We start from the raw sequence: 144179 nt of genomic DNA, 5'->3' as shown, positions 1-144179 counted from the left end.
ACTGCATCCATCTTTCATTGTCTATACTACATCCATCTTTCATTGTCTATACTGCATCCATCTTTCATTGTCTATACTGCATCCATCTTTCATTGTCTATACTACATCCATCTTTCATTGTCTATACTACATCCATCTTTCATTATCTATACTACATCTATCTGTCATTGCCTATGTTACATCAATCTTTCATTGTCTATACTTCATCCATCTTTCATTATCTAAACTACATCCATCTTTCATTATCTATACTACATCCATCTTTCATTGTCTATACTACATCCATCTTTCATTATCTATACTACATCTATCTGTCATTGCCTATGTTACATCAATCTTTCATTGTCTATACTTCATCCATCTTTCATTATCTAAACTACATCCATCTTTCATTGTCTATACTACATCCATCTTTCATTGTCTATACTTCATCCATCTTTCATTGTCTATACTGCATCCATCTTTCATTGTCTATACTACATCCATCTTTCATTGTCTATACTACATCCATCTTTGATTGTCTATACTACATCCATCTTTCATTGTCTATACTACATCCATCTTTCATTGTCTATACTTCATCCATCTTTCATTTCATATACAACATACCTATTTTATTGCTTATACTATATGCATCTTTCATTGTCTATACAACATACCTATTTTATTACTTATACTATATGCATCTTTCATTGTCTATACTAAATCCATCTTTTATTGTTTATACTGCATCCATCTTTCATTGTTTATACTACATCCATCTTTCATTGTCTACATTACATCTGTGTTTCATTGCCTATACTACATCTATCTTTCATTGTCTATACTTCATCCATCTTTCATAGTCTATACAACATTCATATTTTATTACTTATACTACATCCAGCTTTAATTGTCTACACTACATCCATCTTTCATTGTCTATACTACATCTATCATTCATTGCCTATACTACATCCATCTTTCATAGTCTACACTACATCTATCATTCATTGCCTATACTACATCCATCTTTCATAGTCTACACTACATCTATCTTTCATTGTCTATACTACATCCATCTTTCATTGTCTATACTACATCTATCTTTCATTGTCTATACTACATCCATCTTTCATTGTCTATACTACATCCATCTTTCATTGTCTATACTACATCTATCTTTCATTGTCTATACTACATCCATCTTTCATTGTCTATACTACATCCATCTTTCATTGTCTATACTACATCCATCTTTCATTGTCTACACTACATCTATCTTTCATTGTCTATACTACATCCATCTTTCATTGTCTATACTACATCCATCTTTCATTGTCTATACAACATCAATATTTCATTGTCTATACTACATCCATCTTTCATTGTCTATACAACATCAATATTTCATTGTCTATACTACATTCACCTTTTATTACCTATACTACATCCATCTTTTATTGTCTATACTACATCCATTTTTCATTGTCTATACTGCATCCATCTTTCATTGTCTATGTAACATACATATTTTATTGCTTATACTATATGCATCTTTCATTATCTATACTGCATCCATCTTCCTTTGTCTATGCTACATCCATCTTTCATTGCCTATACCACATTCTTTCAGTTCCAAAACTACATCCATCTTCATTGTCTATACAACATAAATATTTTATTGCTTATACTATATGCATCTTTCATTATCTATACAAAATACATATTTAATTGCTTATACTATATGCATCTTTCATTATCTATACAACATTCATATTTTATTGCTTATACTATATGCATCTTTCATTGTCTATACAACATACATATTTTATTGCTTATACTATATGCATCTTTCATTATATCTACAACATACATATTTTATTGCTTATACTAAATGCTTCTTTCATTGTCTATACAACATACATATTTTATTGCTTATACTATATGCATCTTTCATTGTCTCTACAACATACATATTTTATTGCTTATACTATATGCATCTTTCATTATCTATACAACATACATATTTTATTGTCTATACTGCATCCATCTTTCATTGTCTATACTGCATCCATCTTCCATTGTCCATACTGCATCCATATTTCATTGTCCATACAACATACATTTTTTATTGCTTATACTATATGCATCTTTCATTATCTATACTGCATCCATCTTTCATTGTCTATACCACATCCATCTTTCATTGTCTTTACTACATCCATCTTTCATTGCCTATTCTACATCCATCTTTCATTGTCAATACCACATCCATCTTTCATTGTCTATATTGCATCCATCTTATATTATATGCATCTTTCACTGTGTATATTACATCCTTCATTCCTTGTCTATTTTACACCCATCTTTCATAGAGCTGCTGAGATAATTTCATCAAGATAAAACGATAAAACGTATTCCATGTGTTTCCAAAAGAAGAAACGTTTATTAAGAACTGGAGGTCAAATGAGTGAACTTTCATAATATGTATGTCGTGACTCAAACCAGTTTGAAATATGGAAGTCGCTGAGACATACGAAGAAACCATGGTTATTGTTCGCACTCCTTTGAACATTTACAAGGCTCCTTGACAAATCATTATATTGTGCACAGGTTTTCACGTACAATGTTACTACCAATATAGATTTTCTGTCATTTGCCATACGTAATTATGCGCAATGATATTCGTATCATTCCAAACTGACAAAAAAAACCTCAATAGTCACTCCCGGTGAAGGAGAAAATCACGCGCAGCGACGCCCATGTCAAGTTAATGAAACCCTCCAAGTAAAACTATATCATTGATGACGCTTAATTTCCATAATCTGCTTCATTCGATCCGCAGAGTGAAAACACTGCACTCATATGACCGCCTAGACGATAAGATGTGCACGTGCTAAAGGCGCATGTGCAACAGGTTTGTGTCGGGAGTACAACCCCTGCACAGTCAAGCATGCTCTCGGGCTTGAAACTAGAGTCGGTAACAGTTGCACCTTCGGTCAATGTTGTCTTACTGTCGGCAGATGCAAGCCAGTGATTCCTTTATTGTGCTACAAAAACGATAAATCACTACGGGCTGTGTTATTTATCACAATATAGCTTTCCTATATGTTTAGTTATTAAATGCTTTGTAAATAGCGAGTAAACGAGAACTAAAGCGTTGCTGTTGACCACTTGATGCGAGTTTGATACACACGAACAAAGAGCCGGATATATTAGATGGAAGTAAGGTAGTGAGTTGAGGAGGGATTTGAACGTTTTGTGTCAAAAACGGAAAAGATCTCTTCAGACAAGGCCGATGAAACAGTCCATGTGGATAGATTATACTTAACTTGTGTATTTGCAGATTATGCACATGTACAACTAAAACCTTTCCGGTATCCGACGGATTCCGTCATATCAGGCCAGTAGGAAGGAATTTCACAGTGAGATCAAATCCTGAGACCATATTATCAATCCATGGGGGTAGAGTAGAACCTATCCTCGCCAATACTATGTTAGTCTCAAAGTGCGTATGTTCTACAGATGCATAGTGATTACCACTTGAATAAAACATAAAATTAAATAACTTAAATTATTTAATGTGATTAGTAATTTCGCATTCTATCAGAAAGTGAATACCTTCTCACACAGGCGGCGTCCACTAATGCCTACATCCACTAATGCCTACAGTCTACAATAAACAAAGTCATGCACCAGTGATTTTCAGCGACACCTGCTATCAGTGCTACCCAACCTCTAACTGGACAAGTCCACTTCAGTGGAATAATGCCTATAGGCGACAAAAGACAATTGTATGAAGTCACTTTTTATTTCACATTGCCATAACACTAACAGTAATAATTTATGATCTCTGCATCAATGCATTAGTTCTTATAGTAAACACCAGCAGATATTTGCTGATTTCAAAGAAATCGAATATTGGAAGAGTGCATTCCTAGCATGGGTATGTTGTTTTCATTGTGTAGGCATTATTCCACACTGCTTTATTTTTTTGTAGGCAATAGTAACTGTAGGCAAAAGTGGACGTAGGCATTAGTGGCTGGAACCCTCACACATGTGTATGGTCAGAACGGAGCAGCGAAACGTGTCCATTTTTCATCTGCGATGATTTCACAGGCATTGACAAAACTAGCCAATTAATAACATGTTGTATGAATTCTTAGAAATAAACTATATTGTATTGTTAAAACTTCCTATGAAGCGGCATACCTTGTTTTGGAGGTGAACATTTTTACCCCTATGACAATGGTGTCAATGAGATCCTTAACGAAGCCTGTAGCTTGAACATGTGGTAATGCCATTGGATGTATAGCTAATATCTGATTATAATTAGGAGATAAACATACTGTGTTTTCAATGTAGAGCTAGGTTACCTGTAGATTTAACCCCGCTAAATTGAATTTGGAACCGAACGCGCAGCGTGAGGTTTCAAATGTTAAATTTAGCGCGGTTAAATCTCGAGGTAACCTAGCTCTACATTGAAAACACAGCATGTTTATCTCCATTCTACCATGACTAAATAAAATGCGAACTCTTTGGTGTTAGCAGATATACTGAGTGAAGCGGCATGGGTTGAGTTCAGTGTTTTGAGTGGGTTATCGATCTGAATTACGGAATCACCGAACAAATTATGGTGCCGTATATACTCAAGCAGTTTGTTTACACCGTAATACTTCACTCTAACATATGACAGGCATTGAAAGCATATAAGCACGGCAGCTTGGTAAGCTGACATGAGGTGGGCATCCCTAAAGAAAACAAAGCAAGCTTTGCAAGGCTTTCGCTCTACATCGCGCGTCACCATTATGACGTTATATCGCTCTTTGTGACGCGAAAGAAATGACGTCACAGTCGTATATAGAAAAGCGCCAAAATTCCAAGCTCTCTGTGTCTCCAAAACGTAAAATTATTCCCTGTGTAGATTTCTATCGTGTTTTCTGCACGAAATGTATTGTCACACATCCTTTGAATATTGTAGTAACCGCGTCTGTGCATTTTGTAACCTGTAATTACAGATATAATTATTTAAATATGCCTACCGACACTGACTGAAAATAGTACTTTTCTATGAATATTAGCTTCCGCGGTGATGCGGCCGTCAAACCAACTGTTTCAATCAGAGGGGGTTTATTGTGATTTAATAGCCTCTGATTGACCAATCAGCATCGAGTAAATTCCAAATTCATGGTAGAATTAATGATTGAAGTATAAATAAAGATGTAAGGAAATATGAGTACATTGTGAATGTATGCTTAGTAACGTTCATAGTCCATGAAGTAACAACAGGTATTTCTACCCGTGGTTGAGAATTGTCATCCCCTGATATTTTACATACAAAGAAAATTGACACTATCAAGAAATATATGAGGATCATTCAGATAAACTGTCGAGACGTTTTTGTCTTAAAATTCTTTCTGCGACTGGATTCATTTTCTAGTAGTTGAGGACGAACGTCTACAAATTGTTCGTACAGTATTTGTTGTGTTATATGATTTGACCTAGGATTAATTAAATACAACTCTTACACGTGGATTTAAACACCACGTAGGGATGCTTTTAAGAAAAGTAGGTTACACTGTGGTGACATGGCAGGGGTACGACTATTACAAAACATACAAGTGTGTTCGCTATTTTGACAAGTACCATATGTTCTCCTTGTTTTGTTTCTTTGAGCTGAACAACTGACCTGCCTTTGCGTGTTTAAGCCGGGTGCCACCGGCGGGGTACAATACGCTCACATTTTCAAAAACGCCTGATGTCGTCACTATTTGATAGTGATTCATTAACACATGCTGATGATATAGATGGAGTCGTACAATGGACTCTGCTTTTAGCGGAGTTTTCTTATGGAAAGGGTTTGTAGTTTTTATTTACAGAGATATGTTATGTGACAAAATGAAGGACAAAACCAAATACATTTCAATATGATACAGTCGTCGTGGACATACTGTTACCGTAAACATAAACAAGAAGTTAATAGTGTGTGATGTCCTTTTGGTGATACAATGTACATTAAACATGTATCAATATGAAACAGTCAGTATAAATATAAAAATAAATATAAATATAAATATAAATATAAATATAAATATGATATAAATATAAATATAAATATAAATATAAATATAAATATAAAAATAAATATAAATATAAACATAAATATAAATCAATTTACCCAAACAGATTCCATTAGACGTAAAAGGCAAGTAGTGGTGACAATCATATGAATAGATTACTGAAAATCAGTCATGACACTAGGTGTCCGCAAAAGGGTTAGCACGCCCTTTCTACCGGTAACTGTTGCCCCCACAGTTTGCGCAAACATGTGAGTGTGTATTGCCGACGCCGAACAGCAGTACAAAACAGGGAACAGAAGCAAAATATATGTTAAAAATGGAGGAGCATGTCCAATTGCAAGTTGTAATAATTGCAGACGCGAAGCTGTGATACCTTTGATTTTTTAAATAAAAAATGTTTAACTATTTTCCCTGTTTATACAGATGGAAGTATAAACCTTGTAAATTAAATAGGTCATAGAAAGTTGAAAGTGAGATAAATAAAATAAACTTTAACTTCGAAAAGGATATACCAATATTTTTAATTAGAAAACTGCCCATAAATTAACTCTTTCCAAAAATACTTATATTTGTTTACAATAAATAAATAATTTGTTTACTTTCTACATGGGTGTTTGTAGCGTGTCTCCCGTCCCGGCAGGTGCGCGGTAGATCAAAGCTCCAGGTGGGTACTCGATATGACTTAAGCACATTCTCGGTAATCCAAGCGTCTTTCATTCTCCACTCACCTGTCGTGTCGATACAAAGTAGAATATAACTGAAATGTATCTTCTACAAAAAAACCGACGCTATATCTTCCGTTTTAAATCAAGTGACTACACGCTTTTAAGACGTGAAAAATTCGCTCAAGTGCTACTTCCTGGTAAAATCGTTAATTTCAGGTTCTTGAGAAAATGAGCAGACTTGTGTGTTCTCATATACATCTTAAGTGCGATACTAGAGCATCACCCTCATTCAGGCCCAGTCGGCTTATTCCGTTACCTTCGTTATAACTCGGGCTGACGGTCAATTTATAAAGAGAGAGAGAGAGAGAGAGAGAGAGAGAGAGAGAGAGAGAGAGAGAGAGAGAGAGAGAGAGAGAGAGAGAGAGAGAGAGAGAGAGAGAGAGAGAGAGAGAGAGAGAGAGTTTATATACTAATTGGCAAAAACAAGGTATACAAATCGATATGAAGTATCATTATATAAGGGTCACGACTGTTGTGTTCTGCAATGTGAAAGTGACGTGAACGTGTGAAACTAGTGAGTCCTGTTCCGAGATGGATTCCGACCAATGCTGGTCGAGATTATATATGTGTTTGAAGGGAGGCGAGTACATCACTCCCTACATTTGACAGTATTGGATGGTAACAAGAACAGCGTTTGAGCTATTGGCGGGTGTTATCATATAAATAAAGCGACAAAACAATTTCCATAACCAATAGAAATACCTGCATTAAGCAGAGTCGATAGTAGGATTCCGACTATATCATGAAAATGTGTTTATGAATCACTATCAAATAGTAATGATGGAAGCTGTTCGCAATAGGTGAGCGTAACCCTGGCTTTTTGAATTGGATGGGTCCTATGGTATTATTTTATTCATAATGTATGATTCGTCATACTCAATGTTAATGTCACATGTAACCCGTTATACCCAAATACATGCAACCATCTCATTTAGCCTTAACAATCTCTTCTAAATGCAGAGTCCATTGTACGATTCCGACTATGACATAAGCTTGCGTTTATAAATCACAATCTAATGAAGCGTTTGACGTCGACGTTAAGCCCTCTACTGACATTCGATGACCTGCCAGGCATATGAGATGTTAGAGATAGTGTATATGTGCGTTTGTGCATTTGTGTGTTTGTGTGTGTGTTGTTGTTTTTGTTTTATTTGTGTGTGTGTGTGTGTGTGTGTGTGTGTGTGTGTGTGTGTGTGTGTGTGTGTGTGTGTGTGTGTGTGTGTGTGTGTGTGTGTGTGTGTTTGTGTTTGTGAGTGTGAGTGTTTGTGTGTGTGTGTGTGTGTGCGTGCGTGCGTGCGTGCGCGCGTGCCGTGTGCTTGTGTCGGTTGTTGGAGTGAAGTGGATTCTTTGGCTTATACACATGTACGGGTAGTATTTTTTCATCTGGGGTAGTATTTTATGTGCATTGTCAGATTTATGTGTATCTTTTCTTTATTGTTTCTATTTCACATTGGAAAACTAAAATATTACATGTTACCTGGCCTGGCGGTCGTGGTTGGCTTAATAATATCTCACTGCTCAGTTTCCAAACACAGATTCAATTGAAACATATCAAAGCATAGAATATAGAAGAGGTGGCTAAGCACCCATGTTTCCTGATAACATTTGAGTACTGGAACTTGGATGAGGATGAAATTTGGTATTGAAGAATCCACGACTCGGACAATGCCAATGAATGTTTTTACCCAAACACACTGGCTATCTGGCTAGCGAACTTCTTGCAAGTTCAAAAAATGTCATATTATTCTTGTTTTAAAACTTATGTTAAATGTGAACCTTATTTGTCATTCTTAAATTCGCAAAATATGAAAACAACCCTCACGAGATTCAGACTGAGTTGTCATACTTTGGAAATTGAGAATGGACGTCATTATAAAATCCCAAGAAATATAAGAAAATGCAAACTTTGTAAATTAGACTGTGTTGAAACCGAGTACCACTTCCTGCTTATTTGTCCATCGTATGTCAAGTTACGGCAACTATATCTCAAAGCAAAGTTCTATTGTCATCCTAACGTCCATAAATTTAATATGCTTCTGTCATCACCAGATACATATATTATTACAAATCTAGCAAAATGTCTATATTATGCAAATGAAGTAAGAAATGCGAAACTAAGAGCTTAAAACCTGTCTGTACTCAACTTTTGTACACAAAGGCCTGTGGCCTATATGTATTGGAAATAAAATGAATGAACCCCAACGCGCGTAATAACGAGTGTTTCGCCATCAAGTGCTGACGCCCCTCGCGAACAAGATTACCTCAGCCACACACGCCTTTTCGATTTATCACAGGAGGTCAATGCATTCACATTGGGGAGAGCGACAGGTTCGGAGATCAGCCCAGAGGGTAACGGGACACCGTCTCCCTTACTTCACTGCGACATAATCGCTCGGTAAGCTATCCTCTCCCACTTAAACAACAGCTGTGGGTGATGGTCGTTAACAGGAGGGGTTCTACCCCGACGTGACACACCTTCCTTCCCCAAACACAGCCGTCGTGAGCGGGCCCGACACAGTTATTGTAAGTAGGGGGTGGTGATCGGGGGAGGGGAGTGGGGGGTGGTGGTGGTGGGGTGGGGGGTTGGGTGGTGGTGGGGGTGTGTTTGACCTATGACGACGATTACATATTATTATAAATACGACACCGGAAAGGTTTCAGTTGCGCATTTACATAATCTGCAAATAAAATATCATCTCTTTAAAAGGATTATTTTATCGGCCCCGTCTAAAGAACCCAGCCAAACCAAACCAAACACTACCAAACCAAACCTTTAACCCAACCTTTAACTGAAGTCTTAACCCAACCCCACCCAACCAAACCAAACCAAACCAGACCTTTAACCAAACCTTTAACCAAACCCAACTCAACCCAACTCAACCCAACTCAACCAAACCCTAAATACAGATCCATCTTCCTTGTAGAAACTATGCTTTGATACAGGCTTGTGGACACACTAGCCTCGGGAAGATGCAGCAGATCAATCGCGACAAATGTCGTAGATTCTCGTAGATCCTCGGAAGAGTTAACCGCGAGTTATTTGTATGGTAATTAGGAGAAACAAGTTCACATTACCCAGAGTGAAAATGAGCATTGACCCAGATGATCGAGATGTGTATCAACACAACATGAATACACTTGTAACGGGGTATCGCATATCCCGGCACTCGTCTCATCAGGGTCGAGCTTTGTAGATAACACATCTCACTAGTTATTGATGGGGTAACAATTGGGACGAGGTGGGGGAAGGGGAGGAGGGGGAGGGGGGAGAAGGGGGAGCAATGTTATTGACTGGAGATTTCATCGTATTCCTTTCCTGTAAACTTCTAAACTTGCTAATTTGGTTTGGGGCACATTTGGTGCTCTTCCAGGTACAGCTTGCAGCAGCACTTCCGTGATTGTTGCTACTTCACAAGTTTTGAGATACTTTCAAGAATGTTGTTACTACGAAGATTTAAAAAAGCGTCATATGACTCTTGCTCAAATGTTGTTTGATCAAGTTAACAACATTCAAGGCCTTAGTAACATCTTTCAAAAAAATAATTGTAGTTTCATTGACACTTGGGGATCAAAGCGACAAACCCCTTTCCGCAGTCGTAAGAAATCTCAGCCAAAAGCAGAGTCCGTTGTACGATTCCGCCTATATGAGCATGTGTTTATGAATCACTATCAATGGTGATAATACCGGCTGTTCGCGAAAAGGTGAGCGTATACTGCCCCACCGGTGGTACCCGTCACAAACACATGCAAAGGAAAGTCAATTGTTCCCTCGAAGAAAAGACGGGAACATAGGGTACACGTCAAAATAGGGAATTGCATCGGATATAAGTTTTGTCACTGATGCGTCAAATTAGGAAACGCCCTCCACACGTCTAACATGAAACTTATTGAAAGCTTCACTGAGGCCTTGAAGTCTGTAACATTTCCCAATTTGACACATCGAGTGACACAAACTATGTATGATGCAATTTTCTCTTGTAACATTTACAATATTATATTCCCGTGTTTGTCGTAAAAGGCGACTAACGGGATCGGGTGGTCAGGCTCGCTGACTTCTTGGTTGATGCATGTCATCGATCCCAATTGCGTGGATCGATGCTCATGTTATCAATCACTGGATTGTCTGGTACAGACTCGATTATTTACAGACCGCCGTCATATAGCTGGAATATTGCTGAGTGCGGCGATAAACAACAAACCAACCAACCAACCAACCGAGTTTGTTCATGTGAACACTTGACTTCCCTTTTCATGTGTTTGTGACGTATACCACAGGTGGGACAGGATACGCTCAAATATTCGCGAACACATGGTATAATCACTATTTCATAGTGATTCATAAACACACGCATATGATATAGTCAGAATCGAACAATGAACTATGATTAATGTAATCATGGAAAGTGATTTGATTAAAGCGTAGTGGCAAACGTGTACGTCGGATATGATGGCGTTCCTTTCACATGAAGCTGACATGGGAGAAAATAAATAAAGAATTGTTCAAAGCGACGCGAAATCGAATTTAGTCACCAACTGTGTCTTTGGTAAAATCGAAAAGCGCGGTAGGCTGTCTCAAAGAGAGAAAGTCCCTAGAGAATAAATTAAAAAAGGAGACCAACTCAAGTCTAGAATGATTTGACAAGTCTAGATTGCCTCAAATTAAGGATTATTCTGGGCTCCATTTGGATGTTATTTTTCTAATTTTGTAGATATATTGTGTCCATACGATAACTTTATTTCTGGGGCTAAATGGCTGTCTAATAGCGCGGGGAGAGTGTTAACCAACCGTGTGTATCTGGGATTCAAACCCACGATCAACGCACAGCATCTTAGGCTACTGGGCCACCCGTGCTCCCCGTGAATCAACTTGACGAGAAGATAGAAGATGTGGAAAATACAGCGGTTCATTAACAATAAAGAATCAATTGCATTTTATCATTTTTAACTCAGCATTTACCTAATGAATGAGCAAGAAGTAGCTCTGAAACGTGACAAAGAATAAAAGAAATTGCCTTGAGAAGTGTCGTGTATTCATACAAACTTACGAGTAAAAAATGATAAAATGCAATTGATTCTTTATTGTTAATGAACCGCTGTATATATATATAACTCAGTGCACTTACTCAGCATTTACCTAATGAATTGGGATATAGATATATATATATATATATATATATATATATATATATATATATATATATATATATAAGATAGCTAAGCGACAAATCGCAAAGACAATGAAGAACAAAGCGTGGTTTATTTCACGATAAAACATTGTTTTATCATGACGTCATTTCTGTGTATTCGAACATGCGCTAACTTGATGACGTCGTAATATGGACGACGTTATTTATGAGAGGGAAGTGTCTAGTGAGTTGTTTCCCATAGATGTAGCTGGGCAACGTAGACAAGTGCAATGGCCGAAAGATCGCTTTCAAAAGTGGGAGAGATATGACAATTGGTAATGGGACAAAGGGTAAAGATAATCGACGTGCAAATTTGTGAGAATATGCGGGAAAGAACAAATTTACTCCCCCTGTTCAAAAAATGGACTTGTCCGACATTGCCGCGGTCGGATTCTATTCAGGCAGTCATCATTATTTAAATAGGGGTGTTACGACGTAAATTGTAATAAAAAGGTAAATTGTAATACTTGCAGCAAATTGTAATAATTTTGACGTATATTGTAATAACAACGTAAATTGTAATAATATTTGACGTAAATTGTAATACGCAAATTGTAATAAAAATTTACGTAAATTGTAATAATCTCTACTTGCGGTAAAATGTAATAAATTCTTACGTATATTGTAATAACCTTACTACCGTAGTGTCCAAGACGCCAATTGACTAGAAATGATCTTTGTCAGTTGAGCTTGTGTTCCACATGTACAATTCGAGAAATACTGTGTATGATGACAAACGTACAAAACTGTTAAGTTAGGGATGGTTGGTATAGGCTTTATCGTACAATCGTCATTAAAGGGTGGTGTCAACATAGTGAAAGACATTTATTGGAAGTGGTGTGATGTTTGTGGCATGCTGTCATCTACGTAGAAGATACTACCATCTTCGTAGAAAATACTATCATCTACGTAGAAGATGCTCTCATCTACGTAGAAGATACTTTCATCTACGTATATGATAGTATCTTCTACGTAGATGATGGTATGCCATCTAGATACTATCGTCCACTTACATACTTTCATCTACGTACATGATACTGTCATCTAGAGTATGTAGAAGTACAGTCATATATGTGATACCAATGACATAGAGCTCACATTTACTGTCATTACATACACACCTACATGCGCGCGCACACACACATACATACATACATACATACATACATACATACATACATACATACATACATACGTACATGTATACACACATATAGTGTTTGTGTGTTTTTGTATGGGTATGTAGTGTGTGCAACGCGTGTTTGTGTCTGTATCTGTGCGTGTGTGTGGGTGTATGTGTGAATGTATGTGTGAATGTATGTGTGTGCGTTTGCGTGCGTGTGTGCGTGTGTGCGTGCGTGCGTGCGTGTGTGCGTGCGTGCGTGCGCGTGCGTGTGTGTGTGTGTGTGTGTGTGTGTGTGTGTGTGTGTGTGTGTGTGTGTGTGTGTGTGTGTGTGTGTGTGTGTGTGTGTGTGTGTGTGTGTGTGTGTGTGTGTGTGTGTGTGTGTGTTCGTGTTTGTGTGTCTATGCTGATGAGGCCCAATCTGAGGTTTCTTAGATAGTTACTAGTCTTTTCATCAGAATTTTAAGAAAGTATGTTGTAATTTCATTACAGTGCTTGTTGTTTGTTTGATACTTTAATCCTCTTAAACCCCCAGAGGAGGTTATGCTTTCAGGGGATTATTGTCCGTCTCAAATTAGTGATAAAAAATGAAAAACGTATTATCTACGAAGAATATACTTATGTCTTCGTTGGACATACTTTTATCTACGTAATAGATACGTTTATCTAATGTATTTGCTACATTCTAATTCGTATATCTACAGGTTTGTGTTTCTATTTTATCTATTAAAATATCTTACTTTGTTCATTTGTTACATTTTGCATAACCTTTAATTGCTCATATCAGCATTTTTGTGGGACCACTCACAAAGTAGTGTCACTCATCTTTCACTTGGAACTACACTCACGTGCAAAAGAAACGTCCCCAAAGTTAGAATTATATTATAATTGTTGAATATAGTCTAAAACATGAAAAAACAGTTCGGAACACATTGCCCAAACACACCAATGCATGGTATCTCAAGGAAATTCACGTGCTGAATATCAGAAGCGGGTAAAAATGACTTTATTCAGTGAAATTCCCTGCACGTGCAGGAAATCACCCGTATGAAGATCGGTTATAAAACCCATTGGAAACTGTTCTTTGCAATCATCAGCGTCTGAAAAACCCGCAGAACGTGGCTAGATTAACTGTGGAACAGAGACAAAGAGCGATTGGAATGTTGGAGATGGGGGCAACTCACGACCATGTTGCAAGAATCATTGGCTGCGCAAAAAGAACGATTGGCAGACTAGTCACACGTTACAGACAAACTGGCAGGACAGCAGACAGGCCAAGGAGCGGTCGACCAAAATGCACTGCGCCACAAGAAGACCGTTATCTACATACGCTTCATTTAAGGAACAGATTCCTCACTGTGACGTCATCATCAGCGCATAGCCTTTGTCATCGTGCCAGCAGGTGGACAGTCTCGAGACGACTCCGTGAGCGAGGAATCAGAGCCTACAGACCGTTCAAGGGCATGACGTTAACGCTGGAATATCGAAGACGTGTCTACCGCCGGCGTGGGGAACGGGCGGCGCGTTGTTGCGTTCAGGAACGGAACCATATGGTGGAGGGAGTGTGATGATTTGGGGAGGCATTTGTGGGAACACCAAGACCGACCTCATTATTATCGATGGCAACCTGACAGCCCGTCGGTATATTGATGAAGTTCTGCAGCCCCATGTCCTGCCTTTCCTCCAGCAAAATCCAGGAACCTTGTTTCAGCAAAACAATGCCACACCACACACCGCAGCTGTCAATACGGCCTTTCTCAACGCCAACAACGTGCCCGTCCTGCCTTGGCCACCAAGATCCCCAGACATGTCTCCGATAGAACACTTGTGAGACCATCATGGACGTCGGATTCGACAACTGCCACACCCTCCGTTAACGAGAAACGCAGTGGCTCAGGCACTGCAGAGAGAATGGCGTCAGATCCCCAATCACGTGATCAGAAGACTTACACACTCGGCCCGACGACGTGTTCTGGCATGTATCGACGCTAGGGGTGGACATACGCGGAATTGACAGTCTGCATTCCAATTTCAACCTCTGTGTTTTTGTGATTTGCCGCTTTGGTTTGTGCTCGAATACTGGACAATCGACCCCCTTGTGATACTATTGACTCTACAGCTGTTCCATTTAACATTTTCTTTTTACTTCTGTCACACATGCTTTACATACCTTTTTGTTATTCATATAAAACGTCATTATCTATTCGTGTTTGTGGGTTGTGTTGTTTGTTAGTTGAAAATTGTTTGGGGACGTTTCTTTTGCACGTGAGTTTATATGTAGAAGTGCAGTCATAGATCTGATACCAATGACATATAGAGGTCGTATTTACTGGCATACATACATACATACATACATACATACATACATACATACATACATACATACATACATACATACATACATACATACATACATACATACATACATACATAAACACATACATACATACATACATACATACATACATACATACATACATACATACATAAATACATACATACATACATACATACATACATACATACATACATACATACATACATACATACATACATACATACATACATACATAAACACATACATACATACATACATACATACATACATACATACATAAATACATACATACATACATACATACATACATACATACATACATACATACATACATACATACATACATACATACATACATAAACACATACATACATACATACATACATACATACATACATACATACATACATACATACATACATAAATACATACATACATACATACATACATACATAAATACATACATACATACATACATACATACATACATACATACATACATACATACATACATACATACATACATACATACATACATACATACATACATACATACATACATACATACATACATATGTGTGTATGTGTTTGTATGTATGTGTGTGTGTTGGTGTGTATATGTGTGTTTGTGTGTATGTGTGTATGTATGTGTGTGTGTGTGTGTATACTGATGAGGGCATAGTATCGGAGATAAATATAATTTGGTTTCTTAGTTAGTCACTATTCTTTTCATTGGAATGTTAAGATGGTATGCTATATTTTCAATATTTTATTACAGTGCTTGATGTTAGCTGGAATTATTTTAATCCTCTTAAACCCCCAGAGAAGATTATCCTCTGAGGTAATTTTTGTCCGTATATATGTCACAAATTAGTGATAACTTATGAAAAACGTAATTATCTGTTTCGAAAATTATGTACCGCATTATATGTGAGGTACCAAATTTGGTATCAAGGTTGCTTGGCGCAATCAATCAACGATTGTCGAGTTTAATGATCTTAGAATACTCTTCGTATAAGGTCAAAGAGAATATTTACGTTAGTGACAAAACCCTTTTCATTATAGATTTTCCATCCTTTCAATTTTGATCAAAACAGATATATTTCAGCAATAATTGATTGCAACAAATTTATTATACATTCTGATGCTCTTTGAAACTCAACAAGACATGCCCGAAGATACCGGATATTATTTGTGTATGCTTTGAATTATGATTTCGTGCCGTTATCATGATGGATTCTGTTTTTGTTGTCGAGGCAAGGAGTTATTATCCCAGCAAAAGTTGTCAGTAAGTTGTTGTTAGTTATTCATGACATATGAAAGGAATCCAGACAGTTACATTTATTCATTTATTTCATTAAATATACTTCTTGTTATGAAAGGAAATATTTTATGTTATATTAATTATCCATATGTTAATCATACATTGCTACAAATATTGCATAAGTTAACATGGTTTGCATTTATTTATTATTATTTCTTTATCTGTGAGAAGTTCACAGAGATCGAGAATACACAATATCTAATAGTATATGCAATGTAGGTAAAGAATATCCACGCTCCTCTTTTGATATTAATAAAAACATTGTATATAATGTTATGTATTAAGTATTCTCCTTTCCCATGCATGGGAAATCTATGCTGCATTTGCTGACGACTGTTTTTTTTCATTTGACATTGCACAGGAGATCTGTCACTCATTTGATGTATTTGAATTCTTCGTCAAAATATAATACAAAACACACAGAGTATTTCTCAAATAAATAAGAAAACTAAGTTCATTCTAGTAATTAATCCTCTTCTGGACAACCATAGAAATGAAATTCCAATGCGTTTATATATACATATAATTATACAACAATGCACGATAACGACCTCAATCCTCCCCCACACCCATACTTTAATGACAATTGTACGATAAACCCTGTACCAACCCTTACTAGGATAGGTTCTAGTCATTTAACGCCTTTGACACTAAACTTATAAGGTTATTACAATTTACGTAAAAAGTTATTACATTTTACCGCAAGTTGAGATTATTACAATTTACGTCAATTTTTATTACAATTTGCGTATTACAATTTACGTCAAATTGTATTACAATTTACGTTGTTATTACAATTTACGTCAAAATTATTACAATTTGCTGCAAGTATTACAATTTACCTTTTTATTAAAATTTACGTCGTAACAAGGGGTAAATATTTTTAAAGCGTGTACTTTTTACTAACTTCCTTAAAGAGGCTGTACGTCATGTTGACACCTAATATAAGAAATATACGACTCCCGGTCGATGTTTATCGTACAATAAAACACTGCAGGAAAAATAAACCATGAGGGGCGCAGCCCCGAGTGGTTTATTCTCCCTGCAGTGTTTTATTGTACGATAAACAACTCCCACGCGTCGTTTATTTCTTAAATAAATCATGATATGTTTACACAACACAAGGTGGGATGAATGTACAAATATAACACCATAATGGCAAAGCCAGTGGTATACAATGAATATACAAAGATAACAATATAATGACGAAGTCAAGCCAATGAGATTAACAGGAGAGGATTCAATTATGTACGCTGAAGGTGTAGTGAAGACAAGGTGCTGGCCATTGTGACACAAGCAATAAGGCAATCAAGATGTCCAATGTGGTTGATGGTGTGATTATAGCACTGTGGAGTACACACTGGGTGGGTAGACACCCTGGTCTCAGTTAATGGCTGGCTTCTTTTTGGGGGGGATTCGATGCTTTTCTTGAAGTTTCCTCTTTTTCAAATGACTGATGTTGGTAAGGAGAATATTGGTTTGTGTCCAGGAAATATGGCGGTCAGGATTTTTTAGATGTTTCGAAAGGGCAGATTTCATGTCAGAGATTTTGTGTTCTCTTATTCTGGTGGCTATGGGCGTGAATTACCTCCAATGTACATGTATTTGTTTCCACAGTTGCATGATATCTCAAACACACATCCCCTGGGATTTGGGGTGGACTGGGTGGGACCGTTTGCCGTTGTCGTCTAACATGTTTTGCAGTGTCCTGTCAGAAGTATCAGTCACGTCCCTGTTGGCTGTTTTGGTGAGCGGTGTGCCGATCTGGTGACGGGTAGGGCCTTGATATGGGATGCTGACGAGCATGGGCGATGCGGCTGGTTTGGACTTGGAAATGGGATTTTTCTGGCAACAGCCAGCTCATTGTCACTACCGCCTTCAGTGTACTTGACTGAATCCCCAACTGTTAATCTCATCGGCTTCGTCATTATATGATTATCCTCGTACATTAATCTCATCTCATTGGCTTTGTCATTATAATCTTATCGTTGTACATTCACCCCACCTTGTGTTGTGTAAACATATCATTATATACATATATACATTTAATTAACTCTTTGATTTTACTCAGCATTCAGCAAGAAGTAGCTCTGAAACGTCCAGAAAAAGAATAAAAGAAGTTGCTATCCATAAAAAGTGTCATGTATTCATGTTCTTCCACTAACTACCTATTCAACACTTCTTATAATTTTGTGATTTTAAACGTTGAAAATATACTTGAAAATTTGTGTCCAACATCAATTTCTGACTGATAACATGCACAATTGATGTACAATTAAGCGAAAACACTGAGATTGTCCGGGATCGAATCCGTAGACAGGAGCACCTGAACCATGTATTAATTTGTTGTTTGAAGTTCTTAAATGTTAATATCCACGCTTTCGTATGACTTCCAATGCCCTCGATTATTTCCTTTGAAACATTTACATGTTCAAAAAGGTATTTTCAACTGAAGACGAATTAGTACATTTGAAGCGGAATAAACCCACACTTTGTCTGAAAAATCAATCCTATTCGAATTTGTTCTTATGAAATGTCAACAAAAACGCTTAAACGATTTTTCAAGACTTATTAATGGGTATTTGATTTGTCACGTTTGAAATTAAATTTGTTTTGCAAATGATCATCACACATGTCGCCTATAACGTTCTCGGAAAACACGCGTTTTAGCCCGCCTTGCGTTGGCAAAAACTGCATTATTTGGAATATAAAAGTCATTTGAATTGTAAGGCCGTCGCATCCCCGATCAATGACAACATGATTGACAGGTTATAGGGACCATGCCATGCCATAACGAACACAGATAATCATATTTTGTTTAGAAAGGAGTTTAAATGCAATCGGGTGGCAAAGCATCGGTTGAGAAGCAATGAAAAGTGTTGATAACGTTATATTTCACGCTCAAACTCCAGTCAGAACGTCGATGTAAAATTTACAAAAAGAACATTTAAAATTCCATTTTTTGTTTTGAATTTTCCCCTTTATGAACAGATTGTGTCCAAACGGTAGCTTAAGATACATGTCTGTCGACTGGTTCATAGACTAGTGTAAGATTTGATCAAAGTCAATACCATCTGTTCGGAGTTCTCATGTATATCCATCTGAGCTAATAAAGACTTTTCACAGTCATTTTAAAAGCCTGCCTAAAGGATGTAAATTTGCTGTGTTTCTAATTGTCCTTTCATATTATTTGTGTTTTCTTTCGATAAAAGATCTAGGCTACTGATGGAAGCAGCTTGGCCTTTCATTCTTCAAGAAAAGTGACACATTATTTTCTCATTCAAATTTGTTTAAAATCTATAATTGTAATATTTGTCTTGTGTGTAATCTATATTACATTGATAATATAGTGGATTTTACGCATTTTTTTTTTTTTTACACAATAACATATTGATATTTAACTGGCTTCGATTGAAGACAGGCTATAAATCTGACAGGTTTAGAACCTAACCACCGTCAGTTTTAACACATGACACGAAAGTATATCGACACTCGGTATGTACACATACAATTAAACAATAAAAAACACATACTTTTATTCGTTTATAACAGCATATCGCGAGAGTAAGGCGTTAACGGAGTCATAAATTGTGTAGTGTTATCTTGTTATTGTTGACAATATAGCATCTGCTTGACTGATTATAACATATACACATTGTTATTGGTTATAACATATACACAGTGTTACTCATTATAACATACACAGTGTTACTGATTATAACATATACACGGTATTACTTATTATAACGTATACAGTGATACTGATTATAACATATACAATGATACTGATTATAACATACACAGTGATACTGATTATAACATACACAGCGTTACTGATTATAACATATACACGGTATTACTTATTATAACGTATACAGTGATACTGATTATAACATATACACGGTATTACTTATTATAACGTATACAGTGATACTGATTATAACATATACAATGATACTGATTATAACATACACAGTGATACTGATTATAACATACACAGTGATACTGGTTATAGCATACACAGTGATACTGATTATAACATACGCAGTGATACTGATTATAACATACACAGCGTTACTGATTATAACATATACACGGTATTACTTATTATAACGTATACAGTGATACTGATTATAACATACGCAGTGATACTGAATATAACATACACAGTGATACTGAATATAACATACACAGTGATACTGATTATAACATACACAGTGATACTGATTATAACATACACAGTGATACTGATTATAACATACAAAGTGATACTGATTATAACATACACAGCGTTACTGAAAATAACATACACAGTGATACTGATTATAACATACACAGTGATACTGATTATAACATACACAGTGATACTGATTATAACATACACAGCGTTACTGAAAATAACATACACAGTGATACTGATTATAACATACACAGTGATACTGAAAATAACATACACAGTGATACTGATTATAACATACACCGTGATACTGATTATAACATACACAGCGTTACTGATTATAACATATACACGGTGTAACTGATTATAACATACACAGTGATACTGATTATAACATCAGATTATGATATAAGCACAGTGTTACCCATATTATATACATTGTTACAGATTATGATATAAGCACAGTGTTACCCATGATATATACAGTGTTACAGATTATGATATAAGCACAGTGTTACCCATATTATATACAGTGTTACAGATTATGATACAAGCACAGTGTTACCCATATCATATACATTGTTACAGATTATGATATAAGCACAGTGTTACCCAAGATATATAAAGTGTTACAGATTATGACACAAGCACAGTGTTACCCATACCATATACATTGTTACAGATTATGATATAAGCACAGTGTTACCCAAGATATATAAAGTGTTACATATTATGATATAAACACAGTGTTACCCATACTATTATATGTTCACAGTACTGTTGAGTTATCATCTTCACATTCATTATTACTGGAATCAGCACATCAGGGTTTTTTATAGAACATTTGTCTATACTCGAGCTATCCAAAACAACATGTACATATTTTATTGACCACCTGAATAATTCATTAAAAAGGTTGTGAAAAGTCTATGAAGTCATTAACGCCTTGGAAGATTGGAAGTGTCTTGTAAGATTCTTTCAAGAATTGTTGATGCATTACGTCTGTGCGATTCTGCAGACCAAAATATATTTACTATTCGCATTTGTCATTTTCTTTTCCACGTTATCAATCAATCTAAATCACACAGCTCAGCACACACACCGGCTCTATTGCACGTCCGCGGTTATGATAGCATACGGGGGAAGTATTCCTGTCACCAGAGACCATATAGTAGATAATGTGATAATATTACATGGTCTCAGCTGTCACAAAGCAGCATTTCTTCATGGCCAAGATACTTACTGAGTCCCCCGACCCCACCTGTCACCACGCCCCTATTGTAACTGGGGTCTGGGGGACGTCTAGCCCTGTGGTTTCTGTTGGGAAAAACATGCCAAATACACAGCCGGACAAAAGAAAGTTTACGCCCATGTTTGATAGTGGCTAAAAATAAAACCAAATTTTGGTTAATCGATGGTGATGTATTTGATATGGGTATCATAGTGGGTTTGGACCGTACGTTTGCAGCGTTTCGGCGTCTTTTTTTACGCTAGTTACGTTTTGATAATGTTTTTAATTTTTTTGTCAAATCCAGTTTTTAAGTGTATACTTCTTTTGCCCGGCAATTTACATCAGTTAGAGAGCTAGGAGGAATTGTGGATTATCCGTTCCGAGATAATCAGTGGTGATAATCCCGAGCCTTTGGCCACGTCCTACAGCGTTCATTCACGTACGACAGGGGCCGAGTTTCGAATAAGTTATCCTATGTACTATACCATATGTTACCCCTTGACAATTTACGAGAGAAAATGAAGAAAATGTCATCGCTGCAGAATAACTTCATTGAAGGCAGCGTATTGTTTAGATGACGTAAAGTCGTGAACGATGGATGACGTTATATCGTATTATTCTCAACATTAAAGTACTGTGACGTTCGGCTTCTATTGACCAATCACCACTGAGAATCATTCAAACGCACATGTTATTACACAATCATTGTACCCTTATGGGTGCTATGAAACCATTACTTATTCAAACATATACATAACTTAAACATACATACGACAACCATTACTTCCAGCTCTGTGTTATTTGCGTTAAAATAGTCCTGTACGGGGAACAAGGGGAAAGGTGACGGTGGTTGGTGTTTGTTGTTTAACGCCGCACTCAGCAATATTCCTGCTATATGACGGCGGTCTGTAAATAATCAAGTCTGGTCCAGACAATCAGTAATCCACGCAATTGGGATACGATGACATGCATCACCTGACTACCCGATCCAGTAAGTCAAATTTTGCGCAAAATCTATCTATCTATCTATCTATCTATCTATCTATCTATCTATCTATCTATCTATCTATCTATCTATCTATCTTGAAGTTTATAGGAGATCGTGTGTTACAACACTATATATGAGTCCTACAACTGTATTGCCTCTTGTAAGAGGTAACTAGATTGGATCAAGTGGTCAGACTGGTTGACTTGGTATCTCATCGTACCCCTCGCGTCTCGTTCCACTGTCGGGGCGGTCGGGTAGCCTAGTGATTAAAGCGTTCGCTCGCCACGCCGAAGACCCGGGTTCGATTCCCGACATGGGTACAATGTATGAAGCCCATTTCTGGTTTCCCCCGCCGTGATATTGCTGGAATATTGCTAAAAGCGGCGTAAAACCATACTCACTCACTCACTCACTCACTCGTTCAGCTGTCTCCGTTGATATGTTCAGGCCCATTGTAGATGTATGACGCCTATTTGTGGTGTCCCCCCACCCCCGCCCTCACACCCCGCCCTCACACCCCGCCCTCACACCCCGCCGTGATGTTGTGGGGATATTGCCAAAACCGGCGTAAAACAATACTCACACACTCAGTGAGTGAGTCAGTTGAGTTCAACGCTGCTTGGAATCGTAGTCCAGTTGTATCGCGTCCTGTCCGCTTGACGTGAGAGGACAGCTCAAAGTAAAGCAGGTCTTTCATATTTTACGGGTGTGATTAAACATCCTTATCGGGTGAATCGAGGTTCAGGGGATCTTTGCACAACTGTGAAACAGTTATATTACCTCGTTTTTTAAGTGAGTGACTGAGTTGGGTTTAACGCCGCTTTGAACAGTATTCCAGTTATATCTCGGCGTGTCAGCTTAATGTGGGAGGAAAGTCCGAAGTCATGCAGGTCTCAGACGTTTACCACTTCGGTGAAACCCACGAACACGGGTATGGTGCTGACAAACCTAGAATTATAATCGGGGCGAACCGGGATTCCAACCCACAATCATAGGTTTCTGGCGTGCCCAAGGGACGCAACTCAGCACAGCGAATCGCGGCGCCTTAGACGACTGGGCCACCTGTGCCCCCTCATATTTTAGGGGATACATTTATCTGCCTACCCGTAAATTAACTCAACTGCCACACAAAAGAAAGTATACAGCTATGTTTGATAGTGGCTAAATTGAAACAAACAATAAATAGTTATTCGATGGTTGTATTTTAAAAGGGTATCATAGTTGTGTTTCGGCGACTGTTTTCAGACTAGTAACGGGGGCGGTGGGGTAGCCAATTGGTTAAAGCGTCCGCTCGTCACGCCGAAGACCCTGGTTCGATTCCCGACATGGGTACAATGTGTGAAGCCCATTTCTGGTGTCCCCCGCCGTGATATTGCTGGAATATTGCTAAAAACGCCGTAAAATCAAACTCACTCACTCACACCAAGTAACGTTTTGATAACGTTTCTACTTGTTTTCGTCAAATCCAATTTTCAAGAGCATACATTCTTTTGCTCGGAAGTTCATATGATTTTTAATAGTTAATATAGAAATGAAATATTCGCGTCTATATATTATATGCTGCTCTTAGTATCAGATACATTAAATAATATATGGATCTTAGTAGTATTAAACAGCTTCACACACAATTTAATATATACTTCTATACATTTTGACCGAGTTTTGTAAAATGATCAATAGGAAAACTGCATTTTTATGAGTGAAATGATTATTGAGCAACATACCGCCGTGTTCTTTAACAGACAGGACCACAATGAATAATATACTAGTATATGCTGACAACGATTTTATCAACCGCATGTATACTTTTCTACACCCTTTACAGACGACCGATTTTAACCTGTGGACAACCTGTTGTAGATTTCACTTGTCAGTCAACACAGGCGTGATGGCCACGGTATTGATCACGTACTTGATGACGTCACATGGGTTCAGCAGCTTGCATTTCCGAACAAAACCCCTTTATCCCCTCCCAATAAGTCAGGTAGAGCCCCAGGCCTGAATAATTGAGTTATATACACAGATCTCCTATTTTGGAGAAATCCATATCAGTTTGTAGATTCGGTGTTTAAAAGCGTAGAGTTTTAGACTTGTTGATCGATATATTTGCACTGTTCATAGTTTAACCATTGTTTTACAGCAACATCTCCTAAAGTATTTCGCCAGGTGTTTTGTGCAAATTTACACAGCGACAAATACACACCTGTTGTTCGTGATTTGCAGACAGCACTTGCGTGACCATAATGCGTTAATGATTTGCTATATACACACGATAATTGGGAGGGAAAATTGACTTTTCAACTTGTGCTGCTGATTGTGATAATAGCGGTTGCAAAATATGAAAATATTATAGAAAAATGTTTTATAGATTGAAGAAACTGGATCCTTTCAGAAATTACTCTTTAGACACGAACGAGATGGGTTGAGATGGTAAATATTTCATTTCCATGGAGCTAATTTTCAATAAAGAAGATGCCACTCACAAGCATTCAACCCCCTCCCAACACACTGCTCACATTCAACCCCCTCGCCCCCCCCCCCCCCCCCCCCCCCAACAAACTGCTCACATTCAACCCCCTCCCCACACACTGCTCACATTCAACCCCATCCCCACACACTGCTCACATTCAACCCCCTCCCCACACACTTTTCACATTCAACCCCCTCGACTCCCCTCCTCACACACTGCTCACATTCAACCCCCTCCCCACACACTGCTCACATTCAACACCATCACAGTCAACCCCATCCCCTCCCCTCCCCTCCCCACACACTGCTCACATTCAACCCCATCCCCACACACTGCTCTCATTCAACCCCATACCCACACACTGCTCACATTCAACCCCCTCCCAACACACTGCTCACATTCAACCCCCTCCCCTCCCGTCCCCACACACTCCTCACATTCAACCCCCTCCCAACACACTGCTCACATTCACCCCCCCCCCCCCCAAAAAAAAAAAACAACAACTACTGTTCACATTCATCCCCCTCCCCTCCCCTCCCCACACACTGCTCACATTCAACCTCCTCCCAACACACTGCTCACATTCAACCCCCTCCCCTCCCGTCCCCACACACTCCTCACATTCAACCCCCTCCCAACACACTGCTCACATTCACCCCCCCCCCCCAAAAAAAAACAACAACTACTGTTCACATTCATCCCCCTCCCCTCCCCTCCCCACACACTGCTCACATTCAACCTCCTCTCCCCACACACTGCTTACATTCAACCTCCCCTCCTCTCCCCTCCCCTCCCCACACACTGCTCACATTCAACCTCCTCTCCCCACACACTGCTTACATTCAACCTCCCCTCCTCTCCCCTCCCCTCCCCACACACTGCTCACATTCAACCTCCTCTCCCCACACACTGCTTACATTCCACCTCCTCTCCCCCCCCACTGCTTACATTCAACCTCCCCCCCCCCCCCACTGCTTACATTCAACCTCCCTTCCTCTACCCACACACTGCTCACATTCAACCTACCCTCCCCACACACTGCTCACATTCAACCCCCTCCCCTCCCGTCCCCACACACTCCTCACATTCAACCCCTCCCCACACACTCCTCACGTTCAACCCCCTCCCATCCCCTACCCCCCCCCCCCCCCCCCCACACACTGCTCACATTCAACACCCTCCCCTCCCCACACACTGCTCACATCCAACACCCTCCCTACACACATTCAACCCCCACCCAACACACTGCTCACATTCAACACCCTCCCTACACACATTCAACCCACACCCCACACACTGCTCACATTCAACACCCTCCCCACCCCACACACTGCTCACATTCAACACCCTCCCCACCCTACACACTGCTCACATCCAACACCCTCCCCTCCTCACACACTGCTCACATCCAACACCCTCCCTCCCCACACACTGCTCACATCCAACACCCTCCCTCCCCACACACTGCTCACATTCAACCCCGCCCCACACACTGCTCACATCCAACACCCTCCCTCACCACACACTGCTCACATTCAACCCCGCCCCACACACTGCTCACAATCAACACCCTCCCCACCCCACACAATGCTCACATCCAACACCCTCCCTACACACATTCAACCCCCACCCCACACACTGCTCACATTCAACACCCTCCCCACCCCACACACTGCTCACATTCAACACCCTCCCTACACACTGCTCACATCCAACACCCTCCCCTCCCCACACACTGCTCACATCCAACCCCGCCCCACACACTGCTCACATCCAACACCCTCCCCACCACACACACTGCTCACATCCAACACCCTCCCCACCCCACACACTGCTCACATCCAACACCCTCCCTCCCCACACACTGCTCACATTCAACCCCGCCCCACACACTGCTCACATCCAACACCCTCCCCTCCCCACACACTGCTCACATTCAACCCCATACCCACACACTGCTCACATCCAACACCCTCCCTCCCCACACACTGCTCACATTCAACCCCGCCCCACACACTGCTCACATCCAACACCCTCCCCTCCCCACACACTGCTCACATTCAACCCCATACCCACACACTGCTCACATTCAACACCCTCCCACCCCACACACTGCTCACATTCAACCCCATACCCACCCCACACACTGCTCACATTCAACCCGATACCCACACACTGCTCACATTCAACACCCTCCCCACCCCACACACTGCTCACATTCAACACCCTCCCCACCCCACACACTGCTCACATTCAACACCCTCCCCTCCCCACACACTGCTCACATTCAACACCCTCCCCACCCCACACACTGCTCACATTCAACACCCTCCCCACCCCACACACTGCTCACATTCAACCCCATACCCACACACTGCTCACATCCAAAACCCTCCCCTCCCCACACACTGCTCACATTCAATCCCCGCCCCACACACTGCTCACATCCAACACCCTCCCCTCCCCACACACTGCTCACATTCAACCCCCGCCCCACACACTGCTCACATCCAACACCCTCCCCTCCCCACACACTGCTCACATTCAACCCCCGCCCCACACACTGCTCACATCCAACACCCTCCCCTCCCCACACACTGCTCACATTCAACCCCCGCCCCACACACTGCTCACATCCAACACCCTCCCTCCCCACACACTGGTCACATTCAACCCCCGCCCCACACACTGCTCACATCCAACACCCTCCCCTCCCCACACACTGGTCACATTCAACCCCGCCCCACACACTGCTCACATTCAACACCCTCCCCTCCCCACACACTGGTCACATTCAACCCCGCCCCACACACTGCTCACATTCAACACCCTCCCCTCCCCACACACTGGTCACATTCAACCCCGCCCCACACACTGCTCACATCCAACACCCTCCCCTCCCCACACACTGCTCACATTCAACCCCATACCCACACACTGCTCACATTCAACACCCTCCCCTCCCCACACACTGCTCACATCCAACACCCTCCCCTCCCCACACACTGCTCACATTCAACCCCATACCCACACACTGCTCACATTAAACACCCTCCCCTCCCCACACACTGCTCACATCCAACACCCTCCCCTCCCGTCCCCACACACTGCTCACATTCAACCTCCCCTCCCCACACACTGCTCACATTCAACACCCTCCCCTCCCCACACACTGCTCACATCCAACACCCTCCCCTCCCGTCCCCACACACTGCTCACATTCAACCTCCCCTCCCCACACACTGCTCACATTCAACACCCTCCCCTCCCGTCCCCACACACTGCTCACATTCAACCTCCCCTCCCCACACACTGCTCACATTTAACCTCCCCTCCCATCCCATCCCCACACACTGCTCACATTCAACACCCTCCCCTCCCCTCCCCTCCCCTCCCCTCCCCTCCCGTCCCCACACACTGCTCACATTCAACCCCCTCCCCTCCCGTCCCCACACACTGCTCACATTCAACCCCCTCCCCTCCCGTCCCCACACACTGCTCACATTCAACTCCTTGTTTCTTTTAACTTCTTTATCAGAAGCGCAGCAGGTCCGAAATATGTTAACAGGCTTGTACAATGTGGAATTATAAAATATGCTAAATATGATCAGTAGTAAAACTCAAATCGTAATTAGTTCCAGGGGCGATAACTGATTTGCTTCACCAAGACGTTGTCCTCACAATCAGGTGTCCACAGGCATGAAAGCAATTTCCTTACCCCTAACGTGAGATCGAAAAATCCCTTGTCGGTATTGATCCCTGCCGATATGTTGCAAGACACGGGAAGGTAAGTGGCAAATATATTCAAATACCCTCACAACATTGATTACAGCTCACTCAGGTTATTAATACGAGACAGCACGTGTTCCCCGACAATTACATGGATAGAATGAACTCGATTTATGCTGAAATAGGCATGTGGCAACAAATGCCACGGGAATTTTGAGACTATTCAGATTGAAATAGGATTTGTTCTGAATCATTTGCCAAGATTTCACAGTAAATTCGATACGTAGTGAAACGTCTTGTGGCGTTTCACGCTTGCCTGCTGTGCAACAATAAGGCGGCGCTCTCCAGCTTCACGTGCATTTTATGCTTGAAGAACGTCGATATTTTGCTATAATGTATGCGTAATGACATGTTGGATTGAGAACAGCAACTTTACAAGTGTGTATAAGTAACACACTTTTTTTAATGGGTTTGTTCGTTTGATCTTAAATTTCTCCATTCCATCTTCTTCCAATTGTATCTTGTTGACATAGATATAAATATTACTATATCAAAGGTATTGACGTTTTGTTAATAAACAATCCTTCGTTCTGATTTAATACGAATCCCTTTTTTAGGATAAACCATGACAGCATCCCATACACTCCGGAAACGGAGCGAGAGATGCGAATGAGTGAGTGGCGAGTGATTGAGTTGGGTTAACGCCGCTTTTAACAGTATTCCAGAAATATCACGGCGTGTCAGCCTCATGTGGGAGGAAAGCACGAAGTGATGCAGGTCTCAGACGTCGGTGAAACCAACGAGCACGGGTATAGTGCTGACAAACCTAGAAACATAATCGATGCGAACCGGGATTCGAACCCACAATCATAGGTTTCTGGCGTGACCCGGATCTTCGGCGTGTCAAGCAAACTGTTTACCCACTAGCGACTCAATAGCCGACACCAATAAACAAAAAAGGTTTGTTCTGACATGAGACGCCATGTTCGATAGTCACATGACACACTACTCAATAAAACAAGTGTTTCTTATGCCTGCTATCTTGGATTCGACTTTGTTTCCCGTTTCCTTAATAACTGACGTATAGGTTTTCTTCGTTCAGAAAATAAATAGAAAATCAGGCCAAAATATAGCCACGTGTTCAAACATTATTTTGACGGAATGCCGAAACAAACGTTTTCACACCCATTGTATCGCTGGGCCCGCGTTCTGCGGAACGAGAAGATCTTTTCGAGTTTGTGACTGTTATGAATATTGTACGAGCGCTTCATGCGTTTTTATCGCCCGAGCTCAAGACTTAAAGTATTCATGGAAATGGAAAAAAAACTGTTTTACTGGATTTAATAATCGACACAAAGCATTACGTAGATGTAAATACGAAACAACAAAACAACTGGAAAAGTACTAGTCTGGATTTGCTAGTTTTATCTCAGTGCTCAATACAAAATGTACTTTACAGGAGGTAATTTGTAGGCACTTTCAACATTAAAAAATAAAACTAAGTCCAAATTGAAACAGAATGCAGAAACAGGCTATAGGCATTATGCAAATAAGCCTGGAAAAAAGTTATCAAAACAACAATAAAAATAACAGCTATGTTTATGTACATAATAATAATGACATGTAAGTTGTTGTTGTTTGAGAAGGGATATGTTACTTTTACGTTCTGATATTTTGACGATGATTCACTATCCCACAATGCCACTCACAAATCACTAACCACTGACAAATCATATGCACGCGGGTTTCAAGCACCTGTTTTCACCTGTCGTCAAGGTGTCATAGGTCATGGACATTCACCTTGATCTACAAACACCTGGTTATGCTCAGTTTCACAATAGTCTGTTTTGTTCATATTTTTACACACTTTTACGTGTAAAAAGACATAAAACCTTTGATACGCTGTATTTGTGCCAAGGCCCAATTAGTACTAATTGAGTTGTTTGAATATTTATATATTTTGTATATTAACTGCATTTATTTACAATATGAGATCGAAAAACCAGGGTTTTTTTCATTTCCGTGAGTACTTTTAGCAATTCTTTGAATTTTCTTGGTAGACCATTGTGAGTTGACTGCCAACCCGTGTATATCAGAGTGTGTCCAAGACAGATTAGACAGAGAAACAGTGTCAGAACATTTACGATACAGTAGCAGTTCAAATGGATTCATGTAAACAATTTCAGAGGTAAAGGAGAGAATTTATGGATGTCAACTTCTTTATTATGGGGAACACAATGTTTCGGAGTACATGCTTACTCCTTCATCAGGTGAATGAATGAGGCCTCTATGAGGCAGAGAGCATATATATGTGCATGTAAGAACAACAAAAGTATTCCTCATAATAAAGAAGTTGACATCCATAAATTCTCTTCCTTTTGTGCATCACTTCTAAATGCCATTCGGGGTGGTCGGGTAGCCTAGTGGTTAAGGCGTTCGCTCGTCACGGCGAAGACCCGGGTTCGATTCCTGACATGGGTACAATGTGTGAAGCCCATTTCTGGTGTCCCCCACCGTGATATTGCTGGAATATTGCTAAAAGCGACGTAAAACCATACTCACTCACACAATCACTCACTCACTCGCTCGCTAAATGCCTTTCACAGACTTGCATTTTAGAGGTGGTAAAACACTGAATGACGCAATTTACTGTTTTCATCTTACATTACGGACAGACACGTACAGTGCTCTTTGATTTTGTTTGGATACTGAACAACCGAATGGACAAAGGACAGGTCCATATCTATCGCGGATATGAATACATCTTTCAGAACCGTTTGATATTTTTTACAAAACTAGTAGCGCGCATCCAATTGTTTTGTGTGTGTGTGTGTTTGTTTTTTCAATCCATTTCTTCACAGCTGTATCCAACAAACTATTTATTTACTGAGCACCATCAAACAATCTATTCATTTTCAGAACTAAAACAACAATTTTGCGGAGTGATGCAGGTCCGGTGCTGACAAGGCCATCTGAGAATCAGCACGGATAAGGGACGTAACTCTGCACAGTTTGACGACATCTTGACTATGCGTTATTATCAAGTGTCATGTATGTTTGACAGCATGATATGTTAGTTTTGTCTGACAGATAATGAAAACATACATAAGTATAATACCCTGTTTCAAGCACTAGAAACCATACCGAACAACTGGCAATGTTGCTTACAGACATCAAACTGCCCTGTCAAAAAGCGCTGGTTTAATGAAGCGTACGTACAATGCCGAGAACCGGACTGTCTCCAGACAGGACATGCGCTGTATGTATGAAGGGTGAACAATGTGCCACTTGTGAACTTTTTTTGCGCCCAATTCAAGTTTATAAACTTGCTTCACTAAAACCCATACAAAGATACATTGATAGATTTGCGATGGTATTTTCTTCTCTCATTCACCTTATGCTGGTATGTAATGAGATCCACCCAACCGCACATACACTCCTCTCCGAGCATCTCCGCTTCACCCAACTCCATATACACTCCTCTCCTTTCCACTCCACCCAACTCCATATACCCTCCTATACTCTCCACCCAACCCCATATCCCATATACACTCCTTTCCACTCCACCCAACCCCCTATTCCCTCCTTTCCATTCCACCCAACCCCCTATACCCTCCTTTCCACTCCACCCAACCCCCTATTCCCTCCTTTCCATTCCACCCAACCCCCTATACCCTCCTTTCCACTCCACCCAACCCCTATTCCCTCCTTTCCATTCCATCCAACCCCCTATACCCTCCTTTCCACTTTACCCAACCCCATATACACTCCTCTCCACCCCGCTCCACCCAACCCCACATACCCTCCTTTCCACTCCACCCAACTCCATATACCCTCTAGAATGACCTTGAGATGTTTGAGTGACCCTGTGATGTTTCTATGACAATATGATGTTTGTGTGACACTATCATGTTTGAATGACACTATGATGTTTGTATGACACTATCATGTTTGAATCACACTATGATGTTTGTATGACACTATAATATCTGTATGACACTATGATGTTTGAATGACATTATGATGTTTGTATGACACTATGGTGTTTGTATTACACTGTGATGTTTGAATGACACTATGATGTTTGTATGACACTGTGATGTTTGTATGACACTATGATGTTTGTATGACACTGTGATGTTTGAATGACACTATGATGTTTGTATGACACTGTGATGTTTGAATGACACTATGATGATTGCATGGAAGTATGATGTTTGAATGACCCTGTGATCCCACCTGTATTGTTATAGGACACATTATTGCAAAGCCCACAAGAGATATTCAGTGAATAATACATTACTATACACATGCACAAAAGTTAAGCGCCACCATATTCATAGTCTCTTGATTTCACGTGTGGGAATCAGAAATACGAAATATGATGATGTATGACTGAATTAGGCTTCCATAGTTTCATGAACCTAAATTTGTCCAGATACCACAAGGAAAGCGTGCTTTAAGTGTTGCTGCAGTTCCCCTACCCCATAAATAGTGAAATTCAAGTTTCAGACACGTGGTTGCATTTTGCTCCAGTGTAAGATTCCCCTTCCAATAGAGGTTGAAAATCAGCCATGGTGAGGAGAAAGTTAACGAACGCTTAAAGATGGCAAGTGATAGGCACGAAAAATGCTGGCATGTCATGCAGGACAAACTCGTTTGATTGTCAAACATGGTCAAACCAATAATGTCAATGACAGGCATAGGTCTGGTAGGCTATGAAAGACCTCTAACAGAGAGGATAGACGTCTTTTCAGGATAGTCAGACGAAATCCATTTGAAACTTCAAATGATTTAAGACTGCAGTGGATTACCCATCAGAGACTCTCGACGATGACCGTAAGGCGTCGCCTCAGAGCGGCTGGTTATAACGCCAGAAGACCAGTAAAACGTCCTCAACTGACTGAGAGGCACATGCGGAATCGTCTGATATGGTGTCGTGCCCGAAGTCGATGGAACTTGGCCAAATGGAGAAGGATCCATTGGTCTGACGAGTGTCGAATGCTGCTACGGACTGTTGATGGTCGAATACGTGTTTGGAGGCAACGAAACACTCGTTTTGCACCAAGGAACATCCAGAAGACCTTAGCATGTGGCGGCGGTCTGTCATGATATGGGGTTGTGTTTCCTTCGGCTGCAAACTTCCGCTGGTGACAATTCGTGGAAACCTGAATGGCCAACTATACCAAGATGCCGTTCTTCGTCCAGTGGTAGTCCCTCATTTTGACAAACATCCTCTTCAGACAAGACCTGTTTACATGGACGACAATGCTAGACCACACAGATCTCGGGCAGTTTTGGCTTATTTGCGTCAAGAAGCTATTGACAGTCTTCCTTGGCCGGCCTGTAGTCCGGATCTTAATCCGATTGAGCATCTCTGGGACATTCTTGGAAAATCAGACATCGTGATCCCCCAGTTTAAAATCTCGCTGGACTTGAAGCCGCACTTCATGAAGAATGGATCCGTTTGCCTCAGAGAAGCATTCAACGACTTGTAATGAGTATGAGGCGTAGGGTTGAAGCTGTGGTCAATGTCCGTGGATCATTCACACGTTACCGACGTTTCTGTCTTGCAATAGACTCTGCACTCCCTAGGGTGTCTATGTGACACCTAATATGGTCTGCTGATATCATGACAGTTACATGACAAAAAAGTTTTTCAATGTTTTCTAATCCTTCAATTTCTGGTCTTCGGTAAAATTCCTTTCTGCTCATATTCTTTTGGAACACAAGATAAACTTGCTTTGGACAACTTTTGCATCACATGAGGTTTACACATACGGCTCATAACAATCGTACACCTCGTTATAATAGTCATCATTAAGTGCCAAAAGTAACACCTCACAAATATGGTGGGTGGCGCTTAACTTATGTGCATGTACTTTCCAGAGTGTTGTATTCCAAGCCACCTACACAACATGTTACAGCGCATTATAATATTATAATATTGTATTGCAGATGACAGTCGCTGAGTGGCTGGGGAGATATTCGTGTCTCTCCAATGACACGATTAAAGTGAGGGTCATGTATGGATTCCAAGAAGGGACATATTGTCGTCTTGCCAAAAGGGACAAAATTATTTAAGCACGACAACACAACGAATTGATAAATTAAAGAATGTAACGCTTTGAATAATATTTTGTTTTATAATGAATGCGACAATGAAGCAACGTGACATGTGCACATAATGCCAAATGAGTGCAAGGCATAGTGGCGTGTCCGACATATTTTTTGCTTGTTCGTGTGTTTGTTGTTTAACGCCGCACTCAACAATATTCTAGCTATATGACGGTCGTCTGTAAATAATCGAGCCGGACCAGACAATCCAGTGGTTGACACCATGAGCATCTATCCACGCAATTGGGATACCATGACATGCACCATCCAAGTCAGCGAGCCTGACCACCCGATCCCGTTAGTCGCCTCTTCCGACAAGCATAGTCGTCTTTCACGGTTCAGGACATATTTATGCCTTTTTAACACATTTTAGTTGGGGAAACAACAAGACAAACTTTGAGCTGCAATAATGTTACGTTGTCGCCCTTTGGTAAAAAGCAAACATTATTATTCAAATCCCAACAATGCGACAATTGGTCAAACTGTATTTTATTCATTTTGACACTTTTGTTCGGGTTTGTAACGGTAACGCGACAACACCCTTCTGGGATTCAAAAATCAGAGGCCCGGCAGGACTTTCTTTTGTGTTGATCTATATCGAGGTGCACCACTCAAGGACGTCGAGCGACACCCAAGCTCAGTTTGTGTTACCAAAGGATAGGGTATGTAAAGGGCCTTTGGGGACAACTTGTCCTTCATCATTTGCGAATTTGTGAAACACAGTAGAAATCCATATATATTCTTCCTGCATTTTTTAACTTATGACGAGACCTGACATACGAGTAGAGCTAATGTTCCTCATCTTCCCGAGGCAAGAGCGTTAACCGACTTTGCGTTAACTGACTTTACAAGTCCAGTTTCCACCCTTGCCGAACTAGGCTGGAATTCCTGGGCTCGATCGTAGCGCCACCAGTGTCTATTACGAGTTATGTCCATTCTATGCCTCTCCTATATGTACCAATCAGATTCCACCTCTCGTATCACATGCATTTGTTTCAAACAAAATGGTGGACTCCAGTCAAGACGATCTGATCGATAATCAATATCTATTTTGTGATAAAACGGTACTTACTTCGCTAAGTACTTCAAATCACGTGAGCACCTGGATTAAAAACATGAAAAGATTTGGAAAATATCTGCTGACCACGAGTTGGCGATGCACATGCTGTGCAAATCCTGCAATCGACCGAACTCTGCATGGCAGTTTAGGAACCGGATTTCGATTTCGGTGCGCGATTATGATTGGACTATGCATAGACTCGTTAGTCCAGCCAAAATGTAACTCCAAAATCCCAGCCTAGTTCGGCAAGGATGGAAACTGGACTTTTATAGTCAGTTAACTCTCTTGCCTCGGGAAGATGAATGTCCCTATGTGTCCAAAAGTTTGAGTTATAGAATTTTCAGACAGCAGTTTCTACACGTGAACAAGGGCAAGCATTTGACTTTATTTCTTACTGAAGCCACAACACAGTTGTGAGTCATATTGGGTCACAAACTGTCTTTCTCCTCATTTTCTTCCGCACGTCTGTACTTTCAAAAAATCCTGTATCATGGATAGCGTCTGGGTTAAGGTTCTGGCTGGATAGGGGAAGCGTGGGTGCGTTGCAAAGCGCCAATCGCTCGCAAGCGATGTACAGCGATTGGTACAAACAGCCACACACGCTAAAGAAGTGCAGTGATCTAGAACACAACCTTAAACCCCATGTCTCACCTCGCCTTCACACGACGACGAACGGACGTCACCTCGCTTACCCAAATTCCTGTGTGTAAATCTAGATCAAGGACATTGCTGTCGATCAATGGGTCCATTGTGCCCTGTACCCACTTGAAAACTACCGTGTAATCCAGATCTCACTTTCTCACTATCCAGTCGTCTACAGTACGACATATCAACAATAGATGCGGAGATGAAGAGACGGGTGCTTTCATTGGATGTCCGTGGTCACGTGAAACTCGGTGTTAACGCAATGGGCATTACAGCTTGGCCAATGCACGCAATGTGCAAACAATTATCTGTTCATTGCATGCAGTGGGCAATTGTTGCAAAGGAAAAATAATTCTTCAAATATTTTACAGTATTTCACTCAATGAGCAGGTAATTGTTCTGCCCAAAGCACGCAATTGAAATTGGTGTTGTTTTATATATTTTGTTTTTCACAAGCATCATCATATGTTTTAACAAACTCTCTCAATTTGAGTAGATATAATTAACGTAATGTTCATTTGGTGCCCATTAAGGTCTTTCATTTGTTCAGGCGTATTATTTTCGAGCCGTATTTTATTTGTGTTTTACAGTAGTAAAGAAATTAATAGTAATTTATGATTTGATGTTAATCCATCCGGGTGGGAACACAATTCAGTGAACAGATCTTGTAAAATAACTTTGTCCTTTTGGCTTCTGTGAATAAGATTTTAAAACTAATACACGTCACTGTCCACCGCATGCATTGGGCAAGCTGTGTTGCCCATTGCAAGCATTGGGCAAACGGCCTGCCCAATGCACGCAAGTGCTCGTTGGTTTCACCGAAGTGGTAAGAGTCTGTGGCCTGCTTCACTTCGGGCTTTCCTCCCACATTAAGCTGACACGCCGGGATATAACTGGAATACTGTTCAAAGCGGCGTTAAACCCACTCAACTCACTCACTCAATGCATGCAATGGGCAGTTGGACAGATTGGGTGTAACATACAGATGGTGACGACACGCGACCATTCCCTCAAAAGCAGAAACAAGAAATTATTGCTGCAAAGGTTGCAAAGCAGCAAGTCCGACGGCTACCATGCAGACAAAATAGTCTATCATACAGTCCCTGAAACAAATATCTCCAATACAGCCAAGGCAAGTCTATAATAGTGGGCAAGTCTAGATTACTGCAGTGTCTAGAAAAATGAAGATAGCCTCTGAGCAGGGCGGGTACAGCTTTTATGGGAGAGGAGGGGTACATACAGTATCAACCCCAAAATGTTTGTATGGGGGATGCAACTTTTCCAGAAAGATGCAGGGATGAAGGATCCATACCTTACCCTTTATCATTGTGTGTCATCTTTCCATCGACACTCATGTCTGCACAAGGATGTCCGTGGTCCCGTGTATGTAGACGGTGACGACACGCGATCGTTCCTTCAGTAGCAGAAACAAGAAATTGGCGGCTACCATGCAGAAAAAAGTCGTTCATAAAGAAGTGTGAGTGTTGGAATGGGAGGTTGAGCAAGTCAGTGGAAGGGTGAGTGAGTGGGAGGGTGGGTGAGTGAGTGTGGGAATGGGAGGTTGAGTAAGTCAGTGGAAGGGTGAGTGAGTGGGAGGGTGGGAGGTTGAGCAAGTCAGTGCAAGGTGAGTGAGTGGGAGGGTGGATCAGTGAGTGTGGGAATGGGAGGTTGAGCACGTCAGTGGAAGGGTGAGTGAGTGGGAGGGTGGGTGAGTGAGTGTGGGAATGGGAGGTTGAGTAAGTCAGTGGAAGGGTGAGTGAGTGGGAGGGTGGGATAGTGAGTGGGAGGGTGAGTAAGTGAGTGTGGGAAGGGGAGGTTGAGCAAGTCAGTGGAAGGGTGAGTGAGTGGGAGGGTGGGTGAGTGAGTGTGGGAATGGGAGGTTGAGCACGTCAGTGGAAGGGTGAGTGAGTGGGAGGGTGGATGAGTGAGTGTGGGAATGGGAGGTTGAGCACGTCAGTGGAAGGGTGAGTGAGTGGGAGGGTGGGTGAGTGAGTGTGGGAATGGGAGGTTGAGCAAGTCAGTGGAAGGGTCAGTGAGTGGGAGGGTGGGTGAGTGAGTGGGAGGGTGAGTAAGTGAGTGTGGGAAGGGGAGGTTGAGCAAGTCAGTGCAAGGTGAGTGAGTGGGAGGGTGGGTGAGTGAGTGTGGGAAGGGGAGGTTGAGCAAGTCAGTGGAAGGGTGAGTGAGTGGGAGGGCGGGTGAGTGAGTGTGGGAATGGGAGGTTGAGCAAGTCAGTGGAAGGGTGAGTAAGTTGGAAGGTGGGTGAGTGAGTGTGGGAATGGGAGGTTGAGCACGTCATTGGAAGGGTGAGTGAGTGGGAGGGTGGATGAGTGAGTGTGGGAATGGGAGGTTGAGCACGTCAGTGGAAGGGTGAGTGAGTGGGAGGGTGGGTGAGTGAGTGTGGGAATGGGAGGTTAAGCACGTCAGTGCAAGGTGAGTGAGTGGGAGGGTGGGTGAGTGAGTGTGGGAATGGGAGGTTGAGCAAGTCAGTGGAGGGGTGAGTGAGTGGGAGGGCGGGTGAGTGAGTGTGGGAATGGGAGGTTGAGCAAGTCAGTTGAAGGGTGAGTGAGTGGGAGGGCGGGTGAGTGAGTGTGGGAATGGGAGGTTGAGCAAGTCAGTTGAAGGGTGAGTGAGTGGGAGGGCGGGTGAGTGAGTGTGGGAATGGGAGGTTGAGCAAGTCAGTGGAAGGGTGAGTGAGTGGGAGGGCGGGTGAGTGAGTGTGGGAATGGGAGGTTGAGCAAGTCAGTTGAAGGGTGAGTGAGTGGGAGGGCGGGTGAGTGAGTGTGGGAATGGGAGGTTGAGCAAGTCAGTGGAAGGGTGAGTGAGTGGGAGGGCGGGTGAGTGAGTGTGGGAATGGGAGGTTGAGCACGTCAGTAGAAGGGTGAGTGAGTGGGAGGGTGGGTGAGTGAGTGTGGGAATGGGAGGTTGAGCAAGTCAGTGGAGTGAGTGAGTTGGAGGTTGGGTTAACGCCGCTTTTAACAGCATTAGGTGGTGAGGGGAGTCTGACAAAGATCGCAAATTGCAGTACAGGGTAGCCTAGTGGTAAAAGCGTTCGCTCGTCACGCTCAAAACCCGAGTTCGATTCCCTATATGGTGTTAAATATGTTAAGAACCCACCCGGTGTCCCTAGCCGTGATATTGCTGGAATATTGCTAAAAAGGGCGTAAAACCACACTTACTCACTCACACACCAACATAACACATTAAGATAAACATATAGCTAACATATAGATATAAAAAACTCAACCACAAATACTGAAATGGCGTCCCTCTGGTTCCAGTGCATACATTCACGTACGTGCCGATATGAAAGCGTCAGTCCACCAGTAACTCGCTCCACAAAACCCGGCCTTGATATCTGAGTGGAGCTTTGCTAGACAGTTAAAAAATACCCCTTTTGTCTGTGTACTGTGTATTATGTACTATTCATAAACTCGTCCAGCAACATTTTTAAATTGATGGATTGTAGGCTCTCTCAGTATTGTGACCATGGCCGGGTTTTTTCGCTGGTTGAAGGCAATAGAATTCTTTAACTTAAACTAAGCGTTAGGGGTGTCTTTACATACCTGCTGTAACATGCACAATCTCGAATATTGGAATGGCCACGTAACCACAACCTACAATTCTGAACGACGACAACCAAAAATCGCCAATCCCGCTTCTGTCCTCTTTCCCGCAATATCCAGCACTTTCCTCATTCCCACCCCACAATATCCAGCACAATCCTTATTCCCATCCCACAATGTCCACCACAATCCTTATTCCCACCCCACAATATCCACCACAATCCTTATTCCCACCCAACAATGTCCACCACAATCCTTATTCCCACCCCACAATATCCGAGACAATCCTTATTCCCACCCCACAATATCCGAGACAATCCTTATTCCCACCCCACAATGTCCACAATCCTTATTCACCCCCCACTATATCCGAGACAATCCTTATTCCCACCCCACAATAGCCAACACAATCCTTATTACCGCCCACAATATCCACCAAAATCCTTATTCCCACCCCATAATGTCCACCACAATCCTTATTCCCACCCTACAATCTCCGAGACAATCCTTATTCCCACCCCGCAATATCCGAGACAATCCTTATTCCCACCCCACAATATCCGAGACAATCCTTATTCCCACCCCACAATGTCCACAATCATTATTCACCCCCCACAATATCCGAGACAATCCTTATTCCCACCCCACAATATCCACCACAATCCTTATTCCCACCCCACAATATCCAGCACAATCCTTATTCCCACCCCACAACATCCAGCACAATTCTTATTCCCACCCCACAATATCCGAGACAATCCTTATTCCCACCCCACAATAGCCAACACAATCCTTATTCCAACCCCACAATAGCCAACACAATCCTTATTCCCACCCCACAATATCCAGCACAATCCTTATTCCCACCCCACAATATCCGAGACAATCCTTATTCCCACCCCACAATAGCCAACACAATCCTTATTCCCACCCCACAATAGCCAACACAATCCTTATTCCCACCCCACAATATCCAGCACAATCCTTATTCCCACCCCACAATATCCGAGACAATCCTTATTCCCACCCCACAATAGCCAACACAATCCTTATTCCCACCCCACAATAGCCAACACAATCCTTATTCCCACCCCACAATAGCCAACACAATCCTTATTCCCACCCCACAATATCCAGCACAATCCTTATTCCCACCCCACAATAGCCAACACAATCCTTATTCCCACCCCACAATAGCCAACACAATCCTTATTCCCACCCCACAATAGCCAACACAATCCTTATTCCCACCCCACAATATCCAGCACAATCCTTATTCCCACCCCACAATAGCCAACACAATCCTTATTCCCACCCCACAATAGCCAACACAATCCTTATTCCCACCCCACAATATCCAGCACAATCCTTATTCCCACCCCACAATATCCGAGACAATCCTTATTCCCACCCCACAATAGCCAACACAATCCTTATTCCCACCCCACAATAGCCAACACAATCCTTATTCCCACCCCACAATAGCGAACACAATCCTTATTCCCACCCCACAATAGCCAACACAATACTTATTCTTTCCTCTTTCTTTCTCGGACTCAACCTCACTACATATAATTGTTCAACGTTCTGTCTACTTGCCACGTTAACCAATTATATCTTTTTTAACTACAAAGAAGAAATTAGTTAAGAAATCTGCTACCAGGTAACTAAAATTTAATATCAAAAGGCAATCCAAACCTAATTAGCAAAGAATGTTTCCCCTTTAATTCAGCCCCGTCTTATCTTATACCAGATCTTCATCTTTACAATAGAGAAGCGTACATCTTTAGTTGTGTTTACATAAAGGGGCGGTACTCGTCTCGTCAGAGGGCACAATAACCCACAGTAGCATAGATATGACCGGTCGGTGGCGATAAATTCAGTTGAGGGAATGCTGCATTAGATAATGTTCAAGTAAAGGCTATGGGATGTTTTCTAGTCTGTCTTACAGACCCTGATACATGTATATATCAAATACAGCCCATGCAAGTCTATAATGTTTGGCAAGTCTAGATTACTGCAGTATCTGAAAATGAAGAGAGTCACTGGGCTCCTTTTTATTATATTTTTATTAAGATAACTGAACAACTGGTTTTTTTATGTACGATATGTTCATTTCAGAGACTAGATTTTAGTCTAGATGTTTTCCTGAGATGTCAGTTTACATAGCTCTGGTCTGAGATGTGGGAGATGTGGGACGAAGCTTTCACTCAGTTGATGATCTGTGAGACGGCGTAGTGTTTGCGTTTCTCCTGGCGTGTTTTGTTCCGTTTTTCAAACGGTAAACTGGGTGAACTTCACGTGGGTTTTAGACACACAATAACAGGTGTTTGAAGGAACACAGTCTACAAATAGCTTGCTTATAGACGTTGCATTAAAAAAACATGGTTGTTCAGCCGGTAGTCCCGATCGCGAAGGGTAAATAACATATATACGTTTTGAAGAATAAATAATACATTTAAAATTTCAAGACGGAAGTAGTAACATAACAAAACGTCGGTGATTAGTCGGGATACAATTTATATCAAATTGATGTTTCTAAATCTTTGTTTGTTTGTTGTTTAACGCCACACTCAACAATATTCTGGTAATATGACGGCGGTCTGTAAATAATCGATTCTGGACCAGACAATCCACTGATTGACATCATAAACATCGATCTACGCAATTGGGATACGATGACAAGTATCAACCAAGTCAGTGAGCCTGTCCACCCGATCCCGTTAGTCGCCTCTTACGACGAGCATGGGTTGCTGAAGATTAATTCTAACCCGGATGTTCACGGGTATATTTCTAAATTAATGTAGTCAATTATATGATGACATATATGACAGGAACAACTTTGAAAATGAGCATTGAAACACGAATGAATAATGAGCATTGAAACATAAATAATAATTTTGACCAATAACAGTTCAGTATAACATTTATATGAAAATTGCTGAAAGGAAAACGTTTCTCGCACTTTATGAAATTTAAGAGAAACGAACTTATAGTGTTGCGTGAGAAGCATCCGTTGTTTCTGGTTGGCGTAGATCAGCATGGTATAGATCCCAGATTAACCCAGTAAGTCTAAACAAGAACAGCTGGTATTGAAGGTCAGTATTCCTGACTTCATCAACAACTCCGACCGAATTACCAACCCAGCTCACAATACGCAGGCAGTGTGTTTATAGAAGTCTTTTATGGACTCCCCGATGCAGGTGAATTGGAGTCGGTAAGGTCAAGTACGCACTTTCTCAAGTTAAATGTCTGGCATTTCCGAATGACTATCTTAAAGATTGCTAATTCTGAGAGACACGGATGACCTAGTCGGCGCCAGAATTCTCTATGTAGAGTTGCGTCCCTTACAGGTGCCAGGTTCCTGTGGTCGCCCAAAACCAGATTCGCTTTGATTAGTTGTAAAGTGCATCACTTAGTGCTTTCTTGCACATTAAACTGAGCCGCCGAGAATTTACTGAAAGTTTATCCAAAGCAGCGATAAACCAAACTCACTCTTTACAAGGCCTTTCATGGAAATGGCCTTAGTGAAAGTTTCTGCTTATTAATCAAGGACTTAATTATGTTGTCTATGTTTATTAAGGTTGTATCAATCAAGCAACCCCTGACAAATTAACAACGAGGAACCCTCTCTTCAGATTTATTGCTTTTATAGAAGTTGAAAATTATTGCTTGATAATGGGTAGCCTAGTGGATAAAGCATTCGCTCGTCACGCCGAAGACCCGGGTTCTATTCCCGACATGGGTACAATGTGTGAAGCCCATTTCTGGTGTCCCCAGCCATGATATTGCTGGAATATTCCTAAAAGCGGCGTAAAACCATTGTGTTTTGTTTTGTTTTTGTTTTGTTAAACGTGATACAATTTAGGAATAACAACTTCTTTAATTACTGTAAAGGCGACGTTTCGGCATAGATCCTTATACCATTGCCAGTCTTGCTTGACAGTATAAGGATCTATACCGAAACGTCCTCTTTTGCAGTAATGAAAGAAGCCGTTATCCATAAATTGTGTCTACTTTGTCACCCGTCAACTTCCAAGTAATTAGGGCGGTCGGGTAGCCTAGTGGTTAAAGCGTTCGCTCGTCACGCCGAAGACCCGGGTTCGATTCCCGACATGGGTACAATGTGTGAAGCCCATTCTGGTGTCCCCCGCCGTTATATTGCTGGAATATTGCTAAAAGCGGCGTAAAACAATACTCACTCACTCACTCCAAGTTATTACTATCAAACTCTTTATCAAAACGTTGTTATGAAACACTATATCAATATGAAAATGTAAAAACGATGTTTAACCCGAGTGAAATAATACTTGATGTCAGAAAATATGTTTGGTCTTGCTTAATAACAGATGTTTTTCAGAGTAAAATCATGAAGATCAGTAAAAATGTATAATAAACAAAATATTTGTCTTTTCTTGTTAAAGAACAGGTTTATCTCATGATCTGAAAAACTTGACAAATTACCTTGTAGTAGTTACATTCATGAAAATATTAAAGTGACGATTATCTCATGAGGCAACGTTACATAGAGTTCAGATATAATTTCAAAGCAGTTGCGAGGTTTTTTTAGGAAACGATATAAGGTTTATATCACCAATTACTTTCATCAAACGGAGAAGCCTGAATGATTAAACAAGTAGCAAGGGTTGGGGAAGTCAGGGAGTAAGGCCCTGATAATTGCTGTGGACATTCACTCACGCACTCACTCACTCACTCTGATTGTTGGTTCGAACCCCGGTTCGCCCCGATTATGTTTCTAGGTTTGTCAGCACCATACCCGGGCTCGTGGGTTTTATCAAATTTGGTAACGTCGGAGACCTGAATCACTTCGGGATTTCCTCCCACATTAAGCTGACACGCCGTGATATAACTGGGCTTTTGTTAAAGGCTATATTCATTTTACAATCCAGCTTTACTAATATGCGAAACAATAGATTGTTTTGATTTGAAATGACATGATACTTGTTGTTTCATGTGAATAAGTCACTGGAAATTCTAAGTCACACCATTGTATTCACGGACACACATATATTGATATTAACAATATCCTTTGGTATATAACATTGTGTTATTGTGTTCTGAGCAGTCTTTAGCTATTAGTGAGTGAGGGGTTTTAACACCGCTTGAACAGTATTTCAGTTATATCCTTGCGGATCTGCTTAATGTGGGAGGAAATCCCGAAGTGATGCAGGTCTCAGACGTTTACCAGTTTGGTGAAACCCACGAGCACGGGCATGGTGCTGACAAACCTAGAAACATAATCGGGGCGAACCGGGATTCGAACCCACAATCGGAGTGAGTGAGTGTCCACAGCGACTATCCGGGCCTTACTCCCTGACTTATCTAACCCTTGCTACTTGTTAACGCATTCAGGCTTCTCCGTTTGATGAAAGTAATTGGTGATATAAGCCTTATATCGTTTCCTAAAAAACACGTTTACCAGTTTGGTGAAACCCACGAGCACGGGCATGGTGCTGACAAACCTAGATATTAATCAGTCCGAATCTGATATTCGAATCCACGATCCTCGGATCCTTCACCACAAGGGACGCAACTCTGTACAACGAATTGCGGTGCCTCTGACGATTGTAGAATATACAGTATCTGACGTGGCCGGGAGAATGAAACAGACATGCAATGATATATAATTACTTATATATCAGCATATACCATTTCCCCAGTTAACATTGACACCGAACGCATGTGATTATATTAGGTATGAACGTAACCAAAGATTGACTGCTCGGCGGTTGAAACTGTGTTTATTCATCTTGTACTTGATATAGTCCAAATGCAGATTATTCATTGGATAAACCCATGCTGCCTACTCAGTGACAGGTAATATGTCTAATTTCATGCTGCATGTATGTTAGCATGGATCTGGCGGGCTGGATGTGAGTCCGTAACACAAGAAGGCTATTTCAAAGAACAAGCTTCCCCGGAGCTTCTTTCTGGTAAGCCAAACACCCCTACCAGTCATTCGGTGTGCTGGTTCTCGTTACTAGTGCCAGCGTCTTCAACTCTCTGGTTCTCACCACCTTCCAACAACTCCATTGTCGTACAACGCTTCGGATCTTTAATACAGCTTTCGTGGTGGGGTAAGTAACATTGCTACATCATACATAATACTGCATTTGAATTCAATTGCATCGTTGGACACTGTATTGACTAGCCATTTTTCAAATAGGGTCAAGTGTTCGGATAGAAAGCAAAGCGACAAAACCAGACAAGCAATATCTTCTTTTTTTTTTCTTTCTGTTAGCTTAGTTGTTAATTCGGTGGCTCGTCACGCCGAAGATCTGTCGATTCTCTAGAAGGTGAAATATGTGAGGCCAACTTCTTGCATCCCCTGCCTTGCTTACCATTCTTTACAAACAGGACAGCCTTACGATCTGAAAGTGGCATTACATGTATATAGGTTAGATTTACGTGTATACACCAATATTTAGCTGAGTAGTGGGCAATAAGGAGTGGAACCTCGTAATATGCAGTACATGTGTGTGCATCAGACAGTGTGTAGCAGGGCTGGTGTCACCACTATATAATGTTTTAATTTGACGTTTACAGATAAACGGCTTTTCCATTGGACGAGAGGTCGGTCACATGACCGCGAAATTGACGTTTATAAGTGTATGAACAACGTTTCTCGCGAGACCGTGTTCTTGAAATGACGTAAACACTGGCGGACTACTTCCACATGGCACATTCCTGGGGAAACCCCTGGGAATTCCCTAGCACGAAAACATACAGAAGCGTTCTTTCTGATCATTTAGAACCTTTAATCTTGGTCTTTCAGTATACTTTGAGAAACGTCAGATTCCTTGTCTGCATGATTGTTCACGAATATCCTCGCTACGGCCCATCCCAATGAACAAACGAAGAAATGCACATCCAATCTATGAATTTACCTTAGTGTCTGACGCATCTTTAATCACCTTTCAATGATCGGCCAGTTGATCATTGATGACTGACACACGTAACCGCCACAGGTTTATTAACAACTTCGGAAATCTCTCCCGTCACGTTTATCGTGTCGGCCATTTTGACGTCTTGTACTTGATGTAAATGTATTACGACGCGCTCTCATTGTGACTGAAGTACTGAGGTAGTTCTTAACAGACCTTTCTCATCTAATGGTCATATTATTTTATACATGTGTTGCGTAAGATGTTTCTGAAGAGCAAGTTGTGCATCCATGCGCTCATGTCACCTCTCTTTTTGAGGAACTATTTTATTCCGCCATATAACGGGATGTTGTATGGCTGTCAGTGTAAACATGAAGTCACACGTACTAAATAAAATTGTGTTTATATCTTGGCCTACATCCTTTGAGGTAAGAAATTGTGATAAAAAAGTTATAAGAATTGACTTTGTGTGAGTTCATTGGAGTATGAACCTTCATAGAGTGAGGGCCAAACATGGTACGTACGTCGTCGCAAGCTCCGACGTTCAATAGTAAGTTTGTCAAGTTACTCGAGATAAAAATGCTTTTGAAAGACAAATATCCTCTATGTATTGAGTTCATCAGGTATACATGACGCGTTGGTCATACACGTCTACATAAAATAACATTAATTGGGATTAGGTTTATTTATTAAAGAAATGTAATTGAAGGGAACGGGCGTCGATAAAATTGTATCTCAAGTAACGATAGATATTTGTGATTATTCTCAGTTTCAATGGTGACCGACGTGTTGATGTCTCACCTAAGAAGAGATTGATCACAAATGTTGTGGCACAAACACATAGTATGACTAGCACGTCAAGTGTGAAAGAGGTATGTCACACTACATGGTTTTTTTGTGTTTTTTTTGTTAAAATGTTGATACAATTTAGGAATAACAACTTCTTTAATTATTGTAGGGGCGACGTTTCGGCATAGATCCTTATACCATTGCCAGTCTTGCTTGACAGTATAAGGATCTATACCGAAACGCCACCTTTTGCAGTATTGAAAGAAGTTGTTATCCATAAATTGTGTCTACTTTGTCCCCCGTCAACTTCTAAGTAATTACTAGCAAACGCTTTATTAAACGTTGTTATGAAACACTGTATCAATATGAAGATGTAAAATCGATGTTTAACCCGAGTGAAATAACACTTTATGTCAGAAAATATGTTTGGTCTTGCTTAATAACAGATGTTTTTCAGAGTAAAATCATGAAGATCAGTAAAAATGTATAATAAACAAAATATTTGTCTTTTCTTGTTAAAGAACAGGTTTATCTCATGATCTGAAAAACTTGACAATTTCCCTTGTGGTAGTTACATTCATGAAATATTAAAGTGACGTTTATCTCAGCTGCAAGCTCCGACGTTCAATAGTAAGTTTGTCAGGTTACTCGAGATAAAAATGCTTTTGAAAGACAAATATCCTCTATGTATTGAGTACATCAGGTACACATGACGCGTTGAACATACACGTCTACATAAAATGACATTGGGATTAGGTTTATTCAGTAAAGAAATGTAATTGAAGGGAACACGCGTCGATAAAATTGTATCTCAAGTTACGAACTAAATGATAATATCAAAGTGAATAAATAGAAGAAGGGTATTTGCATTTCAAAGTTGTTTAAAGGCTTAAGAAATGTCTTTGAAAATAGTATGAATGTATTTACTGAAGGGGCGGAGTGAACCTTTACACAGTGTAGGCATCTGAAGGGGCGGGGTGAACCCATACACAGTGTAGGCATCTGAAGGGGCGGGGTAAACCCATACACAGTGTAGGCATCTGAAGGGGGCTGAGTGAACCCATACACAGTGTAGGCATCTGAAGGGGCGGGGTGAACCCATACACAGTGTAGGCATCTGAAGGGGGCTGAGTGAACCCATACACAGTGTAGGCATCTGAAGGGGCGGGGTGAACCCATACACAGTTTAGGCATCTGAAGGGGGCGTGGTGAACCCATACACAGTGTAGGCATCTGAAGGGGCGGGGTGAACCCATACACAGTGTAGGCATCTGAAGGGGCGGGGTGAACCCATACACAGTGTAGGCATCTGAAGGGGCGGGGTGAACCCATACACAGTGTAGACATCTGAAGGGGGCTGAGTGAACCCATACACAGTGTAGGCATCTGAAGGGGGCGTGGTGAACCCATACACAGTGTAGACATCTGAAGGGGGCTGAGTGAACCCATACACAGTGTAGGCATCTGAAGGGGCGGGGTGAACCCATACACAGTGTAGGCTTCTGAAGGGGGCGGAGTGAACTCACACAGTGTAGGCATCTGAAGGGGGCGGGATGAACCCATACACAGTGGAGGCATCTGAAGGGGCGGAGTGAACCCATACACAGTGTAGGCATCTGAAGGGGGCTGAGTGAACCCATACACAGTGTAGGCATCTGAAGGGGCGGGGTGAACCCATACACAGTGTAGGCATCTGAAGGGGGCGTGGTGAACCCATCCACATTGTAGGCATCTGAAGGGGGCTGAGTGAACCCATACACAGTGTAGGCATCTGAAGGGGGCGGGGTGAACCCATACACAGTGTAGGCATCTGAAGGGGGCGGGGTGAACCCATACACAGTGTAGGCATCTGAAGGGGGCGGGATGAACCCATACACAGTGTAGGCATCTGAAGGGGGCGGGGTGAAACCATACACAGTCTGGGCATCTGAAGGAGGCGGGGTGAACCCATACACAGTGTAGGCATCTGAAGGGGTAGGGTGAACCCATGCACAGTGTAGGCATCTGAAGGGGCGGGGTGAACCCATACACAGTGTAGGCATCTGAAGGGGTAGGGTGAACCCATGCACAGTGTAGGCATCTGAAGGGGTAGGGTGAACCCATACAAAGTGTAGGCATCTGAAGGGGTAGGGTGAACCCATGCACAGTGTAGGCATCTGAAGGGGTAGGGTGAACCCATGCACAGTGTAGGCATCTGAAGGGGTAGGGTGAACCCATACACAGTGTAGGCATCTGAAGGGGTAGGGTGAACCCATACACAGTGTAGGCATCTGAAGGGGTAGGACGAACCCATGCACAGTGTAGGCATCTGAAGGGGGCGGGGTGAACCCATACACAGTGTAGGCATCTGAAGGAGGCGGGGTGAACCCATACACAGTGTAGGCATCTGAAGGGGTAGGGTGAACCCATGCACAGTGTAGGCATCTGAAGGGGCGGGGTGAACCCATACACAGTGTAGGCATCTGAAGGGGGCGGGATGAACCCATACACAGTGTAGGCATCTGAAGGGGGCGGGGTGAACCCATACACAGTGGAGGCATCTGAAGAGGGCTGAGTGAACCCATACACAGTGTAGGCAGCTTAAGGAGCGGGGTGAACAAATACCCAGTGTAGGCAGCTAAAAGGGCGAGGTGAACCAATACCCAGTGTAGGCAGCTAAAGGGGGCGGGGTGAACCAATACTCATTGTAGGCAGCTAAAGGGGGCGGGATGAACCAATACCAAGTGTAGGCAGCTTAAAGGGGCGGGGTGAACCAATACCCAGTGTAGGCTGCTAAAGGGGGCGGGGTGAACCAATACCCATCATAGGCAGCTAAAGGGGTCGGAGTGAACCAATACCCATTGTAGGCAGCTAAAGGGGCGGGGTGAACCAATACCCAGTGTAGGCAGCTAAAGGGGCGGGGTGAACCAATACCCAGTGTAGGCAGCTAAAGGGGCGGGGTGAACCAATACCCAGTGTAGGCAGCTAAAAGGGCGAGGTGAACCAATACCCAGTGTAGGCAGCTAAAGGGGGCGGGGTGAACCAATACCCATTGTAGGCAGCTAAAGGGGGCGGGATGAACCAGTACCCAGTGTAGGCAGCTAAAAGGGGCGGGATGAACCAATACCCAGTGTAGGCAGCTAAAGGGGGCAGGGTGAACCAATACCCATTATAGGCAGCTAAAGGGGTCGGGGTGAACCAATACCCATTGTAGGCAGCTAAAGGGGCGGGGTTAACCAATACCCAGTGTAGGCAGCTAAAGGGGCGGGGTGAACCAATACCCAGTGTAGGCAGCTAAAAGGGCGGGGTGAACCAATACCCAGTGTAGGCAGCTAAAGGGGTCGGAGTGAACCCATACACAGTGTAGGCAGCTAAAGGGGCGGAGTGAACCCATACACAGTGTAGGCAGCTTAAGGGGGCGGAATGAACCAATACACAGTGTAGGCATCTGAAGGGGGCTGAGTGAACCCATACACAGTGTAGGCAGCTAAAGGGGTCGGAGTGAACCCATACACAGTGTAGGCAGCTAAAGGGGCCGGAGTGAACCCATACACAGTGTAGGCAGCTAAAGGGGTCGGAGTGAACCCATACCCAGTGTAGGCAGCTAAAGGGGTCGGGGTGAACCAATACCCAGTGTAGGCAGCTAAAGGGGCGGGGTGAACCAATACCCAGTGTAGGCAGCTAAAGGGGCGGAGTGAACCAATACCCAGTGTAGGCAGCTAAAGGGGCAGGGTGAACCAATACCCAGTGTGGGCAGCTAAAGGGGGCAGGGTGAACCAATACCCAGTGTAGGCAGCTAAAGGGGGCAGGGTGAACCAATACCCAGTGTAGGCAGCTAAAGGGGGCAGGGTGAACCAATACCCAGTGTAGGCAGCTAAAGGGGGCAGGGTGAACCAATACCCAGTGAAGGCAGCTAAAAGGGGCAGGGTGAACCAATACCCAGTGTAGGCAGCTAAAGGGGGCAGGGTGAACCAATACCCAGTGTAGGCAGCTAAAGGGGGCAGGGTGAACCAATACCCAGTGAAGGCAGCTAAAGGGGGCAGGGTGAACCAATACACAGTGTAGGCAGCTAAAGGTGACAAGGCGGGCTGGTGTTGAAGGGGTCTGTACTAAGTCACTAATTGCGGCGCCATATTAGCCATACTCTACCCACCCTCCAAAACCCATCCCCCACCCCTATCCCCACCCCCACCCCCTCCTCGTTACAACATTTATTGACTGCATGTCTGCCATGCGTATAACAGCGTAGTAAAGAATAGTCTTACATACAAGGGAGATGTTGGGTACTACTTATTTAAAGCTATTCTTTTGGTTGGATTCCTGTTTTTGTTTATCGAATGCCTGAAATTGACATGAGAGCTTCAAAGTAAAGCAATATGGATAGTGCGGGGGCGTTTTTCTGTGACTGGATTAGCCGACATATTTTCTATACCTCCCAATTTGGAATTCCGGGCCAGCGTAGGTCCTTATACCCGTCGCTTGTCTATAGGCTTGTCTATTAGGTGGAGTGTTTGTCCGGAGCGGGGTCGCTGGATCGATTCCCGGCCACGTCATACCAAAGACGTTAAACGATGGTACTTGTTATTACCCTGTCTGGCGCTTGGTATTAAGGGGCTGAAACAAGGACTTGTTTGCTCAAGTCAGTATACTGTGTCTGAGTGGTGTATCCATGTTATACTGCAACATGGTATCTCAGTGGGCTAGCACTATAAAACCGGGATTAGTCCTGACTAGTACAAGCGCTCAACACGCACACACGCACGCACGCACGTGCACGTCGCTATAGGAGAACCATAATCACACACCTCACTATCACCACTGCTTGCGGTTGGTTACAATGTGTGACCTGGCCCATGGCATGCTTGTCGTAAGAGGCGACTAATGGATCGGGTGGTCAGGCTCACTGACTTGAATGAATTGATGAATGTCATTTTATCCAAATAGCGTAGAACGATGCTCATGATGTCAATCACTGGATTGCCTGGTCCAGACTCGATTATTTATTGACCGCCGTCATATAGCTGTAATATTGCTGAGTGCGACGGGAAACAAACAAAAGAAACAAACCATAACATGACAGGATGAAACGTTGCTGGTGTTCTTAACCACTGGACCACTTGGACTTACCGGGAATGTACCAGAGTGAGTGAGTGAGTGAGATTGGTTTTACGCCGTTTTGAGCAATATTCCAGCAATATCACGGCGGGGGACACCAGAAATGGGCTTCACACATTGTACCCATGTCGGGAATCGAACCCGGGTCTTCGGCGTGACGAGCGAACGCTTTAACCACTAGGCTACCCGACCGCCCCGGCATGTACCAGATGTGATTTACCTCGAATGTTACTAACCTCATCGAAACACTATTCACTAACTGACACACCACTGTGAGGCCCGCTATAAAATGATGATCGTGACGGACATGCTCCGCAGTGCACAACATTTAAAGTATACCGCCCCGTCTAAGATATTTGCATACAAATACACTTTTATTCATCAATGAATTACACCACAAAGGACAACCGACCAAACATGTATGCTTTGAATACAGCGGTTATTAATAACGTACATCTAGCCCCCGGGTAGGGAGAGGGGAGGAGGGACGCGGGTTTATCTAGGTCATCTGGGGGCTGCCTGTTGTAGACTATAAGTTAACACCACGGAGTAGTGACTGACACTTCAGCCGAAGACGATAGCAAGCTGCGCGTGTATAGATCTGCTTAAGCATCAAGGTAAGGGCTACATTACATTTATTTAAATGTTGAAATGTGACTGCATATCTATATTTATTTATTCATCGTTAAGCATCAGTATAGTTACCACTGAATCACAGTGGCAAAGGTAGTACGTGCAATAACCGAATAGTATCTCGTAGATTGTTTGTTTGTTTGTTGTTTAAATTCGCACTCAGCAATATTACAGCTATATGACGACAATCCACGCAATTGGGATACATGCATTAACCAACACAGCGAGCCTGACCACCCGATCCCGTTAGTCGCCTCTTACGACAAGCATAGTCGCCTTTTACAACAAGCATGGGTTGCTGAAGACCTATTCTACCCCGCATCTTCACGGGTCATCTCGTAGATGTTTTTTTGTTGTTATTGGTATACGTTAACGTTATTGATAAGTTTTTATTATCTCGGATGGTATGCGAATTTATGTTTATTAAAGGAAACGTTAGAGAGCGAAACCCCGTTAATCCGGACGTTACTTTCCAGTTAAATCGAACGGATTCGCGAGTGTGAAGATTAATTATCCGAGGTAACATGTTCAGCTCACCATCATGGTTTTAGGTCGTATATATGACAGAAACTGTTCATTTAACTGTTATTATTTCCAATCACGTTGATTTAAACAGAAACATTACTATGATGCTTTTAAAAGGAACATGTCCGATGCATTCTGGGGATGTTTAAGAGACTATAAAGTTCATCATATGCTGAGCCGCTGATTCCGTGGCGTGGTGCCCGACGTCGTCGATGGTTGCAAGTTCTGTCAACGAACAGTTAACTTGTCCTTTATTACGTTAATATTCACAGACACTGTGATATAGCTTAGATATTGCTGGCCTAAAACAATATTCACTCATTCACGTGGTTAGTTCTATTATTCGATCGTTGTCAGTGTCCACGTTTACAGGTAAATGATCAGTCTTTTTATCGGTAAAATTAGGCTTGGAGCGGTAATTATTGTGACTGCCAGTCCCCCTTGACAGAACATTGTCGACAGTAAAAAAAATATACTTTTCGAACGAAGTCAGCTTGTCTGTTATCATCAGTTTCCCGTTGTCTATTTTTAGTGCAAGGAAATACTATTTTGCTTTGCTTTTGGGTTCAGTATCTATTTGTAGTGACTTAGTCTTGAATCAAAGTGAAATATCCAGAAAAGAAATTGTGATTGAACTTGGTGTGAATGACATCACTGTCAGAAATGACGTCACTGAGTTTGTCAGCCATGAAAGTACACTGCATTGAAATTGATGTCGAAAGAATTAAAACAAGGTATATTTCATACGACTTTTATTGGTTCAAAATTGGGACTGACAAGAATTGGGTGAGACTGGTAATTTTTATAGCTGCCAGTCCACTGGGACTTGAAGTTTCAAAAGCCAGCGGGAACACTGGCTGGTCAGTTTAGCGGTGATTACCTAGGGCGGGTCTGCGTGCGCTGGGGGTGTTTGATCACCATTAGGTCAGTTTACGGCAGGCAGAGGTCAGTCAAAATATCACCTCGAGTGTATTTCCAAGATCTCTTTTTATCCACTCCGCTTGAACCCACGGGACGCCGCCGTGTCGAATATTCAAAATGTGTTGGAAATTATTAAGCAATTTGATATAATGTGTAAATGTAATGTCTGCCAAGACAGCGTTCAGTGGAGAAGGTCAAATATTGGGTAAAGGTTGCTTCCAAAAACCACAACAGTTGAAGAAACGTACTGAATGCGTTCGCAATACTTTTAAATTAAAAGATATTTCTGTTTTAATTTGGAAAAAATGAAACAAAACAAACAAACAATGGAACACGTGCGTCCTATGGCCGGCGAGGTGGTGTTGGATCGGGAATATTTTGTCCCTGCGTTTTACAACCAAGAATGGTTTTAATCATTTTCTATATAATATTTGGGGGAAATTTGCAAACTTTTTTATTTATAGGTAAATAAGACTGTGACTGTGTATGGCTGCACAGAAACAATGACACCTAGGAAAGGGAAGTATGTTTTTTGGTGTAACCTTGAACGTCCTTGGCCTTACGGCATTAGCCAGTACATATGCCACTTTAGTTGACACGCCCTATACCAACAAACCTGAAGTGACATGCATTGAAATTATTCAGAGCATATCTAAAAAGGATATGCCTTTCACCGGTATCTGTCCTTAGAAAAGGCTTGAATCCCTACACGTCTTCACTTGGCACGAATCTAATACACGGGTATACTTATCCCTGCAGAGCGAAAGTCTTTCTGCTACAGTTCGTCAGACGCGATTCATGAGCCCTCCCGACTTACATGGGGATCGGAAAGAAAAGGGGGGAGGGATGACAATTGGTTTAACGTCTCGTTAAAGATTATTGCATGCGCATGCACGTATGTGTGTGGTTGTTTGTACTAGTCCGGACTAATGCCCATGGTGCTTGTCTACTGAGATACCATGCCGCAATTTAACATGAATACCCCACTCAGACACAGTATACTGACCCCGAGCCGACCAGTCCATGTTTTAGCCCCTTAATGCCGAGCGCCAGGCAGGGTAACAACAAGTGCAATCTTATGGTATGACGCAGTCGGGGATGGAATCCCGGACCTTCCGCTCTCCAGGCGGACGCTCTACCACTAGATCACGGAGGCGGCCTCCGGGCAGACCCTTTATCCACTAGGCCACGGAGGCGGCCTCCAGGCAGACGCTCTAATCACTAGACCTTGGAGGCGGTCGGAGATAGAGTGTTCAAGTCAAGTTGCTGTCACTTGGCTGGTTGTGTGTCATCGAACCCTGATGGCATGGTTCATTGCTCATGCTTTCAATCATCGGTTTGGTTGGTCACGACTTGATTATTTTCTTGCTGAAGTGATATAGCTGGACTGTTCTTAATTCTGACACCCTCAAGTTACCGGATGTCGTAATACTGTTAAGTAGAGACAGTAAGACAATCTATTCACCCGTTAATTCAGTAATTCACTGCGTTGACGCCAGGGCGTACCTGGGTGTAGAGAGGTAAGGGCACGATGTTTACACTAGGTCACGTCGCAGCTCAACGCAGCCCTTTGTCACGTCGTGGGTGTTTGCCCGCCTTTATCTGCCGAGTCAGCAAGTACAGGGTGCGTGTCGGGCCATCTATGACTGACAAACTTGAAATGTACTGATTTGAATTAAATTAAGTGACCCTTTCAAAATGGATTTGAATAGTTAGTTTCAATAGCTAGGCCCTATCGATGTGTGCATCTTATGATGTCAATAAATAGTAGCACATATTGGTTAACAGTTCTTATACAGCTGGAGCAAGTGATCGTATATTTAAGAAATAAACGACGAGTGGGAGTTGTTTATAATACAATAATACATTGCAGGGAGAATAAACCACGAGGGACGCAACCCCGAGTGGTTTGTAATCCCTGCAGTGTTTTACTGGTGGATCACATCGGATGACATTTCGCTAACTTTGACCGACCACCTCATCTTTGTTCAGCGATAGCGAGAAATAAGATCTGATTTTAATGAGATTGTTTATTTTTTTTATGTGAGATATCAACATTAAGTACAGGATGATGATAAATAAAATGTACAAGCTTTAAAAATATTTACCCGTATTTAAATAATGATGACTCCCTCAATTGAATCCGATTCAAGGGACCCCCCTCTAAAATATAACGTCGTCACCAAGTTGCAAGTGCACACACACACACACACACACACACACACGCAATAACACGCACACATGCACGCACGCACGCACGCACGCACACACACACATATGCATGACCATATCAGACACACACACACACACACACACACACACACACACACACACACACACACACACACACACACACACACACACACACACACACACACACACACACACACACACACACCTGTATGCATGACCATATCAGGGCTAGTGATCACAGGTAGATTAAATTTCAAAAAACTAGGTTTAGGGGCGTCAAGAGTTATGTTCTTTACCTAAAACAAGTATTTATTTTAGTAATTTGATCCAAAATTCCAAGATGGCGGTCAAAATTCCACTGAACATCTGCCTCTCCTGTTGCTGACTTGAACCTTATCACAAAAGAAAGCAAATATTTCGTCATGAATAACCTCGATATGGGCTCGTATACATTATACAGAGGCCCCTTTTTGTGTTTCTCAACTGCTGTTCCTCAATATGTGCATTGGGTAATTCAAAACATGGATGATGCAAACAATCTTGATTCGCACTGAATAACTCAACAAACATCTTTTCCAGCGCTGCGTATTTGATGAAGGAACGCAAGTACAGCACAAGCACCCTCAGACGGAATAAACACGAAACATTAGACACGTTAACAAAAGAAGGGTCCACTTAAATCTTGCATTTACAGTAAAAGCAAATATGCATTAGGACACATCTATTAAAGCAAAGGGCTTGAAGAATTGTTTGTCTCAGTGAGTTTAATTCATGAGATGTGTTTAGATACACCGAGTGTGTCACATGGAATAAAACAGAAGAAATACATCCGAAAAAGCGATTCTTTGAATGTTACTTTTACTAAAGGAGCATACTTATGTATGAGTTTGTCAAACAAACTGCCGACCCGTGAAGATCCGGTGTAGAATAAGTCTTCAGCAACCCATGCTAGCCGTAAAAGGCGACTATGCCTGTCGTAAAAGGCGTCTAACATGAACGGGAGGTCAGGCTCGCTGAATTGGTTGATGCTTGTCATTGTTTCCAAATTGCGTGGATCGATGCTCATGATGTCAATCTCTGGATTATCTGGTCTCGACTCGACCGGCATTAAGGGACTAAAACAAGGACTGGTCGGCTCGGAGTCAGTATACTGTGTCTGAGTGGGGTATTCATGTTAAACTGCGGCATGGTATCTCAGTGAGCCAGCACTCTAAATCGGCATCAGTCCGGACTAGTACAAGCAGCCACACAAACACACACACGTACATTCACGTCGCTATATAAGTGCAATAATGTTGGACGCGACGTCAAACCCCATTTCACCTCACCTCACCTTTCGGGACCCGGGTTGGGATAAGTCTAAAGGTGTCCAAAGTGTATCGTAAGAAGCGGTTACATTTGGTCATTGATTTGTTTTGGTTAGTTACACCGCGGCGTCAAACAACAACCAACCAATTATACTATTACGAAACGAGCCACTCCTTAAGATGGCACCAATTGTTCACGCTCAGGGTAAGGGTCATAGACAGGAACTGCGACCATGTTCTACGATTTCGTCTGTTTGTTGAAATGGGAGAAGGAAGCCGACCTGATCACTCTTGTTCTCCAGCTTTTGTTCGGCAAAGAAATTGGGTGTCTTTGGTTGATAAGCGTTGCAGCATCGCCGAAAAAAAGCATTTAATCTGAGGGGTGTTGCTTGATATTATTGTCCAAACCTTTGCCCAACCAACCACACACCGCCATGGGGTTTCTGGCTTGATATTGCTGTATGAACCTTTACCCAACTCATCACAAACCGCCATGGTGTGTCTGGCTTGATATTGTTGTATGAACCTTTACCCAACTAACCACACAAAGCCATGGGGTTTCAGGCTTGATAGTGCTGTATGAACCTTTACCCAACTAACCACAAACCGCCATGGGGTGTTTGGCTTGATATTGCTGTATGAACCTTTGCCCAACTCATCACAAACCGCCATGGGGTGTTTGGCTTGATATTGCTGTGTGAACCTTTACCCAACTAATCACAAACCGCCATGGTGTGTCTGGCTTGATAGTGCTGTATGAACCTTTACCCAACTCATCACAAACCGCCATGGGGTTTCTGGCATAATACTACCCCTGCGTCACAGGGCCATATGACACAGTTGAACCAATCAACTCAACTCGAAAGGGTCACGCACTCACGAATACGGTGTAAGCGTTGGGCGTCTCAACGTACGTGATTCCCGTGCACCCTTTCGAGTTGAGTTGATTGGTTCAACTGTGTCATATGGCCCTGTGACGCAGGGGTAGCATTATGCAGATCGCTGCTTATAATTAAATTCGACAACGTAAAACATGTTTTATCTACAATAGCTTAACCAAGACGGTTGTATATATCAAAGCATACAAAAATGACGAGATTGATAAACAACATTCCAGGTGTATGGATACATACTGTGGAGTGACATGAATCAGGTGATTGTTTAATTTATGCACATAACTTGATACGCCTACACAATCAGTAGCCATTCAACGGAGAGTAGGATGAAAAACGATTCATAGGACCTGTCAATCAAGGCAAGAGGCCAGAAGAACTGCAACAGTTAGTCTGTAACGAACTGGAACAAATATGTCAGGGAGAAGGCGGCTGTTTCAAATGACATGGTCAGCTACGCGAATTCATACAGTTGGCATATCGGTTTTTCGATTCATTCCTCAATGAACCGAAGACAATACACAGTCAATCCTTAAATGCATGCAATAACACGTGACCAATTCAGCTAATCAGAATGCAGGAATATCAATGAACACAACGAAAATTTAATTATTAAAGTATGGGAGTTACGATCATCTTAGTGCTACGATCGCTTTGTGGAACAGGGCCTGGAATAATAAATCGTCGGTCTCTTGTTTTCAGATCCAAGATGAGCGGCTGTGTATGCGACCCCCTGCACAAAATCCCGTGGGAAATTGCCAAGGAGATGGTGGGACTGGCCGCATACGCTTCATGGCACGCCTCCAACACACTGGCGGGAAAGAAAGGCGATGCTGCGGAGGATCTCAAGAAGGCTGACCTCCATTACAAGCAGTTCATGGAGTTCGGGCTTCCGACAGAAAAGGTATGCCTTATGTTCAAGGATATGGCCTGGGCAGCGGCCTGGTCCACAGCCCACGAGCGAATGGGAGAAAAGAGCGAGGCTGCATCCAACAAAGCCCGTTGGGAGGAGAAGTGTAAAGAGATCGTTGCGTCAGGAGAAATCGACGCAGGTCTGGCAAATGATCTCAAGGAGTTGTGTTGGTACTCTGGCTGGCACTCCGCAAACACCAGAAAGTTTTTAGGTCTCTTCCACAGAGATGATGCCCAAAAAGATGCTGAGCGGGTAGAAGCGTTGTTTCAAAGCATTGGAGGAGACTGTCGTCTCGTTTGTATCGATTTTATCCAAGACAGATGTACCTTGATCAATCCCACGAAACCCAAGTTCTTTGCAGAACAAAAGCTGGAAAATAAAAGCGATAGCGAACAAGAGATGTCCTGTTCCTTCAAGCACTGGAACACACAGACAAAATCCTGGAGCACCAGTATCAAGTGGAAGTTCACAGTGGCTGGCGCAATAGCGGGTCTCTATTTCGTGGCTGGCGGTATAATGGCCTCCGTGTCGTACAGCAAGGAAACAACTGAAGGCGGAAGCATCACAGACGGAGAAGAAAAAACCTATAACTTCAATGTAAAAGTTGGGCCAAAGAGCATGGTCACCGCAAAGGGAATTGTCCAAGAGGCTACAGCCGAAGTTCCTTACTTCATGATCTTTGACATCGGTGGTAAAAGATACTGCAAGGAAGGACTTTGGAGCGGAATAGTTGCTGGGAGAGTGGAGTACGAGATCGGGGAAACCATCCCCCTTGATTAGTGATCCGAGGAGATTCCGTATTGACTTTTAGACCATTGATAATGCCAGTTTAGCATCAATGTATGAGTGGACAGTGTAACCGTCTCCAAACATCAGCAGCGTGTCCCTGGTCTTGTAAATCTGTAGGGACTATGTGGTTACTTCCATTTTTGATGACAGGTCAGGGGTCAACCATTTCACATTCGATTAGTGATGATGAAGGATCTGTTAGAGATTTGGTATATTTTGTTCACTATTATTTTAACACGTGAATTTTCCTTAACGTACAAAACATATATTAGTGCATCAATAGCGACTAGAGGAAGAAAATCATTCTTTCATGTAATTGTGTTGTGCATAAACCAAGCAAAACAAAGTACATTCAATGTCGAATTATATTTTCCGAGATCACCTACCACAAACCACCAAGTCTTCCAGATAACATTTCATGGACAAATGTGTGATGTTTGATCGTGTCATGGAAACATTGCAATGTATCGATACTTTGATAAATCGTTGCACCACATCTTACAGAATATGATCATGCATAAAGAAATATAATAGCATATATAACTTAGTTGTGTACGGCTTCTTGGCAATGTGTTCTTTCAGTTTCAGTACGAACAAAGAATATATATTTTGTTGTTACCAAACATTATTGTACCTTATATAGAGTTCTAGTTGGTCATCAAAATCAATATTGCAAAATAAAATATTTGACTACCTGTTAAATTGTTGTTCTCTCATCAACTGAATTTGAAAAGAATGAGTTACATTATTGATTATCAAGGGTTTGATTCAAAAGTGAGTGAGTGAGTTGGGTTTAACGCCGCTTTTAACATTATTCTAGTTATATCACGGCGTGTCAGCTTAACGTGGGAGGAAAGCCCGAAATGATGCAGGTCACAGACGTATACCACTTCGGTGAAACCCACGAGCACAGGTATGGTGCTGACAAACCTAGAAACATAATCGGGGCGAACCGGGATTCGAACCCACGATCATTATCCAACATGTAAGGTAAGGTGCATTATCCAACACGTTCGCAAAGAGATCATTATCCGACATGTAAGGTAGAGAGCATTATCCAATATGTTAGGTAAAGAGCATTATCTAACAATTAAGGTAAAGAGCATTATCCAACATGTAAGGTAAAGATCATTATCCAACATGTACGACAGAGAGCATTATCCAACATGTACGACAGAGAACCATAACCAACATGTAAGGTAAAGAGCATTAACCAACGTGTAAGGTAAAGAGCATTATCCAACATGTAAGGTAAAGAGCATTATCCAACATGTTAGGTAAAGAGCATTATCCAACATGTAAGGTAAAGAGCATTATCCAACATGTAAGGTAAATTGCATTATCCAACACGTTCGCACAGAGATCATTATCCGACATGTAAGGTAGAGAGCATTATCCAATATGTTAGGTAAAGAGCATTATCTAACAATTAAGGTAAAGAGCATTATCCAACATGTAAGGTAAAGATCATTATCCAACATGTACGACAGAGAGCATTATCCGACATGTACGGTAAAGAGCATTATCCAACATGTTCGCACAGAAAACATTATCCAACATGTACGACAGAGAACCATAACCAACATGTAAGGTAAAGAGCATTAACCAACGTGTAAGGTAAAGAGCATTATCCAACATGTAAGGTAAAGAGCATTATCCAACATGTTAGGTAAATTGCATTATCCAACATGTAAGGTAAAGAGCATTATCCAACATGTAAGGTAAAGAGCATTATCCAACATGTTCCCACAGAGAGCATTATCCGGCATGTTAGGTAAAGAGCATTATCCAACATGTAAGGTAGAGAGCATTATCGAACATGTAAGGTAAAGAGCATTATCCGACATGTACGACAGAGAACCATAACCAACATGTAAGGTAAAGAGCATTAACTAACGTGCAAGGTAAAGAGCATTATCCAACATGTAAGGTAAAGAGCATTATCCAACATGTAAGGTAAAGAGCATTATCGAACATGTAAGGTAAAGAGCATTATCCGACATGTACGACAGAGAACCATAAGCAACATGTAAGGTAAAGAGCATTAACTAACGTGCAAGGTAAAGAGCATTATCCAACATGTAAGATAAAGAGCATTATTCAAAATGTTAGGTAAAGAGCATTATCCAACATGTTAGGTAAAGAACATTATCCAACATGTAAGGTAAGGAGCATTATCCAACATGGAAGGTAAAGAGGATTATCCAACATGTTCCCGCAGAGAGCATTATCCGGCATGTTAGGAAAAGAGCATTATCCATCATGTTCGCTCAGAGAGCATTATTATAAGGTGGAGAACTGTACAACGTGTAAGCTGGAGAAATGTACAACGTGTAAGGTGGGGAGAACTGTACAATGTGTAAGGTGGGGAGAACTGTACAACGTGTAAGGTGGGGAGAACTGTACAACGTGTAAAGTAGGGAGAACTGTACAAAGTGTAAGGTGGGGAGAACTTTACAACGTGTAAAGTAGGGAGAACTGTACAAAGTGTAAGGTGGGGAGAACTGTACAACGTGTAAAGTAGGGACAACTGTACAACGTGTAAGGTGGGGAGAACTGTACAAAGTGTAAGGTGGGGAGAACTGTACAACGTGTAAGGTGGGGAAAACTGTACAACGTGTAAAGTAGGGACAACTGTACAACGTGTAAGGTGGGGAGAACTGTACAAAGTGTAAGGTGGGGAGAACTGTACAACGTGTAAGGTGGGGAGAACTGTACAACGTGTAAAGTAGGGAGAACTGTACAATGTGTAAGGTGGGGAGAACTGTACAACGTGTAAGGTGGGGAGAACTGTACAACGTGTAAAGTAGGGAGAACTGTACAAAGTGTAAGGTGGGGAGAACTGTACAACGTGTAAGGTAGGGACAACTGTACAACGTGTAAGGTGGGGAGAACTGTACAAAGTGTAAGGTGGGAAGAACTGTACAACGTGTAAGGTGGGGAGAACTGTACAACGTGTAAAGTAGGGAGAACTGTACAACGTGTAAGGTGGGGAGAACTGTACAACGTGTATGTGGGGAGAACTGTACAACGTGTAATGTGGAGAACTGTACAACGTGTATGTGGGGATTACTGTACAACGTGCGAGGAAGAGAGAACTGTACAACGTGCGAGATTAGGGAGAACTGTACAACGTGCAAGGTAGAGATTACTGTACAACGTGCAAGGTAGGGAGAACTGTACAATGTGCGGGGTATGGATTACTGTACAACGTGCGGGGTAGGGAGAACTGTACATCGTGCGGGGTAGGGATTACTGTACAACGTGCGAGGTAGGGAGAACTGTACAACGTGCGGGGTAGGGAGAACTGTAAAACGTGCGGGGTAGGGATTACTGTACAACGTGCGGGGTAGGGAGAACTGTACAACGTGCCGGGTAGGGAGAACTGTACAACGTGCGATGTAGGGATTACTGTACAACGTGCGGGGTAGGGAGAACTGTACAACGTGCCGGGTAGGGAGAACTGTACAACGTGCGTTGTAGGGATTACTGTACAACGTGCGGGGTAGGGAGAACTGTACAATGTGCGAGGTATGGATTACTGTACAACGTGCGGGGTAGGGAGAACTGTACAACGTGCGGGGTAGGGAGAACTGTACAACGTGCGGGGTAGGGATTACTGTACAACGTGCGGGGTAGGGAGAACTGTACAATGTGCGAGGTATGGATTACTGTACAGCGTGCGGGGTAGGGAGAACTGTACAACGTGCGGGGTAGGGAGAACTGTACAACATGCGAGGTAGAGAGAACTGTACAACGTGCGGGTTTGGGAGAACTGTGCAACGTGCGAGGTAGGGAGTACTGTACAACGTGCGAGGTAGGGAGAACTGTTCAGGTACTAATGCAGCTAAAAACAACAACTGTACACAAGGAGGCGCGGTTCCCATCCGAGTCACTCAAGGTGTTGTTTCTTTCGGGGACTTATGATTACATGGGACTTGAGTGAGTGATTATGGTTTTACGCCTCTTTAAGAAATCTTCCAGCAATAGCACGGCAGGGGACACCAGAAATGGGCTTCACACACTGCATCCATGTGGTGAATCACACAGGACTTGATCGTTGGCAACACCCGACAACTCTTTTCCAGCTCTGGATTTCTTCATCAGAACATGGAACATGGTACCCATGGCTGTTGCTTTCACCAAAGTGGTAAACGTTTGAGACCTGCATCACTTCAGGCTTTCCTCCCACATTAAGGTGACACACTGTGATATAACTGGAATACTGCTCAAAACGGCGATAAACCCAACTCACTCGCTCACTCACTAATTAGAAGATATAAACGTCGAACTTTCTTATAAATATAGAAAGAGTTTTGTCGAGAGTTTTTTTTACGCTTGGAGGTTTTTGAAGGCCAAAACGGCATTATCTGATTGCAGACTTGCCTCCTAAGATACCCTAAGATAATGACAAGCTTCCTGGAACATGTTACCAGTAGTCTAAATTATATCGGGTAGTCAGACTCGCCGACCCCGATGGCTTGGGGCGTGGCCCTCTAGAGTGAGTAAGTGAGTATGGTTTTACGCCGCTTTTAGCAATATTCCAGCAATATCACGGCGGGGGACACCAGAAATGGGCTTCACACATTGAACCCATGTCGGGAATCGAACCCGGGTCTTCGGCGTGACGAGCGAAGCTTTAACCACTAGGCTACCCGACCGCCCCTTGTGGCCCTCTAGAACCACTGGTTGGTCTGGTCTGGGTTATGTACAGACTGCCCCAATCTAACAGGAATGTTGCTGAATACTGCCCATGCGTATTTTTCAAAGTGACGTATACGTCGGTAGAGAAATAATACGTGATGTCAACTGCTCAGTAACACTGTTAGATCTAGCAAAAAAAGGGACTGTTAATCTTGAAATTAACGCGAGCGTGAATTAATTTCGAAAAAATGCGAGTAGTCATTATTCGCATAAATGAAACTTCGCATTTATAGCTCCAAAATGAATATCGACAATAAGACGGCCCCACTGCTCACTGGAAATACCAACCTGAATATAAACACAAACACGGTTAATTGAGCAGCAGTTGTAACAAGTATACTACTCAAAAGAAGTTAAAGAACACCAGATATATAATACACGACTTAGCAAATTGGTCATGGCATTATGTGTTATAACATTACTATCATCTAATGTTTGGCAACATGTTGCACCACGTCTGGGGTATTGCTGATCCTCCTGACACTTTCTGGAAACACTTCTGGTAATCATGCAAATGAATTGAAAACATGAGCAAAACACAGGAATATTGTCGCCCAAACACAACGCTGCACCTGTCCTTAGCAACAACCAACACAATTTTCATGCTCAGCCTATGGAAGTGGTGATGTTCATGGTGCACGTGCATGCTTTCCCTTGAAGAAGGCGATGACGATGATCGTGTTATCACACTTTCCAAAACCATGCCACAGAGACGACATCTGACTGATGTTGAGAGAGGACGAGCTATTGGTTGGCTCCAGGATGGCCTTTCTTTACGTGAAGTGGGCAGAAGATTGCAGGTGTCCCCCTTCTGTCATTCACACCCTTTGGCATCGTTTTGCTGCCACTGGCAGAGTGCAAGAGCGACATCGTTCTGGACGGCCAGGGTGTACCTCACAACGTGATGACCGATACCTGGTTCTCCAAGCACTCAGGCAGTGTACATCAACAGCAAACAACCTCAGGTTACAGTTAATGGCTGTCAATAACACTGTCGTTAGTGATCAGACGGTGCGAGACCGTTTACGAGCTGCGCACTTGAGAAGTCGACGACAAGCAGTGAGACCACCTTTACGTCCAGTTCACAGAACAGCACGTCTGGCTTGGTGTCGACAACATGAGCGTTGGAACAGACAGCAATGGTCTCGTGTACTGTTTACAGACGAGTCGCGATTCTGTTTGCAGCTCAATGATGGAAGAATACGGGTGTGGCGTCGTACTGGAGAGAGATTCACTGATGCCACAGTACGTGAACGTGTCGCTTTTGGTGGGGGGTCAGTGATGGTAGGGGGAGGATTCAGTTGGAATCACAGGACTCCTCTGTACCATATTGTCGGGAATCTGAATGCTGCCAGGTACCGTGATGAGATTCTTGAACCCCTGGTATTGCCCACACTTCGTCAGATTGGTCAAGGTGCTATCCTTCAGGACGACAATGCAAGACCCCATCGCGCTCGGATTATCACTGACTATCACAGACAAAGGCAGATTACCGTTATGCAATGGCCTGCTTATTCGCCAGATCTGGCGCCCATTGAACATCTTTGGGATGCCTTGGGAAGAGCCGTTCAAGCTAACCACCCACCTCCTGTTAATCTCCAGCAACTGTTAGGATTTCTTCATCAGGAATGGCAAGCAATTCCACAGACAACACTGCAGCAGCTTGTCCGATCTATGCGTAGAAGATGTCAGGACTGCATTGCTTCCAGGGGTGGGCATACCCGCTATTGAAGGAACAGGATTATCCTGAACTGTAGTGTGCGACTTTTGATTTATTGGGTACATGCAATTCATATTGATTTGCTCTGGTCAGCTGTATGCCAGCGTTTCTTTCGTCAATGAAATGTCATGATTAAATACTTATCTTTCCCAATCAGTGTTGTTCCTGTGGCCACGATTTATTTTTGAGTGATTTTGATAACTTATTTGGGTGTTCTTTAACTTCTTTTGAGTAGTATATATAACAATTTCAAACTCTCATGAAAGTAGCGTACCACCTTAAAGTATCATCAGAGACGTGCGCCATCATATGGACATACGACAACCTCCGTGGTCTTGTGGTAGAGCGTCCGCCCGGAGAGCGCAATGTCTGGGGTTCGATCCCCGGCGCGTCAGACGTTCAAACAAGGTACTTGTTGTTAACCTGTCTTGCGCTCGACATTAAGGGGCTAAAGCAAGGACTGATCGGCACGGAGTAAATTGTGTCTGAGTGAAGTATTCATGTTAAACTGCGGCATGGTATCTCAATGGGCTAGCACTATAAAATCGGCATCAGTCCGGACCATGAACGTCGTTATATAAGTGCCATAATCTTGGACGCGACGTTAAACCCCATTTCACCTCACCTTAAGGACATACGGAGATCCTGAAGGAGACGGGCATTGTACATGGGCACTCAGGCGGCAAGTGAAGAAGAAATGTCTCTTTCTCGTTATGTTTCCTTTATGATGAGACTGACACCCAGACAATATGGCTGACTCAACTCCCGTGTGTAATTTGCATTTTCTTTTATACCGATCTACCACGTCATTAACACTCATGATTGAGGTCCGGCGTTTCCATTACGTTCCCTGAATGAAGTTCAACCGTGTTGTATCGTTGTTTTATACAGGATGCTGATCGAAAGAGACAGTATTTGAGCGACTTGGATTTACGCCCCTTTGAACAATATTTCAGCTATGTCAAAACGTGTCAGTATATTTCGGATAGGGGCCCAAGTGACGAAGGTCGTATTCAATGTTAACCTCTTAGGGCCTCAAAGGTAGCTTGGATTGTATACTCCTCGGGAAGCTGAGAATGAAAATCGAGAGCACACTGATCCATTGACAGGGGAAATAATAATGTAAGGTTGGACCGAAACGGTGTATTACGGTTGAGTTAATCACATCGCAGAGATGTACGCCTCGTGTGCTGTTTCAGCGACATCTCATCAACAAAATCAAGACTGTGTTCACTGGGAAGTGCATTCCTGTCGGTGGCTTTAATGTAGGCACTCTTATAAGTTATATTCTTGTATTTCAATGACTACTTTGGCTTATTTATACACATGTGCTATATTTTTGTGCTGAAATATATGAGTGAGTGAGTGAGTTGGGTTTAACGCCGCTTTTAACATTATTCCAGTTATATCACGGCGTGTCAGCTTAATGTGGGAGGAAAGCCCGAAGTGATGCAGATCTCAGACGTTTACCACTTCGGTGAAACCCACGAGCACGGGTATGATGCTGACAAACCTAGAAACATAATCGGGGCGAACCGGGATTCGAACCCACGATCATAGGTTTCTGGCGTGCCCAAGGGACGTAACTCTGCACAGCGAATCGCGGCGCCTTAGACGACTGGGACACCCGTACCCCCTCACTAACTGGTGATGCTCACCATCGTTAACTTAGCGGAGTTGCCTACAGTTGCCTTTTGAGTTACCAATCAACACGCTTCATTTGTTTGCCTACCTTTCACAGTAGAAGCGGACATTCCTGGAAGTCCCTATTCAGTTCAATGTCCTGTTATAACTGGCGGTATATGTTATAAAAACACCTGAAAAAAAGTTCCCCACCAAACTCCTTCTTCTTTAAATCTTACAAAAATAAAACAAAACGTGATGTGTGAGGAAACTGCAGTCACACCATTTTCGTCCTTTGATGCCCATTTGTCCCTCAAAATGATAATAATATTATAATTTTGGTTATTAATTTATCATGTTTAAGTTTATTATTGATCTGCGCCTCTTATTTTCTAGTGGTAGAGCGTCCGCCCGGAGAGCGGAAGGTCCGGGGTTCGATCCCCGACCGCGTCATACCAAAAGACGTTTAAAGATGGTACTTGTTGTTACCCTGTCTGGCGCTCGGCATTTAGGGGCTAAAACAAGGACTGGTCGGCTCGGAGTCAGTATACTGTGTCTGAGTGGGGAATGCATGTTAAACTGCGGCATGGTATCTCAGTGAGCTAGCACTATAAATCGGCATCAGTCCGGACTAGTACAAGCAGCCACACAAACACACACATGCACATCGCTATATAAGTGCCATAATCTTGAACGCGACGTTGAACCCCATTTCACCTCACCTCACCTTATTTTTTCTAAGGATGCACCGTGCGCGAAATACGCTCTCAGTCGGAAAGCGCACGTAAAATCTCCAATGTAAGTAAGTAAGTCTAAGAATTGCTCATTAGCCACGTAGCCATAGTGGGTAGCCGGAAAAATGATCACAATATTAGGTCTTTGAAAGGCATTACTTATCTATGATAACTTAAGTACTGGCTTCCATACCACTCTTCAACCTTTAGAGGCCAAACCTTGTTGAAATTTTAACTATAATCTTTATCAATAAAGTCATGAATATGATCTAAAAACAGATTAAGGTCCTTGCACATCACAATTAATGATAGTAAAACACAAAACAGTGTCAAATAACGAATTTCGGTACCAGCATTTCCATGTGAAATATGTGAGGTGGGTGTTGGAAAATCCAAGATGGCTGTTACTGACGGTATACGGTCTCATATAAGGTCAGTATCAACCATCTTGGATTTTTACTGACGGTATAAGGGCTCATGTGGGGTCAGTAGTTCTGCTTTCTGATTGGTCAATCTCACTTTGAGGCATAATAAGACACCGTATACGGCAACTGAAGACACCATAACTAATAGTATATACAGTAACTCAATACAGGCCATGTGCAGACCTCCATACACGGAATAGAATGGCTGTTATCCATTAAAGTGGCATCATGGTCATCTGTTATGTTTTGCCCAAATATGTTTGACAAATTTGTTTTGAATTGTCTCAATTGTGTGTATATATATATATCAACTTGTTCTCGTCGCTATATGACTGAAATCATGCCGATGCGACGTTTCAACTCACTCACTCACTCACTCAGTTATGTTTCGTTCAAACATACGCACTGAAAGAGGAGAGTGGTCGGAGGAGACAACTCTGTCTAATTTGTTTTGTCCTTGCTCTTTTTTTAGTTTCTCATCTCCCGCCGCCCACAAATTTTCCTCCCGCCGAAAGAATACAATTATTATTATTTTTAATCCTGAATAATCCGACTGTAATTGTATACCGCTTCTTGAGAAAGTATCAATTTTCACAATGATTTGAAAAACCACGGTCTTGTATATACATGACAGTTTTAAGTGAACTTTTGAAACTTGGAATGAAAGCAACTCTTTGCTGCTTTTATTTCTGTGTTGCGATATAGGATTAGCCTCCACAATGGCTCATATGTGTAGCGGCGAGCTGTGTTGATGTTTGAGAAAGTACATGGCTTGAACATCACTGACAACTGCGATCACACAGACGGTTAGTTGTGAAGTTAGGGGTTGGTGCAAATTAGTCATAAGCCCCCCCCCCCCCCCCCCCCCCTGACTACTATACCTGCGGGGATTCATATAAAAGCCGCTTCAATGCGGAACATATTTTTATTTTTATTTTTCTCTTTTTCCGTAACTTTGATACTCTCTGTTCCACATTGATATTCTGAAAGATTTATCATATTTGCAACAAGGCACCAGACACTTAGGATATTCCGGTAGGTCTGTTTGTGTGACATAAAATGTCGTCGCATGATCCCTACCTAAAGACGAAAATGAAGAGCGAACAATGAATCTAGGAAGAAGTAAACACGATATATCATGTCTTATTATTATATGTTTGTAGAGGGAACAAGCCGTACCATGACCCCAGTGTAGCGCATGGTCTAAGGGAGATAATCGTGTTATAATTATCAGGAGATAAACCTCTGTTTCGAAATTTGAAGTTGTTTCACTGAAGAGTAGATACCTATAATTTTAATTTGGAACTGAGCGCTACACCATAGCGTAAGCGCGTCAGCGTAATGTGGGAGGATATCCCTAAGCTACGTAGATCTCTTAAACGTTCACAACTTTCATGAAACCACGGATAAGGCGGTGACAGGAACACAATCAATAAACACACAAAAAACACAATAACAACATTAATTCAATTGTTGCGTTAAAGACAACACCGTAGCAAGGGTAACAAAGAGTACCATCTTTTAACGTCTTTGGTTTGACGCGGTTTGGGACCGAACTACCGAGCTTCCTGGCAAACTCTCTATCCACGTGTACTTGACCACAGAGGCGGTGGTACATATTAGTCTAGCATGGGCAATGTTTCTATCACAGCCTTCTTATGGGGTTTACTAACATAGGTGTTTAACATACGTGATTTTACCAGCTAGGAAGTGCATATTGGTTTCATTTGACTCGTATTCCATATCGAAACAAGAAGAATTATGCAAGACCACCGTCTTTATATGTTATTGGTAGGCCATACCAGCCTGGTTCCCTGGGTATGCTGCGCTGGCGCTACTCGGTGTAGCGCCAGCGCAGCATACCCAGGCAACAAGGCTGAGGTCATAACGCCGACAGCTGTCACCTGAGCAGGAAGCAGCCGCCTAACACATGTTAAGTATAGACCGGGGCTCAGTCACTGCATGTTGGTCTTAACAAAAGCGGAATTCACCAAAAATCTATATTAAGATGTAAAGGCAGTTGTTGATGTTTACGTGAAATCAAGATGGCTGATTATAAGTGTGCACCCCTGAACAGAATTCCCTGGGATGTTGCTAAGTCTATGAAGGAAGTGGCGGCATATGCCTCGTGGCATGCAGCAAATCATTTCGCGGGAAGAGATGGAGACGCTGCGCGCGACGTAGAGGCAGCAGGCCGTCATTACGACACCTTGTGCTGCTATGGCTTATTCAGCAACCGCTTCTGTGAGCTCTTCAAGGACATGGCCTGGGCGGCAGCTTGGAGCACAGCTAATGAAAGAATGGGCACCACTGACGAAGCAGTTAAAAATAAAGACAACTGGAACCTGTATCATCAAGCCCTGACTAGAACGAAAGAGACCACGATTCGTATTGCCGATGAGCTCAGACATCTGTGTTGGAATTCGGCATGGTATTGTGCCAACACACGCGCTCATTGGGGACTGTTTACTTCGGGCGACGCAGCGAGAGATGCCGAGAGGATAGAGCTCCACTACAACAACATCGGAAGTGAATGTAAGCTCGTGACGCTAGAGTTCATCAACGAAAAGGCCAAGATTACAGACACCGTCGCACCAAAGTTCTTCGCTCAGCAGAAGCTTGAGAACAGGAGTGACAGTCCCCAGGAAATGTCTGTGCAGTTCTCCCATTACACAACACAGACCAAGTCATGGGGACGTGACGTCCGTTGGGGGTTCACCGTGGCTGGGGGTGTAATCACGTGTCTGTTTAACATTCTGGGAGGTTACATTGGCATCTTTAACTTGGATAAAGGTTTCAGCGGAGATGGTGCAACCGGAAGTGGTGAGGTGAAGACGTACACGTTCCCAGTTCGGGTGGGGCCGAAATCCACGGTGGAAGCGAAGGGCGTGGTTCAAGAAACGACCGCAGAAGTTCCCTATTTCATGGAGTTCGACATGGGCGGAAGTCGCTACTGCAGAGCCGGTACGTGGAAGGGCGTTGTAACCGGCAATGTGGAACTGAAGATAGGCGAAACGGTCAAGCTGAAATGACTGAACGTGTGTATCATTAGACTATACAGAATGCCCACGTTATTCCAGGACGTCGTTGTCTATTTGTAAAAGTTTTCTGAAAAGTCTATGAGACTTATGGGTAATCAACTATAAAGTACAATGCATTTATTATTATTTTACATGGTGAGTGAGTGAGTATTGTTTTACGCCGCTTTTAGCAATATTCCAGCAATATCACGGCGGGGGACCTTAGAAATGGGCTTCACACATTGTACCCATTTCGGGAATCTAACCCGGATCTTCGGCGAGACGAGCGAACGCCTTAACAACTAGGCTACCCGATCGCCCCTTACATGGTTAAAACCATGTCGTTATTAATCTACTTGTTCGTAAGATTCCCAATATATTGTTAGTTGTTCATTCTCTTTATTCGCTTTGGGGGGAGTCTTTGGCGATGATAATAATAGACTGTGGAACTGAAAGGCAAATGAATGGGATTATACATGTGCATTGTAAAATTGTTCAAATTGTTCAAATTGTTCAAATTGTTACAAACGTTACCACGACAATACCAGGCTGAAAACAGTCGCTGAAACACAAACATATGGTCCAAGACACAACATCACCATCGTATAACCATTTCTTGTTTGTTTCGTTTTAAAGCCACTATCACACATGAGTGTATACTTCCTTGTGTCCGTATGTTTATTAAAGTACCATGGTGTACAATATAGTCCCAAAAGTAAGGGACATTCTATGGTCACACGACGATTAAGAGTAATTGTTTGAGAGGCATGATAGTTCTTGGGTACGTATCAATTTATCGAAGTCTCAAGAATATAGTTTTGGCAATAAATCATATTTGCGTGTTTTTCGGTATTTCTTTAGTATGTACATAATTTGGTTGCATCATTTCCCATGCACTTGTCTAACATCATGATGAATGCAGATCAGGGCCGAGACTTGGAGCAGTATTTCAGATGTACCATAGCGTTCACAACTCGTATAAAACCACGGTCTGGTGGTGACAGGAACACAATCATATTTTGGAAAGGATCTTCATTTCAACCGGACCCGTAAAGATCCGGGATAGAATAGGTCATCAGCAACCCATGCTTGCCGTAAAACGCGACTATGCTTGTCGTAAAAGGCGACTAACGGGACCGGGTGGTCAGGCTCGCTGACTTGGTTGATGCATGTCATCGATCCAATTGCGCGGATCGATGCTCATGATATCAATCACTGGATTGTCTGGTCCAGACTCGATTATTTTCAGACCGACGTCATATATATCTGGAATATTGCTGAGTGCGGCGTTAAACAACAAACCAACCAACCAAAATCATTTCAACCGACGACCAACGGAATCAGACACGGGTAAGGGGCGCAACTCTGTTTAGTATAGAGAAACAATAACAACATTAATTCAATTGTTGCGTTAAAGCCATCACAGCAGCAAGGGTAACGGATGTACAACTGTTACAGTTTCAAACACTTGTCATCGGTACTTTTTTTCAGAAACATTTAATTGACAATAAAAGTTTCATCAGTTCGAATGAGTTGTGATTATGAGGGATAAGAACTCCCTCATCTATTTGTTGTTTTAATGCTGAGCATGACATCAGTCAGCCCATCCTTTAAGCTTCTTACCCAGGGAAAACAGCAAACAACATGCTGTAACACATTAATCTATTAAATTAGCTTGGACCAAATAATTTCTAAAAACAAAAAACACACATTAACAAAACATCGACTGCATGTCGTTCAAGGGACAATTATCTCATTGAAATTAGTTGTGTTACATACAACCGTCGGTGTGCCAACAGTAATGACAATATTGTATAGCGCTTCTCTCTCTCTCTCTCTCTCTCTCTCTCTCTCTCTCTCTCTCTCTCTCTCTCTCTCTCTCTCTCTCTCTCTCTCTCTCTCTCTCTCTCTCTCCAATCCCCTGTATTTATACGCTATACATGAAACTTCATATGGTATTTACTAGGGCTGGGACGAGTCCAAATTTACTACCCGGGTATCCGCTGTAGGTCTTATAAGGTAGGTACAAACTGTCCGATTGAGAAGAGTTTGACTGTAGTCCTGGCAAAATGTGTTTAGATACGCGTATAAAACGATCTGGTGTATACACTGAAGTTGACTGAAGTTTATTTTTATTCAAACATATAAAAGTCAGAAGGAATGGGCGTAGTTGTCAGAAAGAACTGCGAACATTAGTGACTTATAGTGTAACCATAGAGTTCTAGATAATTTTTGTCTTTAAACAATATATCACGTGACTGACCACGGATCCGGGTAGTCCTGTGGGTACCCGAGTACTACTCATTACCGACCCTTCCCGAGTACCCGAGTTACCCGTGCCAGCCCTAGTATTTACACATGCATGTGATCACTTAGTCCTGCACCATGACCGTGGAATATATTTATTTTATGAAAAAGACATAATCTAGAAATGCATACAAAAGCAAGTCTAGCCAGCTCAAGCTAGCTCTATTCAGCATAGGGAATTTTATTTTTATTTTTAGAGTCAAGAAGGATATTGTGTAATATAAGATTTCAGAGACTAAATGTTAGTCTAGTGATCACTATTCATCCAAGGCTACATGAGTCCAACTGGAAATACGTGACCGTGTCAATGGGTTTCATCAATATCCAGTTAGACATGGTGGCTAATACAAGCAAACCCGGCCTGTGTACGAATACGGTCATTGATAAAGCCCACACTTGTGAGACAACCGAAAAGTCATGTTAAAACACGTAAAGGTGTTTCCCAGGCTAAAAATACATGTCCCAAATAGCGACGTCATTATGTATAAATAGAAGCGGATGTGACGTCAGACCCGGCGGTGATGGCTGTTATGTCGTGGTGGCCGATAAAAATATTTTCATACTAAATATCTGTTTCATATCCTGAAGAATGTATTTTTACAACCAGCGTATAAACATCTGTTAAAGTAATTCTGCACTCAAAATATCCTGAAGCATTAACAGTTTTTAGGTTTCGCTTCACCAGATAATCGATGTGTACATCATGACGCACCAGCCGAATGGGCGTTTCCTGCAGTGGACTTCTGCGAACATGTATCGACACGATAACAGGGCTATGATTCGCTGTATATATAGCCCTGGAAGCGAGTCTCAGTTAGACAAACGCTACACTTCGAACAGGGAACTAGCTAGCCAAAGCAAACTCAGCAACCACAAAGTAAGAATTTATGGCTGACTCGATTCATGGTTAGATTAAGAACGTGCATATAAGCCTGGCATACATTTTGTCATAATCCGTCCTTGTCAGTGTGATGTTACACTGAAAATTACCCGAGGCGTTCACGGCGAATTGATTAATAAATTAACCTACTTCCAAATGTACGACTATCTACCTGGATACCATACATCGGGATTATGATTTACAGATATATTTGACGCACTGTTATCGTTATTTCTAGCCACACATAAGTATGTACAGATAAACTTTACCGCTTAAGTTGGGCGATAGGTTTTTCTCGACATAAATACTTGCACGTTGAACTGAATAACCTTGGTCTATGAATCTCTCGGTGTCATATTTAGTGACATTATATTAAAGATGGATTGATAATCATCGGTGTATCATGGATACATAGAACATTGATCTATAGCATACATTTTATATAAACGGGGATCTTACAACTCAACCGTCCGTATCCTAAGCGTTGTAACTTGACATGAAGGTAGGCCAAAGCACGCATACCGAAGTACCCGGTAAACTTATCTGTTGACCTAGAATGCATATATAGTGGATCAGTGGTATGAAAAACACATTAGTCATGTGACATTGTGTCATGAACGATATCAGAAAGTGTACCGCGGTCCAAGGCGACAAGTCATCTGTGTATGTGTGTGTAAGTGTATATATCTATATAGCTATATCTGGCTTTGTTTAGGGAGTTAGGATTGTGTAAAAGTAGGACTCGAGTCGGGAACATTGGCAGTCGAGGCGAGTCATTAAAACACCGCTTTATTTGTCTGCTAACTTATCGTGTATGGTATATATCCATCTAGACGTTAATACACAGATACAATATCGTAATTTCGCATGTCAAGATCCATAATGGAATGTACATTGTACATCAGACATGATTGTCAGATGATTGTTTGTTGGTTGTTTTGTTGTTTAACGCCGCACTCAGCAATATTCCAGCTATATGACGGAAGTCTGTAAATAATCGAGTCTGGACCAGACAATCCGGTGATTGATATCATGAACATCGATCCACGCAATTGGGATCGATGACATGCATCAACCAAGTCAGCGAGCCTGGCCCCCGATTCCGTTAGTCGCCTCTTATGACAAGCATAGTCGCCTTTTACGGCAAGCACGGGTTGCTGAAGACCTATTCTACTCCGGATCTTCACGGGCCCATGATTGTCAGAGATGATTGTCTCCCTTTAAGAACGCATTGTGGAACCAGGCTCTACAGGACATGGTCCCGTTCCACAAAACGACCTTAGCACTACGCCTGTCTTAAGTGTGTTAAAGTGAAGTAGAAACGATCGTGTTAGTGCTACTTAAAATCGCTTTGTGAAACGGGTCCTAGGTCTTGTTAGACCGTCTTGGTTAAATTCTGTCGTGTCTGTGTTATGTAGTATGACATAAGATCCACTTAGCGCTAAGATCGTTTTGTGGAATGGCGCCCTGCCCAGCCTGAGCCCCGTTCCACAAAGCCATCTTAGCGGTAAGGTGATGGTAACTACCATACTTTAACGCCGGCTTAGGTCTAATTGTGTTCAGCGGTGAATAATACGTGTTATTTTGAACAGATCCCGCATTATGCCTCCTTCAAAACAGAAGTGCAAGTATTGGGAAAAATGTTTCCGCAACTCCGAGATGCACCGAAAACAGTTCTTGCATCCGTCGGATGATGAAGAGGCGAAAGAGGAGAAGGGGGAGAAGGAAGGTGGGTTAAATGGGAACCTACAGCTGTTCGTTCACCATCTTCCCGAGGCAAGGGAATTAAATTGAAACTGGACTTTTACAGTCAGTTAACTCCCTTGCATCGGAAAGACGTTCGTTGACCAGTGCAGATATAGACGTCAATACTGATTGGATACGGCAGTGTGTAACTGAAATGTTATCTTTACCAAAATGATTTTAAGTGAAAATGTGGACTGCACGTGCACTGTGCTTTTATAGTACATATACGGGGTGATGGGAAATCTAAAACACGAAACGACACGTGAACGACACAAGTGAAAGGCTTGTTTGTCGTTAATTAGGTTTTTAATCCAAATTTTGTAATTGATCCAAACCTTGGCTCCCTTAAGGGTTTAGTGTTTGTATGACTAATCACCATTCCATTATTAATTCATTTTCAACCATTTAAAATGCATCAAAATATGCATAACTTTGCAGGTGGAAATCTGTAAAAATTGCAATGTAAATATATACATTTTAAATTTTGTAATGGGTTTGCACAAATATAGTGACATCTTTTGAAAATGACTCTTATAGGAAACCTTATATCTGTGCGCATGCCACACATGGCGTCTTGGGCAGTGTTTTATTAACTGTGTTGTGTTTTTTAGACACTGGAAAAAAAGAGGATGTCACAAAGAAAGCAGGAGCACCAAAGGAAAAGGTAGGCAGCGGATACAGAACATGATCCTTCAGCATGCTTCAGGGGCTGTCGGGTAGCCTAGTGGTTAAAGCGTTCGCTCGTCACGCCGAAGACCCGGGTTCGATTCCCGACATGGGTACAATGTGTGAAGCCCATTTCTGGTGTCCCCCGCCGTGATGTTGCTGGAATATTGCTAAAGGCGGCGTAAAACCATACTCACTCACTCAGCATGCTTCTTGGTTGTATCTAATTAGTATTTTCAACTTTTGAAGGATGACTCCTTGCTTTGTTTATTGCTGAGAATTTGACGTACAGAAGAAATTGGAATAGACTATCACAGCTGTTGTCTAAAACATTTAATATTTTCATGATAGATTGGCGGTGCCTCTGCAGAACCAAAAACCCCGAAGAAGTTGGTAAAGGTGAGTTATCTCCCTTTATATTTCCCAGCTGTGGTATAATTGCCAATCGTGATTTCAGATGTCTAATGAATAAATTGATGTGCTAATCGTGATTATGAATACGTATAATTGTATTTAATTATCTCTCTCAAATGTGAGAAAGAATCTTGCAAGATGTAAGAGCCATGCTTAGTATATACTGTGTGTACGTCAGATGGGCGGTGCCCCCAAAGCAGAGGAGGACGATATGGACACGACGCCAGCGAAAGAAGTGAAAACATTGAAGAAGAAAACACATGCCATGAGTCAGAGTGATGGAGAAGATGAGGAGGTTAGTCGTCATGATAATGTGATGATGGTGATGATTAGGTTGCTGATCTATGGTAATACTGGGATAATATACACCTAAACATAATTATTGTCACCCCGGCCTAGATACAGGGGTGACAATAATTATAAACATGGGTATAGTAACACAAGTTATGTAATCATCACCACCATCATCATCATCATCATCATCATCATCATCATCGTCATCGTCATCATCATAATGATAATAATAATAATAATAACAACAACATCAATTATAATATAAAATTTTGAGAAATAATATAAAAAAATAATGATGATAAAAATGTGATCATGATGATGAGGAGACTCAATTAAAAAATTAACTTAAATTGCATTAACCAAACATGCCTAAATGAATGATTTCTTTCAAAAATAGATTAATTTAATATAAACATTTGCAATACATATTTATCTGCTAGCAGGATGAGCCAGTTGCTGCATCTCCATCCAAGAAAACCAAGACAGAGTCGGAGGACAAGGAGGATGAGGGGGCGGGGCCGAGTGTGGTGAGGAAGGTCCGACTGAGATGCAAGTACTGGGACGAGTGTTACCAGACAGGCAATGCTCATATCAAGCAGTACATACACCCTGGAGACTACGACGCTCCTGATGGTATGCGAAATATTTTGCAAAATACATTATTACATTATTAATACTAATGATTTTAAGCTGACCACTTCATATTCAACATATTTGTACAAATGGAACACAACATGTATGATTGAAATTTGATTAAAAACAAATTATGTTTTATTATTAATTCATCTTAAAAATATTTAACATGTTTAACTACCGGTATGCTTTTTGCATCAATTTTTGACAAAGACTAAACGTGTGTGAGTTTTAAGTTTCTCTGAATTATTACAGATGAAGAGCTCGAAAAGAGGCAGACAAGAACAAAGATGAAGGCCCCGATCAATGAGATGAAGGATGGAGAGACTATTGATGTTGATACATTCAGGATCAATAGGACAGGCGACACCTATACCTGCACGTGAGTACCAGCATCACTCGTAGCCTCATACCTCGTCAAGACAGATCCCACCTTATTTATAAAAAAAGTCATGTTAATTGTTGTACTAATTCAGTATGTAGCATATTCATTACTACTTATGTTAAAAATGAAACTAATTTTAATGTAACTGACAATTAAGGTTTGTTATTGAAGTAATAACAAGTCTATCCTGGGGGTCCTTTAAGGTCAAGATGAACCTTACAACACAATATGTATGATGGAAATTTGATTAAAATCAAATTATATTTTTATTATTAATTTATCATAAAAATATTTAAGGGTTCATCTCACTAATATCCCACCCAACCGCTACCTACACTAAACCATTCCCCATGCAAATTACAGATACAACTATCAACTAATTTTCTGTCCAAAAATATGTAAAATTACATAATGTAGACTCAAACATCCCTACCCCTATTCAAAATCCCCATCTGCATCTATGTACTGTCAGGCTGTTTGATGCAGACTGGACACTAAACGCTGGTGCCATGTGTTCACAGTTGTCCCATGTGGAAGAAGCAGAAGGATACCCCGGATGCCAGGACGTGTAAGCATCTCATGGAGTACCTCGGAGAAGAATTCGAGAACAAAAGGACTGACAAACCAGCCAAAAAGAAGAAGGCTCACATCCCTGGTCACATCAGTGTCAGCGTCCTCCTGGCCCAGAAGTATGACCCAGAGTGAGTAACTGCACACAACTACTACGATGATGATGATGATGATGATGATGATGATGATGATGATGATTATGGTGATAATATTTATAAATTTGTAAATAATGGTCATGATGATTAGGTTAAGATGATTCTGAGTTGGATCAGTTTTCTGAACATTTTCTCCTTTTCTCACGATGATGATGATGATGATGATGATGATGATGATGACGACGATGATATTATTTTTAGATTTGTAAATAATGGTCATGATGATTATGATAAAGATGATTCCAAGTTAGATCAGTTTTCTAAACAGTTTGCCTTTTTCCCCCAGGGCAGTGAACCCAGTTGGATGGTGGATCAGTGAAAAGCTGGATGGAGTTCGAGCATTTTGGAATGGAAGGTACTTGATGACTGACCTGTACTCTAATAACCAGATTACCAGATAATCAGATTACCAAGTAATTAAGAACCAACCATTTAATAATTGTAGAAGGGGATGGTGGATTTTTATAGTTTGGTTCCAGAAAATACAGCAGAAAAATAAATTTGCCTTAGATTTTTTAGACAAAAATAAACTTGGAAAAGATTTCTTTGGTAATATAAAAAAGGGTTTGGCTCCCTCGAAATAGTAAAGGGTCAGCCCCTGTCCTTTCAGCAATTAAACTCCTAGATTATTATGCCATTGTCTGTATATTTTCAGATGTTTCTACTCCAGACTGGGCAATGCTTTCATTGCACCGGAGTGGTTCACAAAGGTATGGTATTTTAGTTCAGTTGTTTCAGTTCTAATTACTTTCTAAACTATTATTGTAACTGATGAAATATATGTTATCATTATATTATTTGATTACTTGATTAACGGGTTCACAAACCCCAAATTGGCCAATGTGGATTTTTTTCCCATTCTTCCCATTGAGTTTCTTCATTCAGTAATAAAATCTACTTCAACATGTTCAAAGTAGGTAAATATAGAAAGTGAAGAAAGCCTTGGGCATTTTTTATTTTGACCAACAACCCTGTTTTTTTTAAATAATATCTGTAAATCATGGTAAATCAAAGGATTTGAAAAAGTCATTGTTTTCACAAAATTAATATACATGATATATGTAATAAACAAGTAGCTATATATCAAATTTATGGTGCATTTGTTCTTTATAAGCTTAGTGTTGTCTGGGGTGTTTCAGGATCTGCCGACAGACATGCACTTGGATGGTGAACTGTTTGGTGGGCGTGGCAAGTTTCAGTCGACTGTCAGCATCGTTAAGACACCTGAGGACGAAAGGTGGAAGAAGATCTCATATCATGTGAGTATCCACTAGTCTACCAGACAATCTAACATTATGTCTAAGTTGAGATCGAGATATCGGCTTTTCTACAAAATGTGTAATTTCATATATAATTTTAATATGAAACAAACCAATTTTTACAAGAATGAATATGCCAATCATCATCATATTTCCAGGTATTTGATGTTCCAAACCTAGAAAAACAACCCTTTGAGAAACGCTATGAAGAACTCCAGGGGTACTTCGACAAAGCCAAGTGAGTTTCATTCCTGTAATGGCGAATGATGTACGTCCTAAACATTTACCGTCTTGGTGAGACCCTGAACATGGGTATCATACTCACAGACCAAGGATCAGGATGAATCTTGATTCAAATCAACAACCATCAGATCCTATAATGCTATCAACTGTTATAAACCGTTTCATAAACCAGAAAACTAGTTAATGTTAACTGTAATCCCGGTGTACTTTCAGACCGAAATATGCAATACTGTGTGAGCAGACCAAGTGTACGAGCAAGGAACATGTTGAGGAAGAGCTTGAGAAGGCCCTTGGCCTTGGCGGAGAGGGTGTGATGTTGCGAGAACCCAAGTCGAAGTACGAGAGACGGCGGTCACCGACACTGTTGAAGATGAAGAAGTTCCATGATGCAGAGGTAAACAGCCATCAAGAATACCCTAATCAGCATCCTTCCTTATGTCCCCTCATTCAGGGGCAGATAACCAATGCACACTTGTCAGCTGGATGAAGGTGAAGGTCACTCTATGCCAGTCAGCCCAAATAACTGATGTACTAGAATTGTATTACTAAACAGTTTATTATTCATGAACTTGTGTGATTTATCATGAGCTGTTGTATTGTTTCATGAGCTACTGTATATTTTAATTAGTATTTTACAACATATTCATGAACTAAGTAAGGATAAGAAGTGATGACTTGCTTGATAACAGTGTTAGAACCTACACCAAAACGTCGCTCTTAATTGTAATAAAGAAGTTGTTCATCCATACATTCTTATCCTTACTTAGTACTCCAACTTCTAAATGCTATCAAAGAAGATATTCATGATTTTTTGAATATTTTCCTGAATTGCTGTATGATATTTTCCTGAACTATTATGCAACATATTCAGTAGCTATTGTATGATTTATTCATGAACTATTGGTCTGTTGTTTAGGCTGTAGTCATAGGCCACGAGAAGGGAAAAGGGAGGAATCAGTTTGTGTGTGGGGCACTTCGCTGTCGCATGGAGTGTGGAAAGGAATTCTCTGTAGGCTCTGGGTAAGTTCAACCAAAACAATATCATTTAATAGGCATAACCATCATTTGTCACAATATATCAGTTTATAGACGTTGTCAGAAGTTGTTTGTTGAATTATAAAATATCTTAAAACCACAAAAACATGGATCCGTATTTTAATATCTGAGAAAAAATAATTTTGAAAATACAATATCGCAAATTCATATTATATTCCAAATTGATCCTTGCTTCATGTTTACCAGTATTTTAAAAGAAGTTTAGTATATTTTTTCCCCCCATTGTTGTTAAAGCCTGAGTGATGCACAGCGGCGGAAACCCCCAAAGATTGGCGCCATCATCACCTACCGATTCCAGGAATATACGAACAGCGGCTCACCTCGGTTCCCCACATTTGTTGGTACGTATTACTGACACCAAATTAAACACAAAATACTCATCATAAGATCACGTCATTACAGATTTCAAATTTGCATTGCAATGAGTTAAAAAATCGCAATATAAATTCAATATAGTGATAAATATTTAAGAAATATTGTGATCATAAATATATAAGTGAGTGAATGAGTATGGTTTTACGCCGCTTTCTAGCAATATCCTATCAGCATGACAGCGGTGGACAACAGAAATCTGGTTCACACATTGTACCCATGTCGGTAATCGAACCTTGGTCTTCGGCGTGATGAGCGAACGCATTAACCACCAGGCTACCCGACCTCCCCCATAAATATATAAGAAATATTTGAAATTTCCTATTTTACGTTTTCGTACAGGAATCAGAATTGATGCAGATGGACCTAAAGATGTAATACTTCCCGACAAACCCGAGTGATGACAGACTTGTTAAGGGGAATGTGAAACACTGCCAAACACAAAGACAAGCCTTGACAAGAGTTCATGCATTCATTGATCAGAGATCTTCATACAACATCAAGGCACTGTTACATCAAGTTGCTTCTTTTGAGAAGTGTTGTCAGCACCAAGTGGACCAAGTGGATCATGAATGAATCTTGTTTTATGCTGCAATATTCAAATTTTACACTACCTACATGTCAGGACCAGGAAAACAGTCTCTGCATGAGCAACGGCCAGGCACCATGACACAGAATCATTCAGATCATTCATTGTAACCATATCCTCATTAATCAACCCTTATGACAAGAAAAGTGTTCTGTGAAACCCGAAATCTCCACTTGAAAAATTATTACCTTTTTAACTATGTCTGTTCGTCATAATGTTTAGTTTATTGAATTATATCATAATAAAATGGCTGATCTGGTCTACGAGATATTGATGCAGACACTCTGGTGACTCAATGAGATGAAAACATAGGGAGTAACAATTTTGCTCAAGTGCCAGGGTATCATGGGAAAAAAACTCATAAAAAACATTTTATGTGTGCTTCAGACAATATTCATCCATAAACAAGGCATCATATATATATTTGTCTGGTAAAAATAACAGGCAGACAGTTTTGGGGATTGAGTTTGGGGTGGATGGATATTTTGTTTTAATCTGTCCCAGAAAATACTGAAATATAAATTTGTCCCAAGTTTTTAAAAATGCACTTGTTTAGTGGACATTCTAAAATAATTGGTCCTGCTTCAAATAAATTAACCTCTCCCCCGAAATTCCAAGTCCCTCTCAGAAAACTAAGTGGTCGGTTCCTTTGTTTCTGGGTGGGTGTTCAGTTTGTCTTATCCATTCATGTACTTAGCAATAGTGTTGAGTGACAGGTGTCACAGTCCACATGATGTATATTACAGTGTATGTGTGTGTGTGTTTTTTAGAAGAGAGATATCATTAGCATTGTTATTGTCTTTTCACTTACACCGTTTGCCTTTCATTCATGAATATCATTTTACGATATATTTATCGTTATTGAGTATCTATTTAAATGAATTTTAATATTTATTCAGTACTTTTGATGTGCATATTTTTATCATGTCATCCTGTTAATGTAATGTGTCATATACAAAATTGTTTGTTTAAATTATTTTCTAGATTTATAAAATTTCTATGCAATTTTTGCATAAATTTTGTGATAATTGCAATCTCGTTAAAATCAGATCTAAGTTCTCGCTGAACTAAACAAAGCTAAGATCTGATTTTAATGACATTGGAGATAATTGTATAATACTGTAACAAATAATCCATCCAATGCTGTTGAAAAGTGCCATAAGTACCTATATATTTAGTGTATCAGTACTTGAGATGTCTGGGTCTGGTTTTCACCGTCCAACAGAATGATGTTTGTACCTCCTACACTTCAGCAAACCGTTAAGAAAGTCAGTGTTTGTTTTGTTTTCTTGGTATTGTTAGCATAATAAAATTACAAATGTGATATTGTATTAAGTCTGTTTTTAGGGGTAAATATGTTTGTGATATTGTTAGAGATGCTACTTTGATCGTTATTACCCATTACCATGTTGAACATTTACCACCATATTCCATTGCTATGAAAGAGTGTACAGTGGAGAGCCATCAACTCATTTGCTCCGAATAATTTTTATTTTCATGTTGTTTTTACTTGTATTATTTACAAATAAACAAATTGATCAGGGCTTCTTGTCTGTGATACTTATTCCGTTTCACAGTGAAAACATGGCTGTAGCAGGATCGATCACGAGGGGTACATGGGGTTTTATGCATAGCCGAGTGTTATAAAACGGTTCAACCTAACGAGGGATGCATAAAAACACATGTACCCCTTGTGATCCCGCCACAACAAATATATCTTACCGACATGTTTTAATCTGCTACTGTGAAAGAATTAGAACAAATTCAAAACTGATAGAAAATAGCTGTTTGATTGCGCGGAGGTTAACTTGTGCTATATCATGTGACTTTCATTGACTCGGAAATCGCGTGTGGCTTTTTGTTTCGAAGCGGGTTTAAGGGATTTATTCTTCTGCTTAAAAACCCAAGTACAACCTGTTTTCTATGTGGCGGTGTATAAGGGATTTATTCTCCATCTCAGAAATTTATTCCCCTTGCAGGCAGCATACATCATACTTTATCAAGATCACGAGAACCAATCAGATGTCATCATTCTGACATGGAGGTATGATAAAGAGGTTTATACAACCTTTCAGATTATTCAGTTTAACTGATGAAGGGTGGCACTTCTGGGGTCTACATTCAACTGTCAGGTTCACGAAAGGTCATTGTGAGGTGCTAGAAGGTCAACAGTCACCATTACCATCTCATCCTACCGGGTACCCATTCACTGCTGGGTAAACTGAGGTATATTTTGAACAAAGTCACTTGCCTAAGGACCACATGTGCTTCAGTGTGGGGCAGGACCGAAGCCCTAGAAACTCATCAGACAAGTTGCCAAACACGGTCACCATCCATCTCTCCTCATGACCTGATTGGTAACCTGTGCACTGTACACAGGACCATATATATTTGTCACTGATCTTCAAGATCTCCTTCCGAAATCCACAGGCAGAGATTAGTTCATACAGTAGTGTTATTTCACTCCAGTGAAACACTGAGCTAAGTTTTCAGATAAATACACGGAGTGAGTTGGGTTTAACACCGCTTTTAACAGTATTCGTGTCAGCTTAATGTGGGAGGAAAGCCCGCAGTGATGCAGGTCTCAGACGTTTACCACTTCGGTGAAACCCACGAGCCCGGGTATGGTGCTGACAATTCTAGAAACATAATCAGGGCAAACCAGGATTCGAACCCACAATCATAGGTTTCTGGCGTGTCCAAGGGCCGCAACTCTGCACAGCGAACTGCGGCGCCTAAGACAACTGGGCCACCCGTGCCCCCCCAGATAGATACAGGATCTCATATGCGTAATAATAAATTTATTAATTTAAGGACATACACCCACTTGTATGTTTATACTGAGTGACTTGGGTTCAACCCTGCTTTGAACAGTATTTAACTGTTCTATAATTGCATGTCAGCTACCATCTTCCTGAGGCAAGGGAGTTAACTGACTATAAAAGTCCAGTTTCCACCCTTGCCGAACTAGGCTGGAATTACTGGACTCGATCGTAGCGCCACCAGTGGCTATTACCAGTTATGTCCCTTCTAAGCCTCTCCTATGGACCAATCAGATTCCACCTCTCGTACCATTTGCGTTTGCTTCACACAAAATGGTGGCGCCCAGTCAGGACGATCTGATCGATAATCAAGATCTATATTGTGATAAAACGGGCCTTACATTGCGAAATGCATCAAACCACGTGAGCACATTGATTAAAAACATGAAAAGATTTGGAAAATATCTGCTGACAGTGAGTTGGCGGTGCACGTTTTGCAAATCCTGCAATCGATCAAAATCTGCATGACAGTTTACAAACCGGATTTCAATTTCGGTGCGCGATTTTGATTGGACTATGCATAAACTCGTTAGTCCAGCCAAAATGTAACTCCATAATACCAGCCTAGTTCGGCAAGGGTGGAAACTGGACTTTTATAGTCAGTTAACTCTCTTGCCTCGGGAAGATGGTCAGCTACATGTTGTTTGCAGATATTAGCTGGCATTAACCAGCAAGCACAGCTATGTCCTTTTGTTTGTTTCACTCACGAAGTCACTTCTGAGCCTGTCACACGTTTGGATGCAACCTTGTGAGGGAAACAGATAATGGGTGATAACCATGAATGAAGATCAAGTAGTTTTGGTGAAGGGTCTTTCAGTTTTTTAAATATTGCTTAACCTGAAATGGAAACTGAGACATGAAAACAGACTTGCAACCAGTGATTTAGGTACATGAGTGAGTGAGTGAGTGATTGAGTTTGGTTTTACGCCGCTTTTAGCAATATTCCAGCAATATCACGGCGGGGGACACCAGAAATTAACACATTGTACCCATATCGAGATTCGAACCCGGGTCTTCATTGGGACGAGCGAACGCTTTTAGCCACTGAACTACCCGACCGCCTCTTAGGTACATGAAAAAATAGAACAACACAAGCACAAGTCACAAACATGTAACAGGCAGTTTCCCTTAATTACATCAACATGACATCCTGGCATAAATGATGTCCTCAGTTGAATATATGATGTTCCCTTGGGCATGACATCACCTTGGACATGACATCACCTTAGGCATGACATCACCTTGGGCATGATATCACCTTGAGCATGACATCATCACCTTGGACATGACATCACATTTGACATGACATCACCTTTGACATGACATCACCTTGGGCATGACATCACCTTGGGCATGACATCACCTTGGGCATGACCTCATCTTGACATGACCTCACCTTGACATGGCATCACCTTGGGCATGACATCACCTTGGTCATGACATCACCTTGGGCATGATATCACCTTGGGCATGACCTCACCTTGGACATGATATCACCCTGGGCATGGCAACATATGACGGTGTGTGTGTACATTTCTGCTACAACTGAGACAATCTGCTACAGACAATCAATAGATACTGTATCAATGTACTCAGCACTGGCAGATTACAGGATTAGGTCCAACCTTATGGCTTTACACACCTATAGTATACACAACTGCCTCTACACACATACACAGCTTTATCCTTCACTTATTGAGTATATGATATAATACTGTCTCCAAATATGTTGGACCAGTACAACTTGAAGGATATTATCATTAACATGAAGAGAAGACCACCTGATACATATTTCTGTGATTCAAGATGGCAGCTCAAGATTTTCCTGGGCATCACAGTAATAACAGTCAGCCTAACGAGACAGGAACACCCACAGTGAGGCAGGTCATAGACATTTACTACTTTGGTGAAACCCACGAGTACGGGTATGATCATGCTCACAAACCAAGTATGATAATCAGGCTGAAACTTAGCAATGAGTGAGTGAGTGAGTATGGTTTTACGCCGCTTTAGCAATATTCCAGCAATATCACGGCAGGGGACACCAGAAATGGGCTTCACACATTGTACCCATGTCGGGAATCGAACCCTGGTCTTCGGGCGTGACGAGCGAACGCTTTAACCACTAGGCTACCCGACCGCCCCCGAAACTTAGCAATAAACATGTGACCTGCAGATCCTGGCATGACTTAGGGATGCAACTCTGTCAGTGCCCTAGAACTAAAAGGCCACCAATATCCAAGGGTCAGTAATATACAACAATTTATCAGTAAATAGAAACAGTTTTATTTTGTCCTAATGGTTTACTTCAGTTAGCATGGTTAGCTATTCACAAGCTGATAAAAGCAAAATTAATTGGCACATAAAGAAATATTTGGCAAATATTTATCATTTCATTTACAGATGGATATTTATGACAACATACAAACATGAGAAAAGAACAAAAACATCAACGATATTTCATTCTCCTATTACTGTTGTCTTATTTTCTTTATGCCAGACCAGAGTTATCTCCCTTTACCAAATATTCTTGATGAAAGTGCAAATACCCAAGAGGCAAAAAATGGTTGACTAATAACTTCTTTTGCTATCATAAAAATATAGGCTATTCTTTCAAAATGCTTGTACCAGGGATCAGATTTCTTCATTGTCCTACAAGGGAATTGAAGTCAAAACACAACTAACATTTTAGGGAAATACAATCAACCTGCTTGCAAACAAAAGCTACATCATAATCCCTTCCTAAAGCCATAAAAACTCAAGACCACTAACGAGCAAACAGTATGAGCATCTGATATGGTTGTTAAACATGTTAGATAGTACTTCACTGTATATCATGGTTAGCTTATGTGGGAGGAAAGCCAGGATGATTACATTATTTTTTTTATATTCCAGAGATTTATAATCTTCTTGAAACCAGTGAGCATGAGTATGGTGCTGACTTGGAATGTCATCGTATATAGTGATATTGATTAATTTATAAACATCAATAAATTATCTGTAAAACTTCTTGAACATCGATACTAACTTAATAATTCATCACCAAGGGTTTACATTTGTTAAGATTACCATGGTTACGATGGACAATGAGAAGGCAGAAAATTCTATTTTAAACAATTTATGAAACAACCCAGTTCCTATTTAGCGTGTAACTGTCCAATTGCAGGTCTAGGTAGGAATCATTTTATCTATATACTTACAGAATAACTAATTTTGTTATTAATTGATATAGCAACGTATTGTGATACTTTGGGTTCGTTTTATCAACACTAAACTTTCCAATCAATGACAACCCAAGTGCTGACCAACCCGGGATCATGAACTGTGCTGAGAGGGATCAAGCTCATCATTCGCCACCAGTGTGGGCTCAGCCATTACAAGAATCTTGAAAATTGCCCTCTAACCCCAAATGTAGTAACGTTTATACTTTTGTTTATGTCTTTGGGAATGCAATCGTAGTGAATTTTGAAAATGTTTAAGACTGACCATATTTCCCAGATGAATTTAGCCTTTTGTTTTTGATCAGGTTGGTTAAGATTGCAGACGAACGGAAAATCAACCAACTTCCCCCTTACATTCTTACTATGCCAATTACATGATACATAATGGGAGTTGTAATGAAACCAAAATTCAAATTGACCAACAAAGAAACTAATTTAGCAGGAGTAAGGGTCTTCAGCACCACGGCAGTCATCATTGTTTGTAAACATAACGGCCGATGGCCTGAGAGTTCAACTCTAAGCATGGTTGTGGTCACCTATCACAGCAGGGAGTTTTGACTGGTGGTAGAGCTCCCCTAACAGGATAGCACTGTGAGGAGCTTGGGGAGAGATAATCCAAGGGACACAACTCTGTACTGAATACAGCACACAAGGGTGGAACACAGAAACATAACAGGCTCCGTTGGAATGAAGTTACATGTATATATATAAACAAGAACACATTGTCATGGCGTTTAGAAGAGTAATATTTGAATGACATCATCAGGGTAACACAGTGGACTAGAAATAAAGATTTAACAGCTTGATAATGTAGAAACATGGTACATATTGACATGCTATTTCAAACGTGATCTTAGGATTTCACTGTAAGTTTTGACATGACAGTTCAATTTGTATATTCCCTACGTCTGTTGTCTACTTTGGTTTGGGCTGTGTGAAACTACACATTAACTACCCGCTGAACTCAAAAGCATGTCTCATTGGTCAATAGCAACTTGGTTGACAATGAAATCTATTTGGTTGGTAGAAACCCAATGTAAGAGTTACTTAATCACATTGCTATCAAGAATGGACAATCTAAGTATTGTACATTGAGCTTGAACAATAAAATAAATGCAACAACAACAAAATGGTAGGTCCATATAATAATGTGGTTTCAATGCCATGACTCGCAAGGAAATCTCAGTTGGAAGAGGCTTTGTTCAAGGTCATGTTAGCTTTGTGTTTTTAACACTGTACTCAGCAATATTACAACTAAGTGACAACGACCTGTAAACAATCGAATGTGAACCAGACAATTCAGTGATCGATGTTGAGAGTGAGTGAGTGAGTGAGTATGGTTTTACGCCGCTTTTAGCAATATTACAGCAATATCACAGCGGGGGACACCAGAAAAGGGCTTCACACATTGTACCCATGTCAGGAATCGAACCCGGGTCTTCAGCGTCACGAGCCAATGCTTAAACCACTAGGCTATCCGACCGTCCCTCAATGTTGAGAGCTATGATCCATGCAGTCGAGGTACGAAGACACCCTATCAACCAAGTCACTGTGTCTAATCACCCAATCCATTCCATTTACAACCAGCACAGGTTGCTTGGAACCTATTCAAACCCAGAATCCCACAGGGTAAACCAAATCTGCAGTTTTTTTGCCCAAGATGAATGGCATCATTTTTTTATATACCATTTCCAAATTTAAAAAATATCTTGAAGACATTTTTGATGACAATCAGTTAACGTCCTAGAAAAGAAAACCTTGTATCTGTCTTCCAGGGGAAAATAGATACTGAATAGCAACGGCTATACACCAGAATTCCAACATACATATTGGAATAACTTTGGTAAAAATATACTGGTGGATAGTAAACCATCTTCCGGAGACAAAAGAGTTAACTGACTTTAAAAGTCCAGTTTCCACCCTTGCCGAACTAGGCTGGTATTATGGAGTTACATTTTTGCTGGACTAACGAGTCTATGCATAGTCCAATCAAAATCGCACAATAAAATCGAAATCCGGATCATAAACTTTCATGCAGATTTTGGTCGATTGCAGGACTTGCAAAGCATTGCACCGCCAACTGGTTGTCAACAGCTATTTTCCAAATCTTTTCATGTTTTTAATCGGTGTGCTCACATGATTTGATGCACTGCACGATTTAAGACCTGTTACATTACAAAATAGATCTTAGATTATTGATCAGATCGTCTTGACTGGGCGTCGCCATTTTGTTTGAAGCAAATGCAAGTGATGCGAGAGGTGGAATGTGATTGGTCCATAGGAGAGGCTTAGAAGGGACGTAACTCGTAATAGCCACTGGTGGCACTACGATAGAGCCCAGAAATTCTAGCCTAGTTCGGCAAGGGTGGAAACTGGATTTTTATAGTCAGTTAACTCCCTTGCCTCGGGAAGATGATAGTAGACATGCCTATACATTACATTCCTCTCCATGCCAAAGGATACAAGTTAAAGTCATTCTGAGATATAAGTGTTTGCTAAATCCTTTTATAGCTTTTACTTCCGAAAAGAAAAGCAGGTTTAACATTATTATGACTTTCAAGTAAGTTGTTAAATATGGATAGAAAGTGCTAGATTTCAAACTTTTCATCTAAAAAAGGTCATAAACATGCCCAGTGAACTAAAACCACATTATATGGTGAACACCTTATAATGAATAACAACAGATTTTGCATAAGATGATGACTGAAAATTAGGGAATGTATTTCATTTTTATCTTCAACATGTTTAACAAAAGTTGACTTCATGGTCTGGTTGTCATTCTTGTTAATTCGGACTCATTTAACAACAGTCTATGATACATATTCCTAGTTCCCAGCTGTTGTTAAACATGCTGTACTCGGTCCACTGCGATGTAGAACGCCTTCTTGTTGGTCAAGTCATGCCAGCCTATCGGTCCAATCTCACAGTCCGCACATATAAGATACTTCATGGAGCCCACAGTGTTCGAGAAACCAACATTGTCGAACGTAAACATGTCCTCTACCAACCAGTAATCTGTCAAGGTTTCTCCATCATGAGGCTGGCTTTCCTTGTTCTTTTTATACATGTATGGCAGGAAAAACTGAAAATTAAACAAGACACCAGCAGGTTAATCACAGCCACGCAATTGGGATCGATGACAAGCATCAACCAAGTCAGCGAGCCTGACCACCCAATCCTGTTAGTCGCCTCTTACGACAAGTATGGCTGCCTTTTATGGCAAGCATGGGTTGCTGAAGATCTTTTCTACCCCGGATCTTCACGGGTCCAAAAGCTATGAATACACAATGCCATTTAGAAAGTCGTCAAATATAACAATATAACAAATATGAACCCATATTCTGAGAGTGAGGCACTAAATTGCCAGCACACAAAGTCAGCAATCTCCTTCAATTCATGGTGAGGTGAGGTTAAATGGGGTTTACTGTCGCATCCAACATTATTGCACTTAAGTTATAGAGCCACGTGCATGCACGTGTACGTGTGTGTGTGTGTGTGTGTGTGTGGCTGCTTGTACTAGTGCGGACTCCTGCTGTTTTTATAGTGCTAGCCCACTGAGGTACCATGCCGCAGTTTAACATGAATACCCCACACAGACACGGTATACTGACTCCAAGCCGACCAGTCCTTGTTTTAGCCCCTTAATGCCAAGCGCCAGACAGGGTAACAACAAGTACCATCTTTTAACGTCTTTTGGTATGACGCAGCAGGGAATTCATTGTCATTATTATGCACGAAAATGCAGTTTATCAGGTAAATCAGTGATCGAATTTGGCACTAGTCCTTTTGTCTTTGAAAAACAACCCAACAGTTAGGTATCATAAGGGCTAGTACAAATTTGCCATTTTTAAAGGTTTTGCTTTATGCTATCATAAGGACTAGGGGACAAAATATGTTAGTTTCTATCACTGTATCAAATAATATTATATTGACGCTGCACACATCTAAATGCTGCGGATCTACTGTTTGACATCTTTTGCAAACAATCAATTAGGTTTACGAATACCATGTCATTCATGCATACCTGTGAATTTGACCTCTCGACGCCTAACACCGTTTTCAGTTCGTGTGTTTCGGCTCATTCCTCACCATTTGGTATCTTGCAGATTAAGGAATGGGACGAGTGTGCAAAATGGCATTGAGATCACTCTTAAGTGTCTGTAGACTAAAGTCATGAGACACCATGCCTCCCCATAACCTTCGTAAGCTTCCATCACCTATCTGACCCTTTCTGTTTCATAAAATCTTGGGCATGCCTTGGTAAACTTGCACTAACTTTAACATGTTTAACAGTGTGGACGTAGCTCAGTTCGTAACCTGTCGGACCAACAATCTGAAGCAAGTTCACGTCCAACAGATTCTCACAAAAAGTGGTTGCTTGTCTGAGTGACATGTGACCTACGGCAGAGATCGTCCTCACAAGAAGTTGTGGTGCTGTTTTCTAAAGGTGCTCCAGCTATCTCATACCCTACATCACAAGTAACCCTTGAGTGGTGCCTAACCCTAAGGATCATAAAGAGGTGTTTGTTTGGCAAGTGGTGCCCAACCCTAATGATCGTAAAGGGGTGCTTGCTCAGAAAAGGGAACCAAGGGCTGAGGATAGAGTTGGGGATGATCTACGCTAATATTAACACAACTAACCCTATGGATCGAAGAGGCATGCAAGATCTGTTAAGCAAGTCTGAGCCAGTTAATGCTATAGTAAGCTGCACCTGGTAAACTGCATTTTTACCAACAATTTCCACGACATTCAGTCAAATTTGATGTAATTGTAAGTATGTGGATATAGTTTTGTCATTACAATATTTGACCTAAAAATTCATTCAGTGGTTGTTCTGAGCTGAAAAATGATAACAAACTCATGTGGATTTCAGATTCTGAAGAAGAATGCTTGCGTAAGTCCTCCCATAGTGACTTTAGTGACAAGAGTCATCACATGTTTTGAAAGTGGCATACAAGAACATATTAAAGATGAGAAAACTGCATACCTCTTTTTCAGTCAATGTTGCTTGATTAGGTGAGAGAACTAAGCTTGGACACCTTTTACAGCAAATCTTTGTCTTGTTCTTCCCATTTTCAATCAAATCACCCTTGTTGCTAGGGACAGAGGAAGACCCTTCTGCCATTATGAATCCTCTGATCACGACTAAAGTATGAATTTATTATCGCAAATGCATTCCGCTTCTTTTCATTGACGCAAACGGAAGTCGGAAGTGAAATTCACTTTGTAGTATTACACGCGATCTTAGTGTTCGGGTATCGCAAAAGTTGAGCAAAATATTAAAACGAATTCAGTAATAAAATCGACATGTTTAATGAATTTGTGTGAATATGTTCTGTGTGTGATCAACGCATACTGTATATGTCTGTCAGAGGGATACAGGCTATATTTGCATTCGTTATTCCTTCCCGAAAAGGTACGTTCTTTAATTATCGGCGTTGTCCGATGCATGTTTCAATTTTTGAAACTGGAACAGCGCGAAATGTACTTCCTGTTGTAAACACGACAGCGTTTTGCAGATCGTTTGGAAGGGCTATTCACCGGTATTACTTTTCTACTTTAGCCAATGACCTAGAAAAAACGAAGAGAATCATATGTGATGGTCCGCGAAATCTTTAAAACTTTCACTCATTATCTATTTCGATGACGGGTAGCAATAAGAATGATAAGGATTAGCCTATAGGGCCTATCGTCTGATGGTGTCTGTGATTGTGAATCACTGCCTGCCTGTCTGCCCGTTAAGGAAGGCGGGTATTAGCTGTGGATAGCATACCGTACGTCTGAAATGCTCCTTCATTACCATGTTTACTAACTAGGTTGCTACGGTCTGACCAGCACTGTGTTCCTGTCAGATGATCACGTTGGTTTGCCATTTCGACCTGGATCTGGCAAACATGCATCACAGCGGTATCAAATTGCCCGGACAAGTCGGCACCAAATTCACGAAAACGACAAAAGATATTTGATAACAATAATTTGCTCATTATCATGAGTCAATCAGATCTTTTACTTTTTATGACATGATCCCACTCTGCCTTAAAACTGACGTCGCCACCACAGAGGGTAGAGTCAGGCAAACTTGACCACCTAATCTAAATGAACGATACATGAATTTTTGAGCCAATCAGATGTCAGCTTTCTACATGTTCTGACACAATTTGGCAGCGTTAGAAATTGGCACTAGTCCTATAGTCCTTACCAAACTGCCCAATAGTAAAGGTATCCTAATGGAAAAAAATCTATTAGTTTCTAACCCCTGTTTGGTTTTACTTGTTTACCACCTTGATCATGATTCAGATTGATTCAGAGAGAACGCCCACACAGATCACCATAGGTAGCGTCAGGCAAACTTGACCGCCAAATCTAAACGAAGGATACATGAATTCTTGAGCCAATTCTTCAGCAATTCTTTACCTACTTGATCATGTTGATTCAGAAAGAACACAAATCTGTCTTCAATAGTTCTTCCTTTTGGATGTCATGGTGCTCAAATTCACAGAGATATCACACTAGGATAATAGTGTCTTATTTTAATGGGATTGATTGTATTTATGTCACACATGGGCCTACACACTAGATTATTATATTATTTTTTCGCAAGTAGGACAGACCACTCGCATGACAATTTGTTATGGATATTTCATTTTACCCTGAACATGCTCCATTACAACATAGGAAGTCTAAAAAATCATCACTTGTTTAGCGTTATAAATTGGCACTAGTCCTGTAGTCCTTGCCAAACTGCCCAATAGTTGAGGTATCATAAGGACTAATAGAAATTTGCCATTTTTAAGGGTTTTGCTATGTTATCATTATAAGGACTAGTGGACTAAAATTGTTAGTTTTTACCACAGTTGCTACTACATAAATATATTAACTGATAGATACTACCAGTCTGTGCCAAAAGCTTTTGAGTCCACAAGCCAAAACCTGTCTCTTTGCATTATTTTATGGTAAATTTTAGTGTTATCATATGGACTAATGTTAGCTGATGTTACTAGACTGAACAGAATTTTACTAGACTCGGGCTTCGGACTAGTGGCTGAAGTTGCAGACTACTATCCATGATGAGTGGTGGCTTGCCAATTATGTCATCACTGTATGCGCACTTCTCCATCCTCTTGTATGTCGGGTAGAACTAAATTGTCACATGCACAATGTACTGTAACATTATTTTGTTTGTTTGGTGGAAATTATGCAAAATTCATAAATGAATTATTTATTCTTCTAGCTCAGCAAATGATACTTGTCAGTATGTTCATTATCATTCTTCTGCTAGCTGGTATTCATTTGTGTTGTCAACATGCAATAACCATCTGTTTAATTATTACAATAACAGAAGTATAATACCCCCTTCACATGCGCTTCTATACATATGTATGTATATGTGCATACGTGTACAGAAATACATACGTGAGTATACTTGTCATTTGAACGCATTTACTCATGTATGTATATTTACACCAGGAGCAAATTTGCATCATGTCTGGAGCAGGTGTAAATGTAAATTTGTGCTGTGTGCATATGTTGCAATGTGAATGTTGGATGACCTAATTAATATCTGTTCTTTTGCCAACACCAAACAAATTGTCAACAGTTGCCAACTTTTATGAGTATATATCATGACATATGGACAGTGTTTTCTTTTGGTTTCAAGGAGTCGAAACTTTGTGAACAAATTAATTCACACACGTTTTCAAACATGAAAATTTTCCGTGAAGTTACTCTCTTCTCATTCAACTTTGATTGGAAAACAACCTGTTTTGTGTTGAAAGTCGTGAACAGACTGACGAATATGTGTGCCTTACACAATTTACATACTTTATTTACACACCTAAGTTGATTTTTATGTGAACACATAGTAAATTTACATATACACACATATGTATAGTTACACAAAATTACTTACGTTAGTAAATGTTGTGCATGTGAACGGGGTATAAGACAAACACTGAAACTGACTTCAGTAAACATGGGAAACATGGTACATTGATGTACTAAATAATGTACATATCCCTTATGCTAATACAGCTCTGTATTTTCATTTTGTCAACAATTACCATGGTTACTTGTAGTACATCGTGACATAGTACAAGAACTCCAGGCAGTTTACAGGTGATTCCAACACTAAAGTGTAAATTGATGTCACATAAACATGATAAAGTTCCATTGTTTACACAATTACCATGGATACTTGTAGTACCGGTACATAGTACAAGAACTCCAGGCAGTTTACAGGTGATTCCAACACTAAAGTATAAATTGATGTCACATAAACATGATAAAGTTCCATTGTTTAAAAAAAGGAACTTTTCCTTGTTGAAAAGTTTGTGAGAGTTGATGAACAGTTTATTAATCATGTTAATAATATTATGAGAGTGACTTGTTTTACTGTTATGATGAAGTTCTTGTATCATTTTAGGAAAGACCTCCACAATGAGCTTTGGCGGACAGAGTACATCGTCTGGATTTGCGCTGAAGAAGTTTCTCACAGAGGATGAAGTGGAGGAGAAAAAGCGTATTCGGCAAGAGCACTGGGACAAAGTTCGCAAAGCTGATGATCCATTAGGTAAACATAATGTACATGAACTGAAAAGTCGAAATGATAGGTTCTCAACCATGAGATAGCTTGGCGGAACTTTCTCTCACCACCTTGAAAACTAATTCTCTATTCCCAATGTGGTTGCACTGTATGAAGCCCATTCTTGGTGTCCCCTGCCCTAATATTGCTCAAATGGTACTCATTAATGTTCTCACTCAAGCAATGATCATGATGTTAGCCTTACGACTTTGGGGCAGAAAATGTCCCCAGTACCCTATGGTCGAACCAAAGTAGTCCGCAGCTGGTTTCAGATGAGTTGTTGTGTAAAATAACTAGATTTTGGGATGAGACAACTTGTCCCTCTATAGTTTCACTACTCTTGGACTACAGGGGTTCTGTTAACTGCTGGCCCATGGCCAGTTAAATTTACAAAGGGCTTGCTGATACATAGCCATCTGGCTAGTCAGAGTTTCCCCCCTTCTCCTTGTATGTTTAATGTTTTTAAATTGGATCATCTGGGTAGAATGACATCAGGCCGCCATTTTGTAATGTTGTGTACAACAACTTCTTTATTGAAGGGGGCACGGGTAGTCCAGTCATCTAAGGCGCCGCGATTGGCTGTGCAGAGTTGTGTCCCGTGGGCACGCCAGAAACCCCGATTATGTTTCTAGGTTTGTCAGCACCATACCCGTGCTCATAGGTTTCACTGAAGTGGTAAACGTCTGAGACCTGCATCACTTCAGGCTTTCCTCCCACATTAAGCTGACACGCCGCGCTATAACTGGAATACTGTTAAAAGCGGCGTTAAACCAAACTCACTCACTCACTCACTCACTCTTTATTGAAAGAAGAGAATTTATGGATGTCAACTTCTTTATTATGAGGAACACATCCATCAACAAGTGCAACAAGACCATCAGCAAAAGTGTTAAGTCCAACAACCACCTGGTTTTCCTCATAATAAAGAAGTTGACATCCATAAATTCTCTTCCTTACGTGTATCACTTCTAAATGCCTTTCAAAGACCTAACTTCTTTATTTACTCATAAATTGCCTTGAAGTGAGGTAAACTGAAGCCAAGATTTAGTCTCAGAGTGCTCCACCATTTAGTTATAGGCCATTTAGTTTAGAGAAGGGCCAGTAACTTTTAAGAGGAGCAAGCCCTGCTGGCTACATACAAATCTACCCCTGGACTAAGCAATCTCATTAAAATCAGATCTTAGTTCTCGCTACCGCTAAACAAAGATCTGAGGACATCCCATTACGGGTCACGTCAGACCGACCTTGCGCAAACTTTGACCGACCAATGGAATGACCAATCAGAAGGCAGCTTTCTTGTGCTTTACAGCACTAATTTCAAATTGGCGACTACTCTTCGAAACATATTTTGACAAATTCTCGATTACAAATTTGAAACCTGAACAAAAGAACATTCTGAAATGGCTAAGAGATGGTCCAGATTGTATGGATTCAGTCAGTAAACCCATAACTATCGTTCGGAGTTAAAGTTTTCGAGGCTGCATGATTAGAAATCACATTCCGACTGTCACTTTCATAATCTGGTAAGCGACGCTCTGATTGATCAGATGAAAGGTCGTTCTGACGTGACCCCAAATGGGATGTCCTCAGATCTTTGTTTAGCGGTAGCGAGAACTGAGGTCTGATTTTAATGCGATTGCTGGACTAAGAGACTAGCGGCTGTGTCTACCCCTGATGGTGCAGCACACGTGTTGCAGAGAATGTTAACTCAAGTTGTTATATTTGAGACTGTGAAGATCCGCGGAATGATAGGTCTTCAGCAACCCATGCTTGCCGTAAAAAGTGACTATGCTTGTCGTAAGAGGCAACTAACATGATTGGGTGGTCGCTTGCTGACTTGGTTGATGCATGCCATCGTAACCCAATTGCGTTGATCGATGCTCACGATGTCAATCACTGTATTGTCAGGTCCAGACTCGATTATTTACAGACCGCTGCATATACCTGTAATATTGCGGCATTAAACAACAAACAAACATCGTTATGTTTGAAAATACTGTGATTATATTATTGTTCATTCTTATCTCAGCCTTCCTGTCAAATATGGCAAAAGTAACCATAGTATTAACTGTATCTACTGCAACGAGGAATAACATGGTATTACCATGGTTACCTGATTATCTATGCTGCAGTGTATACCTACCATACATGGTACAGAAAGAAATGTGCAGGACTGTGTCTTATGTTTCCAGAATGCCCAGAGGAAGACACACGGTCACTGTTCGAGAAGCTCCAGGAACAAAAAGACAAGAAACAGCAAGACTATGAAGAACAGTTTAAATTCAGTATGTCCCATTAATCAGACTATTACTAACAGTAAGTTGGTATTTGTACATGTTGTAAATAGTATTTGTAATATTAACTGAATATGCTGGAATATTGTTTGTTATGTTGGTGGTTAGCAGTAAAATATCTTTTGTTTATCAAATATGGCCCCTAATAAATATGATGAATTTAGTCTTCAAGGATTTGACTAGACAGCAGCATTCGATTACAATGAGTGGGAACAATGTCTTTATAACCTTAAATATTTGTTAAAAGAAGCAACCAAACAAAAGGCAACAACAAAATATTGATGTGAAACATTGTTCCTATTCCAGAAGTTTTTATGTATTGTGCACACACCAAGCATGCCAGGGATAAGGTTAAAATATACTGCTCAAAAGAAGTTGAAGAACGCCCTATTCTTTCATATTACTCATAGCATGACAGATTAACTTTATAGTAATATAAAAGAATCGGGTGTTCCTTAACTTCTTTTGAGTAGTATATGTGATTTCTAGATCATTTTTTAACATTAACAAGTTCCAGTCTATAATTAGACTCGATCACAGGGTTAGAAACTAGCAGTTTTTGTCCACTAGTCCTTATAATGATAACATATAGCAAAACCCTTAAAATGGGTCAATTTCTACTAGTCCTTAGGATACCTTTACTATTGGGCAGTTTGGTAAGGACTACAGGACTAGTACCAATTTCTAAAGCTGGATCATGATTTAGATCCTGTGGATTAAGACACCTCAAGGGCTAATAATGTGGTAGTTTTCCAAGATAAAATCACTTGAATACCAGTGGTCACCAGTGGCCAAGTGGCACTTGAGAACACACTTCACTCTGCAGCGTTGGGTTCCCTTAGGCATGCCTGGATCTGCTGATCATAGGTGCTACTGCCAGGTCCATTCTGATTATGATCCTTGGCCAACACAATACCTTTGTACTCCTTGTACAGTGAATTTACAGAGTATTGTAGAGGCAATTATTGGGGCTTGGCGTCAAATCATATGTAAGAAATGCGCCCCTTGTGGTTTTTTTCTCCCTGCAGTGTTTTATTGTACGGTAAACAACGACCATGTCATTTGTTTCTTATATGAGATATCAATATTATCATGATTATGTACAGCCTCTTTAAGAATGTTAACAAAATGTACAAGCTTTAAAAATATTTACCCGTATTTAAATAATGATGACTCCCTGAGTAGAATCTGATCTTGGCAATGTAGGAAAAGTCCATTTTATGAACAGGGGGTTGAATTTGGTCTTTCCTGCATATTCTCAAAATTTTCATGTCGATTAATTATCTGTACCTTTTCACCCAATACCAATTGCCTTATTTCTCCCACTTTTGGATGCGATCATTCGGCCATTTCATTTATCTACATTGTCCAGCTACATCTATGGGAAACAACTCACTTGGGGCTTCCCTCTTAAAAAATAACATCCTACAATTTATGATGTCATCAAGTTTCGAGCACATGCTCGAATCTCCAGAAATGTTGTCATGATAGAACAATGTTTTATCGTGAAATACTTCTTTATTGTTCTCTGCGATTTATGGCGTAGCTATCTCAGATATGTATATGGGTATCCCAAAGTGATACAGGCTGTATAGGCCCAGTTGTCTTTGCCGCCACAATAAAGTTTCATCCCTTAAGCCTGCTGGATACCTGTGATTGTTGGTTCCAATCTCAGATATACCATGATCAATGTTTGTACTTGTGGGTTTCACCAGGGTGGTTAAGGTGTACCACCTGCATCAAGTTTGGCTTTCCTCCCAGATTTGCTGACATACCCTGATATAACTGAAATACTGTTCAAGTGGTGTTAAACCTAAGTCACTCGAATACCAGATACCAGTGTATAAATTTGCTGATCTTATCCAAACTGATAGAATATATATATGAGAAGTGTTCAAAATATAGGGGTCCTTTAGCATGTTTAGAATTGATTCTATGGTAATTGAATCTAGGGACCCCTACATCCTTAACCCTTAGACATTCCTGGTTAATTTCAAACACCAACGAGTTCTATGTCTTCATAGGTAATGCTGTCAAGGGATTGGAGGACGATGAAGCGGAGTACCTGGACGAAGTGTCTCGGCGCCAGATGCAGATAGAGAAAGACAGACTGACTGAAGAGACCTCGATAATCAGGGAGATGAGAATATCCTTGATCAAACTGAGCAGCTCACACAGGATTTACAATGTTTTAATGTGTAGAATGTAGAATACAAACAATAACAAAATGGAATCACAAATATAACAAAGTAGCAATACAAGATATTCTACTCAAAAACAGTTAAGGGCCACCCGATTCTTTCATATTACTATAGTTAATCTGTCATGGTAGATTAACGATAGTAATATGAAAGAGTTAGGTGATCCTTAACCTTTTCTTAGTAGTATATCTTGTATTGCTATTGTGGACAAGTGGTAGAACGTACACCCAGAGAGTGGAAAGTCTGGGGATCGATCCCTGGCCGCGTCATAGCAAAAGACGTTAAACGATGCTACTTGTTGTTACCCTGCCTGGCGTTCAGCATTAAGCATGTTAAGGGCCTAAAACAAGGACTGGTCGGCTCAAGTCAGTATACTGTGTCTGAGTGGGGTATTCATGTTAAACTGAAGCATGGCATCTCAGTGGGATAGCACTATGCAATCGGCATCAGTCTGGACTAGTACAAGCAGCCACACACGTGCATGCACATCACTACATGAGTGCAATAATCTTGGACGCAACATTAAACCCCATTTCACCTCACCTCACTGTTCATATGTATAGAATTTCTTTTCTTGCCAGAGCAGCTTTGTGTCACAGACAATGTGCATGCAGAGTTGTTTCCCTTTGACTAAACTCCTGTGCCTTCACACTGTATATGTCCTGATAACCAGTTATGTTCATGGCAAATCCATTGATGTGCTGAAAATGTCACACCACAACTATTCGACTAATACCAAAAATGTTACACAACAATTTGTATATCTCAATAATCAATGAATCATTAGCATGGTGAAGATAAAAATGTGTTCTCAAATAACTGTCACTCTGATTTGTACCATGACTTGAGAATACAGATGGAGGCAGTTTCATATTCGATCACTGACAGTAGTTTGAGAAAAGCCAAATTTTGGTTCCGAAGTTATATAAGCATGTGTGGCAAAACGTTTTGGAGAGGAAACCTACTGACTTGCAATGTTCACCGAGTGTATAATACGGGATGGAAATATCATGAGAATCTCTTGATTCCTGGAGTAGAATCAACGAGCCCTGAGTCTGACTTCAACCTTGTTATGGTTGATATAATTTATCTGTAATTTTGTCTAATGATCTATAATTACTTCAGTTGTTCTTCTTTAAATTTTGTTCAGTTTAAATACAATCAGTTTCACATATATATAGATGTTTTAAATCAGTGATGAGTCATCAAAAAAGTATTCAAATAACTATTGCTGTCAACGATATTTTAGTATTGGTGATTATATTATCTGTCTTGTTTTTAAATAATCTTTAGTTTAAAAAAATCTTTTCCCGTGAGTCTCGATCCAAATGTTACAACGCGTACACTTGAGCAGACTCATGAATATAACTCATGAATATTAATTAGACCGTTCACTACGTTAACAGATCGTTATTATGACAGAAACAATATATGTTTTCCATGTATATCTAAAATGATATTATTTTTTATTAATTGTCCGGTGAATTAAACAATTTAAATTGAAACAATTCATAATTCATCATATTATGAATACGTAACAACTTGTAATGTGTGTGGAAAGTCGTACTAAAATACGCTATTTGAAGGGGGCGTGGCCTAAATGCAAATGTCCGATTGGGATTTTAAATTTTCCGGACCCCTGGTGATGACATATGTTCAAAAAACAGTTTATGTATGTGTCCTTTTGTTATCGAAGAGTACTTTTTGTATTGGCTGGGAGAAAGGTCCCCAGTACACCATGTTTCTTGTTAGAGCCCAGTAATGTGTGACCTGCGGGTGTGTCATCTTGCCCTTGTTGCATTGGTTGTTACTCACGCCTTCCATCACTGGTTTGCTGGGATATTGCTGACTGCAGTATAAAACAACATTCACACACACTGTTATTGTTAACCTCAGAATTGTTGTGATTTCTTGACCAACTGTAAGATGCAAATGTGGCAATACTCCCCGAGAAGGCTTCAACAAAAGATGGAGAGAAGTCAACAGCAGCAGCAGCAGGGAAGAGTGCACCGACCGCCTCCAGCAGGAAGTCACAACAGTCCTTACTGCTGGGAGCAGTGAAGAGAAAAAGGTACGCTCCCACCTCTATAACTCTTGATAATACTTATCCTCCCACCATTATCAATCACCTAGACACTATCATTCCACTGTCAGGCCTATAGGTGGACCATCAGACTATGGCTCCCCTGTCCTATGGAGCTCCGATAAGGCCTGTGTGTGCATCATCTGACTCTATGGTTTCACTGCCCTTTGGAGCTCCGATAAGGTCTGTGTATGGACCATCAGACTATGGTTTCACTGTCCTATGGAGCTCTGATAAGGCCTGTGTGTTGACCATCTGAGTCTGTGGTTTCACTGTCCTATGGAGCTCTGATAAGGCCTGTGTGTTGACCATCTGAGTCTGTGGTTTCACTGTCCTATGGAGCTCTGATAAGGCCTGTGAATGGACCATCAGACTATGGTTTCACTGTCCTATGGAACTCCGATAAGGCCTGTGTCTGGACCATCTGAGTCTGTGGTTTCACTGTCCTATGGAGCTCTGATAAGGCCTGTGAATGGACCATCAGACTATGGTTTCACTATCCTATGGATCTCCGATAAGGCCTGTGTCTGGACCATCTGAGTCTGTGGTTTCACTGTCCTATGGAGCTCTGATAAGGCCTGTGAATGGACCATCAGACTATGGTTTCACTATCCTATGGATCTCCGATAAGGCCTGTGTCTGGACCATCTGAGTCTGTGGTTTCACTGTCCTATGGAGCTCTGATAAGGCCTGTGAATGGACCATCAGACTATGGTTTCACTATCCTATGGAGCTCTGATAAGGCCTGTGTGTGGTTCGTCTGACTCTATGATTTCACTGTCCTATGGAGCTCTGATAAGGCCTGTGTGTGGACCATCTGACTCTATGGTTTCACTGTCCTATGGAGCTCTGATAAGGCCTGTGTGTGGACCGTCTGACTCTATGGTTTCACTGTCCTATGGAGCTCCGATAAGGTCTGTGTATGGACCATCAGACTATGGTTTCACTGTCCTATGGAGCTCTGATAAGGCCTGTGTGTGGACCATCTGACTCTATGGTTTCACTGTCCAATGGAGCTCTGATAAAGCCTGTGTGTGGACCATCTGACTCTATGGTTTCACTGTCCAATGGAGCTCTGATAAAGCCTGTGTGTGGACCGTCTGACTCTATGGTTTCACTGTCCTATGGAGCTCTGATAAGGCCTGTGTGTGGACCGTCTGACTCTATGGTTTCACTGTCCTATGGAGCTCTGATAAGGCCTGTGTGTGGACCGTGTGACTCTATGGTTTCACTGTCCCATGGAGCTCTGATAAGGCCTGTGTGTGGACCATCTGACTCTATGGTTTCACTGTCCAATGGAGCTCTGATAAAGCCTGTGTGTGGACCATCTGACTCTATGGTTTCACTGTCCAATGGAGCTCTGATAAAGCCTGTGTGTGGACCGTCTGACTCTATGGTTTGCACTGTCCTATGGAGCTCTGATAAGGCCTGTGTGTGGACCGTCTGACTCTATGGTTTGCACTGTCCTATGGAGCTCTGATAAGGCCTGTGTGTGGACCATCTGACTCTATGGTTTCACTGTCCAATGGAGCTCTGATAAAGCCTGTGTGTGGACCATCTGACTCTATGGTTTCACTGTCCAATGGAGCTCTGATAAAGCCTGTGTGTGGACCGTCTGACTCTATGGTTTGCACTGTCCTATGGAGCTCTGATAAGGCCTGTATGTGGTCGCTGACTCTATGGTTACACTGTCCTATGGAGCTCTGATAAGGCCTGTGTGTGGACCGTCTGACTCTATGGTTACACTGTCCTATGGAGCTCCGATACATTTTGTCAATGTCTGAGAGAGAAAAATTCATAATATTTGCAGAAAGTATTTAAATGTCCAAGTGAATGTGCTGAAGTTGCACCCTCAGTAATCATCTTCCAAAAGAAACCTATTTGGGGTGTGATCTAAAGGTACCGGCGCAGCAGTGCAACAGATGTCTTTAATGGCTAATATGCAGACATGTAAACCATGCTTATCTGTCTTGTGGGGGCAGTCAGGTAGCTTTGTGGTTAAAGCGTTCGCTAGTCACGTCAAAGACCCAGGTTCGATTCCCGACATGGGTACAATGTGTGAAGCCCATTTCTGGTGTCCCCAGTCGTGATATTGCTTGAATATTGCTAAAAGCGGCATAAAACCATACTCACTTACTCACTATATGTCTTGTGATTCTTAGCTAGACCTATACTGTTTCTGCTATTTCTGTTAATCCTACAAAAGTAACAACGTTGCATTCATTGTTGATTAGTGAAACGTCCCCTTTGATCTTGAAATTATGAATAATTAAAATAATAATTAACAAAGTAGCTTTTTTTGATTGGGTAAAATAAAACAACTGCTTCCCTTGATCCTATTCCACACATTGAACGAAAAATCCCTGTAATGCGATTAAAATATCCAAGGCGGAAGCAGGACCCTGGCATGATTGTTGAAATTGTGAAGTGTGTCAAACACCTGTAACCCGTTTAGCCCTGGGAGGGGAATTCCTAATTGAATGATATTTTCATTTGGGGTATGAGTTCACCAATCATTTTTTATCGTATGATTTACCCTATTGCCATTTTTACAGACTTAATTTTGGTCAAGTATTTGAGATTAAGTATCCCCTAAAGTTTTAAGATCTGCAAAGTTTATTTGTTGAGTTTACTAGTCCTTTAAGTCTTAAAGCAAGCACAGATACAACTTGTTTTTGAAAAGGAGGGTTTGCTTCGTTATCACGAGTTAACAAGTCCTGAATTAATCCAGATAATATGCACGATATGTGGATATTTTGGTGTTTTGTAGTTGAGTCATTTTTGTTGAATTCATTTTACCAAATGACTTAGTTGTGATGTTGTACATTTATTGTCATTTAACCTAAATACAGTAGAACACGGATATAACAAACATGGATATAGCGAACAAACGGATCCGACGAACTGTCCCCGATTTATCTCCTATATAACATCATATAAAATGTACGTATATAACGAACTCTCTACAGCAAACTAACGGATACAGCGAACTGATATCTGATCACCGAAAAGCCTATCTATCACTTATTAGTGACGTGTATAGCGAACTGAGAAATCTCACTCTGTGTCAAGTGTCACTGACAATTGGCTGTACGCAATCAGCGGCGAATTCTGTTTAGTGGTCCGTTACTGCAGACCAAAGCTGACGAACTTGCAGTGAAATAAGGCCATGAAGATTTCATGTGTAACACTGCAATTACGTGTACTGTGTTTTGTCTTATCCAAGATGGGGGGACGTTTCCGAGCGAAAACGTGTATAACGAACAACAGATATAACAAACTGATTTCTCTGGTCCCTTGTAGTTTGTTATATCCGTGTTCTATTGTATACCCATTCACCTTTGGAACTTCCATATGTATAAATGTTTAGCATGCTCTGAAAAGTTGGGGAGGGGTGCTGTTGGTTGAGTATGCATATCATCTTTTCAACCAAATCAGTTGAAATTAAGAATGCTCAGTATTTTTACTTCTAGTGTAAGACTTACTTAGACCACTTTGTACACAGGAAGCTGAGAGTGGGTCTACATCTGATAGGTGTGACATTTCAGCAAGGACACTGATTACAGACTTTCTAGAATGTATGGTACCCAAAGATACCAATTTAATGAGAATAAGGCCGAAACTGTACATGCTGACTTATTGGAATCATTCAGAGTGCCCTAGAAATGAAATAACTTGTGCTGGACACATGGTTGTTATATACTGCTCAATATTTGCAAAGGAACTCACCTTTGACAAGTGTTGAGTAGTATTTATTCATCCTGCAATATCATTTACAAATGCACTATGAAAATACATCAAGAAATCTAAAACTACCAGCCTGCATTCATAATGCTCCCTTACCTGGCAGCCTCTGTCGCTAGAGTAGTTCCCCCTCCTTGATGAGTCAGCCCGTGAAGATCCGGGGTAGAATAGGTCTTCAGCAACCCATGCATGCCATAAAAGGCGACTATGCTTATCACAGGAGGCGACTAACGGGATCGGGTGGTCATGCTCACTGACTTGGTTGATGCATGTCATCGTATCCCAATTGCCCAGATCAATTCTCATGTCAGTCACTGAATTATCTGGTCCAGACTCGATTATTTACAGACCGTCGTCATATAGCTGGAATATTGCTGAAACAATTAAACAACAAACAAACAAACCTTGTTCAGTCCAAAACATGAGCAACTACCTTGCCATAGCCTGGGTGTAGCTGCACAGCTGACTATAAGCTAACATGATGCTGAGATCCACGTTCAGTCTTGTAGACTCAAGAGTATTTGCCACTGACTGTTTGATATGACATCCATAGTCGCAGGAATCCATGATTGTTGGGGGCTAACTAAATATTTTATGTCTGTTTCAAAAAACATTTTGGAAAATGTATATGTTTTATATTTACGATCATAATTTACATTACACATTACGTTAAAATAGTCTGTAGGCAAAGTATGCACTGAAGGCACAGTAGGCAATTACAGTAACATAGGCACTGTAGACATAGACGATGTAGTTGGCAAAGTGCACTGTAGACAAAGAAGGCAATGTATTCAAAGTGCCCTGTAGGAAAAGTAGGCATTGTTAGCAAAGTACACTGTAGTAAAAGTAGGCATTGTTAGCAAAGTACACTGTAGTAAAAGTAGGCATTGTTAGCAAAGTACATTGTAGGAAAAGTAGGCATTGTTAGCAAAGTACACTGTAGGAAATGTAGGCATTGTTAGCAAAGTACACTGTAGTAAAAGTAGGCATTGTTAGCAAAGTACACTGTAGGAAAGGTAGGCATTGTTAGCAAGGTACACTGTAGTAAAAGTAGGCATTGCTAGCAAAGTTCACATTAGGAAAAGTAGGTATTGTTAGCAAAGTACACTGTAGGAAAAGTAGGCATTGTTAGCAAAGTACACTGTAGGAAAAGTAGGCATTGTTAGCAAAGTGCACTGTAGGAAAAGTAGGCATTGTTAGCAAAGTGCACTGTAGGAAAAGTAGGCATTGTTAGCAAAGTGCACTGTAGGAAAAGAAGGCATTGTTAGCAAAGTACACTGTAGTAAAAGTAGGCATTGTTAGCAAAGTGCACTGTAGGAAAAGTAGGCATTGTTAGCACAGTAGGCAAGGAAGGTAACCTAGGGACTATGCAAAGTGCACCATAGGCAAAGTAGGCACTGTAGACATAGAAGACAAAGTAGGTGCCATAGACAGAGATGGCAAAGTAGGCACTGTAGACAGATGGCAAAGTAGGGACTGTAGACAGATAAGGTACTGTAGGCAGAGAAGGCAAAGTGCTCTGTAGGCAGAGAAGGTACTGTAGGCAGAGAAGGCAAAGTGCTCTGTAGGCAGAGAAGGTACTGTAGACAGAAAAGGCAAAGTGCTCTGTAGGCAGAGAAGGCAAAGAAGGCGCTAGACAGAGATGGCAAAGTAGGTACTGTAGATAGAGAAGGCAGAGTAGGTACTTTAGATAGAGATGGCAAAGTGCTTTGTAGACAGAAAAGGCAAAGTGGGCACTGTAGTAAGAGAAGGCAAAGTAGGCACTGTAGACAGATAAGGTACTGTAGGCACTGTAGACAGAGATGGCAAAGTAGGCACTGTAGACAGAGAAGGCAGAGTAGGTACTGTAGATAGAGATGGCAAAGTGCTTTGTAGACAGATAAGGCAAAGTGGGCACTGTAGTAAGAGAAGGCAAAGTAGGCACTGTAGACAGAGATGACAAAGTAGGCACTGTAGACAGAGATGGCAAAGTAGGGACTGTAGACAGATAATGTACTGTAGGCACTGTAGACAGAGATGGCAAAGTAGGCACTGTAGACAGAGATGACAAAGTGCTTTGTAGACAGATAAGGCAAAGTGGGCACTGTAGTAAGAGAAGGCAAAGTAGGCACTGTAGACAGAGATGGCAAAGTAGGGACTGTAGACAGAGATGGCAAAGTAGGTACTGTAGACAGAGATGGCAAAGTGCTCTGTAGACAGATAGGATACTGTAGGCATTGTAGACAGAGAAGGCAGAGTAGGCACTGTAGACAGAAAAGGCAAAGTAGGTACTGTAGACAGAAGATAAAGTAGGCATAGTAGACAGAGAAGGCAAAGTATGCACTGTAGACAGAAGGCTAAGTAGGCACTGTAGACAGAGATGGCAAAGTAGGAACTGTAGACAGAAGGCTAAGTAGGCACTGTAGACAGATAAGGCAAAGTAGGTACTGTAGACGGAGAAGGCAAAGTAGGTACTGTAGACAGATAAGGCAAAGTAGGCATTGTAGACAGAAGGCTAAGTAGGGAGAGTAGACAGAGAAGGCAAAGTATGCACTCCAGACAGAAGGCAAAGTAGGTGCTGTTGGCGAAGTCAGCAAGTGCACTGTAGGCAAAGCAGGCAAGGTAGGCATTAGACAAAGTCCAATGGAGGCAAAGTGCACTGTCAGCAAGTAGGTAAAGTGCACTGTAGTTAATGAAGGTATTGTACGCACAGAAGATAAAGTAGGCACTCGACAAATAAGAAAAGGTAGGCAAAATGCACTGTAGGAAATGTTCAACATAAAGCATGAAAGTCCTTGGCATTACCCTATACAAATGTTAAGAGTTAAAAATATTAGGGGTCCTAAGACTTAAATACGATAGTAGCAATCTCAAGGATAACAGGGCTCCCCTTGATTTTGAACACTGGGATTATATTTTCAGACTGTTTGTTCATTGCCTGTTATTTGACACCAATGCCCTCACATAGCTGGTAGCAGATAATCACTTGCATATGCTCAACTGAAACAGTAGGATTATTTTCGATCTTATTCCTCATGTTCATTGGATTCCATCTGGATTACCAGATATTTATGGGTTTAAAAATCTTTAATGAATGCCAAGAGTTTATGATGAGGCTCATGTGATATGTATTAAAATTGTGAAATAGTGTTGCTTAATCACCAACAGGTTTGAGTTTCCTTGGGATGTCTCTATCAGTGTCTATGGGTAATGCCAAACAGTGCAAAAAAGAGATGGGACGTGATTGAAACTGATGCAACAGATGTGTTGATGCCCTTGCAATGGGAATGGATCTATCAGCGAATATGTGAACAGGTGCTTCACTCATAAATTGATAAGGAAACGTTCCCTTTCCATTTAAACCGCAGTGCCAGTAAGCAAAATTCAGTTTGATTGTGAACCTTTGGGAAATGAGAGCTATGACACAGATCCGGGACATCGCTGCTAGCTGTGATCCCCAAATTGTTTTAACATTACACACGTTTATCTATGTGCCCTCATCTAGCACACATCAACAGTTAGCAAGCAAGATATGGAGAGCATAAACTGGCACATTTACTCAAACCTCGGGGATGAACATTGGCCTTACTTATATATTTGCGAACCATTCAGTATAATTTCCTAAAACATGAAGCTTATTTTCTGTGTGCTGCAAGGTAACATGGCTGTAAGATTTTATGAAGCATTGTAATACCCAAGTGGCTCATGTGTTGTATATGTAGTAGGATTGGGACGGGTAATTCGGGTACTCGGATCGGATGGGTACTGAGAAGGACCCGGGTACCCACAGGAGTACCCGGACCCTTGGTTAGACATGTGCTATATTGTTTGATGACAAAAATGATAAAAACATATGTGGTTACACTACAAGTCACTAATGTTGACATTTCTTTCTGACTATGCACCCATTCCTTCTGACCTTTATAGGTTTGAATAAAGATAAAACTTCAGTCAACTTCAGTCGATGCAGGACCAGATCGTTTTATACGTGTATCTGAATTCATTTTGTCCAGGGCTACGGTCAAACTATTCCCAATTTTGTACCTATCTATTGAGACCTACAGCGGGTACCCGTGTAGGGTCGGGTAATAGGAGGGTTGATACCCGGGTAGTAAATTTGGACTGATCCCAGCCCTAATATGTAGATTATTATGGTTTTCAGTTTCTTTCAAAACCACAGTGTAATCAATATGTCAACACATATTAATTATGTGTGAAAAGTACTGTTGGTAGGTAGTGACGGGTATTGGCCTTTATTTCATTATTGCAATTTATTGTCATAATCATTCATATATTGCCATACCTACCACAATATACTGCATGCGTTCTGTCATCTCTGTTTTGTTATGAACCTATTAACAAGAACCTCGATGACTTGAAACAGTCCCATACATCAGACTTTCACCTCACATTTTTGACGACTTTGTAGTCGTCCGTCATTTTGTTGGGTGTTGATATAGTCGCAAAACATGCGTAACAGACACATTATATTCAGGAAGCTGGTCGCAGTAGTTTCACTTTTTCTGATCACAGGATTCAGTTGCTAATTTCATAATTTCATAATTTCTCTTTGACTTGTCACTTATGTAAAGCGACCCATGCTTGCCGTAAAAGGCAACTTTGCTTGTCATAAGAGGCGACAAATAGGATTGGGTGGTCACTCTCGCTGACTTGATTGATGCATGTCATTGATCCCAAGTGTGTGGATCGATGATCATGATGTCAATCACTGGATTGTCTGGTCCAGACTCGATTTTTTACAAACCGCCGTCATGTAGCTGGAATATTGCTGAGTGCGCCCTTAAACAACAAACAAACAAAACTTATGTAAACTTTGAAATATGCATGATTTGGAAACACAGTATACAGATATTTTGATAAATATTTATTAGTATTTGAAATTGTGGTATACTGGTACACACAGAGATATTTTGAAAGTGTGAAACTGTTTCTTGGATGGTCAAGTAAACTAATGACTCAATTTCCAACCCATATGGAACCAAAGGTTGTTATGAAGCAACATTGAAAAGCTTCCAGAAATTAAGTATCACATGATACCAATCATTACAATCTGTTTCCCTTCTTTCAAACAATACATAATTAACAAAGGTGTTACTTCACATTTGATGTTCTCAGATCTTGTAGATGTTTCCAATCAATGGATAAGGAATAAAACACTGTTAGTGCTAATATTTTTATACAGAGCCTGGGAAAGGGTGACCAGTCATCTTAGGTTGCTGTCATTCACTGTGCATGGTATCCCTAAGAAACATATTATCATGGTTTAGAATGCCAGATTCGCCCTTAGTTTCACCAAAGTGGTAACTACCTGCATCGGCCTTCCTCCCACACTGGACCTATGACCGGGGTAATAATAGTGTAGCGCCATGAGAATCCACTTGGTGAATGTAATTTGGTGCTTATAAATGCACACATTCTTCTTCTTCTTCCTCTTCTTCCATCACGCCGAAGACCCGGGTTCGATTCCCGACATGGGTACAATGTGTGAAGCCCATTTCTGGTGACCCCCCCCCCCGCCAGGATATTGCTGGAATATTGCTTAAAGCGGCGTAAAACCATACTCACTCACTCACTCACTCACTCACTCACTCACTCACTCACTCACTCACTCACTCACTCACTCATTCTTCTTCTTCTTCTTAAGCTGACTTGAGTTGAACTAAAATATTGTTCAAAGCAGCGCTTGTCTCCACTCACTCACACACACACTCACTCACTCACTCACTCACCAACACTCACTCACTCACTCACTCACTCACTCACTCACTCACTCACCCACTCTGAATGGAACCAACAGCTCACTATCCCATGCTACAGTGGGACACACAAGTTTCATACAGTACCTAAGTACCGCAGTGCGTACATCTGAACGCTGTAGCCGGTCCTTTAATTTGGCCCAAATATATCAGCACTTAAATGTCAAGGAAAGTCATTGCCACTGTAATGATGTTATGTCAAAAACTGTTCTGAAAGGCAATGAATCTTGCCAAACACATAAAGTCATACAAGTAGAGCAGTGCATCGTGTTAATTTTAGAATGTTTTGCAGAACAGCACGCTGTCGAGAATTTTTACCCACATTCACACACAATGTGTACAGGAAGCTGTTGTAACCAGGATCAGAGCTTCCACAAATTAAGATAGACTAGTCACTAAACTCTACTGCGTTTGGCAATTTGCATGTATTCGTCCTTTGGCTAGTGAACAAGTTTCTGCAGACCCACAAGAGTGATGAGCTCCCTGAAATTAAATTACAACTTGCAAATGTGTAAGAATCAGGGAATCATTCTTTTAGTGGCTCACCTGACTGAAGTGAGCTTTGTCGTGGCATGCTAGAGCTGTTATTTGGTCATTTTTGAAATTTTGTGTGTAGTTTGTACTAAGGCCCAACATATGATTTCCATTTTTTCGTTAATTTATTTTTTTGCCGTTGATTTGACCTTCGCACATCTTCTCAGAAACCACTTCACCAATGAAACTGAAACTTCATGCTTATCCCCACCAATGATAACACCCGAATTTATTCAAGAGGTTCAAATCCCGATTTCCTTATGGCAGCCATGTTGATGAAGCTATTTATGGCCACTGTTCAACCATTTTTGTACAAAAAGTAGTGAAATTGGTATTGGTTTACTTTGTTGTGGGATTCAACACATTTGTTCTGTTTTGGGTTGGGTTTTTTTAAATTATAATTTTGTCCTTGTTTCTCTCAAAATGAATATGAACTCTGTAATCCTTTTCTCTTCTGAAAATGCCTGAACCAACAGCTCAACTGTGATATGTATGTTTCTCCTTATGATCATGATGGTGACATATTGTATTCAGAGCATTGGATTTAAGTGCTTGTATTTCCTCAGTATATATACCATGATATACAGAAAATATCAATGCTGTCTGCAACTTTTGTGGCTATCATTGTTGACATTTTTAACTTTGAACTAACCTTCCATGTGAGCTACAGTTTCTACAAAAGCACATATGCTTATCAGTTCTGTTTGAAGTTCTTTTGAGAGCTGAAAATATTCCACATTAAATTTGTGAAACCCAAAACAGGATAAGTTGATTATACATGTTGTATCTGATATGCAATTACCACAGATGTAAACCATATGGAACTGGTGGAACAATGATTAGACCTGATTTAGTAGATCAATACTGCCAGCCTACAGTGCTATAAATAATCCTCCCATCCCATGAACATGATGAAGGACGTCAGGGGTGCATTGCAAAGTGCCAATCACTTGCAAGCGATGTTCAGTGATTCGCCTAACAATGGGACGCTAACTTTCAGCCGCTTGCAATCATACCAATCGCTGACTGAGGTCGCTTTGTTCTCAAACCAAAATGGCGTCTGAGTTTGAGAAATTGACTGGATCAACTGGGAAATGAGCAAAGGCAGCTAACATCCCATCATCCTCCACATCTTCAAAGTCATAAATTCATCAGTTCGTCATCGAGCCTCTTCTATTACGTTCTTCATTAGGGCAAGGCAACCAAGCGGTAGTTGCGCAACCATTTTGGAAAAGTGAGCAAGCGCTTCAAGCCCTTGCAGACCCCTGGATGAGCGATTAATATGCTTACTCTAAGCAATTCTTGGCTTGCAACGCACCCTAGCTGTGTGTACTGACTGGTCCGTTTACAGAGAGCAGCAGCATCCCAGTATCGTCAGCATCAACTGATATCATTAAGCCCACAATCAGAAACATGTGGTAAGAAAAACAGTTATGACAGATATCTGAAAAAACTGTAATTCTACCCCGTGGAGAAAGTGGAGCAAGACCTACTTCGAGGTGACTGCACTGATTAGTGGCTTATTTTCTCTAATGACTTCTGTATTAACTTAATGTATGTTTTACGTGGAGATAATGCAGTAAAATATGGATCAGTTGATAAAATAACAGTTTCCACTTTGAAATCTTGACTGTACCAGTTTGACAGGCGTTGTATGCAAACTCTGGTTTTATTCTAGCTGTGATTTGTGCAAGAAGATTTGCAGTGAACAGAATGTTTGTTATGTAAAATATGAATAGACGATGTGTTTGTAAAACATGTATAATGGTATGTTTTCAATATGAACTTTTCAAATAATTGAGATATTCTCAGTCAATATTCTCACAGTGTAGTGAGATTCTTGCCGTTTTTTGCATCAATGTGAAAAAAGTTGTGGACTCCTGATTAGAATTGGTCCCCAGGGCCCCGTTCCACAAAGAGATCTTAGTGCTACGATTGTAGTAAGTCAGTGTTAAAGAATGGGAGTTACGATCGACTTAGCGCTAAGATCACTTTGTGGAACGAGGCCCAGCACTCTATTGCTTGTTGTAAGAGGCATCACGATTGGATCAGTGTCCGGCTTGGGGACTGGTTGATTGTGTGTCTTCATACCCAAACAGGATTACGCTGCTCATAATATCAACCACTGGTACTTTATTTCCTGTGATATAGCTGACACAGCGTTAAACAACAACTCATGTATGAAGGAGCTCGATGTCATGTCGGGCAATAAACTTTGTTGTTATGTAGCGCTTTTCTTAGATGACACAGCTTTAAACAACAACTCATGTACGAAGGAGCTCGATGGCATGTCAGGCAATAAACTTGGTTGTTATGTAGCGCTTTTCTTAGATCACCATCCTTTCCTTAACCCATCCATTCATCCATTTTTCCATTCACTCATCATATATCATCCATATACCAAACCATCCATCTTTCCATCATCCATCATTTTTTACATATATCCTCCATTTATCCGCCCATCTATCATCCATCTTTCCACCATCCATCAAAATATCTGTGTATCATCCATCTTTCCAGCATCCGTCAGTTTTTCCAATTTGCATCCATCTTTCAACCCATCCTTTAATTTTTCCATCTATCACACACCACCCACCCAACTATCCATCAATCCAATCATCCTGTCATGTTTTAATGGTCTTATTGACCTTTCAACATTTACACCTTTTCATTTCTTTTTCTTCATGTATTTACATTTGATTTATATTTGTTTACAGTGCTGAATCTTTGGATGAAAATAAAAAACAGAGAGTAGACGGTGAGTTGACATTTTATGTGAAAAGAAGCTGCCATCACTTCACAAAAAGCTATGGTTAATATTGCCATGGCCTCTCCATCCTCTATTGTACATCTGTCTTTTGTAGTGAGGATGCTGAAACAAGGGAACAAGGGATCCATGTTCCAACTAAAAACAATTCAAACAGTAAAAGTCACTTTGATACTCCAAATTGAAAACTACTTGGTATATTATTTTTTTAAAGAATATTTTTAAGGAAGCACAAAGTTAATATGGATGAAATTATATTGCTGATTGTTCTTGTGTGTAAAATGACTTGAGTGTAGAACACACACATGCACGCATGCACACCTGTATAGCTTTTGGGAAGTAAGGTAGCATGTGTACTCCATACTTAAAATGATCACTTTAGAAGATAATGATAGCGTGGTAAATAGGGTTGTAACAATTCACTGATACCTATGGTATCATCGATACTTAGGTACACACGATAGTTGAATCGACAGTTTAATAGAGTTACCTCCCATATAATGGCAGAAGTGGCATAGTGCCAACTGTAAGCATGGCAGAACACAAGGACCTAGTAGCTGAGGACGTGCCGACTACCTTTTACATTTAATGACCATCCTTTCATTTAAAACTGTTTTGTTCTTGTGGTTTTCTTTAACGTTTTTGAGATAATAAAGAAAAGTATGAAGAAAGAGGTTTTAGAGCTATATTTCAGTGATTTCATCATTTCTTACTATTTGATGTGGATCGTGATACCAGTAGTATCTTCAGACCGTATCATGATACAAAAATCATATCGCAAGATACCAGGCGGTACTCAGCTCTAGTGGTAAAGTTTGTTCATCACAATAATTTGAGATTGGGTAAAAACACTATCAAGTACGAACAACTGCAGCCCTCCAGATAAGCTGCATATTAGTGTAAAATACGCAAAATAAATCACCATTTCCCAATTAATTTTGAGTTGCTTGCATACAAATAGACATGAACAATTTTAATTACCCAAAAATATCACAACATTGTGCGTAATTACCCAATATACTTTTATGTATCCTTTCACCTTGTGTTCCTGTATTTCTTTTGAGATCTTTATTGACTGATGAATGCTGGCATCATGCATACAGGAGCTCACTGCAGTAAATAATGTACAAGAGCACATGTCTCCTTTATTAATATGTAACTTAGACCATTGTAGATAAGTGCATCGCTGTTGGGAGCTTTTCGACATTGGACACACTAGGGGCAGCAGATGAACAGGTGCAGCTTAAAGGCACTGGAAACAACATTTTTTAGCAGAATTATTTGTAAAACATTTACTCATTGGTTTAAACATACCCAAAAGAAATATAATAGTAAAACATTGAAAACTCAATAATCAGTGTAAGTGTTGACCGTAATATGTGAGTAAATTCTCAATGGCTCCGATCATTATTGGGAACCCCCTGCAACTGACGGTTTAATTGATGGATATTCTATTTGTGTACGTTAAATAACACTTTTGTATGTAAGAATTAGCCTGTGGGTGCAAAGGAGTGTGGCTTTTCAAGGTTAATGCTGAAGATGCTTTTTATAGATTCAGAGAAGCATATTAAGTCCTCAGCTAGACAGCACACAAACACACACTTAAACACACGTTACAAATTAATAGGGGTTCTTTATGTTTGCTGCTGTATTGTTTGAATCCTGGTACCCACCCACAAAACTAAACTGAACTTCTAACATTGATTAGGTTATGAAGAGTACTCATGCATAAATTCCCACATACAGACACACACATAGACACACATATTGACTTTTCCACGACCACCTGTATATTTTCAACTTATTTTTGGTTTTCATGTGCCACATCAGTAACACAGTGACCACCTTCCTGTAGCAGCCACATCAGGGGCACAGTACCCTGCTCCCTGTAGCAATAATATCAGGGGAACAGTGCCCACCTTCCTGTAGCAACCAAATCAGGGGCACAGTGCCCACCTTCCTGTAGCAACCAAATCAGGGGCACAGTGCCCACCTTCCTGTAGCAACCAAATCAGGGGGACAGTGCCCACCTTCCTGTAGCAACCACATCAGGGGCACAGTGCCCACCTTCTCGTAGCAACCACATCAGGGGCACAGTGCCCACCTTCCTGTAGCAACCAAATCAGGGGGACAGTGCCCACCTTCCTGTAGCAACCACATCAGGGGCACAGTGCCCACCTTCCCGTAGCAACCACATCAGGGGCACAGTGCCCACCATCCTGTAGCAACCACACCAGGGGCACAGTGCCCACCCTCCTGTAGCAACCACACCAGGGGCACAGTGCCCACCTTCCTGTAGCAACCACACCAGGGGCACAGTGCCCACCTTCCTGTAGCAACCACATCAGGGGCAGAGTGCCCATCTTCCCGTAGCAACCACATCAGGGGCACAGTGGCCACCTTTCTGTAGCAACCACATCAGGGGCACAGTGCCCACCTTCCTGTAGCTACCACATCAGGGGCACAGTGCCCACCTTCCTGTAGCAACCACATCAGGGGCACAGTGCCCATCTTCCCGTATCAACCACATCAGGGGCACAGTGCCCACCTTCCTGTAGCAACCACATCATGGGAACAGTGCCCACCTTCCTTTAGCAACCACACCAGGGGCACAGTGCCCACCTTCCTGTAGCAACCACATCAGGGGCACAGTGCCCACCTTCCTGTAGCAACCAAATCAGGGACACAGTGCCCACCTTCCTGTAGCAACCACACCAGGGGCACAGTGCCCACCTTCCTGTAGCAACCACATCAGGGGCACAGTGCCCACCTTCCTGTAGCAACCAAATCAGGGACACAGTGCCCACCTTCCTGTTGCAACCACATCAGGGGCACAGTGCCCACCTTCCTGTAGCAACCACATCAGGGGAACAGTGCCCACCTTCCTTTAGCAACCACACCAGGGGCACAGTGGCCACCTTTCTGTAGCAACCACATCAGGGGCACAGTGCCCACCTTCCTGTAGCTACCACATCAGGGGCACAGTGCCAACCTTCCTGTAGCAACCACATCAGGGGAACAGTGCCCATCTTCCGGTATCAACCACATCAGGGGCACAGTGGCCACCTTCCTGTAGCAACCACATCAGGGGAACAGTGCCCACCTTCCTGTAGCAACCACACCAGGGGAACAGTGCCCACCTTCCTTTAGCAACCACACCAGGGGCACAGTGCCCACCTTCCTGTAGCAACCACATCAGGGGCACAGTGGCCACCTTCCTGTAGCAACCAAATCAGGGACACAGTGCCCACCTTCCTTTAGCAACCACATCAGGGGAACAGTGCCCACCTTCCTTTAGCAACCACACCAGGGGCACAGTGCCCACCTCCCTGTAGCAGCAGTGGCACAATGCCCAGTGACACAAATGGTAACTGGTAAAATTGTATAACAATCTTCTGTCATTTGAAACCAATGTTGAGCCATGATTGATATTTAATAACTCGAATGCTTTACTGTTTTCAGCAAATATGAACCACATGTTCACACAGTTGAGAATATCATGTTCTATCCATGAGTCCATGATCAGAAAAGTGAATGTAATTTTTGAAATAGTTATATAATGAGTTGAAATTCTGGCATAGGGATAGAGTATTCAGTTAAAATCTAATCATCTATTTGTCCTATATTTATAATTATATCCCCTGCATGTGGAATTTATAGAAATAAGGAATTTGCTGCATCAGCACATAGTGCATGGAGTTTTGTTCCTTGGCTGGGGTTGGGGGTGTTATTTGATGACCTGTTTACACTGTGAGACCCATGTGCACAAAGCAACTGTAGATACAGCTAGTGTAAGATGTTTTACAGTTCAGAGTCTCTATTAACCCAGGGAAAAGATTCAATTACAATTCCCAACAGGTATCTCCGTAACAACTACTCCTATAATTCCAGCCATTTAATAATGGCTGAGGCACCATAAAAAAAATTGAATTATCTTAAACTTGATTTCCTTTGTCATTTTGTCAAATATGCTTCATATCAATTACAACTAATAAGTACCAAATGTTATCAATATGTGTTCCTATTCCTGTCATGTGCATGCAGCATGACATATTACAAGATACAGTCAACAGTATCCGAATACATGCAGCATGACATATTACAAGATACAGTCAACAGCCTCCCTATACACGCAGCATGACATATTACAAGATACAGTCAACAGCCTCCTTATACACGCAGCATGACATTTTACAAGATACAGTCAACAGCCCCCTTGTACACGCAGCATGACATATTACAAGATACAGTCAACAGCCTCCTTATACATGCAGCATGACATATTACAAGATACAGTCAACAGCCTCCTTATACACGCAGCATGACATATTACAAGATACAGTCAACAGCCTCCTTATACATGCAGCTTGACATATTTCAAGATACAGTCAACAGCCTCCTTGTACACGCAGCATGACATATTACAAGATACACTCAAAAGCCTCCTTATACATGCAGCATGACATGTTACAAGACACAGTCAACAGCATCCAAATACATGCAGCATGACATATTTCAAGATACAGTCAACAGCCTCCTTATACATGCAGCATGACATATTACAAGATACAGTCAACAGCCTCCTTATACATGCAGCATGACATATTACAAGATACAGTCAACAGCCTCCTTATACTTGCAGCATGACATATTACAAGATACAGTCAACAGTATCCGAATACATACAGCATGACATATTACAAGATACAGTCAACAGCCTCCTTATACATACAGCATGACAAATAATAAGATAATCAAAAGCCTCCTTATACATGCAGAATGACATCTTACAAGATGCAGTCAACAGCCTCCTTATACACGCAGCATGACATATAATAAGATAATTAAAAGCCTCCTTATACATGCAGAATGACATATTACAAGATAGTCAACATCCTCGTTATACACACAGCATGAGTGAGTGAGTTAAAATTTAACGTTCCATCAGCATTATTTCAGCAAGACCTATGACAAGATAGTTAACAGCCTCCTTATACATGCAGCATGACATGTTACAAGATTTTTAATTTATTTTTCACGGATTTTTTCCAGCTTTTCCACACAAGGTCGGTCAAAATGAAAATAAAAATAAATGTCAATTATTTATTTATATGAAAGACATCTGGTGTGGAGTTAAAACTGTAGATGGCTTCTTGAATCACTGATAGTGATGTAAACTTGGAATGTATATATATCATTTTATATTGTATAAGAGGGTTGGTATTACTAGCGGGAGACATAAAATTCTTTTAGAAAAATATGTTTAATTTATTTCTTAGACAGTCTGCTTTTTAGTGGGAGTGGCCGGTCCGTGAACCAAAAAATAACAAATGTGTGACCTGCAAGTCTATTTCAAAACATATCTAACAAATGAAAACACAAGTTGTAATAAAAATGGTGTCTAATACCCCCATTCCACTAGGCGGGGATCCACGGCACTCCGTGAGAGCGCCATATAGAGCGCCAAGATCGCCAAAAGCGCTAACGGATCGCTAACAGATCGCTAACTGATCTCCATGATCGGCAAGGTCGCCGCCGGTTGACTCCCTTTTTCCCTCCCGGTTTTCATAGAATCGGGCCCCTTTGCGGCAATAAGGTCGCAATCGGATCGCCTAGAGCGCTACTTGAGCTCTAACAGATCTTTATAGATCGCACTCAATCACTATCCGAATGAGAGAAGAGCGCCATAGATCACATTGATCGCCATCGGATCGCCAATAGAGCGCCATTGGAGCGCATCCTGATCACATCGGATCGCGAAAGGAGCGGGAACTGATAGTTCAAGATCGCCACATTTTGGGGTGGTTGGGTGGCGATCAAGCGCCATCAAGTCGCTATCGGATCACATAGATCGCTATTGGATCGCTATCTGATCGCAATCGGATCACAAGTACCCCTATATCGCCTCATTATATGGCGATCTATGGCGCTCCTTCAGATCGCGTAGATCACCGTTGATCGCCGCCTAGTGGAATGGGGGTATAACAGGGACAAGTTTTTTTATTTGCACATAAACTTTGCACATCTTCAAAATTTAATGATGATAAAGACATTTGTATAAGGACGGCATTTGAGTACAACATTCGTAGCTAATGATTTGACCATAGACTGTTCGTCCAAGAAACCTTTTGTTTGTTTGTTGTTTAACGCTGCACTCAGCAATATTCCAGCTATATACGGCCGTCTGTAAATAATCGAGTCTGGACCAGACAATCCAGTGATTGACATCATGAGCATCACGCTACGCAGTTGGTATCGGCGACAAGCATAGTCGCCTTTTACGGCAAACGTGGGTTGCTGAAGACTTATTCTTACCCTGATCTTCACCCAAGAAGCTACCTCGCAATAACGCGTGCAGCTTTCTCTGAAATTGATTGTAAGAAACCATAAGATAACGATTCTGTTTATAAAACGAGGCTTGCTGAGAAATTTAAACTTTTGCCAACTTGTGTTGATATATTTGATATGCAAAGTCTCAAGGATGAGATTCTCAATTTATGCTCACAAAGTCTAGGGATAATACTGGCTACACTTCCAACATGGAGAATGTGTAGTTGGAAATGGTGTATTTAAGGATTTGTGATTTTCAGATCAAATCATGAAACAGATGATGATTAAATTAGCACACTTTATTCAAATATTCTTTTACACTGTCATCAAATAATAGTTTGTGTTTCTTGAGATATTGCTGACTTTGCAATAAAACCCCTATTCACACTTGATATTACACAGTAAAAACACTTGAAACATGTGAATAAATCACTGAGTGTAGTTAGTTGTTAATGTGCTGATATTTACTGCGCAGGCAGACATGTATCTGGGAATGCTGAAGGATTTTGTAGGAATTTGCCCCCCACTGAGATAAATTCTGCCTCTGCACTTTGTTTTCACTTTGCATTGCTGACACATGCATAAGGAGATCTTACATGCTTTTTATCACACGAATCCTCAGTATGTTTTCTAGTTCACTTTATTCAAATTTCCAGTTCACACTTTTCATCTTGACTTTTTGACACTGTGACCCACTTTCTTACTAATATATATCGCTTTGACCTGCTTTCCATCATGGAGTTCACTGTGACCTATTTTTTTATTTTCATGTCATGATATAAGAATATTTATAATACTTTTTACAAGACTGGGGTTAAAACAGTATCCTAAAACAGTATTGATATAAATGATACTATGTTGAGGATGTGTGTTTTCAGGTGGCAAGGCTTTTTGTCTAGATGCCAAGATATTACTAAAAAACTGTACGCATGCATCTATGCTCACTCACTCATTCACTCACACACTCACTCACTCACTCAGTAGGACATTCAGGTACAATGAGTGAAGCCCATTCTTCACTCACTCACTCACTCACTCGGTAGGACATTCAGGTACAATGAGTTAAGCCCATTCTTCACTCACTCACTCTCTCTAATCAGCATAAAACTTTAAAATAAGTAACTTGAACCACAACGTCTTATGGGCTTCCTTACATTGTTTAGATCGAAACTGTTCACAATCTGATGTATCACATACATAGCTATGGAGCACACTTCAGACATGTTCCCCATAACTTGTCAGTCTAACTCTTAAAGTCACTGTAGCCTAAAAAAACATACTGCGATTATGACAACCGAAAAATATTTTTATGGTTTCAGAAGAATAATTTATGGCTTCTGCTGCAGAAACTGAAATTTCAGTGTACTTCACACGCTCATAATCGCAAATACTTCAACCTCTTCACTCCTTTTGAAAACATCAGCAGAACCATTAGAAAAGAATTGTTAAGCTGTAAAAGATCTCCTTGAATAAAGATAAATGTAATTTGTCATTTGTCATCATAAACTTACAATATGCATAACATAAAGTTTTAAAACGAAATTCTTGTGTTGATACTGGGGCCTAGAATAGGTTCCTGTAATTTATGCTTGTCACAAGAGAATATTGAGATGGGAATAGCACATTGTGTTATTGCTTACCTCGGTCCTACTCTCAATAGTGACCTATGCTACTCATTAAAGGTGACTTTTTCGACCATGTTGTCAGACTATGTGGCTTTGTCATCATAACCTGATGGCATGAGATGTTGCTCATCATATAAACAGGCTGGTGGGGTAGCCTAGTGTTGAAGCGTTTGCTCGTCACGCCAAAGACCTGAGTTCGATTCCCCACATGGGTACAATGTGAGAAGCCCATTTCTGGTGTCCCCTGACGTGATATTGGTGGAATATTGCTAGAAGTGGTGTCAAAACATACTCACTGACTCACTCATCATATCAACCATTAGTTCGTCTGGTCCAGACAATAAAACTTGAATATTACACAACCAACATAACATTTAACATTGTAACATAATGATTTCCAAGTAAACATGTAAGTGTATGGAATTAAATTGTGAAATCAGTAATGACCACACTGGACCAATGAGTGATCAACAAATTATACTCAAACAGAATTTTAGGTTTACAATCAAAAGCCAATACAAGGTCAAATAGGAGGCAGGTATGAAGGTACAGCCAACCTTCTAGAAACTGTCCCAACCCCAAAACTTCTTGAATGATCAAGCCTGCGATGGTTGTAAACAACAAGGGGCAGATAACTCTAATTACAGTAATCCAGTGATAGCACACATTTTACTAGTACTTCATTTATTTGCTGCCACTCACAACCACTCACAACCTACATCAGCCCCTACTGCCAAGTAACATCATGTGTTGTGTGTTTCAGATGCAGACAGTTCCACAGTGGACAGTTCAACAGAGGAACAGCCTCAACCCAGAAGAGTGAATGGTGTGGCCAGGGTCATCGGCATATTGCCTGGAATTGGCAACTACTCTGATGACAGTACTGACTCGAACTCCTCCAATAGTGACTCTGATCTCGATGAGTTCATGATAAGGCCCAAAGTGAAGAGAATCATTATCCAGACGAAGGAAGGATGTTAGTCCGGTCATCCTACAGGTGCTGCACCCACATCTCCCAACATCCGTTCCAGGACAACATTGTACAAAGTGTCACCATGGGTGAAAGAACTGTTGATTTTAGTTATGCAGAGATTTTAAGGAGCAATGTAAACAATAGGATCAAAACAGCATATGATGCACTGATTTATGGAATAAAGTAATGTTAGTAAGGAAGCCTGTTGAAACATATACGTCTCAATATTTGATAGGGATATTCTGATTGTCCAGGTTTGAGTGAGTGAATGAGTATGGTTTTACACCGCTTTTAGCAATATCACGGCAGGGGACACCAGAAATGGGCTTCACACATTTTAACTGTGTAGGGAATCAAACCCGGGTCTTCGGTGTGCTTTAACCTCCAGGCTACCCCATAACCCCTCCAGGTTGGACATGAATGATTGCTTGCTATGACATGGTGTCATACAAATAGTATCCCATGTTGCCATGCAACTGAAGCATGTTCCGCTTTATCTCAAGTTAATAAAAGTAAGTACGCAATTCAAGTACAACAGTTGGTGACCTCTATTAGCAACATGAAATAATCCAGTATCCTGCTCCAATGTTCATTAGTGTATTAAAGAGTACTGTATTGACTACCAGCTCTAATAAAGTTTAAAATGGGCACACAATGAAATCTGAAAAATATTTTTTTTATGCCAATAGAGGAAAATGTGTGGGTTGACCCCAAAGTCAACATACAAATCAGTTTTTGACATTAAGAATAAAACCTGGGGTCCTTGTCATGTTAATTGTGGGGATCCCTAAACTCAAATACTATAGCAACAACCCTCAGGTACCCAGGACACTGCAGTAATTTCATGAGCAATGAGACTTAGCAGAAATTGCCCATGTGGCAAAATATTCACATGAATGAGTTTTTGAACTACATACGAAAATACCTTGTTTATAATTATATTTGTCCCATACCTACAATCAGTCTGTTTCACATATTCAGATAACATTTTTGACTACAAATAAAAAAATATCATTGTTTTTTCATGTTATTTTCCCATACCTACCAGTCAGGGTGTTTCACAAAACAATCTGTAAACTGTGATATAACAAAAGTCTGGCCCTAGGTTTAGCTGTAATAAGTACTGCTTGTGTAATTGACATTGTCACTCTGTAATTACAGTCATCATTAACTAGGTTGACACACACTGTTAAATTCAACTTAAAAAAAGTGTTGTTTGAATGACTTGATTCAGCCAAAGGAGGACAGCTACTTAGCCTGGTCCTCCTCTAACACACTGTAATCGTTATCTTGATCACATTATGTACATTGAAGGATGTTCATGGCCTTATGTTCTGGCAGTGAATATAATGGCATTTAGTTGAATGCTGAAGATGCTGATTGGATGTGCCAGTGCCTGTTCATGCTATTCATATTACATGTACAGGTGTATTATCATTGCTACCATCTTCATTCAATTTAATCTGTGTTGATATTCAACTGTATTTTGTTGAGGTTGCAAATTATTAAACATTCTTGAATAAAGCATATTATTATATTACCATGTTTTACTCTTTGTAAGAAAATCAAGAAAGGGGTACCTAAGAGGGAAAGTAGGTCTGGGCACGGAAGTTACAAGATCAAAATTAATTTTAATGTTTTCTGTTATTATTTTATCTTGGTAGTTTTTGTTTTGATTTTTTTTTCTTTTTTAAAATTAATTATTATACTTTTGTAAAAATTTCAGACAGTAAGAAAGGCACTCCAAGCTCAGGGATAGGCTAAAAAAAAGAGTGAGTGAGTGAGTGAACGAGAAGAGTGAATTTAATTAAACATCGCTTTGAACAGTTTTTTGGTTACCTCAGGACGTGTCAGCTTCATGTCAGCTTGATGAGGAAAGTCTAAAGTGATGAAGGTCTTGTACGTTTTTAACTTTGGTGAAACCTATGAGCACGGGTATGGTGCTGACAAACCTAGAAACATAATCAGGTTGAACCAGGATTCGAATTCATCATCGTTTCGGACACATCTAAGGGATGCATTGCTGCACAGGTTATATCAGAGTAAGAGTGAGCCAGTATGGTTTTTACACTGCTTTTTGTAATATTCCAGCCATTTCATTGTGGGAGGACACCCCACAAATGGGCTCCACACATTGTACCCATGTTGAGAATCAAACCCGGGCCAATGGCAAGACGTGAACCTTTTAACAACTAGGCGACCCCCACCGTTATGTATCACATGGTAAGAGCCAGGATCCAGTTCATGAGAAGGGCTGCATTGCAGGGACAGATTTGTCACACCCAGTAGAGAAAAGAGGGGGCATCATGTGGAGCTTGTAGAATCACACTTATGCATTTCAAACAAACCCTTACTTAGGAACATGAACACGCCCTGATAAACAAAAACAAGCCCTGATACACCCCAACATGGCCTTATAAACACGAACAAGCACTGATAAACATGAACATGACCTGATAAACATGAATTTTCCCTGATAAACACCAACAAACCCTGACCTGATAAACATCAACAAGCCCTGATAAACAAGAACATGCCCTGATAGACATGTACGTGCCCTGATAAACATGAACAAGCCCTGATGAACATGATACACCCTGATAAACATGATACACCCTGATAGACATGAATGTGCCCTGATGAACATGATACACCCTGATAAACACGATACACCCTGATAGACATGAACAAGCCCTGATGAACACAGCCGCCCTGATAAACATGGACATGCCCTGATAAACATGGATAAGCCCTGATCAACATGAACATGCCCTGATAAACATGGACACGCCCTGATAAACATGGTCACGGCCTGATACACACGAACAAGCCCTGATAAACATGAACATGCCCTGATAAACATGGACAAGCCCTGATAAACATGGACACGCCACGATAAACATGAAGAAGACCTGATAAACATGGACAAGCCCTGATAAACATGAACATGCCTTGATAAACACGAACAAGCCCTGATAAACATTAACATGCCCTGATAAACATGAATTTCACCTGATAAACACGGACACGCCCTGATAAACATGAACATGACCTGATAAACATGGACAAGCCCTGATAAACATGAACATGCCCTGATAAACATGGACACGCCCTGATAAACACGTACATGCCCTGATAAACATGAACATGCCCTGATAAACATGGACACGCCCTGATAAACATGAACAAGCCCTGATAATCATGGACAAGCCCTGATAAACATGAACATGCCCTGATAAACATGAACATGCCCTGATAAACATGAACATGCCCTGATAAACATGGACACGCCCTGATAAACACGTACATGCCCTGATAAACATGAACATGCCCTGATAAACATGAACATGCCCTGATAAACATGAACATGCCTGATAAATTTGTACACGCCCTGCTAAACACGAACAAGCCTTGATAAACATGAGATTCCCTGATAAATATAGACACGCCCTGATGAACACAGCCGCCCTGATAAACATGAACATGCCCTGATAAACATGGATAAGCCCTGATAAACACGGACACGCCCTGATAAACATGAACAAGCCCTGATAAACATGAACATGCCCTGATAAACATGGACAAGCTCTGATAAACACGGACACGCCCTGATAAACACGAACAAGCCCTGATAAACATGGACAAGCCCTGATAAACACGGACACGCCCTGATAAACACGAACAAGCCCTGATAAACATGAACAAGCCCTGATAAACACGGACACGCCCTGATAAACATGAACAAGCTCTGATAAACACGGACACGCCCTGATAAACACGAACAAGCCCTGATAAACATGGACAAGCCCTGATAAACACGGACACGCCCTGATAAACACGAACAAGCCCTGATAAACATGAACAAGCCCTGATAAACACGGACACGCCCTGATAAACATGAACAAGCTCTGATAAACATGAACACGCCCTGATAAACATGAACAAGCCCTGATAAACACGAACAAGCCCTGATAAACACGGACACGCCCTGATAAACACGAACAAGCCCTGATAAACATGAACACGGATCCCGAGGGGATGGACACTACGATAATGTCTGCAAGGAATTTTTAATCTGAGCAAGCGGTTAGCAGTTTCCTGAAAACATTTATTTCATGTGCATCTATTCTTAACTTTTGAAATACTATTCAGCAAGTAGTAATCCACAGTGAGTGTTATTTGTCAAGGATTAATACTGAAATGTAATGAATGGTTCCATGAAATAACTGTATTTATCCTGATATTTAGGGCCAAGGATGTTTTGGACTCTCGAGAGATGGAGTTAGCATGCAGCTCTCTCCATCAATGTCATATGCATTTAGAAAAAGAGTTCTCCAAATGTGAACAGGCTATTTACAGGGCCAATATGCCCCCAAGGTACAAAATAAACACACGGAGTTTGACATTTGAGAATTAACCTACTGATAGAAATGTTGAAATGCATATGACTCGTGTTCTGTTTTGTCCCATTCTATGAAGGTCAAATAGAACCAGGTGTTGAATGCATGCACTCATCAAAATATAGTATAATTTACTTTACTTTACAGGATTCGTCTGCATTAACTTAGACAGTCCTAGTGCTAAGAATATAACTTTCTTTACGAGGAAATAATTTACGTTTTACCATCGTTTGTATATATAATTTATAGTGACTTGAAGAAGATTTAAAGTCAAGTGAGCTTACATCGTGGCGCGTTGTCCGTCAGGTTATCAGTCCGTATGAATGACCCCATGGTGTCTCTAAAAATTCCAATTCAATTTCACACATGATCTCCAATATTTCTTCATAGTTCAAGTGAGCTACAGAGCCTATGGGCTCTATTTTTGCCAAAATACCCAGGGCAAGGATTATAGTTTTTGTGAGATTTTTAACAATGACGAATTGTTGAATACTTCATTATTTTGCGGCATACTCGTAAAATGGACTTGTCCAATATTTCCGAGGTCGGATTCTGTTCAGGGAGTCATCATTATTACAATTGGGTTAAATATTTTTAAACCTTGTACATTTTAGTAACACCCTTTAAGAGGCTGCGTCCCTCATGGTTCATTCTTCTTGAAGTGCTTTATTGTACGATAAACAACTCCCACTCGTCGTTTATTTCTTAAATAATCTAATACTCACTCACTATAGATGTGATATCTAACACATGCCTCGTCTTGAAGTAAGGAATATGTTTGCGACCAGAAAATCCTTTTTATTCGAAACTAAGTTAACATTGTTCGGATTAAGCACATTCAACATTTCTCCGTACGTTGTGAAAACATCTCAGGCCTCCTTAGACCGACTCATAACCGTGTTTCTTTACACATATGAATCTGAAGTTGGCATTTCCCTGTCTAGAAGCGCTATGTCGGAGCTGCGTTACGAATACTTGGTGTTAAACAAGCTTAAAAATAACGACCCCACTTTTAAAACCTTTTCCCCAGTTGCATGCTGTACAGTGTGTCCACATAGTGCACTGTCACTTGTTACGTGCAATGATGAGCTTGTCTCTGATAACATCGTCGGGGACTGACATTCACCAACTATTGTGTGTGGTGTTGTATTAATCGCCCACATATTCCTTAAAATAAGAAATTCTATAGATTCCTGTCAGATCCTCTGTGTTCTGCCAGAGGTAACTGTGAAGAGGTCATCGCTGGAGACAAGACTTACTTAGCATGTGTGAGTTGATGGGATTCTTTTTCAATGTCGGGGGCATTGCATCTCCGTCACTCCGACCCACACCTGGGGCAGTCAAGCCCAAGTCGGAATGTGCTGTAAGGAGTTAGGTGTGGTTCGAATCCCGCTTCGCCCTGAGATAAGATTATATTTATCATCCAAAATCATTTTTCCAACGTTTACAGTTTGTAATAGACAGTAATGACCAGTGTCTTGAGTGTGCAAGGTAGAACTGACCAGCATCAGTGGCAGAGAGATTAATGATGTCAATTAATTGTGACGTCGAGGTAACGGTGTCGTCACAAAGGTCACCAAAGCATTTTGATTCAATATCATTGTAGCGATATCTCCAAGGAGATATAGAGGATATTTCACGTGTCGAGTGAAATATCATGTTTCTCTCATATTTATATATATATAGAGAGAGAGAGAGAGAGAGGTTATCACGCGAGTGTGTTTGGGGATGGTAAATATCCTGCATTAGGAATAAACATTGTATTTAGCGAGCCTTGGCGAGCTAAATACATAGTGTTTATTCCTAATACAGGATATTTACCATCCCCAACACACAAGCGTGATAACATCTTTATCATATAATGTCATTCTTTAATTCTGTGCTTTAAAATCGCTCTCCCACAAACATTACATTCAAAGGGAAGCTACTCTAACCCTAGTCTGTGAGACGTCACGGCCATGTTCAGACGTTGTTGACAGTCGGCCTGTCCTGTCATAACGTTAAGAAGTGCAGTCAGATGTACACACAGCGACAAAACGAAACAAGGTAACAATTCAAACATATTTCTGCCAAATCCAGCTATTTTAATTTGTTGAAAAGGTTTCAAGCGGCAGAGGTCTACAAGCACAGATATGGCTACTGATCCCGCTTGGCTGGGCCTAGTGCACTCGCAAAATTGTTTCGAAATTTATATCTCCAAAGTTGCCAAAACTTATAAAATGCCTTAGCTACGTCACAGTTAGACACTGATCTTCAATATATTAGACTGTTCTTTTGATAATGGTAGCAATTATCCCTGTAGTTTATTCAGATTCCCGATGGTTAATTCTGACTCGATCCTCGAATGACAAGGGCGACGCCATGTTTGTTTATAAACACTAAAAGTAGTCCCTACTTGACCTTTGATATTTGCATCTCTATCCGCATATGACCCCAACGGATATCGTTTATCCGTTGGCTTTATCCTGCCGAGAAACCTACGCATTATATGATAAATATATATATATATATACATCGAGTGCGGGGGGGGGGGGGGGGGGGGGGGGGGGGGGGGGGGGGGGAAGGGTATATTTTCTTTTCCCCGTTACGAGATGAGAGAATCGTGATATTTCACTCGACACATGGCATATCCAATTTATTACATCCTATTCTGTATTTGTCAACTGGAAAATTAAATTATTTCGTTAAAACCTTGAAATGTAAATTCTCGATCCCTACCTGACACACAGGGACGGTTCACCACCCCTTGTATTTGCGACTTAAAAAGTAGTTTCGTGTTTGTAAAATCTTAAACAATATAGACAAATGTATCAAAAAATATTTAGGGTCACGAAACTTCTTTATCATACATTTTGATAGTATTGTATACAAAATCAACTTTAACAAAAGATATTCTTGAAAACTACGGGACCGCTGTTGGAAGCAAAAGAATATACGCTGGTCAAGTAACAAAAATGGCGCTGTGCGAAACGAACAGTCTCGATTGACGAGTTAAAAAGATTTTCAAGAGAGTAACAAACGGTAAGAAGCGATAGTAAGTTCATAAATGACCATCTGTCATTATTTTGCCTTGTCAATGTGGAACTAACGTAACAGGGACGTCAACAGTTAATGTACGGGCTGGACATTTATGATAAAGGGAGACAATTTGAGGGTGGGGAGTAACTCTTGTATGACAATAGCTCCCTCAAACTGTTGTGTTCACTGCAGTGAAATATCAAGCGTTATGTTCACTGCAATGAAAATATTCCTTTTCTCAACTTCAGAAAAACTCAGTATAACAGAAATCTCTTTATCTCACACGACATAAGCGATATATCTCCTGAGGAAGCCATACTTAGATCATATATGCTTATCAACTCCCCTAAACCCTAAAGCTGACAGCGTGAGTAAATATTGAAGCATCAATATTCCTGTTATATCACGTCTGTCTGTATCGCGAATATGAGCGAGGCAAACCAGTGATTGACTACATGAGCATTGAGCATTGACTGTTTGCGCCACGATGACACAGAACCACAAACCACCCAATACTCGTCAGTTGGTTCTTGCGACAAGCACCGCGTATGAGGCCCTGCATCACAAAGCAGTAATAGCTCTACGACAATCCAACCATACTTTCACTTACCCCTACGATGGTGACAATCGTACCATACTTTCTCTTACACCTACGATAGCGCCAATCGTAACATACTTTCTCTTACACCTACGATAGCGACAATCGTAACATACTTTCACTTACACCTACGATAGCGACAATCGTAACATACTTTCACTTACACCTACGATAGCGTCAATCGTACCTTACTTTCACTTACCCCTACGCTAGCGACAACTGTACCATACCTTCTCTTACACCTACGATAGCGTCAAACGTAACATACTTTCACATACACCTACGATAGCGACAATCGTACCATACTTTCACTTACACCTACGATAGCGCAAATGGTAACATACTTACACTTACACCTAAGATAGCGTCAATCGTACCATACTTTCTCTGACACCTACGATAGCGTCAATCGTACCATACTTTCTCTTACACCTACGATAGCGTCAATCGTAACATACTTTTACTTACCCCTACGATAGCGTCAATCGTAACATACTTTCACTTACCCCTACGATAGCGTCAATCGTACCATACTTTCACTTACACCTACGATAGCGTCAATCGTAACATACTTTCACTTACCCCTACGATAGCGTCAATCGTAACATACTTTCACTTACCCCCCCCCCCCCCCCCCCCCCCCTCCCCCCCGATAGCGTCAATCGTACCATACCTTCTATTACACCTACGATAGCGCCAATTGTAACATACTTTCACTTACACCTACGATAGCGCCAATCGTAACATACTTTCACTTACACCTACGATAGCGCCAATCGTAACATACTTTCACTTACACCTACGATAGCGCCAATCGTAACATACTTTCACTTACACCTACGATAGCGCCAATCGTACCATACTTTCACTTACACCTACGATAGCGCCAATCGTAACATACTTTCACTTACACCTACGATAGCGCCAATCGTAACATACTTTCACTTACACCTACGATAGCGTCAATCGTACCATACTTTCACTTACACCTACGATAGCGCCAATCGTAACATTCTTTCACATACTTCTACGATAGCGACAGTCGTACTATTCTTTCAAGTAGACTCACGGTAGTCGCAGGGCAACGACAATCGAATCATACTTTCACATAGACTTACGATAGCGCTACGACTGTCGCGCCATACTTTCACATAGACTTACGATAGCCCTACGACAGTCGCACCATACTTTCACTTAGACTTACGATAGCCCTACGACAGTCGCACCATACTTTCACATAGACTTACGATAGCGCTACGACAGTCGCGCCATACTTTCACATAGACTTACAATAATCGCAGTGCAAGGACAGTCGAATCATACTTTCACATAGACTTACGATAGTCGAAGTGCCACGATCGCTTTATAAAAGGTGGATTCTGATCAACGTCAAAGCCTGATATTTTGGCGGCCCGCTTGGCCCGCATTCCACATGTAACTAGGAAAACAACACGTATGCATGCTTCAAGTTACTGCTACACCCGTGTATAGTTTAGAAATAATAATTCTTTTTAAGGTAAAGAAATACAAGATAAAGTCCATCCTCCCGATCTCAACTTGTCATGCAATAAAATGTGTTGTCTGTGGCCTAAAGATAGCCTTATATTTGTTTACTCGTGATAGACTCATAGTCCAAGTTATGTAGCTTATCAGTTTATATATTTATGAATTCCACATATTCCTTTACATATCCACTTTCCGTTAAATCCGGAAAACCTCTTCTTAATATATATAAAACCATATACTCCGAAACGTTGTGTTCCTCTTAAAAAAGAAGTTGACATCCATATATTCTCTCTCTTATGTGAATTCACTCGAAATGCCATTCACATATTTATTTATATATATATATATATATATATATATATATATATATATATATATATATATATATATATATATACATATATATATATATATATAGGTAGATAGATATGGATGTAGATATATATGAGACAGCTAAAGATAAATCGCAAAGAACAATGAAGAACGAAGTTGTTTTTTATTTCACGAAAACAGATTGTTCTATCATGACGTCATTTCTGGAGATTAGAACATGCGCTATCAACTTTTTTGTACAATAAACAACTCCCACTCGTTTATTTCTTAAATACATAGATATATGTGTGTGTATTGTGAGAGCTTCCGACGGATCCGATTTTGCACGCAGATCGAAAAACTGAAGTTGAAACTAGTTCCCAGCTCTGTGTGTGCGTCGATAACTTAAAACACGAAGCCCTGCCTAATATGATGGCGCCCTGTTGGCGCACCCAGGATGTATTCCTGCACGCAAAAAATACCTGGGGTCGTTTAGGGGCAGCGATCTCATGCTGTGCAAGTGGCCACCTGGTGACAGATTTAGTCTTCGAGAACTCCAAAATGCGACCCAAGAAGCATAATTATGACTGAGTGAAAGTTGATTTTAACGCGGCGTTGAACAGTATTCCAGTTATATTACGGCATGTCAGCTTAATGTGGAGAAAAGCCCGATGTGATGCAGGTCTCAGACCTTTAAAATCTGGTGATACGGTTATAGTGCTGACAAACCTAGGAACATGATCGGGGCGGACCGGGATTCGAACATCTTCGAACCCACGAGAGGTTTTTGGCGTGCCCAAGGGACGCAACTCTGCACAGCGAATTGCGGCGCCTTAGACGACTGGGCCAGCCATGCACCTGAATAATTCTGAAGTGATATGAACCTATGGACGACGACAAAGCGAAGTGAGTGAATGTTGTTTAAGGCCCTAGTCAGCTCTGTTCCAGGTCTATCACGATGACCTGTAAATAATCGAGTCTGGAAAGGGCAAACCAGTGACTGAAAGCATGAGCAGCGATCCACGACAGGCAATCAGACAATTCACCAAACTTAAATTCGACTTTTTTTCAGTCCGCTCTCAGAATAGTACACTGGGAACCAGACCCAATCATGAAATCCACGGATGTAATAATGTCTAGAAAACATTTCTGTTTCAACGATGTCCATGCATTCATTTTTTAGACTTGAGAACCACCAAGATCAGACCTCACCGACAGTAGTATCATCACGTGGGGAACAAGATCACCCTCACGTGGGGAACAAGATCACCCTTACGTGGGGAACAAGATCACCCTCACGCGGGGAACAAGATCACCCTTGGGAAGACGTGAAATCTGATTACCAGAATAAGCTATCTGCCATTATAGTGTAGACCAGAAGGTTCTGAGAATGGAAATCGCGGTAACTTGATTTAAAAAGACATGGTTATGTCAAGCTTCTTAGCATCATGGTTGGGGGGTGGCCATTAATATACTACACAACATGTCATAGGGATAATATGTATGGTAATCTAAGGTGTGTCCCTATCAAAAGTTGAGCAGAATAGAAAGTGAATGTTGTTTTTCGCCACTTTTAGCAAATTCCGCCGAGGGACACCAGAAATGGGTCTCACGCACTGTACTTACATGGGAATCGAACCCGGGCCTGGGCCTTCGGCGTGAGGAGCAAAGACTTTAACCGCTGAGCTACCCCACCGCCCCTCTGCATGGAAGAGACTGCACCCTCTGCCAGTCACGTCGCTGACAACGTGGATCGGTTCAAGCCCAACGTAGCCGGTTTAATCTGTGAGTCAATACCATCCCACATCATGGTCTTTGGTCTCTTATCCGCTTTTTGGTCTGTGTGTGTGTTTGCTTTTCACGTTATAATACCTATGTATATGATATGATATCACGAAAACACATGTTTATACAAATGTTCAATAATAAACAAAATGTGGCAAATTTACCGAATTCGTGCTACGGAAATATGATGACTGTGTTAGGGACATCGTTATTAGATTGTGTTCCATTTATTTCACGTAATATGTCCGATGTTGTTTTTCCAACAAAAAACATATACGTATTCATTAAACAGTTGAGTAAAATTAATGAGAAAAATAATATATAAATAATGAAGTGAGTAAATGTTGTTTAACGCCACAGTCATCAATATTCCACATATAAAAACAATTCGGGCGGTGGGGGTAAACTTGTGGTTAAAGCGTTCGCTCGTCACACCGAAGGCCCGGGTTCGATTCCCCACATGGGTACAATGTGTGAAGCCCATTTCTGGTTTACCCCGCCGTGATTGCTTGAATATTGCTAAAAGCGGCGTGAAACCATACTCACTCACTATTAAAACATTTCGAGTTGATGACACAGACTAGGGGTTGATGTTGTAAGGAACGTTCAACGTGGTCTGGGTAAGATGAATTCAACAAGTCACCGAGCCTAACAACCCGATCCGCTTTATATACAACTCAAGGGTCTCTATTGAGTAGGGGGCACGGGTGGCCCAGTCGTCTAAGGCGCCGCGATTCGCTGTGCAGAGTTGCGTCCCTTGGGCATGCCAGAAACCTATGATTGTGGGTTCGAATCCGGGTTCTCCCCGATTATGTTTCTAGGTTTGTCAGCACCATACCCGTGCTCGTGGGTTTCACCGAAGTGATAAACGTCTAAGACCTGCATCAGTAGGGGCTTTCCTCCCACATTAAGCTGACACGCCGTGATATAACTGGAATACTGTTAAAAGCGGCGTTAACCCCAACTCACTCACACTCACTCTATTGAGTAGAATGTTAGTTTCTTGCGAGGCACGGGATGCTGGGGACTAGGTTATCACCGAAACCCCGCGGAGTTAAGTCTCTCGGGGGAAAAATAGAGGCGCAATCAATTACCTTCCTTGGGTAACTCTTCTGAGGTGATGATCATTCCCCTCGCCTCAAAACTGTTCCATTCTTGAAAGAAAGAAGACACATATATTTCAGTCGGCTGGTGAGATAAGCTTGGCGTGTTTGTGATCTCTTCATACCACGGAGAACTTTACAAACGAAACGAGAAAAGAAAATATGTTGATAATACATGATATATAATCAAATTGACATCGCGTTATTTCCGGAGAGGAATTCAACAAGATCTCCATCTTTTGTTTGTTTGTTTGTTGTTTAGCGCCGCACTCAGCAATATTCCAGCTATGTGACGGCGGTCTGTAAACAATTGAGTCTGGACCAGACAATAAAGTGACTGACATCATGAACATTGATCCACGCAATTGGGATACGATGACATGTATCAACCAAGACAGCGAGCCCGATCACCCGATCCAGTTAGTCGCCTTTTACGGCAAGCATGGGTTGCTGAAGACCATCTCTATCCCGGATCTTCACAGCTAGGCTACCCCACGGCCTGGTAGTGTAGAAGGGCATGGTTGGTTATACCTATTGAAACTCTTACTTTAATTTATTGATGTATAAACCCATGGAAAACTGCAATGCATTAATTTTCTAGTTAAGATCTCTTAAGACTAGCATGGGCTGCTAATGACCAATAATCGAAGGTCTGATTCCCGTAGCATGCTTAGTTTTTGGGTGTCATTGTACCCATCTTACAAACCAAGTTCACCATGTTTTTTAGCTTGCTTAAACCATTACCTAACATTATTTCTTGGTGTGCTCGTAAAAATTTACTGCGGTCACCCCGAACTCCAAAATGGCGTCCAAGATGGCCGCCCAAGTAGGAAAATTTCTCAATGCACTCATTAATCAGTCAAAACAATAACAAGTCAGCTTTTTCAAAATCAGAAATGCATTTATAGGTGCACATATACATTTTTGATGCAAAATAATTCAGAATTCTGAAAAAAAAGTACTTTTATAAAGTTAAATAATGAATTTTGTAGAAAAAATGCAACATATTTACATATCTGAGATTAGACTCAAACTCAAAGGAAAATTGTTTTTAAATCAAAGTCCATTTTCATGATGTCAAAATGTTTCTCATTAACTAGTACTGTTTTTGATTCAGTAAATGATGTTTGAAGAGCTTTAATGAATTCAGATGCATCATTTTCATTGGACAAAGTTGATTCAGATATCACTGTCTGTGTCTGAAGATGAGTTTGACTCTATGTCTGAATCATGGATATCGCCATCAGGTATTTCAACTGAAGAATCTTCCGAAGGATTTCCCATTTCAGTGTTGCTGCTGGTTTCATGCTGATATCTGCTACACCTCCTAGAGCCTTAGAATCTCTGTTAACACCCATTTCAGTTTCTTGGTCAGCAGGAACTCTGCCAAATTGGTTATTTTTACTCTTCTGGATGGTGAAGAGGGATCCATTAAGAAGCTGCTCTTGGCAATCTGGGTGTGTGTTTTCAAGGTTCAGCATCATGAGCAGGTAGAGAGGTTTGTATCGTCCATAAACATTTCTTTCACAGGCAATAAACCAGGGGAGCATTTCAATTTCAGAGTGTAGATTAGTTTCCAGTCACCTGTTTGAGCAGCTCGCATTTGATTGACAAGAGTATGCCACAAGAGTATCCCAACAATTTCGAGATACATTGACCAGAACTTTCCATTTGGTCCAAGAGATTTGATGTATGAGTGAGTGAGTGAGTATGGTTTTATGCCGCTTTTAGCAATATTCCAGCAATATCACGGCAGGGGACACCAGAATTGGGCTTCACACATTGTACCCATGTCGGGAATCGAACCCGGGTCTTCGGCGTGACGAGCCAACGCTTTAACCACTAGGCTACCCGACCGCCCTATGGGTTGTAGAGTGACAACACAAATCTGAAGGTGTCTGAGGTTGTTAGAGTGACAAGTCTCTCAGGTGACATATCATGACGAATACCATCAATTTCAGACTTCAAGATTTCAAGACATCTTCCATGATCAAGGTGGTTGACAAACGCTGCAAAACGAAGTCTCTCACAAGCTTCAGCAACAAGCCTGTGGGCATAGAACCCACGCTCCCAGTGCTGTCCTTGAAGGACCTTGCCAACTGATCTTTCTGCCAAAATTCCTGCCTCAAAGAAGATGTCACGCAATCCAGCACTACCAAAGAGGAAACCAGCACATGCCATGAACCTCATACTGGTATGAAATGGCCCCTGATGCAACACAATTCGGTTCATTTCAGGATCAGAATCCCGTTGCTGTGGATAACTTCTATGGCTTTGGTCCATATTCCCATATCAACTACCACTTGGACAGAACAAGAATCTCTGCCATGATCATCATCCATTGTTTTGTCAGTCATCTCAACTGATCTGGTCAGAAATGTATAGATCACACTATGATCAGGGGGTTTGTGGATGGTTTGGCAGTATCCAATTCTGTGATGCTCCATTGGTGTAGAGGGCTTGGTGGCGCTGTGGATCCCTTCCATCCTGGGACAGCTTGCTCTGGTGGTTCCACGTTTTCGCCTAAGTTGAAATCCATTCGCGACAGCTGCCATACCAAATCGACCTCCTTAGCCTTTTTTGCACTTTTTGAATCCTGTGTAGTCAGCAGTTGAGCAGCATTATTATATCATGGAGGTTTGGGTCTTTTGCTGATGATGCATGATAGAAGATTATCCTCAGAGACAGATATGGATTTGCGTCCAGTTCGGGGTTAACTCTCTGATTGACCTGTAGGAGGTTCTCGATTAGCATCATGTCCAGGTAATCTTGCTTGAGCCATGTATCCAGTTGTATCATGGACCTGTAATGATCCTGAGATATGACCTGTTTTTGTAGTCATAGTTGTCCCAACCAAACAAAGAAGGTACATTTGGAGCCATTCCCTGCGGCATATGGTAGGAAAGATCGTTCTGAGATGTCAGAATCTCTGCATTTGCAGTATCCATCTCTTGAAGAAGTGATCTATTTATGCAGTGCTGATGTTTGTTCAACAGTCACCAACGACAAGCTTCCTGTTTTTTGTTGAAT

General features: G+C 41.2%; 4 protein-coding genes across 7 annotated transcripts; 3 read left to right on the top strand and 1 right to left on the bottom strand.

Annotated features, from left to right (window-relative positions):
- The first annotated feature begins 53986 nt into the window (after nucleotides 1-53986).
- On the top strand, nucleotides 53987-62395 carry LOC124135762. The gene is made up of 2 exons (XM_046501337.2): nucleotides 53987-54143; nucleotides 60701-62395. Exon 2 carries the CDS (start codon nucleotides 60708-60710, stop codon nucleotides 61689-61691), a length of 984 nt encoding a protein of 327 aa, XP_046357293.1. The 5' UTR covers nucleotides 53987-54143; nucleotides 60701-60707; the 3' UTR covers nucleotides 61692-62395.
- Nucleotides 62396-76957: 14562 nt separating this feature from the next.
- Nucleotides 76958-87038, top strand: LOC124135824. Of its 4 annotated transcripts, none has more exons than XM_048397494.1 (16): nucleotides 76958-77110; nucleotides 78706-78842; nucleotides 79471-79523; nucleotides 79877-79924; nucleotides 80118-80234; nucleotides 80677-80866; nucleotides 81122-81248; nucleotides 81773-81952; nucleotides 82263-82331; nucleotides 82632-82686; nucleotides 83116-83235; nucleotides 83394-83473; nucleotides 83692-83872; nucleotides 84395-84498; nucleotides 84769-84875; nucleotides 85249-87038. In XM_048397494.1, exons 2-16 carry the CDS (start codon nucleotides 78716-78718, stop codon nucleotides 85305-85307), a joined length of 1617 nt encoding a protein of 538 aa, XP_048253451.1. In that variant the 5' UTR covers nucleotides 76958-77110; nucleotides 78706-78715; the 3' UTR covers nucleotides 85308-87038. The 4 variants fall into 4 exon arrangements, with proteins under 4 accessions (XP_048253451.1, XP_046357424.2, XP_048253450.1 ...); XM_046501468.2 differs by having other exon boundaries at nucleotides 80674-80866; XM_048397493.1 differs by lacking the exon at nucleotides 76958-77110 and adding an exon at nucleotides 77721-77786.
- A 5865-nt stretch (nucleotides 87039-92903) lies between these two features.
- LOC124135937 (guanine nucleotide exchange factor MSS4-like) lies at nucleotides 92904-96746 on the bottom strand. Its single transcript, XM_046501676.2, has 2 exons — nucleotides 96527-96746; nucleotides 92904-94620 (listed from the first exon to the last, which is right to left on the bottom strand). Exons 1-2 carry the CDS (start codon nucleotides 96662-96664, stop codon nucleotides 94381-94383), a joined length of 378 nt encoding a protein of 125 aa, XP_046357632.1. The 5' UTR covers nucleotides 96665-96746; the 3' UTR covers nucleotides 92904-94380.
- A 267-nt stretch (nucleotides 96747-97013) lies between these two features.
- Nucleotides 97014-129967, top strand: LOC124136016 (PSME3-interacting protein-like). The gene is made up of 7 exons (XM_046501795.2): nucleotides 97014-97082; nucleotides 99962-100108; nucleotides 102313-102405; nucleotides 104439-104560; nucleotides 106541-106686; nucleotides 119450-119490; nucleotides 128218-129967. Exons 2-7 carry the CDS (start codon nucleotides 99976-99978, stop codon nucleotides 128433-128435), a joined length of 753 nt encoding a protein of 250 aa, XP_046357751.2. The 5' UTR covers nucleotides 97014-97082; nucleotides 99962-99975; the 3' UTR covers nucleotides 128436-129967.
- Nucleotides 129968-144179: the final 14212 nt, after the last annotated feature.

This window comes from Haliotis rufescens, unplaced genomic scaffold, assembly GCF_023055435.1.
Source record: "Haliotis rufescens isolate VD_foot unplaced genomic scaffold, xgHalRufe1.0.p SCAF_17, whole genome shotgun sequence".
Taxonomy (NCBI): domain Eukaryota; kingdom Metazoa; phylum Mollusca; class Gastropoda; order Lepetellida; family Haliotidae; genus Haliotis; species Haliotis rufescens.
This window is presented reverse-complemented; position numbering and strand designations above follow the sequence as displayed.

What these genes read in the sequence shown, in the direction of transcription:
- LOC124135762 (XM_046501337.2), top strand. Translation starts at nt 60,708, where the DNA reads ATGAGCGGCTGTGTATGCGACCCCCTGCACAAAATCCCGTGGGAAATT.
- LOC124135824 (XM_048397492.1), top strand. An exon ending in CCCCGAAGAAGTTGGTAAAG is followed by an intron (nt 79,925 to 80,117) that starts GTGAGTTATCTC and finishes TGTGTACGTCAG; the next exon opens with ATGGGCGGTGCCCCCAAAGC. An exon ending in GCCCAGAAGTATGACCCAGA is followed by an intron (nt 81,953 to 82,262) that starts GTGAGTAACTGC and finishes TTTTTCCCCCAG; the next exon opens with GGCAGTGAACCCAGTTGGAT.
- LOC124135937 (XM_046501676.2), bottom strand. Translation starts at nt 96,664, where the DNA reads ATGGCAGAAGGGTCTTCCTCTGTCCCTAGCAACAAGGGTGATTTGATT. An exon ending in CAACATTGACTGAAAAAGAG is followed by an intron (nt 94,621 to 96,526) that starts GTATGCAGTTTT and finishes TTTAATTTTCAG; the next exon opens with TTTTTCCTGCCATACATGTA.
- LOC124136016 (XM_046501795.2), top strand. Translation starts at nt 99,976, where the DNA reads ATGAGCTTTGGCGGACAGAGTACATCGTCTGGATTTGCGCTGAAGAAG. An exon ending in CGATAATCAGGGAGATGAGA is followed by an intron (nt 104,561 to 106,540) that starts ATATCCTTGATC and finishes GACCAACTGTAA; the next exon opens with GATGCAAATGTGGCAATACT. An exon ending in TAAAAAACAGAGAGTAGACG is followed by an intron (nt 119,491 to 128,217) that starts GTGAGTTGACAT and finishes TGTGTGTTTCAG; the next exon opens with ATGCAGACAGTTCCACAGTG.